Here is a 144,179-nt window from a genome sequence, read left to right as displayed (position 1 = left end):
TACTATGATTTGTGTTATATTACCTTGGCATCAAATTACAAAAAAATAGTTAACTGTCATCACATCACTGTCAAAAACATTTGCTTTGGTCTCTCATTCACCACTATAGATGTTTATCCAACTGACTTCTACTTCTGACATCCCCTAAAATTTAATTTTTGATATTTGAATATTTAAAGCAATATTTGATACACATTTAAGGCCTTTGTGAGTTTGTATAAGTCAGATCAACATCTGCATAAAAGTAATCAAAATAATTAAAATTATGGCAGTTATAAAGTAAAAAGTTCTGTGCCTGAAATATTTTTTTTCCTAATATTCTGACATTTTTTTTTATTAAGATTCATAGTTCCAAAACCATATGACTTTCTTTCACCAGTGGAGCACAAAAGGAGAAATGTTGGAGAATTGTATAGGTCTCTCTTTTTGGGGGACTGAGGGCTTTCAAGCTTTAAAAACATAAACTATCATAAAGTGGTATACATGACTAATTTGTTAAATTTTTAAGAAGGTATAGGTTATTTTTCACACTGATACTGGTTTTGAATGACATGAGGGCGAGTATATACAGAATTTAATTTTTGGTGTAACTCCTAAAAATCGAAATCTTGCATTTTTCTGTTTGCTGACTGCACGATATCTCAGATAACATATAATCCACATGTAATTTAGCCACCAGACAAACAGAGACCTACTTCACGTCAAAGTCAAATCCCGGCTCTTTAGCCGGCCTACTGCCTCTGCTCTTAGATGTACAGCAGACTTCACCTGAGATGACAGGTGAGCGTCCTGAAGCAGGCCAGACTCAACAGAGAGGGCCTGACCTGCCAACCACCTGTCACTCAGACGAGCCCGCTGCAGCAGCTCAATCATGCCATCTTTTTCCCGCATGAATCAGTGTGACACATCACGTTTAGATCAGAAAACCATCAAAGAGAAGCTGTAAGCTATTAAAATCAGCGACAATGGGCATTTAAATAATTATGAATACTAATATTTTTTCTTCAAGTGCTTCAATTAGTAAACAATGAGAATATAGGTGGAAGTTCTGTGTGGTTTGTGACAAGATCACTAAGACAACCAAGATAAATGGATCCCATTAAAACGCTTTTCCACTAACTAGCTACTTTACGTTTTCCACCATTTTTACTATCACATTATAGACAAGCAAGCTGAGGTAATAAACACACTCACATATGCTATATAGTCATATAGTATTGGAAAATCTGATTCATTTTATTAAATTGGTTCATTTAAACTTCTTTGATTCATTGATTCCCTATGCAAATAGGCCTATTTTTAAACACTTTTCAGTTTTCCTCTTATTAATTTTTTTTTGTATTTCAAGGGTTGAATTCTGTCATGCTAACTAAAATCCTCATTATTTATATATTTAATATACATATATCAGTTATATATTTTAATATATTGCCCCCTTATTTAGCTTCAATTAAGTTAAGATTTGTATGTATGACCGTTTCTGCTACATAAGGAAAAAAACATATTTTGGTAAATCATATATAATTATATATTTTTATAATTAACTAATATAATTATGACTTTTTATGTAATAATTTTGATTTTTTATGTCATAATTTTGACTTTTTATGTAATACGTTTGCATTTTTACCTCATAATTATGACCTTTTATCTCATTTGGACTTTTTATGACATAATTATGACTTAATATCTCATAATTATGATTTACCAAAACATATTTTTACTTATGTGGTTGAAATGGGCTTCCATAAGTTTGTGAAGCTGCAGCTTCCTTAACACTGATTTTCTGACAGAAATCACATTTAGTTTATAGCTGTTACTAAGCATTTCTTGAGGGGGTTTCATATTTTAAAGAGCTGTAAACATCAGAGGCCCGTGTTGTCAACAGATAAATGTATTTGCATAATTTCTGGCCTTTTTAGTTTTTCCAAGCAGACTGAGATTCATTTTATGCTGTGCAGAAGGTTATGACCTCATCTTATAATGTCTTCTTATTTGACTATAAGGGGGGAACACAGTTTGTGCCATATGGCAAATGATTACAACAATAAATCAGGTTCTGATCACCCATCGTAATATATGATAAAATTATGCACTATTTAACTGAAAGAGAGAGCCGTTGTGATGACATTTCAGGACTTCATTTCCTGTTCCCTTCTTCAATCAGAGTTTTATTTCACTGTAGGGATTGGCCATACAGCTCACAAGCTAGTTGCTAACTGATTAAAGGGCCGCAATTATTGGTGGAGCATTTACTGTATGTAAATGAGTAACCTTTAGGAGTCCTGAACACGGCTACAGTGCCAGATGGACGCTAATGGTAATGGGGTGGAGACTGACTAGAATAAATCTCAAACGGTCTGGACCCTAGTCTGGTGGTCTCCAGCCAGACTCTCATGTGTGAGTACTGTTTGAGAAAGGCATTTGTTGATGTAATATGTTCATATAGTCCAAATGTAGACTATTTTGGGGACATGTTCACATCCCTGGTCCAATTAGCAACTAAATGTGCACAGTGATTCACAGTAACCTTGTGCCCATTAGCAAGGGAATTACATTTTAGGAAACAGTTTTTTGTTTTTTCAATCTCAGTATGCAATCAGGTGCTTTGTCTTAGCATGGGATCACAAAAAACAAAACCGTCAGAGGTGTCTAATTGAAATCCTCCTGAGGAATGCATCTCCTGCAAATAAATATTGAGCACAGAGACATAAAACCTGCTACGTGGCAGGACATGAGACGTCCGTTCCCCCTATGCCACTAAATTACCATGACAGCAAGTAGCTTTCCTATATTGCAAAGTGAGTGATCAGTATCATCATTTAAATAGCAATTTGGCAGTTAATTAAAGTGACCTTGGTTGTTCTGTGTGCATCAAAAAAGCAGACACCACCACCTTTCTTGTGCCGTCTGTGTGCGTGCTGTCAGAAGGACTGCTGCTCAATTAAGTCACCCTGGTGACACAAGTAAATTAGGCAGCTGTCAAGCCATGCTTCGCCTCTATTTCAAGGAAATAATATCATACAGACAGAGCAGTAGCAAACTAAGAGTATGTTTACATGACAACTGGGTGCTAAAAACAGAATTTTTTTCTTGTGCTTTTTCCCCGTACAGGTGACAATGTTGTCAAAATGATCCCCGTTCACATGGATCCGCAAAAACAACTAAAAACGCTGTATTACGCATGCCAGACCAGTAGTTGGCAATGTCACTTTGCAAAGAAACACTACATGCCTATAGACTGAACATGTAATATGCATGCACATGACATCACCATTTTTTTTTTGCTATTTATGCGATGATAACTGTATCGTTTTCAAAAACTTTCAGAAACCTGCTTTCAAAAGCTTGCGTTTTCAGGCCCCCAAAATGCTGTTGTCATGTAAACGGCCTCTAACAGTAAGTTGCGATGCAAAATACTCATTTTATTCTAGAGAATCATAACTAGGGAAAGGAATCATAAAGAATTTAACGATTCTGGTTCCTCTTAATGATAACAGTTCCATTAACAATTCTTTTAGTACTTTTTAAGTATTAAATGTATTTGAAAAAAGAAATGCATTTTTATTGCCAAACAGTCAGTGAGTGATTTAAGTCTCACGAGCCTTAAGTACAATAAAACGCAGTAAATTGTATGCTGTACATGACTGATTCACTAAGAGTTATTCGTTTGAGAATCTGACTACATTGGTCATGCTCAAAGTAGTCAGGAATCGTAATGTACTGTTCGCAATGTATGGGCGGCAACCGAATGTGCACACTTGCCTACTAGTAGGTAAAAAACAGTGTGTAAAAAGTGTAGTAGGCCTATGTATGAATTCACAGTATTTATAAAACAGGAGGCGAAAAGTACCCAGAAGACTAATACTTTCAATGAGACTCTGAAGTCTGCATCCAAAGGACACTGTACTATCCTACGGACCCCCCGCACATGACATGCAAGAAAAAAAATTAAATTGTGCGCACGATTTACTAATTCGTTAGCTCGATTTACTAAATCGTGCGCACGATTTACTATTTCGTTCCCTCGATTTATAAATCATGCACATGATTTATAAATCGAGGGAACGAAATATAAATCGTGTGCACGATTTAGTAAATCGAGGGAACGAAATATAAATTGTGCGCACGATTTGGTAAATTGAGGGAACGAATTAATAAATCGTGCTCACGATTTAGCCCACTATTTTTTTTCCTGCATGTCATGTATGGGGCTCTGTACTATCCCATGATGCCATGGGAGAAGATTTGTGAATGACACAACTGACTCTGGTGCTGTCACATGACAATAACAACATGGCAAATATAGTAGTTCAGATTTCATTCATAATATATAGAACACAATTTGTTAATGATCGTGTAGTAATTCAAAAGATGTATGCTGTAAAACACTTATTTTCATGATTTGTATAAAACAACATTTTTTCTTTTGTCAAATCAACTTCAATAATTAATGTGGTTCAGATTAATATTTTGAGTTTCTGTTTATTAAACCAATTGCCTTCATTGTATTAATTCAATTTTTTAAGGCAACCAGGGGCCAGATTTACTAACAGCTTGCGCCAGCACAAACCCTCTTTTGGCGTTAAAAAACTACTGCCAGGATTTACAAAAAAAAAAACGCAGTGCAAAATTAGCGCTGAAAAGGCGTGAACTAAGTTGTTTTTGCGGCTGACCTTATTGCATATGCATTTGTAGGAGTTTCAGATACAAAATTTATGGGAGGAGAGTATTTAAATGAATCATGCGATGCGATTTACTAATGTTTGCGCTAGTTAATTTACTGGTATTTGCGCCATTATTTAACACCCATAAAAGCCTGTCTTAACCCATTTTGCGACATGGCTGCAATTGTTGCTGCTAGGAGGAGATGGAGAACAGTGAGCACGTGGAAGAAGAGAGAAAATATTTTCCACTCGTGTTAATTTCTTTGGAATGCCAGAGGAAGATGTTATCCGAACATATCGTTTGCCAAGCCATGTTGACCTACCAAGTTGCGCCTGTGTCGACCCGCACCTGATGAGCGTCTGCTTATTTGCGACCCAACGCTAATTTGCACTGCTCTTGGTAGATTGCGTTGGTTATTATGTAAATTATTTGACTGCGTCTGTGTTCTTTAATTTGTGCGTCAGCAGTAGATCATGGGCAAAACTTGCCACTCCCATCGGCGCATTTGTGAAATTGCGCTCTCACGCTAATTTGCCCCGTTTAGTAAATCTGACCCCAGGTAACTTACTTTTTTAAGTTAAACCAACAATTCTTTTTTTTACAGTGTACCTACTCAGAAAGTATGCGATTTCAGACGCAGTTTTGATTTACTAAAAAGACCTGATATAACAGTCATTGAATCAGGAATCAGAAGCACAGTTTTAGATTGTTTTGACACCTAGTGTCAGGGTGTAATTCATTAGAGCTGGAATCAAGACTCTCTGCACCTCTCAACATAGATCAACTTTTGACAGGTTAGAAACAGGATTTTTCCTCACCATCATTATTACTAAGCGATTTATGATGAGTTTAATGCTTTTCGGAGAGTGCCATTAAAAGGGAGATATAAAAATTGGATAGCATGAAATCACTGGGATTGCACATTAATGTTTAATGAAAAGTCTGTGACAACATCTTTAAAACCCAATGGAGTGTATTTAACAATTAGTTGTATGGGATCGGGTTTGAGAATTGTTGTCTGCAATGTTTAAACTTACTCAGGGGCTTCAGAACACTATGAATTATTTAACAGAAATGCTAATGTTATCATTTTGCGTGCCTAATATCGTCTGCACATTCCAACTCACGGAAGACATTAAATCTGACAAAAGGAGTCAAAATAACCTTCATGAGGTGAAAATTGTTCGTTCAACATTTATGTAAATACTTGGTTGGACCGTTGCACAGTTGGAAATGCATATTTCCCAGCCTGATTATTGAAACGGTGACAAGTGAAAATGGTGCCAACCAACAAGCAAGTAAATGAATGATGCTAAGAGTCTCAAGAGATCTTAAGAACATAACACATCTTAATGCTTGTTCCTGTAGCACAAAAAAATGACCTTAAAATATGAAAGATTATCAATTGCACCGGGAGCCAACTCTGTGAACAATATAAAAGCTTCTTCATCCCCAGAGACATAAGTGAAATAATAATTCATATTTATCACTTAAAAAATAGTGTATAATATTAGTAATAAATTCAGTGGTAAGTTTAACACAATTAATCATGTCCCCTGACCTGTGTATATTCCGTAAAATAGGATTTTGCTTTACTCGTCTGACTTTCTCAGCCAAATTCATATATACAATTAATTTGATTAATCAGTCTGCAATTTATATAATTAAGTTTTTGATCATTTGACAGGCTTAAAAATAATTCTACTTTCTGTAACCTACTTGGCATGAGAAAAGTTCTAGAAATATTATTTTTGTGATGGCAAGGCAAAAACATTCTGGTTCTTCTCAGAAAATCAAATACAGTTTAATTGAATATCCTCCCTCCCATTAAAGTCAATCTAGGGCATCTATGATCCCCAATCTGCTTGCGACTCCATGCTGCGTTCCAGACTTTTTGACCACCCAAGCTGTTCCCCTTTATTCCCTTCTTTTTTCTGTGCCCAGCTTCAGAAAGACCCGTCACAACAGGTAGCCCTGGTGACACCCACAATCCCACTGACAGCAGGTAAATTGCTTGTCAGAAGGTTGCATGATGCAGCCAGTGAATTTTGAGAATATGCTTGAATACAAAGCCCTCCCACAAGCAAGTGATTCCTCACTAACTGTTTTTGATTAAAATGTCAATGAAGCTGCAGGCCCTTTCATTTTTCGGGTCCAAAGCTGTCCATCTACCCCAGACGGGCCTGGCACACTAAGCACCGTTTATCCACGATGAAGAGCATGTCATGTAATAATGATTGTCTCTGGGGAGCATTTAGAACGAAGGAAAATGCTGATTGGGACAATAGGCTGCTGAATCTCATTTGGGCTCCGCTGTGACAGGTGACTGCTGGTATAAACATGCATTTCTCCAAGGAATAGATCTGTGTTTTCCCTCACTCTCCCTCTCTCTCTCTCTTTTAATCATGTTAACAGCTGCATCGGAAATTTTGTTTTCAAGAGAAAAAGGAAAATGTCCAGAGGTGCTATTTGTAGGCATCATTATTGTGCATTCATAAACTTTAATCTTCACTACAGGTTCCATGTCTCAGCATCCTATATATCAGCGGAAAAAAGGAAAAATAGATGAATCTCGGTACATTTCTCCAAAAAAACAAGACTAAGAAAGGTGGTGAGGAACAGCTTACAATCGTAAAAGGGAAAAAATGCTATCAGTTTCACTTTTTTTTACATTAGATAAGCTGATAAGAGCACTTATTGTAAGTAACCCATGTCTAAACTGCAAGCAAACCATGCTACAAAACTAGTTTGATCTCATCAACAAAGTTGTCTACACTCCACACTTACAGGCAGACAGCTTCATTTAATACAAGGGCCATTCACAATATAAGCAATTTAGCACTTGAATTTTGCACACTTCACTTTTCAAATGATCATTTTTCAATTAATTAATGATTTGAGGCAACATGAGCGACAGTGACTATTGCAAATCAGTGAAGATGGTGGAGATTAACTAAAGCTCCAATAATAAGAAGAAATCAAAAATCTATTTTATAATATATAATATAATATCATATAATATAAAATAATATGGACGTTAGGGGTGTAACGGTACATGTATTCGTCCTGAACCGTACAGTACAGACATCACGGTTCTGTTCGTGCAGTTAGACAACGAATACAGTCAGTCACAGGCGATTCACACTCCAATCCACAAGGGGGCGCACGCAGTAATGCAACACTGTTTGCTAACCAACACAACAGAAAAAGCACAGAAGAAGAAGAACAGACAATCTAGGCTGCGTTCCACTCCACTTTTAGATATGCACTTGCGAACTTCCCTAAGAACTCGGGGGAATCCCTGCTGCCATTTTGAAGTGTGTTCCACTTTGTGAAGTGGACAAGGGAAGTTTATATGGACAAACTTTGTCTACTTCATATGTACACTTCAGGCAGCTCCATATATCAGAATGCAACACGATTGTGACGTCACCGCATATCGCGTTTAATTTACCCCACCCGAAACAACTCTATGATATGTACTTTTTAAAAAAAAAAAAAAAAACATTTAAAACAACCCAAACACACATGTAGAATGCTGTATTAAACAATTTCGTAAGGGAAAAAAATAAATAATAAATCAATTCCATAGCGGATTCCAAGTGATCAAGGACTTAGGACGTTCCAGTTCAGCCCATTTCAAAGATTCTGCTAGCAATGATGTACATCCGAGTCAACGAGACTGAGGGAAGTTAGCGAGGGAAGGGCATAAAAAAATGAACTGGAACGCAGCCCTAGATAGATATGCATGTAATCTCCCAACCAGTGTTTCAAACGCAAAAAGATATCAATAAAACAGCTTGAGAATAATATCTCACATAGAATATTTACCTCAGGCAAGTCATAGTTTTCTCTCCCTGCTGTACTGAACCGTGACTTCAATACCAAGGCACGTACCAAACCGTCATGTTTGTGTACCGTTACACCCCTAATGGACGTGCTTTTATTTAATGCGGCTAAAGTGTCACTGAAGGAGCCTAGCAGCTTTCTTATGAAACCTAAACAAATGGAACACGTGAAATGCTTCATGGATATGTACAAGTGAAGGCCACAAGACCACAGTAAGTGCACCATTTGGGACAGGGCCTTGCTTGCCTACTAAATTCTGCTGCTAGTGAGCGACAAAACTAAATCGTTCCCATTGTTTCCCAGATAGATTGCTGATGTACTGTTGTTGATTATAAAGCGAGCGACCTAGTTTTGTAATGTCACATCACGCTACTCACAGTTTAGATGCGGGTAAGGTCTCGTCTGGCATTCTCCATTCTTGAAGGAGAAGGAGCCAGATCGCACACCAGCTGCATTTGCAGATGCTCGAGTAAAACCAGCTTCCTTCACGCAATTCTTTCCACTCGCTTATTTGCTGGTAATTTAGCCCTTGAAGCAAAAAAGTACAGCTTTGTTTTCATACTAACAAGGCAATTAGCAATCATTACCAGTACTTTTTTTCTTTTTTTCCTCTGATCAGATGTGCTTGATGCCAAAAGCGGGAGTTTGAGACTATTTAATCATTTGCTGAGCGTCAGCGCTTGAGTTTGTGTACATCCAATAATGAATGACTATGTAGACACCAGTGTTTGTGTATATGTGTATTTTTGTGCAGGCGTAACATGTTTAGCAGTAGATCATAGAGAGGCTGGGTTCTATTTGCATAAGAACAAAGCAAGTCTGTGTGGCTCTGAAATCACTATCTGCTGAGCGGTCACAGATTCCCCAGTGACTCTCTGAAGGCTGTGCAGCAGCAGGGTCCTTGATTATGACGGGTGATGTGTAATCATATAAGAACAGACCAGTAGATCTATCTAACTATCCATCCATATGTCCATTAGCATAGATAGATAGATAGATAGATAGATAGATAGATACTGTATCTATCTGTCTGTCTGTCTGTCTGTCTGTCGGATGGACTGATGACATGACAAATAGATGGCATCTATCTATCTGTCTGTCTGTCTATCTATCTATCTATCTATCTATCTATCTGTCTGTCTGTCTGTCTGTCTGTCGGACGGATGGACTGATGACATGACAAATAGATGACATCTATCTATCTATCTATCTATCTGTCTGTCTGTCTGTCTGTGTGTCTGTCGGTCGGACAGACTGATGACATGACAAATAGATGTTACTATCTATCTATCTGTCTGTCTGTCTGTATGTCTGTCTATCTGTCTGTCTGACTGTCTGTCTGTCTGTCTATTTATCTATCTGTCTGTCTGTCTGTCTGTCTGTCTTGTCTGTCTGTCTGTCTATCTATCTATCTATCTGTCTGTCTGTCTGTCTGTCTGTCTGTCTATCTATCTATCTATCTATCTATCTGTCTGTCTGTCTGTCTGTCTGTCTGTGTGTCTGTCGGTCGGACAGACTGATGACATGACAAATAGATGTTACTATCTATCTGTCTGTCTGTATGTCTGTCTATCTGTCTGTCTGACTGTCTGTCTGTCTGTCTATCTGTCTGTCTGTCTGTCTGTCTGTCTGTCTGTCTGTCGGACGGATGGACTGATGACATGACAAATAGATGACATCTATCTATCTATCTATCTATCTGTCTGTCTGTCTGTCTGTCTATCTATCTATCTATCTATCTGTCTGTCTGTCTGTCTGTCTGTCTGTCTATCTATCTATCTATCTATCTATCTGTCTGTCTGTCTGTCTGTCTGTCTATCTATCTATCTGTCTATCTGTCTGTCTGTCTGTCTGTCTGTCTGTCTGTCGGACGGATGGACTGATGACATGACAAATAGATGACATCTATCTATCTGTCTGTCTGTCTATCTATCTATCTATCTATCTATCTGTCTGTCTGTCTGTCTGTCTGTCGGATGATGGACTGATGACATGACAAATAGATGGCATCTATCTATCTATCTATCTATCTATCTATCTATCTATCTATCTATCTATCTGTCTGTCTGTCTGTCTGTCTATCTGCTTGCCTATCTCTCTGTCTGTCTGTCTGTCTGTCTATTGGACAGACAGATGACATGACAGATAGATGACAGACAGACATATATAGTATCTATTTATCTATTTGTCTATTTGTTTGAACATCTCAAAACCTTAGACTAAAAAAGGGTAAAAACTTCTTTAAAAGGTATATTAAAAAGTGAATAGAAAACAATATTATAGAGTGTTTTGCATAATTAGTATAATTTAATCAATTTTGTTTCAACCATTCCATCTCAATCTTAGACAAATAGATTTCCCAAACAATTCAGGATGGAAAGATCAATCAACCAAACATAGTTGTTTGTTTGGCATGATCAATGATCATCTGGTAATCTGCTCGAACCCACAGGGTGAGGCGCCTGCAGGACCCCTAACGGTATGACTTTTTCTGTCTGGCCTCATTGTCAATGCAGGTTCATCTGGCCAGGGACCCTGTGCCATTCACGGAAGACCCCAGCCGAGTCCCCAGAGCTGCATGCTCTGGGACCCCCGCCGCCCGGCCTACCTGCCTCATCTCATATGAGCAACAATCACAGCCATATGTGAAGCTGCAGGAAAACAGATGCTGTTTTTCCATTTGTGAAATCAAGCTGTTGGAATGGAGTCAGGTTTATGGGCACCGTCACCAAAAGGGCAAATATTAAAGTGACAGTGTTGTTTATGCCGAGCACCTCGATTTGTGGTGGGCACACTGAGTTTGGAAACAGGAGGGTCCTTCCATGATTCCGAGTCTAGGAATGAAACACCATTTTGATCTAGCATGACTAGCCATCTGCTACACGGGGCTGACTATATTAACTCCAGCACAACTCCAGTTTATAATGTAAAATTGTGAATTTATTCACGAGTGGATATACTTTTTTATAAACAAATTATTTTTCAAAAATGACGCAAAAATCATTAATTTGATCATTTAAAATATCTAGTTATTAAGTCATTTTAGAGCGTAAATCTCATAAATGTGCCATTTGGCTCACATACTCCTCAAATGTGGAACACGGGAGCATTGCGCGCAACTCTTGCAAGCGGACTCCATGTCACCCTCCCCTCCGCAGACGGTGGCAGATCTGTCTACAGTGGAGAGGCTCTTTTGTCAGTCATCTGTTGATGCCATCTGACAATACGTGGCAGCGCTGTCAGGTGAAGCAAAGCAAAACGGAGTGGAAGAACTCCTCTGCACACACTGTTCCACCAAACCGCTCCATCTCACGCATACAGGTCACAGTCTCTGAGGTGACACCTGTCACTCATGTACAGTCTGAGGGACGGCGATAGATAGACAGACAGACAGATGATCTGAGGACAACGAAAGAAAGCAAGAAAGAAAGAAAGGTGTAAAAACATGATGCTTTTTTCCAATCAATGTGAAATACAGGCATCAATCAGGGCAAGCTCAAATTAAACACTTTATTTGACAATGCAATGTAGGCTGTTTGAGATTACTTATAAATCAAGATGATTTAACCCAGTCATTGAGCCCCAAAGCCAACATTAGGGTCAAGATCATCTGCTTTTCCCCTCCTCTTTTAATATCTATCTAGCATAATTCTGGAATGGAGGACAATATTGGTTGTCTAGTAACTGTTCGAAAGTATATCTGTGAGGCACTGATCTGTGATTATCATAATGCAGTAATACGTCTTAATGGCTGCTTTTCTTCGCTGGTACTATATGACATTCAGCAAGTCTTCTGAAATCCCAAACCAACATGGTTCGAAAAAGGAAAATAAATCCACCGTGTTTTTACAAATACTACACTTGCTGTACCACGAACTGTAGTTTTAAGAGTTTTTTAGACGAGAATGTAGTTGTTTAGACCTGAAATATGTGATTAATATTAAATCAGCGGCTGTGCAGAGCTCGTGTATCCGCCGAGAACAGCTCAGCCAGTGTTATTCCCATACAGCCGTGCGATATGGCTGTATATCAGGACGCTGATTAATCACAGCTGTGCTGATTTACAGCCATATCGCACGGCTACTCATGTGATATTATATATATATATATATATATGTGTGTGTGTGTGTGTGTGTATATATATATATATATATATATATATATATGTCATACATATCATGGTTTTCACAAAAATATTTAGGAGTACAACTGGTTTCTACATTTATAATAATAAGAAAAGTTTCCTGAGCACCAAATCAGCATATTACAATGATTTCTGAAGGATCATGTGACACTGAAGACTGGAGTAATGATGATAAAAATTCAGCTTTCCATCGCAGGAATAACTTGTATGTAAAAAAAGAAAACAGTGATTGTAAATTGAAATAATATTTCACAAATTGCTGTTTTTACTGTATTTTTGATCAAATAACCGCAGCCTTGGTGAGCATAAAAGACTTCTTTCAAAAAAAATGTACTGACTCCAAACTTCTAAACTGTAGGGTATATGAAATATGAATGAATTAATACCTGAAGTAACTACAGTTTCTGTTTGCCTTTGTGCTTCATACTCATTTAAATGTAGCTAGAAAGACTATAATAGTCTTTATAATGGTGGGCATTGTGAGAACCTTACCTATATAGTGTGACAACATGCCTATACCCTCTATACCCTCTTTTTTGCATCAATAATTACGAAAAAGGTTTTTGTTAGCAAGATTTAAATGTATGTGCTTATATAAAATTTATATAAAACCTACCGTGAAAAATATTCACTAAGGTAAAAAGTGTGACAACTAGCCCCAGTATATCATAGCTGAATTATTAAGATGCATTTAATTGCCAAATGTCCGATGAGCACAGTCCACATTTTGAAAATGGCACGCAGAGCTTTAGCTGCCACTTAGAGAGACACAATTAGCAACGAGCGCAGGCCTCCCCTCAGCTGACAGGAAAGGAGCGAAATGTCACAGTCTACACTCACACTGCTGTCTGTGTCATGTTGAATAAGAGGATGTGGAAATGCAACCTGACAGCCAAAACAAACAGGTGACCTCTGCAGTCACCATTCAGAATGATTATCATGAAAAGACTTGTTAACTTTAACAAGCTCTCTTTTCATTCGCTCATGCCAGATAAATAATTAAAAAAATCTGAAACAGAACCGTGAGAGGTGAGAAAGGGACTTTGATGCAGCAAAAAAAAAAAAAAAAAGTCCTCAAGACAATATCTTGCCAAAGCTAAAGTGGCAAATTAACGTCATAAAAATCTCTCTTGATTTTAATGGAGCTTAAGGTTTCAATTAACTTAATTGATCTAATTACTGACTCAAGTGCACATATTTAACATTTGTAAAAATGTTTAAAAGTGGATGATTGAGAATGTGGAGGGACACCTCCATAAAACAAGGCGCTGTGGAGAGTACAATGGAATTTTTCCAATTAATCAAATAAGAGCACCAATTAACTAAGTGAGTACTCAGTGAGAGCTGGGTGAAAGGACAAAGGAACCTTTTATAAGTGGCCAACTCTTCATATGAGTTAAAGAGGGTATAGACTTTATGATATAGATAGAGATATAAATCAAAAATGGGGTTTGAATATTTTACAGATGAGTTTGTACCTTCAGTGGCCCAAAAAGTGTTTGGACACTTTGGTTTTATATATATATATATATATATATATATATATATATACAGTATACATATATATATATACAGTATACACAGTTTATATATATATATATATATATATATATATATATATATATATATATATATAATGGGGTTATATATGCAGAATTGTTAAAATAATTGGGGTTTTCATTTTATATGTATATATATAATAAAAAATGGGGGTTGAACTTAATATAATATTAATATTTTATATTATTTTTATATTATTAACATTATAGATATATAATTATATATAATTTTTAATAATATTCAAGTAATACATTATTAATATATAATATATTTTTAAAATAGATAATAATATAATGAAATTCATACATTTTAAACGTGATTTAAGTGTCCAAATATTCTTAAGGTTACTGTATATTTGTACATTTATTAATTTATGTGCATTATGTTCAGTTAAAAAACATATATTTCCTTATGTATTAATTTATATAGCATTTTGTGAATGCTGCAGTCAAACCTTGTGGCCTCAAGATCAGATGTGACATATCCAATCAGGAAAAAATTTGATTGGCTTTTGCCTGGATTTAACAGATGGTGTTTCCATTTTGAACTTTTTGCAGTAGAGCAGAAAAAAAAAGAGCTTGGAAAGTCAGGCTGTTTTTCTCACATCACTGACACGAGCTGTGGCTTAGATGAAGAAGACGTGTGAAATAATTCTCCCTCGCAAATTTGCTCACCACGCTCACTAAGAGACACTGAGCCAAAGCAGGGCTAGAGACCATGCAGCAAAAATTATTCACCAGTCTCCCAAGCTAAGCGATGAAATCAAACACATTAGCTGTTGATTATTGCCCTACATTTTCAAAATTCAGATCATTTATGTGAGCAAACCATGAATGTAAATGAATGCCAAACCGGCATGTTTAGGTTTGTATGTGGCTATGTTCAGAATATTACATTAGCATTCACATATTATTGAAATACAGAAAATATTGAAATATTAATTCTGCAGTATATAATATGTATACTTAATATGCAAATGTTTTGAATGACCTGTCATATATAATCCCCAAAATATACAGAGCATACTGCACACAGTATCCTATAATGCAATGCACTTAATTTGACCTTCCATTTCTTTGCGGCAAATGAACCGAAAGTAATACCTACCATATTCTCTGTTTTAAACATTATTTGATCAGATTGCAAAGAGTATCATTTATTTTATATATATTTTTAGAAGAATAAATTAAAAAAAAAAAAAAATTAAAATAATAATTATATTTAAAATATAAAAAAATAATATATTTATAATAATATATTATATTATTTTTATATTATTAACAGTTAATATTTAAATATATAGAATCCAAATATTTAATATATACAAACACACGTGGATGTGTTTTAATAATATTAAATGAATAATACACAATAATATTTTATATTATATCAAAATATTTTATTTTATATCATACACAAAATTGAATTTAAAAATGAAAAATAATTTTATTTTTTTTTATTGTGAATTAGACATGCAACGAATAGAAGCCATGTGACAACAATGTATCATACATCTGAAAATAGTAAGCAGAATACAATGTACACTGGGTTGGCTAGTATTCCAACTAAAATTTTATTAGGTGACCCATACACCACCAGCCAGCCGTGCCCCATATCTGTGACATCATGTACCTAATTTCCCCCCCAAAAAACAATGGACCTGGCTTGCCCACGTCGCCACGAGCAGCGAGGACAGCTAGAGAAAGATCACAGTTCAAAACCAGTCAGACGGAAAATATGGAAAACAGGGGCGGCGGTCAGTGCATCTCACCCCCGATGCAGCAAGCTGCCACAGTTTGACTGACAAACTGACTTTTGGAGAGGCCCGTGCCCATTCTAGTCAGAGTTTATTGAAGGTGATTTTGATCTCCTCCATGCGGCCACAGCAGTAGCTATGCCATCTGTCACCTTGATTGCATGGCGGTCTCTCTGGGGGGAGTGCTATGGCTCCTGATCGTTTACAGATTGCACTGCTTTCTCTTCCATAAGGACCACATGCACAGAGCCAGATGGTGGGTATACACGGTTATTATGAGTCTTTATCTCTGTGCAGGAAGGAGTGGAACCATTAGGCCTCCCTCAGGATCCCCACTCCTCTCTGCAGCCATGCTGTTCCTCCCCAAATACAGTCTTCTTCAGCTGTCAGCGTCCTGCGTGCGATGCTAATAAAAAACAAACAACAATGCGCTCACGCCGTTTAATATGAAGGTAAACACGGGAACGCGAGTTTGCGAGCTTTGTTTTCGTCTGGAAATAATGAGAGTTGTTGAAGGCTTTGCAAAATCCTGAGGATCCGTGTTGATATCAGTTGCCATGGAAACTGTGACATCGAAAGTTGGCATAACAAGCCGGTTGGTTATTATGGGAATTAATGTTTTGTACTGTCTAATAGGGCTGGACGAAATTACCAAAATCTTATATCACGATATGAGTAATTTAATTCACGATAACGATATATCGTGATATAGTTATTTTTTCTTTAAATAAGGTTTTATATCATGAAAATCTGAGATACCATTGACATTTCATAATTCATGTCAACAATTTCAATATCACAAAAACAAAAAAATCAAGCTTACTTAAGACAAGTAAACAGTCAGTGATAAAATAAGACAACAAACTACAAAATGAAAAACTTCAAGCACTAGAAATAAGAAATACTAGCCTACATATAATGGATAAAGTAATCAAACGTATAAAAACCCTGCATATCTTCACTGTGTAAATATACATTTATTCTTATTAAAGTGAGACAAAAGTGATTCAGTGCAAGAGCATTGAGAGATTTTCTTTGTTGTTGTTTGATTAACATTAATGATGCAGATGAAAGCAGGTTTATTAGGCTGCTGTCACTTTAAGACCGAATGCATGGATCCTGTTACACGTGTGTTTTCTTTCTCAACTGTTTACGTTCACTAAATGACTGTGTTTACGAGGATTCGGGCATTTTAACACAAAAGTATGTGTATATAACTGTTGAAGCCCAATTGGGCGGCAAAAAGAACTCAGCTCAGTACTCACACGCTTTATGAGCAGCGGCTTCATGCGTGCGCATCTCTCAGACAGCGCTCAGAAACCATCTCTCAGACAGTGAGCGCATATAGCGAATTGAGTTCTCTTGCGCTGCTTATTGCGTTTTAACGGTTTGAAATCACTTTTAAACCACAATGCTTAAAAATGCATGCAAACAATAAGCTTTAGTGACCACGCAGCACGGCAACGTCACATGATTGTAACCGTAAATTCTCTACCGGTTAATCAGGTCTCCCACTCCTTCTGTCTAATACGGCTTAGTTTAATTATCACAAATAAAATCACAAAACATCATGACCATACACTGTAAAAAAAAAATCCCCGTAAAATTTACGGTAAAAAATCGGCAGCTGTGGTTGCCAGAACTTTACCGTAAAAAATACAGTAGCAACGTAAAAAAAATAATTTTACCGTAAAATTAAATTTACGGTAAAAAAACATATTTTATTAACTGTTATAATGTTAATGTTGTTAACTAACCTATTGAGGTGCTAATATCTGTTTTGTACTTTTGTAATGCACTGACAACCACCAATCACAGTGGTGATGAGAGTCACATGATGAAACAAAGCTCATCACAAGCAGCTTTTCAGTGTCATTCACACAAACGCTAAACACCATCATGGTAACACACATGAAATTTTAAAAATGAAATAAACATTAATTTAACAACATTAGATGTAACATAAAACCCTAATGTACATAACTGATTAGAAAAAAACTAAGAAGAAACATCAAACGTCAAATGTGAAGTGTCACGCAGGGAATTGTGGGAATATCAGTTTACGATTTTTCACTGTAAATTATACAATGATGTTATTTTTCACTTCCAAAAACTGTAAATTTAAAATGACATTAAATGTACCGTTAGATCTATTGCAGTTATTCACCGTATATAGTACGGAAACTTTCTGTAAATGGTTTTTCACTGTAGCATTTTTACAGTCTTTTACCGTTAAAATCACAGTCATTTTTTACAGTGTAAAGAGGGACTAATTCTGTTGTAGATATTACAAGGGGAAATCGCACAACATTCTCTGCTGATATTTTGCATGAAAAAAAATCAAAACATAACCAAAAAATATTTTTTCTTTCCAAAAATGGGGTTAAAATCTAATTCTAACAAAATGTTTCTCTCACACAGATGGTTTAATGTCTGCCTTTTAGTAAAAGTCATTGGGCATAAAAGCACCGCATTCTGCACATTCAAAACAGACTCAGCCTGGTATGAAATTATGGCAGGCAGTATGTGTTCCAAACCCAGACATATGTAGAAGATGACCAGAAGGGTAAAGGACAATGTGCAGAAAGAAAATAAGACATGTGTACCATCAATGCATATTTTTCATGCTTGTTTAGAACTCAGTTCATTTGCAATACCATCCAGTGAAGCAAATTAGACAATTTCACACTGAGCATTCCAATTCTCAGAGACGAACAGTACACACACATCTAGCTTGCCAATGTCATGTCACATTACAAAGAAGACTTTGTGAGAGTTCTCGAGTCTTAAGGGAAGATCAGAATGAGAAGAAACCGGTCAGCAAATATCTACTTAAAGTGTCAAAAATTCCATATATAATATTTATTATGCAGGCAGACCATATGCAAAATGTTAGAAACACCTCTTTACAACACAAGTATTGGCACTTCTCACAAATAGAGTACAAAATGGGACTGTGCGATGTTTTACTTTTTCTGTCAATAAACATCAAATAAACATTAAAACTAAATTCAATAATTTTTTTTATAAAATTAAAAAATTAAATAAAATAAAATAATAAATTAAATAAAATATAAAATATAAAATAAATTATAAATAATATAATAAATAAAATAAAGTATTGTATAGTATGCTATGACAGGCCAAAATCACAACTGGAGGATCTGAGGTGTTGAAAGCTAGGTTAGTTAGTTTCATTTTATGTTAGGTAATAATTTAGGGTCTGGTTTCACAGACAGGGCTTAGATTAAGCCAGGATTAGGCCTTAGATCAATTAGGGCATTTAAGTAGCTTTTACAAACGTACCTGGTGTGCATCTTGTGACAAAGCAATGGCATATTATGGTATTAAGACCAAGTTGCTTTCAGCTAAAACAGCTCAAACATGCATTTTAGTCTGGGACTAGGCTTAAGCCTTGTCTGTGAAACCAAGAGTATATAAAATATCTAATAGCTCTAACAACAACAACAACAACAACATCTGATTTAAACTTTTTACCAAGTGTAAATTTTTCGTGGAAAGTGAAACTGAAAATCTCTTTTGACAGCAAACAGAGAGGCATCTTGACAACCTCATAAACCTAAGCTACTTTAATTGGTTCATTTCATTTAAAAAGTCCTGTTTGGCCCAGCTAAGAGGGAATTAACAGTGTGGAGACCTTGTGCATGTCATTGTTCTTTGCTGTTCCTGATTCCCTGTCCCAGGGCAATGTGGCAATATGTTGCGTTGTTTAGGACAACAGCCGGCTATCTGTGAGCATGAGAGCCCTTGTCAGGCTACAGCACAGTGCTCACAGTGACACGAGCCTGTGGTCACAAATGTGCACACAAAAAAGCCATTTTATCTTCTTATGCTCATCCATGCCCCTAAAACAAAGTCTCACCATATAGCTGGACAGCATCATTCACTATTATACAATTTACGCTCATGTTGAACTAAATTTCAAGATTAAATATATATATCTTACAATGAACTTTGCATTTTTGTTGTACATATTACATCCTTAAAGAAACCTTTATGCGTTTTTTTTTTTTTTTTTTTTTCTCACTATTTAGAATGTTCATGAAGGCAAAACACAAAACATGTGAAATGTGTATGACCCAAAAATAACCACCCCAAAAAGAGGGTCAACTGCCCCTTTAGGGTACCATGTTTACCTGAACTGGGACCAAGTTCAGATCTGTGGGTGGCCATGGAAACTGCCATGAGCACATTGCAGCAACAGAACCATACCAGACTGAGGATGTCACCCAGAAAACAGCAACGAAATTAACTTCTGGTGGCTGAGACTGCTCACAAATCTTTTGGCACGAGTCGATTCAGAGTAGGTTTTTAATAGCCATTGAATGTTTGAAAATAAAAATGGAATAAATACTAAAATAGTACTAAACACTAAAAGCATTTACATGTGATTAAAATAGCCTAAGTTTATAGTAAAAGCCAATTTGCATGTCATAGCCTTTGCAGTGGATAGTGCATATGCTTGTGGCATTTAAAAATAAATATTGGATTAATAAATAAAATAAAAATAATTGGATTTACTTATGTGCATTTTTATGTGCTATGGACATGAATGATACCTCAAATCAGGTTTGTTAGAAGAGCTGTGATATTAGTTTTCTAAGCAATTAGACTTTAAGCTAGGACAATATTTTGATTCATCGCGATTCGCAAATCGAATTTGAGCTTAGTTTTTAACAGCAGGTGGCGCTCTAGGCTATTTTTATCCTAATGCTCAAATACTAACCAAGAAGACCGCTTGTGCGTTCGAAGCTGCGTCAGAAATCGCGTACTGTTGAGTAGGTACTACATTTGAATTTAAATTTACTTCACAACCGTTGAAAAAGTACATTCTATCCATCTTATTCCTGACTAGCCTACTGCGTTTCGAATTATGGGTTCCACTTCCGGTTTAGGGAACTTCCATTTAAAAAGACTGAAACGAATCGTTTCAAATTATAAGGTTGCCCTACGAGCTGTACATTTTTCTTTCATGTTTTATTTTCAGACATCATGAGAATAACGTAACGCTTGGTATTTTAACGTAACATGTTATAACAAGAATATATGGCAAGAGCTCTTTTCAGCCGATGCTTTCTATCCTCGTGATTATTTTCGTCCCTTTGCATACCGATGTAATAGTAAAAAGGACAACATATACTGCACATTTGTGGTCTGTTCTCCCGATATAATTTACGATATATCCCATTAATAATTCACTGGAATTCAACTAGAATCTCTCGTTTTTCTCCTCAAAGCCTCACGTCTCTTTCCAGGTTTGTTTTCACAGGTAAATACAATTTATTATTTGTAAAAATGATGGAAATCACTTTGAAATAGTATCACGCAATGCTGAAGTTCATTAACATTTTTTATTAAGGCAACGTATATTACATAATACAGATATATATCACTATAGTTATATATAACCCGTCCATTATTGCTGTGGAAAGAATCACGCTTTTTCATGGCCTGTTGAAAGTACCTTGTTCATGCTTTTACACTTTTAAATGACCTTTTAATGTTCATTGGTTGAAGGGTGAGTAGAATAATGTCATCTCATTGTACCCAGTTTAAAAATAAAACGTATTATTGTGTTCATAGAGCGAGGCTTTCACTGATTGTTTAGCTTAACGGAAGTTACACCCATAATTCGCGCAAAGCGTCATGGGGCGTAGGAATAAGGTGGATATAGTATGAATGTCTGTAGTATGAATGAATTCGGACGTACCGGGAGTACTAAGTCATCCAGGTACTTTTCGCCTACAGTTTTTCGAATACTATGAATTCGGACATACTACTCTGTTAGCATACTGTTTTTCGTATACTATTTCGTTCGTGTACTATTTTCGTATTTGCATCTCTGAATGCTTTTATGATGCAAGATTATTGTAAACAGCCCACTGCAAACACCCTTGCAATTCACTTCAACATTTTCGAACTTGAACTATGAATGATTATTTAGAAGGTTCAAGTGGTGTGTGGAAGGAAGCAAAGTACGTCTGTTTCTAAAGATGTATCGCGATACATATGGAAAATATCAGAATTGACCGGGAATCATTTCTCGATTTGCGATGTATTTTACCAGCCCTACAAATTATAAAATAGACTTACATAGGGATTCTAACCACATATAGGAACTAGAGAGTTAGGTTTGGAATCTTTTGGACTAGACAACACCCTAGCAACAGCAGAGCAACATTCCGGCAACTACCCACAACATCCTGACATTGTTGAGGCAACCTTTGCCAGGGCAAGCAAAACTCTTTTCTTTTTTTTTTTCTTTCAGTGAATCTAAAAATCCACTTTAAAAAGATAAGTTAAGATTTGATGAATGAGCAAACCTGCTAGTAATCGGAGCAGGCCAGTCTGCACAACCACTCAAGACCCTTCACACCATAGAGCATGACAGCCTTGCTCAGAGGAGCTGAGTTACTTAGGAGAAGCTTTTCCATATATTTGCTCTGGAATGGGCTCATGGTGCACACATACAGTCTAAGCCTCTCTTGTCTCTCTCACCCCTCTGCATCAATCTGTTCCCAAGCTGTTCCCACATTTTGGTGAATTTCCCAGGCTAATTCCTTGGCACAGACAGAGCAGAAAGGCTGATTACTTCAGTGTGAACCCCACAAGCCTTTCCAAGCCTGTGAAATTCAGGCGTTCAGTGGACGAGAATCTCTTCTTTGTCTGCTTTAGGAAGCCTGTGGAATGTGCAGGGCAGAGATTTTGATTTTCCAAATATGATTACAAGCCACCAAACAATCCGTGTTTCTTTGCATTGGCCATAATTATTTTCTTGCCTACTGAACTAATCATTTTAGTGAAATACAGCAAAAATTGAGATTTTAAATTAAAATATTCCATGTTATTTTCAATGCAGTTGTTATAGACTTACTGAAATAAAAGTGGTAAGGGTGAAGCAAAAGCAATAATTTGTTTAATAGAAATTATATATATATATATATATATATATATATATATATATAATTTGTTATATAAGTAAAAGAGATAAAATAATAGAGATAAAATAAATAGTAATATGATGGTCATGTGATTTCAATATGGTGACCCCCATTTGACTGAAGTTCATAAAGTTCATTCATAAAGTGCAAACAACACTTAATCCAAAACACACTAAAATATATCAACTCTCAATCTATCCTGAAACTCGATCCACTGTCAATTTATTCTTTTTTTCCCCCTCATAAATTACATTTCCGGGGCTGTGTGCAGATATTACTAGGCCGCAGGACAGCTGTGTCCCATTAAAATATGTGATGGTTGCTGATTTCCTACAGCACATGGTCATCAGGCCAAATCTACAGCCAGTAATTAGGAAGATGAAATGTTTAATTGTGCCTTAATTTTGATAAAATTTATCTGTCACCCATCCTATAATCAGCCATTATGCTTACAAATCAATGTCAGTAGATTTCAGCAGGGAAGCATTCACCATTTTGACAGAAATGTCTGCATGTCACATCACTGCTCTCAGATGTCCTCGGCTCAGGGAGGCATTCCTGAAGCTTCATGACCTGCTACGCCGTGGTCCTGTGCTAACTCTTATCACAGACCATCCTTAAGAAATACAGGGCACCAAATTACAAAAACAAAATGCAGGTGGCTTCTTTAATTAAGATACTGTCGCATATACTAAAATATGTTAATGGTGAAGAGTGTAACTTCTGCATTTTTCAGTATTTTTATCTAGTTTTCCCGTAAAAATGTCTAAACATCATAAAACAATTCACTTGAAAAGCAAAAAACTATTTCATTTCTTGAAATAAGATTAATTTTATTTAAGAAAAACTATCATTTCTGTCATGACAACTTTGGCATGGTAATGGGTATGACGATGTTAATATGTTTGGTCTTGGCGGAATAGATCTGCTACGCTGCTGCTGCTATTGCTGCTGCAGAGCAAGTTCGAGACTTGCTACTGCCAATTCATACATGACACGCTGCTGTGAGCAAGTAAGACATGCTGCTGCTGTACAATATAGTGTACGTGAATTACCCGTTGCAGATTTATACAGGTGGAGCTGGGGAAGGTGGAGGGTTTCTGAAGCGCGCTGCACGCTAAGGCAATTCTACCAAAGTATTTTGAAGGTTGAGCATTGGCTATTGATACAGCAGGAACCAATCAGCTGTTCCCTATAGATAATGATATGATTACAAGCAGGTTGAGTTAAAGGACCTAGCCCTGCGCCATCTAGAGTTTCATGACAGAACTTTGTATATTTGCCAATGGGCAAGAAAAGCTGCTTTAAGAAAAAAACATTAACTGAATAAAATGTATTTATCTATTTGTTTATTTCCGCTATAAACTATAAACTTCTCAAATAAAAACTTCAGATACATTGTAAAACAAAACAAATAACCCTATCAAGAAAATTATTTTTGTAGTGCAGAAACAGAACAGAACTCCAATTTATTTGTTTGCATGGTTCAACATAAAAACATCGACTTAAACAATGATGTGAATTTGAGACCTTTGTCCAAACTATGGCAGATTAAAAATTTTGAAATTTGAAACTTGTTTGAAAACTTGGCATTATTATTATTATTATTAACTTTTGATAGATGTAGCCCAGGGGTTCCCAAACTTTTTTTGTCAGCCGAACCACGGACTCTCCTGATGACGAAAATTATGTCACATGGAACACAGACGGCCAAAGTATACTTGAAATACCCTCTGAAAATTTAAGGTGATATATCAGTAGGCCTAATTTAATGACACATTCATTCTTTAATCTCTAAAATATTTAATCTTTTTAGTAAGCATTTTATTGAATTGTTTTCACTTTAAAAAATCTTATATATAGGGGTGCACGACTTTGCAATTATTTTGTCATATATTGTGATGGCAATTTGAACTGTGATATGACATTTAATTTCTGAACTAAATTTATATATGTAAGAATATTTATAAATTACATTGCAATTTCAGTTTTATTTTTAATTAATAGTGCAGCCCCATTTCTTTATTTTAATTTTACATTCAATGTAATTCATTATTAGCTTTTCATCTACTTACGAACCCGCTGCACTTCCCTCACAAGTCCCCAGGGATTCACAAACCCCCCATTTGGGACACCCTGATCTAGACATTACAGTGAGACAGAAAATTGCTGCATTTCAATTAAAAATTCCAGAATGGTTGCAGTGAATTTTAAACCTGCATTCCAAAAGCAGGCTAACCGCTAGGTTATGGCTCCAACTCTTTGTGGCTCTTTTAAATGTTTTGGATGATATTAATGTGAAACAATGCATGAATCATGACTAATAACTGCTGTTCAAGGCAGCACCTCTTAAAGTGACATCAACACCGAATCAGACCGACTGAACTAACTGAATTAGCCTCCGCACATGCTGCAACACAGGAACTTCTTGTTTCTGAGGGACAGAAACTGTCCATCCTCTGTCAGCTCGGCATTATGGACAAATGGACAGATGGACGGAGGAGGCAGAGGAGTGGGAGAAGGTCACCGGGAGAAAAACAAAGCTTTTCATGCAACATGATGGAGTGTGATATTTCTAAGCAAAAAGCACAGCTCTGCCAAGAGCAACCCAGCCAAGCTCTGCCGAGCTTGTAGCAGTTATCAATGACAGCATGCTTGAGGGGGCACCCGAAACCCAGTGGAGAAAGGGAGGAACATTGAATGCCTTCAACTTCGGTTTGTAAAGAAGGTAGTGTAATGTACCAGTAACATTCATGGATCTTTGAATCTGGGGAAATCAAGTGGAAAATATTGCACTGAAATGCAAACCGAGTAAAATGTGTTTGTTCATTGCTCATTTGTTCTATGTTCAACAACTTGTTAGCCAAGCCAATGAGCGTACAAATTCAGTTGTTCTGTCTGAGACAAACCTATACAGTTCATTCAATAGTAGAAATCATTTGTTAATGTGACACTGAAGAAAAATGAAAACATTTCCTCTGCATTGCTTTAAAACAACTGACAGTTTAATACAAACATCCCATCCAATATGGCAGACAAAGAATTTGGTGCTTGAAATCATTCAAATATAGTAAATACTGTAAGTTATAATATATAAAAATTATACTATATATACATATAGGCATTCCTAAATTCCGCTACATCGCAGCTCCAACACTTATTGACTGTTTGGATGATTTTATCTAATATAATTGAATTAGTAGAAATCTTTTGTTGATATGGTTGGTCTAAATGAAGATTTTTACCCTGCTCTGCTTTAAACAATTGACAGTAGGAAAAAAATAAGAATTGTGGGACTCTGCATATTAATGAGTTCTGTTCTTCCCAGGAGGAGCCGCCCCCTCCCTGGAGAATTGCGGGTGATTATCGTCAGTTCAGTCCTGCCAGTAATTCACCCCACGTGTCACATGAGATGCATCATTACAAAAGGTAAAATAGGGCATCAGATCTGGGGCAGGACTCCAGCAGTACAGCTTTATAATCACAGAGTCCAACTGTTCCCTTCCACATTCACTCAGCTACAATTATCCATGTGGATTTTTCTAACTTCTGCAATGGTAGAACATTCTGCTTAACATGTGGCACCCATAATAATTAACACAAAATTAACACATATCATTTTATAGCCCTTCTGCTGCCAAGCTTTGCCAAAACGGGCCCCTTGTTTGTGCAGTGATCTCTGGAGCGCTTCATTACGCCCACCCTGCTTCAACATGTCTTACTCTGACAATGATTTGGAAAGACAAATCCTTGAAGCTGTACTCATTGCAAGAACATTGCAAGTGTTTTATTCAGTCCTATCCTATCCTAGGCTCTATATATATATATATATACCGGTCAACACTAAAGACTGAAGTAATGGCTGCTTTTTACTGTATTTTTGATCAAATAAATGCAGCCTTGGTGAGATTAAGAGACTACTTTCAAAAACGTAATGTTTCCAAACTTTTGACTGGTACTGTATATATATGATGTCTTTCAGGTTGATATATAAGTGCTGTTAAGGCTAAAATAGAAAAGGTGGTTTTATAGTTAGATATCACTTATCATCCTGAGAAATAGTGGAATAATGGATCATGTCATGTCATAAGACTATTGAGCTGCATTACTGCTTGTCTCACATAGCCAGACTTCTGACTACTGGAATAAAGGATGCTCCACTTTACAGCTTATGCCTGCCAAGAACCGCCCACTTACAGGAAGAAGCCATCTGACTGACATACAAAGCCACCAACAATAATTTTCTATATTTTTAAATTAGGGTGCATCTGAAATCGAAGATACGCTACTGTTCAAAAGTTTTGGGTCAGTCAGATTTTTTTTTTTTTTAAGAAATTAATACTATTATTCAACAAGGTTGCATTAAATTGAACAAAACTGACAGTAAAGTAATTTATAATGTTACAAAAGATGCTGTTAATCAATGCTTTTTTTTTTAAGCTTTCTATTCTTCAAATAATCCTGAAAAAAATTTATCACTATTTCCACAAAAATATTAAAGGGTTAGTTCACCCCAAAATTTAAATTCTGTCATTAATTACTTATTAATTCTGTAAATACTGAGCCAGCGTAAGGAAGTAAACACGGAAGCGCTGCACTGTGTTTTCTACGTCAACTGTGTAGGAGACTGACATGGAAGAGAAGACATTGTTAAATAAAGTTGTATTTTTTTCCACACAAAAAGTATTCTCGTCGCTTCATAACATTAAGGTTGACTAAGGTAGTCACATGGCCTTGAAAGTAGTAATTGTGTTGCAGTCTATCAGAGGCCAGATAGCTAATGGATTTTATCAAAAATGTCTTAAATTTGTGTTCAAAAGATGAACTAAGGTCTTACGGGTTTGGAGCGACATGAGGGTGAGTAATTAATGACAGAAATTTAATTTTTGGGTGAACTAACACTTTAAGCAGCACAACTGTTTTCAACATTGATAATAATAAGAAATGTTTCTTGAGCAGCAAATTAGCATATTAGAATAATTTCTGAAGGATCATGTGACACTAAAGACTGGAGTAATGATGCTGAAAATTCAGCTTTGCCATCACAGGAATAAATTACATTTTAAAATATATTAAAATATTAAACTTTAGGAACTGCCCAAAACAAAATCCACAGATCTTTTTGTATTAACCATTACTAAAAGAAGCTAATGAAATGAGAGTCTGTATTGAGAGAATTACTGTATAGAGGCAAATGTGAAATTGCATATGGCGGTCTTGCAGCTGGCAAGATAAAACGCTTCAAATTTGGTTCTCTGTAACAGCAGGACGTCTTTTCTGTAGATCACAGAGAGCAAGCTAGACTGGATTCATGCTTCTAGGTCGAGTGAGCAATGACGCTCAGACGCGTCAAACCTTTGTGGCCCTCGCTCAGATGCCCCCACTGATGGCAGGAACTACAAGGGAGGGTGTCTCGGTACAAGGAACAAATCTCCCACCCATCCTTGATTTTTGTTCTTTGATTAAAGAAGAACATTTGAGATTTGCATTTTAAAATATGATGATCAAAAACAATTATCTCTCCGTCTGTATGTCTTACAACAAATGAATTAGATTATAAGCCTTCATGAGCACCAGTTTCTTACACCCTTGTTGCGCTGACAGTATTTGAAGTTTCCTGCGGTAACTTCATTACCCATATTTTGTCCAGAATTAGTGGAGCGTGCTGAAAATTGCTAATGACAGATGTTTCACCACTCTGTCACACTCCTTGTATCATTTGATTTGGAAAGCAACATACGGTGTTCTGGTCTATCAGTATGTCACAGACTGTCTGCAAACAGCTGGTCATAACTCAGTTCAGTGAAAACCATTACTTTCCAATGAAGTGCTGGAGACAGTCCAAATTGTGTTTTGGCATGGCCTCAGCCCCCTAATGCAGCCTGCTTGATGCTGCAGGTAGGGAGGGACAGGCTGAGTGCCAGCATCTTCGGCTAAACAAAGCACGGCACTAGCAGGAGGGGACACAAGTCACCGGGAACGCTCTAAACACGGGGACGTTTCATCAAAAGATGAATGTTTGAATGGGCTTTGAATGAGGTGATAATCTTTGACCTTTAAACAGAATGTGGAGAGAGAACATCATGCTGGGTAGTGCAGGAAAGTCAAAGCCGTAATGTCAACTCAAATTCAATCGTAAGCAGGCTAAACGTCTCTGATGGTTTATTTCATTAAAGACAATGTTTAAAACCAATGTAAATGTACAAAGACTAAACAGGCTGAAAAGACTAAAACTAAAATGGTCCAATTCAGATGTCAACTGAGAAGTAATTTTACAATTGTAATTCAGAAGTACCTAGTTTATGTGTATAGTTTTTACTAATACATTTCATTTTTAGAATGAAGTACCCATGATCATAAATCATACACTTAACATATGCAAAATTTCAAGAAACATGATTTTCTTGACTGTGACGTGAAACAATAAAGAGCCAAACATCAATATTTAATAAGCAGATTTTTTTTTTACCACATTGTCTTGAATACCTTAAAACTTTAAAAACCTTAAATGAGTTTAAAGCTGCAGTCTGTAACTTTTTTTAGTTAAAAATTATCCAAAATCAAATTTGGATAATTGGTAAAATTCACTTTCTAGGGGCTAAATATCATGTTATTTGGGGTCGCTTCAACCATGAAAAACAACCCGAGGGAACAGTGTAAAAGTAGCCCAATTCCGCGGAAAAAACGAAGACTTGGCAACACTGCTGCTTACCTTAGCCCGATTCACACAGGTAAGCTTATAATAATGTGTTCTAATTCGAGTGGTACTGGTAGGTTTCAGCGGGAAATTCGAGCATGCCGCCGTTTGTCTTTGCCTCATTACGTCACATCTGTTTACATAAAGAAGGAGTCCCAGCTAGTAGGCTATATCGCATGTGAGAATAAATACTAAATACACATAGTCACGCAATGCTGATGTTGTTAACATGAACAATTTGAGAACAAACTATAACAATAATAATAATTTGCACGGTTTGATGTGATATGAGCTAAGCAATCGTTAGATTTAATCACCATTGACATTTTCCAGTGAAAATTCCTATTTTGGTCATATTTCCAAGACTACAGTCTGTGATTCTGAAGTACAGTATCTGCTTGTGCGGTGACTGACAGCCACACATTCTCCTCAAAACAGATTCATCCGCGCTGAGGAGCCGTGTCGATGCGCAACCCACGTAAAGATGATAATTCCGCAAATAACTGTAATTGCAGGTTTCGAACAGAGATGGCGGCAAAGAGGCAAAACCTACAGACTGCAGCTTTAAAAACTGACAATAAAACTGGGATAGATTGTTAAATTCCAACAATTGACAGGGATCCAATTAACTCAAACACTGGTCAAGACTATACAATTGTAAAAAAAAAAAAAAAAAAAAAGTTTAACAAGAAAGCCGTATCTTGAAGATCACACATAATAATGACATTGCCCTTGAAAGCAAAAGAGGTTTATTATTTCCTACTGCCAGCTAACTGATGCTTGAGGTTTGTTAAGCTAAATCTTCCATCAGTAACATCATCTGTAAGCTATTTACTTTCTTGTTATTTGTTGGTTTGACAACTGTAAACTGACAACTGTTCTATTAGCGCCCCTCTAATAATGATGGCTTGAAGGTCAAGAGCAGCTCCGATGTGTCTGAGCATTGTTAATTTCCTGTGATTCAGTCCAGGATTTAAGTGCCTGTTTTTATTCAAGGCCCACAGTCCTCATTTTCCCTACCCCTTGTTAGCATTGTGGGCTACAAGACTGACAAAATAGATGGAAATTGCATTAATGAATGTTTGCTGCTGTGAATGAGTGAATTCACATGGATAAGTGTGACCCCCTCTTTTCCTGGCTGTTGATTTCCTTTCTGAATTACTGTAATAAGTGTATGTCCCTATTCTCAGCCATGTCTCCAAATACATGTTCTGCTCTCACACTAGGAGCCATGGTCCCTCCTATGTGATATGCTTGTCATGTTTATCATCTTATCATGTTTATCTGCGCATGCTGACTACAAGCGATTTAATACAGCTAAAAACAAGGAGATGACTCCAAATACGGTAAAACGCACTTGTCCTTTAACCTGTATCACTACGGTCAAAGTACATTAGGTGTGATTGCTATCAGATTTTCCACAAAATACATATAAAATACACTTAAAACAATTCACTTTTCTCCTTAGCTACGTTTAAAAAAAGAAAAGAAAAGAAATGCAACATGCTGCACTTTGAGCTTAATGCTAATAAGCAGTCTTACTAGAAATGTGAGCATTTGCACTTTGTATGTATTGTATTATTTTCATGTGCTTTTGCCCCAATTGCTTTAATGATTTACCCCATTCATGTGCTCATCTGTAGTCTCTCTCAAGCATAGCAGGACCATCTCTGTCCTGCCAATCAATGTGACATGCTTCAGGGATTTCCCTCCATTTCACACCAAGCGTTTGCCATCAAGCTTGGCTTGAAGCAAAAGGTCACTTTTATTACCAATAATTGCCTTTATGAGCTTACTGTAATCTGAGAATTTTAATTTATTTATTTCTTATTTTCCTTCCTTTTCTTTCTCTTTATTTTTCCAGAAATTGTTGAGTGTGTATATGTCCAATGCGGAGGCACGTATGCGCTTTTGGAAGGTAATCTAAAAGCGAGTTGGGCCATGACAAATGGGGACAGCTGGCCTAATTGAATCATTTGAGCTAAGACAGCTCAACTTGGTTATCCTCTCTGCTGCCCATAGTGATATTAGCGCGGGAATCATTAGCCATGAAATCATGTCTGCGTTCTCGTCCTGCATCCTTTATGACATGACAGCCAGCGCAGCCTGCCTTGGGTTTTTTTACACCAATGAGAGCCTTTAAGCACAAACAGTCTGGGTAGATGAGCAGGATACATCCATCATGCATACAAACGAGCTATGTGATATCGTACGTGTAACACAGTTTTTCAAATTCATTGTATTTATCATATTACTACACCAGCATAACCAGATCTATACTGCTGATATAGTAGGAGAGACCAGGGGTGATTGTTAGAACTTTATTAGTACTTATAAAGCACATATTAATGCCTTATTCTGCATGACCATATTCTACATCCCTTAATCCTACCCAATACCTGAACTTAACAACTGTAACTAACTATTAATAAGCACTAATTAAGGGTTTATTGAGGCAAAAGTCATAGTTAATAGTTAGTTAATTGTGAGAATTGGACCCTAATCTAAAATGTGACCAAAATAAGAATTATTATGATTATTATTTTTATTATTAATAATAATAAAATTGAAATGGGGTGGATTTGTGGGAAGGGATTGATTGAGCTTCGTTAACAAAATAAATAACAAATTGGTTAATAAAACTGAAATTTATATCCTTGTTTTCTATTAGTGTTACGACTCATCTTAAAGGATTAGTTCACTAATCCTTTAATTTACGATAATTTACTCATCCCCATGTCATCCAAAATGTTTATGTCTTTCTTTCTTCAGTTGAAAAGAAATTTAGGTTTTTGAGGAAAACATTTTAGGATTTTTCTCCATATAGTGGACTTCACTGGGGTTCACCGGGTTAAAGGTCCAAATTGCAGTTTCAGAGCTCTACACGATCCCAGACGAGGAATAACGGTCTTGTCTAGCAAAACGATCTGTCATTTTTTTTTTTTTATTAATTAAATTTATATACTTTTTAACCACAAATGCTTGTCTTGTACTGCTCTGCGATGCGCCATGCATTACGTTGAAAGGTCACGCGTGACGTAGGCAGAAGTACTGCAGTAGAGCAAAAAACTTAATTTAATTTTCTCCTCCATCTTCAAAATCGTCAGATATCATTGTTTTACCTTTGTTTTACCACGTTCGCTTTGTAGACACTGGATCAGTACTTCCGCCTACGTCACGCGTGACCTTTGTAACGTGATTACGTCATGCGTGCGGATCACAGAGCTAGTGCAAGATGAGCATTTGTTAAAAAGTATATAAATGTTTAATTTCTTTAGAAAATTATTGATTATTTCACTAGATAAGACCCTTGAAGCTGCATTGAAACTGCAATTTGGATCTTCAACCCGTTGAACCCCAGTGAAGTCCACTATATGGAGAAAAATCCTGGAATGTTTTCATCAAAAACCTTAATTTCTTTTCGACTGAAGAAAGAAAGACATGAACATCTTGGATGACATGGGGGTGAGTAAATTTTCATTCAGAAGTGAACTAATCCTTTAATAGTGTAGTAGTTTTTAACAACAGCACTCTGTACTTGATATTAATTTACACAGTTTAGCAATAAGTTTTAGATTTAAAAAAATAATAATTTGTGGCAGATAAATGTGGGAAAATTGCATCAAAATTTGAGATAAAAACAGAGCTATAGACAAAAAAAGCAAAAAGTGTTACAACCCTATCACGCAAAGCACACAGTGATTTGCACAAGTTGTTGTTCTTTAAACAACATTCCCATCAACCAGTCTAATCATAGGAGTATTGATGGAATGATAGGAATGTTTCAGGAAGAACAAAGGATGTTATTCCAGGAACATGTCCTACTTGGGAAACATGTTGTGTGACAGCCCTAACCGTCAAACTATGATTGGTTAATGGGAGTGTTGTTCTTGTGTCCTGCACATTAAGCTATTTACCAGACAGATTACATTTGATTCTCATTGCTGTGTTTGATACAAAGTCTTCGGACAGAGTTCAGGAAGAGTTCTGTATATGAGAAAATGTAATCTTTTTTAACCACGTCACACTCCAGAGCTTATAATGAGCTACAATTACATTCATTCCTGCAGACCATTTGCTGGTAATGTAATCAGGTGCATTTCATATGTCGCTCCATAGATGGGCTCCTCAGCGGCTAGCCTCCTGTTTCCAGACCTCTCATATCTCCAGGTTTGGTTTCGCTGTCTCCCTCTGTCCCTTTCCCCAGCAGACAGACTGCCACGGCAGACACAGAATCTCCGATCTACAACCCCCTACACACTGGCAGAGTGTCTGTGATAGTATAGAGCCACTGTGTTATCTGAGGACGCATGGACCCTTGCAGTGTGGCCCTTAGTGGAAGTTCACTCATGACAGAGTGATTTAACGGTGCTGCGTGTGGGATCCCCCGCCACGTTCGGGTCAATTTCCATTTCGAGGGTGCGATGTGACCCCAATGAGACGCCTGCTTTAGCACCGTAGCATTAAATGATGTCCCAGATTCCCCTGAGCAGTGCTGTGCAGAGACCTCAATCTCACGGGTGAGCTTGACTGGAGACACTGTCGACAAGGGTACAAACGTGAGCGTGCGGCCCCTGGGCACGTTCAAGGAAAATTTGCCATGAGCAATTATTGAGAGTTTTAAGATGACAGGTCTATTCCAGGTTTAAATCCGGAGCAGAGAGGATAAGCGTACTGACAGTCATGTGAAAAGATGGAATTACTGCCATTCCTGCTCTCGGATGACTCTCTCTATCCTCTTTTCTGCCCTCAGGGCTTCTGTGCAGTGTGCCTTTTGGATGTTTACACATCATTACCGGCATCTCTCTCGTAGTCCTGCAAAAATTCGGATGTGCATCAACAGCAGAAAAGGAGTCAAGCATGAGAGAGCGGAACTAGTGCTGTAACGTTCGCTTGTTGAAGATGATACACCGCCTGACAGCGCCACATCAGAGTGTTCAATGTCAAGTAGTCATTGTTGTGCCAATATTACAGGGCAGATTTTTATTGAGTATAAAGGAGTAAAAAGATAAAGTTGCTTTCCTGAAGTAAAATACCGGTGCTTGCAAGGAAGCAAAAGAATAGCATTAAAGCTGAAGTGTGTAATGTCTGTGCCACTAGCGTTAACAAATGGAATTGCAAAAATAATTGTTGTCGAACGGGTTTCCCAAACACTCTAAGCTAAATTAATTGCAAGAAATTGTGTCGAAGAAAAAGTTGTAATACAAATGTACAAACCTTAAAGGATTAGTTCACTTCAGAATTAAAATTTCCTGATAATTTACTCACCCCCATGTCATCCAAGATGTTTATGTCTTTCTTTCTTCAGTCGAAAACAAATTGAGGAAAACATTTCAGGATTTTTCTCCATATAGTGGACTGCAGCGGGGTACAACGGGTGCAGCTTTTCAGTGCGGCTTCAAAGGGCTCTACACGATCTCAGCCGAGGAATAAGTGTCTTGTCTAGTGAAACGATCATTCATTTTCTAAAAAATCGTTCATTTGCTAACCACAAATGCTAGCTCTGCGATGCGCCACACATGACGTAATCATGTTGGAAAGGTCACACGTGACGTGGGCAGAAAAACTCCATCTCATTTTCTCCTTCAAAATCAAAATCAAACTTCAAAAATATTTCGACATCATTGATTTACCTTTTTTGTAAAGAGCGTTTGACTTGGTCTTTGCATGTTCGCTTTATAGACATTGGATCGGTACTTCCACCTACTTCACGCCTGACCTTTCCAACGTGATTACGTAATGCGTGGCGCATCGCAGAGCTAGCGCAAGACAAGCATTTGTAGTTAAAAAGTATATATTATATGGAGAAAAATCCTGGAATGTTTTCCTCAAAAACCTTAATTTCTTTTCTACCGAAGAACGAAAGACAAACATCTTGGATGACATGGAGGTGAGTAAATTATCAGGAAATTTTAATTCTAAAATGATATAAATTCTTAAATGTACATCATATTCATTGCCTTGTCATTCAAAAATGAGTAGTAAGCCATAAGTGATTAAGAAAAGAAAAGAAAAAAGATTCCTAGCAAAAGAAAATCGTTCCCTTCAAAGTACAAGAGCTGAGAGAGAGAGAGAGAGAGAGAGAGTGTCTGGTGGGCTGCAGACACGTTAGACAACAGTGGCAATGAAGCATTGGCAGAAAGTGATAATTGTTTTAATTAATGATAATGGTTTTAATGATTCAACATTTTGGCTAATTGATTATGATTGATTGCACATTACTGAACAAGGAAAGTGAATCAGGGAGGTAATCAGGGATATGACAGCACAGGTCAACACTGCAGCACGAGAGAACATACAGTACACATGCTAATCAGGCCCAGAGAGATGGCAGACACCAGCACTGCCTCTCTGTCTGCCTGCCTGCTCGACACTGTCTGTCTGATTGCCTGTATATCTGCCGTTACACTACTCAACTTGACTAAAGTGAAGTTATAGACGATATACTGGCCAGGCCAATATTTGACCATCGTCCTGTAACTGTGCCCACACTTAGCCAAGCAACAGAAGAAGAAACTGTATACAGTATACGAAAATCTGCCGAAATCGTGTTTGTATGAAAAGAGAGACCGCGGAGTGATACAAAATCACCCTGATGAGTGATTATTATTTATAAATATCTGACGTGAACTGCTCTATTGACCAATCAGAAGCAAGAATTCCAGGTGCAGTTAATACATATCTGCATGGACAATTAAGGAAACGTTCTATCCGTTTTGGCTGTTCATTTACATGAAAACGATGTTTTGGGGGCCTGAAAACACAAACTTTTGAAAACGGGTGTCAAAATGCGAGTTTTTGAAAACTATACTGTTATCGTCTCTTTGTAAACTGTGAAATCATGCGTACAAGTATTACATATTCAGTCTATAGGCTTGTAGTGTTTCTTTGCAAAGTGACATCGCCAACTACTGGCCTGGCATGCATATTACAGCGTTTTTAGTCATTTTCACGTATACATGTGAATGGACATCATTTTGACAGCATTGTCATCTGTAAGCTAAAAACTCAAAGGAAAACCATTTCCGTTTTAACGTGTAAACGTACACTTAAATACCCAAATTAGTGGATCACTACTAAAGTACATTCGGCTCTAAGTTCTAAAGTGGAACACGTCAATTGTTTAACATGAAGAATAATGTTTTAACTAAAAAATTACAGTGATATTTTTTCCTATTTTTCTCATAATTAGTGGGTTATAGCAGTTCATATTTTATGTTTTAATTGTGATCTTTTCTGCTGCAGTTTGGATGCTCATTATAAGAACCTAACACTGCTGCCACATCTCTTATGGTGTTAAAATTTAGAGTACAGTCACATCAATTACAAAATCGTTGTGGATAAACACTCCAAAAACTGTTGGCAAACACCAGCCTTCATTTTCACATTCCACTACTCACTATAGGCCTAATGAGCCACACAGTTCTTAGTTTTCACTGGGCTGTATGTGCAATTTTACTCAGTTTTGCATGAAGGTGCATGTGTTTACAAGTGCAATAATTGCAGTTGTTTGTGTACTTGAGAAAATGGCAATCTTGGTGCAATAAATGGGGGGCATGGAGGGCATTCTAGAAAGAGGCACACTTTTAAGCATCATCACACCGGTGTCCATGACAGGTACCACTCATCCAGGCCACTCTATGTTAATTTGGGGGGCCACTGAGAAACAGAGTTGTCTGAGCCTTGTTGTCCTATGTTACGCCTGGCCCAGGATGTAATTGTGCCTTCACCTGTTCCTCCAATCTCCCTGCTGTTAGCCACATTTGGAGGACACTCATCAGGAGAGGAACCCATCAAAACCTGCCTGCCAGAGTTGCCTCAAAAGCCCTGCACATGCAAATATCGCACCCTTTTATGTCATGTTGGAGAGTGGAGTGACCTCTGCCCTCTGCCCTCCACTCTCAACTACTTATCCCTTCCGCATTTCCCCTCTGGAGGTGGCACCTCTCCGAGTAGGTTGACTGGGTTAGACTTTAATTAATGAAATGTATGATAATGTGATTTCTGTAATAGAATGACATAGTCTAATGGTGTTGTGTGATTATGATTAATACAGCACTTTACAACATGAAAATCCAGCCAAGGGCTAAATGACGGCCCTCTTTGATTTCCGACCTCGACCCACCAAAGAAACTGAACAGACTGACCCGATCAGAATGAGTTCACTTTAAAAGTTCAACTTAGATTCTTTGATTTGATATTCACAGTGTTAATCTCAAAAAACAGCCCAAATGTTATCCGGATGAACATGACAGCTCTCATTATCAGAATTTTTTTTTTTTTTTTTTTTTGAAGGTTATGCCAAGGATACCGACAAACCGTCTCCTGGAGGAAAGGAGAACTTTCACAGGTGTCTGCGGAGGAGCGTTAGTCACCCTCATACCTTGTGAATTCGATAATTAATACTGTAATTCAACTAAAACCACTCGGCGTGAGCCGTAATGAAAACTGATGTAGCTACTCAGCACAGTGAGCATCACAGGTGGGCCCAAATTAATGTGCAAATAGAGCTAAATTGCCTGTGCTTAGTGTTTTCGTCAGCACCATTTCAGTTTGTTGGAACTATCAGTAATTAATTCTGATATAACAAAGTCGTAAATTTAAGGTTAAACACTGGCATTACCTTCAGATGCAGTGATGGGGGCTCATTTGAGAGTCCCAGCTGGGATCCAACATCTCACCATTACTGAGAGATCAGATGAGCAATTTTGAGACAAAGAACAACTACAAAATGCTGTCAACTGTGGTTAGTGGACTAAGATACTCAGATCCCCATGTAAATTTAGTAACAGCTTTGTAAAATATCAGTGTTGGCTTTAAAACCATCTTTGGAATATTTGACATGAAGGTTTAAGGTTAATTTTGTTTTGTTTTAGACAATATCTGTGTGAAAGATGTGAATCAAAACATTTTTGTTCTGCTTTGGCTTTTTTTTTTTTTTGCAGCAAAGCATCTCATTTATTGAAAATGATGCCTGAAAACAAACCACAGACAAATCAGAAAAATAATCACACATTTATGAATATTTAATATCATAGTCACGGCAAATAAGGCAAGTAATTAGTGGTTTCCATAAATTTGCAAATTGTTATTTCATGTTGATGAAAGAGCTTCAGTTTTCCTCATAAATTATTCATACATCAACAAAAGTTTAGCGGAAAGAAACGGAAAGGAATGAAAAGTGAAAATTGCTGGACTATGTGAACACACACACACACACACACATGCTGTAAAATACATTTGACGACAAAATGTTGATACTGAGCTCAGACAACAGCATTTATCCTAGACATACAGTGAGATTTACATATTAAGGTTGTTCAAAGTCGTTTATTGTTGTATGTACAATAAACGACAGTACAGTGTACAAAGTGGAATGAAAATCATGCAAAAAACAGAGAAAAGAAATAATAATAATTGTCCAAAAAAAAAAAAAAAAAATGTTTTGCCTCCAGTAAAACCTTAAATCACCTACATGGTGGGGAACAGCCAATAGCCTCTAAGTAGAAATTGTGTACAAAAAAAAAAAACAAGAAAAACAAATAAAAATCTAAAAAAAAAAAAAAGACCCCTAAATATGATCATCCTCATGCGAAGGACCCCCCATTCTAAAATTTAAAACGCATGTATAAAGACCCAATTTATACTTTGAAAAATTAACAGTACATTGTATATAAATATGCAAAATATTTAGTATCTATTGTTACATTTTTACATTTTCTTCTGCTCACTATAGTACTATACTGTTAGATGTATTATTTAAATCAAATTTATATTAATTTATTTTAAGAAATAGGCCTATTCTTATTTAAATCACATTTATTTAATTAATTTATTTATTTTTTATTTTTTTCTAAACTTTTCCAAGGACCCCAAGCACTCCCTTGTGGCCCCCTGAGGGTCCCCGGACCCCAATTTGGAATCACCTTTAGTTAGGAAATATAGTAAATATCATTATAAAAACAATAGAAGACTCGACCATTATAAAAAAACAAACATTTTTGGAAGCAAATCAATGAATTTCCACTTTCCCACGTCCTCCAAAGTAACTCATCCACAAACAAGGAACATTAGCGAAAAGAGCCTCTTTGTGATTGTCGTCGTCGAGAGTGTGTGTGTGTGCATTTAGTGGGGTGGGGTGCAGGGGTTAATGTTTCGGTGGAGCCGTGAGACGCAGTGAGTCAGAAAACAAGAGCAAAACAAATCTGTGATCTGGAACTTCCCAAGCACCCACTCAGGAGGGATTAATGAGGAGTACACTGCTGTGAAATTACGTGCCCTTTGAGTCAAGAAAATGGCCTTAGTGGTGCATGACCTTGAAATGAGGTGAGACAAACCTCACCTGAACCACAATTAACAACGTTACATGGGCCGAGTTTGACATTAGCAGACAAAAGAATACCAAAGTCAATATTTTATGTGGAAAAATTTGTTTTCAACTCACATCGCGGCTCATTTTCGAAGGCCCAACGCGAGCAGCCTAAAGACCACGTTTGATTAAAAGGTATTACGGAATAGGAACACTTGCTCGCCAAGCGGATGTTTGTTTGTCTTTGTCGACCGGTGGCTGCTTTTATCTTTTGTGTAATTCTCTGTCTGCTGAAATGTGTTTAAAGAGATGAATTGGGATTGGAGGAGCCGTCCTGACATGATTATGAAGGATTCATCGGGAGCCATCTGCCATCGTTATGAAAGGGGGTGAGGGTGGGTTCGCACGGCGAGTGTGGAGAGACAGCGGACCTTCTGTTCAGCAGTCTTCCTGCTATCACACAATAGACGAGCCTTTAGCGTGTTGAATTAACGCACTTGCGCATCCAGCTCGCCTTCGCAAGGGACAGTTGTGGGGTCGGGCAGACGCGTCGTAGGTACGAATGCGTTCTCCAAGATGTACGCGGCCAAACGGGCAGAAAATCTGTGATACTTTCCCAGAGCGAAGTCCAGGTAACAGAAGGACGAGGGTTCTCGCTGAACATATAGTCTACGTCATATTCACACACCAGTTGGAGGAATTTAAGGAGCAGATGGGTTCTATTGCTCATCAAAATGTCCAGTTGCTCTTCAAAAAGGACGAGGCCGGAAATGAAGCCAGCGTGAGCCTGTTCTGATGGCACATAAGAGATATGCTTGAAGATCACACATTGTTTTTTCTCACTATTTAAATTTGTCTTCGGGTAGCAACTGACTGTACAGGCCAACTTAAATCTGTCACTGATGGGATTATTACTGTATTAGTATGACACTGGTTTTCAGATTAATTTAAGTCTTTATACTTCTGTTTTTGATCATTTTAAAAAGAGAGGATAAAAACAAGTACACATACACTGTAAAAAAACAACAATATTCTGCTAAAAAAAAATTCACCATAAATAATGTGACAACATTCCACTTCTAACACTAAAATAATGTAATAAACATGTAACACAAAACACCCTAATATTCATAACTGACAACAAAAACCTTTTTAAAAATACATAATCAAATGTGAAGCTTCACGCAGGGACTTCTGGGAATGTCATATTTTCATATTTTTACTTACAAAGAAATAATTTTACTAATAATATAATGTAAATGTCCATCTACTTATTATATAGAGTATACAGAGTCACTGTAAAAAAATTATTCTCATGATTTGTTATCACAACAATTTTTCTTTTGTCAAATCAACTTCAATAATTAATGTGGTTCAGATAACATAATATTTTGAGTTTCTGTTGATTAAACCAATCGCTTTCATTGTAATAACTCAAATTTTTAATTTCAATGAACTCAACATTTTAAGGCAAATCAGGTAACTTACTTTTTTAAGTTAAACCAACAATTCTTTGTTTCCGTGAGAGTATTATACAGTGTAAATTATAATAAAATACAAACTTTTTACTCCCAAAACTATACGTTCTGCAGTATTTTACAATAAAATTACATTTAACGATAGCAATTAACATATATTTTATTGTAGCATTTTACAATTTCTCCCATTAAATTTTATTTTATTACTAATCTACTGACGAATGTATTTTTGACAAAGTTCGACAAACCAAATATTCAAGATGGGGTCAACCAGATGTAAATGTTTAAAAATCAGTCACTAAAAACCCATATTGATGGACCACTATTCTGAATATTGGGGGGGTGACAAGTCCAGCTCGATTTAAAATGATTTTAACATCAAAACCAAACAAGTGAAATGGATGAAGAGGCCTAGAACCAGATTTACTGACATGATTCTGTTGCATTAATAGTCCACAACTTTTATTTCTGCTACTTTAGTCAGTTCTGAGCGAGCAGTTCCTCTTTAAAGACCCTGCATCACGTTTCACATGCCACCGATGCTGTGGACATAAAATCTCACGATAAAAAGATTTATATCACTCTCTTTACAACTGATTTATATTGCACGTCTTTAGACCATTTCTCCTCTAAAAAAGTCAGCGATGTGCACACAATAGACAGGACGATCATTACCACAGTAAAAGGTGGTTGTGGCAAGTCTTTTCATCCTTGTAGGAGAATTAAATTTCACATGACTGCACCTTAAAAAATTCAATTGAATCATATATCGTCAGCTTAGCTTGAGGCAGAGCAAGCACCACGTCCAAAGTGATCATAACTGCGGTGAATTGTGGCCCGTAACCTCTGAAGTAAACGGTCAGAAATCTCAACGCCGTCTGGGCATCTTTTTGACAGCCCGTTACGAAGATAAACCCAAGGAGAATCAGAAGCAAATAATCCCCAGTGATCTGCTCTCTTCCCTGCATTGTTTTAACATAGTGCCTCCACCTATTACAATCCTGCCATCACTTCACATTACAGGTCAAAGTTATGGTGCTTAATTACATGCCGCCTGCTCCCCGCTTCTAATAACCTGTCATTTGGGGGGAATTTGAATGTCACACCATATTGTGGAGCCGTAATGGCGTCCGGCAGATCCACTGATGGGACGTTTTAGGACAATTATAGCAGATATTCAAATCGCAGGTGGGATATTGAGTGACCCGCAGCATACACAGATTTTCTGTCACTGTCTGAGACACACACACACACACACTTCCTCCTCCACACTCAGAACTTGACCCTGCGATCCTCCGCGCTTGACATTGACAAAATGAACGCCTCTGCCGCCGAAATAGTTTAACTGTAGCCTGATCGCTTTTATTATCCTTCTAATCCAGATATCAGCTATTTCATCAGGCCGGAAGATATGCATGTCATGAATTATTTTGACACGGGGACCTTTTAATTTTCTCCAGCAATATTTCATCCCACCAATCAGCGCCTGAAGTCAGCGGTGCCGCGCGGCCGTGGCGGTGTTAGAGGACAGTGCTCTCCCGACGGCTTCAAATCATCTGGGAGCTGTAATGAGCTATGGACACAATTATTATCATCTCCTGTGCTCACACATTTCATCAGCCCAAGGGGGGCAGATGCACACACAGGGAGCCTTAACCATAACCCAAGCTATTCTATGTAAAAGTCTTATACTCCATGATATTCTGGGATAAATTTAAACTCTATTGATGGCATTTATTGGAATTATTTTGAGTCATGCTTGTGTTTATAATAATGCGCTTACTTTGAAAATCTAGGGGTTGACATATAGCACCGAATTTTCAGTGTTTTGAAAGTGTAGCAATAATATCAAAGGGAGGAGATAGATCACTTATACAAAAAAAAAGCAATTTGAGACATCTTTGTTGATCCTGGATCAACATTTCAATCAACCAATCAGGTTTGAGGGACAAGTTTGGAGATTATGTCAAGTTTAGGCTTACAACCAGGGTTAGGTGCTTCTATATCAGTGTTACACAGCTATCATTTCCCTCTGATTTTAGGAATAAGTTATGGTATAATGTTAGGTTTAGGGGGAGGGATAAGGTTAGGACAAACTTTTCAGAGAGGAATGTTGCTCCAGGATCAACAAAATATGTTGATCCAGGAACGTCTTACTTGGCAAAATCATGGTGACCAAGAATGGAAGTCTGCTGTACAGTTAAAATTACCACGTTTATTTTCAGTCTATAAAGCACATGCATACTATATTTTTGCGCAAGTTGAGCTAAAGAGGGACATTTTATGATACCTTCTGCTAAAAATAACAGACTTCTCACTGGTGACGTATGCTGTTTAGTCCACTTAAAGGTTTAGTTCACCTAAATATGAAATTTCTGTCATTAATTACTCACCTTCATGTTGTTCCAAACCCGTAAGACCTTCGTTCATCTTCGGAACACAAATTAAGATATTTTTGATATAATCCATGAGCTTTCTGACCTCCCTATACACAGCAACGTCATAACCAATTTCAAGGCCCAGAAACGTAATAAAGACATCATTAAAATAGTCCATCTGACTACATTGGTTCAACTTAATGTTATGAAGCAATGAAAATACTTTTTGTGCGCAAAAACAAAACAAAAATAACGACTTTATTCAAAAATTTCTTCTCTTCTCTGTCAGTCTCCTACGCTGTTTACGTTGTACATACACTGCAGGCTTCCTGGTTCTATGTCAGAACGGCATGTTTTTTTTTGTTTTTGTTTTTTGCGCACAAAAAGTATTGGACTATTTTAACAATGTCTTTACTAGCTTTCTGTGCTTGGTTAGCGGTCTATAGGGAGGTCAGAAACCTCTTGGGTTTCATCAAAAATATCTTAATTTGTGTTCCGAAGATGAACAAAGGTCTTACAGGTTTGGAACGACATGAGCGTGAGTAATTAATGACAGAAATTAAATTTTTGGTGAATTAACCCTTTAAACCTCACCACTCCACAATCAACTACAAGCTTGCATTCATTTTTGTGTGCAACGCCAACATCTCCAAATCCCCACCCTACATTTTTTCTTTTGTGATAATCCATTACACTCGAATGTTCATCAGAATAAGGAAGAAAAGCTCTGTCGCTACTTATGTTACATCCACTGAGAACAGCAGTCCCAATTTCAACGGACAACGTTAAACAACGTTACAGATTAAATGATAAACATTTTTAGTGAATAATTGTATTTAAAAGTAATTTAACCAAAAATACAAGCTTTATGCTTTTAAACACTCCAGAACATCTTGCCTCATAGACTTCCATTGTACGTGCGTTTATGTAAATGTGTTTTTGGAGGTTTTGACAAACTGAGAAATGATTCAAAATCATTTGAGTAAAAAATAAATAAAAAGCAGAGTATTGTTTTAAGTTTGCTACCGCCACTCTAAGATCTCCACTCTCTATATATAAATGTACATACTCAATCATAAAATATTAAAAAAATAAGAAACAGACTGCCTTATAAACACTTTGAAAATGGAATTCGATAATTCAAGGGACAACAAGACCCAAATTTAGAACTGTGTGCCATGTTTCAGTCTTGTTGCATTTTTACCTCACTATATCTTGATTTCTGGAGATAAATGTATGTGGAAAAGCTGGTTCCATTTCCTGAATCTGGGAATCTATGACCTTCTCCCAACCAGGTGATGACCCTAGATTTAAAATGAAACATTACAGTACAATACACAACAAGAAGCCATTCCATCAGCCTTTGAGGAAAAGAAAAATGTTTCAATTAAATCTCCAGTATCAGCACCAGCGCTGATTACACACACACTTTCACATCCTCAAAAAGTTATTTGACATAAATTACGGGTGTCACATCATTTTCCTGCACATAGAATGTAATTTACGGCCGATCCCATTGACTGGGAGCTGAACCTCAAATAAAATCGTCAAACTGCCTGGGCAATAAGATGCACCTTTCTCTCCCATCAGCACACAATCAGTCCGCCGGCCGCAGGCAGATTAACAATGCAAATACTGCTCATGATAGTAACGACACATTTATGCACAAATACTGAGCTGTGGTCGATATCTTTGAGCGCCAGGGAGGTTTTGAGGCATTGGCTTTATCAGTTTCCCTCTTCAAATAAAATGAACTGCCTAGTAAGAGGAGGGAGATGCATCTGTAATACTCAATAAATTAAAACATGTTTTAGTGGAATTCACAGCATCACTGTATTTGTCTTCAAGGTGAGTTTAAAGGTCTTTATGACAGTTTGCTTTTCAGTCAGATGTGAAACAATGAAAAACATAAGCTATATAAATACACTGCATTCATTGCATGAGTCTAAACAATATAAAGAAAAGATCCTACTAGATCAGTGTTTCTCAACTGGTGGGTCGCGGAGTGTGCAGTAAAAGAAACGGTAACACTTTATTTTGATGGTTCCTTTTGAACATTCTGTTAAGTAACTTTGCAACTCATCATCTAACTCTCATTAGAGTATTAGACTGTCATAATATTACTAACTATAAGTAAATTTGCAAGTACATGTCAACTTATTCTAACTCTAACCCTACCAGTCTACTAATACTCTATTAACACTCTAATGATAGGCCTAGTTCATAGACATAGGTGTAACATTACTTATAGTCAACAGAATATGCTGAACTGACCATCAAAATAAACTGAAACCAAAGAAACAACAACAAACGTGATTCTGTTTTTCTGATGCAAGACTTTTATTTTGAAAGACTTGCGTGAAAGCTGTTGACACTTCTGTCAGACGCAGTTTTTATGTGTGCCTGAGAAAAATTCATTGTCCTGATTCAATATCTGCCAGATTAGATGTTGTCAGGCTATATGTCACTGTCATTCTAACGTTATTTAAGTAACTTGTTGCTAAAAAAAAAGTCTCCCACCCAAACTTTCCTATCCTGTCAGCTATGCTCGTAGCGCGCAATCTTCAATTGCACGCGCAATTCGGGAAGGATTCGGGAAGGATTTTCATGCAGGTATGATGTTCATTATTCATAAGTAGTTTCCATGCTTCAATAACAGTTCATGTTAGTATTGTGTATTTACCATGGTAACTGTTGTTTTCGTAACCCCAAAATGGCACTCTATTTTCACTTTGTGTTATTTTGTATATTTTTAAATGTTTGTGGTGGCTCATACCAACTTACTAACTTTATTGTAACAAAAACTAGTTTGGGACTTCTGTTTAATATAGGCAATATATGTATATGTATGTGGGACTTTTATATGGACAAAAAAGTAACCAATTGTTACCTCAAAATTTCTACTCGATCTTCTCATTTAAACGACTTTCATTGGTGTAACCTAATTTGTCAAGTTGATTTAGTAATTTTTGATTTTAACATTTTTGACTAGGATAATAACAGCGAAGCAATTTTTTTTTAGCTTACCTGAAAATCACTTTTTACAGATCAGGATCTTGTTTGATTCGTTGAGGATTATTTTTTGATCTCATCAGGATATTATAGGGTTGTTGGTCGCAAACTATGACAGGAATTTCACTACCGTTCCTTGGGGACTTTACCACTTCTCAAACTGTTCATGTTATTGGAAGGAATCGACATGTAAAGCGGCAATCAGAATGGGTCTTAAATTGGTCTCAATAAACGCTTGCACACGGCCCTCACAAAGCTGTCATCAAACACTTAAGCACATGACAAGGCAAAACATGCACTTTGTCCTTAAATGTGATCGTTTATTTAGGATGCATTACTTCACTGCATGAAAATCATAGCCAACCACCGCCCCCTAGTGCAAGGACTGACACAGTTACTGTAATAAAAGTGTCAGACGTTTCACCAGAGGCTTGGAGAGGTCTAACTGGGTAGCTCTGGCATTTGAAAGCCAAAATCTATAGAGTCACATAGTACTAACACAATTACCCCTAGCTAAACCTGCCATACGAGCACAGTATGGTAGCCATATGCATGTCTTCTAGGCCTGTGGCCCAGTTGCAGTAGCTGACCCACTTCACATCACCAAGTGCCATAGGGGTCTTTCAGAGATGGTGTGAATGTTGGAAAAGGTGCATGGTGATGATTGATGAGGTTTCCTGCGGCTTTCTCTCTGCAAGGCCTGTTAGAGGAGCAAAGCAGAATGACTTTGCCCTGATATCTCCCTATATTCTACCCTGCTGCTCTTGTTTCAAAGAATCTACAATTGGACTAGGAACTTGTCGATTTACTTATTAAAGCTCAGTGATCTAACACCATGTACAGAATCATAGCTGACCATGCATGTCTCTGCTATCTAAGCAGGGCTGGAGGAGGTGAGTGTCCCTTATGGCTCTTTACACCAACCATCATGAACAAAACAGATTTCCTGTCCTCTGCTCTCGCTTTCTCTTCTCCTGCTGCAGGCCACAGCACTTTGGCTGCCATGATGATGCTGGCAGTGACCCCCGGCCTGGAGGTTGGACCTTGATTTTACAACCCAGCAATCAGTACCCGCTGGTCTGGATCTAGACAGTTTCACAGATATCCTGTGAAACTGTAGTTCCTTAGTATGGGGTCTAATATAGCCTAATGCAATTACAGTGCTGGGATAAATGTAAAAATACACGACAACAAAGACAATAGACAATACAAGACAATAAAGGTGAGGTGGGGACTGAGGTTGCATTGGTAATGCATAACAAAAGTAGCCAAACTTAGACTGCTTTACAACTCAAATAACACATTTTGGTTATAGTCGACCAATATGGGTTTTTCCAGTGGTAAAGATAAATTATATGTTAAATATAATATATACACTACCATACAAAAGTTTAGGGTCAGTAAGATTTTTTTTTTAGAGAAATTAATGCTAGATTGACAGTAAACACTTTTACATTGTTACAAAAAAAAAAAAAAAAATTTAAATAAATGATGTTTTATTCATTAAAGAATTCTGGGGAAAATATCACTGTACCCACAAGAACATTAAACAGCACAACTATTTTCAACATTGGTAATAATAAAAGTTTCTTGAGCAGCAAATCAGCATATTAGAATGATTTCTGAAGGATCATGTGACACTAGTGAAGACTGGAGTAATGATGCTGAAAATTCAGCTTTGCCATCACAGGAATAAATTACATTTTATAATAAATTAAAATAGAAAACAGTTAAACGGTAAAAATATTTCACAATATTGCTGTTTTTACTGTATTTTTGACTGAATAAATGCAGCCTTGGTGAGCATAAGAGACTATACTTTCAAAAACATTTATAGACCCTAAACTTATGAATGGTAGTGTAAATTATATTAATAATTGTTTGATTCAGTTGACAATGAGTTATGCATAGACTTGCTGAAATGAAACCTCATTTTACACATTTCAAAATTTTCTCTCTCACACACACACACACACACACACACAAAAATGTAGATAGAAATTGTTCACTATCCATAGCACAACTGTCAGCTGGAAATGTGACTGAAAAGGCTTGGCGATAAACATGTATGTCAACATATAGCCAATGACAAGAAACTCAAAATGGGAAAATATCAGCTGATTAACCAGCATGGCCAACATATATGCATTTTTCCATACAAAAAAAAAAAAAAAGTTGTGATAGACCGATATCAGCACTATATGAAAAACAAGCTGCACATTTCTGGAATGCCTTGCCCTATTACTGTAAAAGCAATTTGTTTCTACAAACTGAGGCATGAGTCAAAATTATTTGCTATGGTAATCAACAGCATGCCACGGATTGTGTTGAACATTTGAAACCTTTAAAGCTATAGTAGTACCCATTTAATTCATGGTAACAAGCTTTCACAGAAAACTGACTTAATTATCAGATTTTTGGGTAGCATTCAAGCTTGAATTAAAAAAAAAACAAAAAAAAAAAACACAGGAACCAAAAGTTGAAAGTAACAAATTGGTGTCACCAAGCCTAATGAAATGCAGTTTCCAGTGAAAACAAAACACAACAAACCAGATTTATTTTATCTATTTAATAATCCTTGTCATTACTGTGAACAGTCAAGAATTGTGTGTCCTAAAACTCTTTGTATGTAACAGCGAATATGCACTGTACATGAGAAGCTACTAAAATCTACCATCTGCCATGGGCTCTGGTTATGCGTTCTTGGAATAACAGTGAACAGTAGCTTAAAACGCTTCAAGGAAGGATGATGTACAGTACAAGAGGGAAATAAAAATACAGAAAATGCAAAACTCAATTCAATTTGGATTTTGTTCATAAATATAACACTGATGGCCTCTTTCTCATCTTGCACCCAACTAGAAGCACGCCACTGTTTATGGGGATTCAATTCTGTACACTAATGCTGTCTTTGTAACAAATCCTTAATGTGAACCAACATGATGTGAATTAAAAAAAAAAAAAAAAAAAAAAGTCTCTGAAAGCATTGCTGATTAAATATTCAAATTATGAGGAAAAATACAAAAGGGTGCAAACACTGATGCTTTACAACAATCCAAGTTTTCCAGCATAATATGGTGAAAAATGAAATCAATTTCAATAAAACAACAGTAACATTTAGGAAAGGGCGTTTGTTGGTTTGTGTAGACTGTAGATTTTGATATCGATGTGTGCAGGTCTCCTTTTGGAAACACCCTATACTGAACCCAACGGTGACGTACACGAAACCATCGTTGCGGGAGAACGTACACACATCCCTGAGCGGACTGGACGTCCTGAATGCGATATGTGAGGTCAGTCGATCGTCTAAACTGTTAAAAGACACCATTGGTCAGGGAGATCTCAGAGAAAGGCGCGAGAGGGGATGGTCATGCAGAGGTGACAGGCACATATCCCGTCAGATTTGACCGGATCATGCATTTGGCTAGCAGGTGAACCCACGCTAAAATGATCATGAGTATGAAAGGCCCTGAACAAAACATTCAGATTTATAGATTTAGGAATACACAGAAAGAAAATGTATAAATATTGTCAGCATGGCATAATGGAAAACTGCATTGACGCTTAAAGGTAAAAAAGAAAAAGAAAAAAAGACAACCTTATGATATCAATTCCTAAAGGGTCAGAGCTATTTTACAACATATTTCGCTAGTGTAACGAGGTTATCTGGTGTTTGGCACATGCTGTAACAAACAAACAAGCAAAAAAAGGTTAGTATTACACACATAGTAACAGCCATTTTGTGGTGACTTCCCTTAAACCGTTAATTATTATTACTGCACACCAACCAGTGTTGGTGTTTTAATTATGTATCATGTGAAATTGGAACCATCACTACGCATTTCAAACCTAAAATCACATCTTGAGAAGGCTTTAGAAGTTCAGTCGAAGCAAATAAAGAGGATTTAAAACCGTGAAAATGAATCGCATCAACAAGCTACGTAGTAAAGTCACACACAGAAGGAAAGGGGTTCAAAAAAAGGCATGCTTTGAAAAGTGCTGATGAATAGTAACATTAGGATTATCAAGTAATTGAAAACAAAAAAGTTGTTTAAAAATGTACAAGAAAGCTGAGATGAAGGGTTAGAACACATCAGAAAACACCCAAATTCATAGAAATGTAGAAAACTGCAAAGGTACGACCCACTCGGCGCAACCCCGGGGTGTTTAGTCTCAACAGACACAAACCCACAAGGAATATCTGGGGCGAATCGTTTAAAAACTTTCTCCCAACCAAAAAAAAACAAAAACAAAACAAAACAAAGAGGTGAGTAAGAGAGAGCAGATACACACAAAATGCTTTCTGTGAACTTCTCCCGGTTGCTCTCAGGTTTTAGTGTCTCGTGTAGTGCGTATGCAGCGCTAATGTGAGTTTGGGAGCAGGTTGGATCGCGTACCATTTACAGCCGCCTGTCGTGGCATTTTTTAAAAGTTGGAACACAGTTATAAGTTTATTGCGAGATGCGCTCGGCAGTCTGGCGTGTCGAGGGCAGGCTGTAAAGAGGCGGGGCATGCGGGGAGTCGTCGGGTCACCAGTAAAATGAGCGGGACAGGAAGTTGGCAGCTGTGCTTAGCCAGCTCACGCCATCTTGCACGGAGCCCAGTCGCGTCACAGCCTTGTGCTGCTCCTGAGACGGGCTCTCGTCCTCGGGCAAATAATCCGGCAAATTTATGTTCTCCTCGACCACCACATCCGAGTCCTCTTGGAATGGGATTACAAGCTGGATGAGAGGGAAAAGAGAATGATGGGAACAATTACCCATTTTGTTTTAATTGCTAAGCTAGCAAGCAGTACAAAATGGAATTTAATTAATAAGCAACCAAAAACAAGTAAATAAATTACTAGTCAAAACAACAAAACAGAAAGATAACCATCTGAGTAAACATTTTTCCAATATAACATGAAAGAACTGAACTCTTGAATCAACTGTGTTACAGTGAATTAGTTCAAAACAATGATCCAACTACTTATTTTGCATGACTAAAATATTTAAAGCCCCCATGCGGCATTTTAAATGAAATAAAATGTTTTAATACAAAAAACATTAGTGCATATGATAAAATAAAAAAATAATTAAAAATTATATTAATAAGGATAATCATCATAATGTTATTATTATTATTATTACTACTACATACAATTCTTTAATCTACTAAAGAATGACTAGTCAAAATTTTGATTGCTTTGATTTGAAAACATCTCTTTTAAACCATTTTTAAAAATACAGCTCAAATATCATCATAAGGTTACAAATGTATAAAACATTTTATTTTTTGTTATATCACCCTTTCCCTACTTACTATGTTGCTGTTTTTTTTTTGTTTTCTTAATACAGAGCTTTATCTTAGTGCCTGTTCAAGCCAAACAGTTTGATCAAGAAGTCCATAACTCAATCAACTGTGCCACCTGCTGGTTGATAAAGGAAGTGCATGGTAAAGCAGTGTTCCAGACCGCCGGGATGACTGCCACCGGAGGTCATGACTGTGCCGCTGCAGGTAGAGATCGCCCTTCCAATTCAACCAGAGAGGACACAGCTTTCTTTAATGACCACACAGTGCCTATTTGCACTGCATGCAAGTGTGTGTGTGTGTGTGTGTGTGTGTGTGTGTCTCTCCAGGGCCCTCTGACGCATGGTTTCAGGGGAATAGGGACATCCTGAGTGATCATGTGATGAGGGGAAAATGAGTAACTCTTCTGAAGGGTTGGAATAGCAGGGTTCACCCTATCAGACAGACAGCACCAGCTCCACATGACAAACTGCATTACCCTCAGCTTCCTCACGGCGTTAAGGACAGATGCAGCCATGACAGCATCAGCTAGCATCCTCAGGTAGAGGTAGTCAACAAAACTTAACGTAGCTCGAGTCAAATGGATAGCTCACCTAAACTCTACACTGTTATATTTACTCTCTCATGTCATTCGAAACATTTGATTTTATATGGAATGCACAGGGAGATCAATTTTTAAGATACTCTTTTCCAGAAAATGGAAAGTATATAGTAACTGAGGCTGTCTAACTCCAAAAAATACTCATTTGGTTCAACTATCCATTTAAAGTGTGACCATTCTGACCAGAGATCTGTTCGTTTGATTTACTCACCTCCGATCCGTCTTCCCTCTTCACTACCTGCTGTGCCTTCATGACTTTGGTTGAAGCTATAGCAGTTCCCAAGGCCTGAAGAACAAAAAACGAATTGCATGAGAATGCTGAAATAGATTTTCTAATAGCAAGTGTGATTTGTTTCTTCAGAATGATATCTTTCAAACTGTTTATGTCTCACAATTCTGACTTTATAACTCCCAATTGCATGTTATAAAGTTAGAACAGCTCAAACATGGATTTTAGTCTATGACTAGCTTAAGCCTTGTCTGTGAAACCAGGGGTATATCTTGCTTTATATCTATCTATTAAAAAATGTTTATATCTCGCAATTCTGACTTTATAAGACGCAATTGTGAGTTTATATCATGCAATTCTGACTTTATAACTCACGAGAAAAAAAGTCAGAATTGCAATTTTTTTTTCTCGCAATTGTGAGTTATAACACAATTCTTTTTTTATATAAAGAAAAGTCAGAATTGTGAGATTAAAAGGTCATAATTACCTTTTTTTTTTTTTTTTTTTTTTTGTGGCGGAAACAAGCTTCTATACGTCCCTTATACTCACCAAGGCTGCATTTATTTGTTATTTTTAAATCAGTAATATTGTGAAATATTATTACAATTTAAAATAACTTTTCTATGTTAATCATTTTTAAAATGTAATTTATTCCTATGATGGCAAAGCCAGCATCATTACTCCAGTCTTCAGTGTCACATGATCCTTCAGAAATCATTCAAATATGCTGATTTGCTGCTCAAGAAACATTTCTTCTGATTATCAATGATGAAAAGTGTTGTGCTGCTTAATGATTTGTGAAAACCGTAATAATCTTTTTCAGGATTTTTTGATGAATAATTGTTCAAAAGAACAGCATTTATTTAAAATTTTTGTAACATTGTAAAACAGTCACCTTTGTTGTTACTGTCACTTTTGATCAATTTAATGCATCCTTGCTGAATACATTTTTTTTTTTCCAAAAAAAAAAGTCCCAAACTTTTGAACAAGTGTACAAGTAGTTAAATATTAATTTTTTTTTACTTTATTAAAATGATTTCTCATTAAAATACAAGACATCTAACCAATTTTTAATTGTAACAAAAACAAAATCTCCTCAATCAATGCAACACTAGTTTAATTTTTCACAGGCATTATTATGTAGTCTGTAGAGATTTCGATTTGAAGATTTTTGACATTAAATTTTTATATGAATTCCGATAAATTGTGTACTCACCTCAGCCTTCAGGTCCGAACGGATCCTCACCACACATCTCTTCACAGCCATCTGGAAGGTAAAGCTGATGACTCCTTTGATCTTTAGCAGTGCCTCTTCACAAAGACTCCTCCGAGTCTGACATAAACAGAAACTGTGTCAAATTGTGCAGAACCAATATCTGAATCTCCATACACTGACATTAAACGAGTTATAGTACAAGTTGTTTGATTGCAGTTACCGAATCATCAAGCCCGTCGATCTGAAGCACCACTGTTTTGGCCCGTTTGTTCGTGGAGCCCAGGAAAAACTGGGCTTTTCTTCGGCATGAGGCGCCCGCTTCCGCCTGTTCGCCCTCCGTGCTGCTGGAGTTCTGCAGTATCTCATAAATCTCAGAGGCTAGAAGCTTTGTCTCGCCTGGTGACGTTCCCCTAGAGAAACACATCACAGTTCACTGTAGGATTCACAACAGATAAAAAACTAACAATAATGGCCACTGATGATGAACAAAGAAATAATTGAGCAAATATGCTCATCTAGTCTTGTTAAAAAAGCATGTATTGTACAATTCAGTGCTTGTCGGTGCTGATATTTGAAAAGGTCGCCACTCCAGCAGACATGGGGACACGACATAGATCTGTGCAGGGGGTAATCTGCACACACGAAGGCTACAGAAAAGTCATTCTGATGGAGCTTGAACAAACTAACCTTTAATACTGATACAACATTGTGATTTATCCAGAGCTGCGCATTCCTGTGCAATATGCATAAATGCATATTGAATTGAACGTAAAGTTTGAAAATAAAGAGATTGATGCATCATAGTATTAAAAGAAAAACAGAAATAGTACTCTATCAGAGCATATAAAATAAAATAAAATAAAATAAAATAAAATAAAATAAAAATCAGCAAATTTGCCCATTAGGGCAAGAAGAAATGAAAGGTAAAAATAATACACTCAATTATATTATAAGATGTCTGTCATCAACTGAAATTAGAAGAAAGTGTCTATAACATAAGGTTAAGGAAACAAATAATAAATAAAATATTAAAATAATAATAATAATAATAAAAGAAAAGTTAGGTATTATGACAAATATATGTGATATATGAGAACGGTTTACATTTCAAATGAAAATCTGGAAAAAAGCTGATGCAAAAATAAAACTACAACATTATATTATTATATATTTGCATTACTCTTATATCATAATAGCCTTATTGTGCTGCAGAATTTTGAAATTATACATAAACGTTTAATATCAATATCATATTTTATATTTTTAGAAAAAAAGTTTGAATTCTAGATTAACAAAACATAAATTTGCTAATAAAAACATTGTTATATCTTAAAAATGATTAATATTCTCATGTGCATCTCTCATTCAAAGGCAGATTTAGATTTTGGCCCTTGCTAAATATATGGTCACAAAAAGGCCTTAAATAAAGACCAAGAATGAAAACAAATGGAAAGTTATTAGGAATTTCTATTTAGCCAGTCTGTTTCTTGGTTGCTAACTATAGTCAAGTGACCTGTTCATTTAATGAGGTTAAAAAAAAACAGCAGTTCATTGACATCCCCATTTTAGGTCAGGCATGACATCAGGATCTTGATATGCCCTACAGGCACTAATGGGGGAGATGCAACTCTGCCATCATTCATGCAGAGTTACAGGAATGGGCATCTGCTCACTGGCATATCTGAGCTGCCAGACCTCCAAGCTTCTCATGTACACCTGAGGGAATGCTGACGGCATCTATATCCTCCGTCAAAAGGAAGCTGTATAGCAATTTCTGCAGCCACTAACAGTAAATTCACATATAAGACTTGGAAATGTAAAAAAAAAAAAAGTACAATGTCAGAAAACACTGAACATTTCTCATAAAAACAAATTCAAGCATTAACGTAACTTATTTCTGAGCTCTGTCGTCTCATTAGGGGTGATGAAGGATTTCTTCACTTCCTCTAGCCATATAATTTCACAGACTGGGGCGATACACAACCTCTACCCAAAGTCGTCGTGCCGGAAATAGTGACGGGCAGCTTGTGGAACTGCAGGGCACTCCTTGATGGCGTCTGTGCTAACTGAAGTGACTGGTGAATCGAAGGGGGTGGGCAGGGAGTCGCCCTGAGAGAAGGATAGGCATCTCTCTGCCAACCATCGGCACTTCTGTCTGTGAGGCTCCATGTAAACAGAAGGCACTCGCTGTCTAAAAGCCTGCAGACTTTCGCACTCGAAATAAGCCCGAACTGCAGCGAATATACACATATATGTGAATCCTGCGCCTCTATACTTAGCCTCGGGAGTGTAAAAAACATGCAGTTGTATGAATATTTAAAGCATCAGTTGGCATCTACATAAGTGTTGTTTGACATGAGGTAAAAGAAACCCTGAGTAAAAGAAACCCTGTTTTCTCAAGCATAATCTAACAAAGGCTCAACAATAAGCATCTTTTCTGCACTAGTTCAGAATTGCCTTGCCACTTTACATACTGTGTGTGTGTGTATGTATGTATGTATGTATGTATGTGTATATATATATATATATATATATATATATACACACTAACAAACTTACATTCTTGCATACTTTCTATTCAACAAAGAAAAAAAATGTATCATGGTTTCCACAAAAATATTAAGCAGCACAACTGTTTTCAACATTGATAATAATAAGAAATGTTACTTGAGCAGCAAATCATATTAGAATGATTTCTGAAGGATCATGTGACACTAGACTGGAGTAATGATGCTGAAAATTCAGCTTTAATATCAAAGGAATAAATTACATTTTAAAATATTAAAATGAAAAACATTTGAAATTTATAATATATTTCTAAATATTAGTTTTACTGTATTTTTGATCAAATAAATGTAGCCTTGGTGATCATAAGAGACTTCTTTAAAAAATATTATTATTATTATTATTATTATTATTATATACACTTTACAATAAGATTCCATTAGTTAACTACTTTAGTTAACATGAACTAAGAATGAACAATACTTCTACAGCATTTATTAATCTCAACATTTACTCATATTATTAAAATATAAAAATAAAAGTTGTATTTGTTAACATTAATGGACTGTGAATTAACATGAACAAACAATGAACAACTGTATTTTATTAACTAACATTAATAAATACTAACAAATGTATTGTTCATTGTTACTTCATGTTGGTTAATACATTATCTAATGCTAGCTTATTGTAGAATGTTACCATAATAACAATATAAAAGTCACAAATATACAATTTTTTTATTGACAGTAAGGTAAAACAAACAATTTGAAAGGTTTTTATTGACACAGCTATAATGTAACTACATGACGGCTATAAATTCATAAACATTTTTGCTAGACTTCCTTATTCTCACATTTCAAAAATTACATAAGTTTGCAATGTATAAAAACACATGCGCAAAATCTATACAGAAATGCAGCATTGCTAGCCCTAAACTGTCTCACACTGGCCATTGGGCCATCCTTACTGTTGAACCCTGAGTTATGATGTCATTTCCCTTCTTGTCAGGTAAATGTATAATAATTGATAATTGAAAAGAAAAGAAAAAACCCATATTGATCAATCAATATTCTGAATATGGCCACTAAACATGAACTCCTCAATGTCAACGGTGACATGATGTTTCTTTTCTCTCTTAGACTGACCTCTGCTGGACATTAACCGGTGGCGAGCAAAACAAATGCAACCGTGCACTAAATTAGGTTGCTTGACAGTTCGCATTACGCTTAAACAGCAAGATTGCATCATCACTCCCATTTAGTTTCAAAACAGACAAATTTGCTTATGACAGGGCCGACCTTTCTCACGCACTTAAAATCTGCCCAGCACACACATTCACTTCAGCTAAAGCTGCAGGATAAGGTTTTCTGCGAAAAGTGCAAAGCGAGCTCATGTGGCCTTCATGTTTTGTGGCAGCATGATGGGAGCGACTTACTTCTGCATGACGTTCTGCAGGCTCAGCATCATTCCCAGCTCGCCCTTCATCTTCTCCCTGTTGGCGCGGCATTCTGCCAGGTAGCGCACCGCCTGGAAGGACACAAAGCCATTAAGGGTCACACAGGGCCATTACAGAGGCATACCGCCAGGCACCGCTGTGATAAATCCATTAACACAACACCAAAACTACTCAGGGTCAGAGTTACTGTGTGTGTGTGCATGTGAAAGAAAAAGTGTTATTCAGATATTCTCCAAATGTCTCCACAGGTGTGATGTCCTCCTGAAAGAGGTAAAACATTACAGTGGGGTCAAAATCTGGGGTTCAAAATCTAATTTAAACTTGGAAATAAAGTTTTATGATTTAAAAAAAATGTAATGACATAAAATGAAGACAAAATATTTCAAGTTCAGCACTACCTCTAGGTCACTAATCAAGTAAGGAAATTTGCACCATTGACCTATGTCAACTCGTAACATAAGTCAGATTTTCTTTCTTCCATGGAAAAACAAGATGCTCTGGAACATTCTTAGATCATGTTGGAGAACATGGATCATGTCCAGATGTCTCGGTCTGTCTTACAGAAGAAGGGGAAACACTTTCTGGTCTACCTGCACAATGAGGCATTCCTGTAGAAGTTAGGCTAAGCTTTGTGACAATATTGGACAGCAGGTGGCAGTCATGTGACATGTCTTTAGACAGCTGGGTGGGCAATGAGTGATCTGATTGGTTGATATGAATGCCTTTATCAAACAACTGATATCAAACTATTTGATTTTCATAATAATAATAAAAATAATAATAATAACAACAATAGTGTTATATTTGATAATAATAATAATAATAATAATAATAAATAGCTAATACATTAGTTTAAAATTATTATTATTATTATTATTGGTATAAATGTATTTGAGTTTAATAATAATATAATAAATTATTATTGTTGTTGTTATGTATATAATAATACTATTATAAACTGAGTATCATAATAATGACAAGCCACTATATTAGTTACAAATTATTATTATTATTATTATTATTGATAAATATTATTTGAATTAATAATAATAATAGTAATAGTGTTATATTTTATAATAATAATGTGTTATATTATAATTTAAAAAATAATAAACTACATTAGTTACAAATTATTATTCTTATTATTGGTATAAATGTATTTTGGTTTAATAATAATATAATAATAAATTATTATTGCTGTTATGTATATAATAATAATTAGAAGAAGAACAAGCAAACATAAGTTAGTTACAAATTAGTTACAAATTATTATTATCGATATAAATATCATTTGATTTAATAATAATAATAATAATAATAATGATAATAATGTTATTTATATGTTATTATTATTATTATTATTATTAATAACAACAACAATAAGCCACTATATTAGCAGAATATCATTATTATTTTTGTTATGTATATAATAACAATGGCATTATTTGTTACAAATAGGTGGCAGTAAAGTGTCATGCATCGGATCAGCTGGGTGTGCTTTGAGTGATCTGATTGGTTGATAGGAATACCTTGATATCAATAGCTGGGACATTTAAAAATGACTGGAGGTATAAAAAGTTCTAAAATCATAAATGCCATCTATTAAGCTTTATATTGGGAAGACTGAAGCTGAAGCTGAGACTGCCTACAGCACACTATAAATAAACCATTCATAAGATTTCCCAGAAAAGTGGAAAGATTGCAGCTATCAAAACATTGCCATTTATTTGAGAACACATACCAAAATTATACAAAATATGCATGATTATTATAGCATAATAAAGGAACACTATCATCATTATCATTTATTTCTTATTTATTTGAACCCTTACCTACTATACTAACATAGCAGGACGTATCTTACAGGTCACTATGGCAAGAATGTCTGCACAAGTCTTGACTGCAAATGTCTTACGAACTGGATCTTACCAATAGTGCAGAGTAGACGACTTGTGGATTGGGGTGGTCGAGGAAGAGAATGAGGCCTGGCAAGCAGCCTTGATCTTCAACAATAGCTCGCCTGTTGAGGGGGTCAGCAGCTAAGTCCCTCAGCTGATTCACCACAGCCAAGGCATCAGGCTCCCCGCTCATGGTGCTCCCACACCAAGGGCCATGCACATAAAATACACAGATCTTAGCTGAGGGGGAATAAAAATCATAATTAGATTATTTCTGATACCATGGAACTCTTTTGTTAGTGACAGAAATCACGCTAAGGTTTATGATAATAACATAACATAAAAGCTAGTATAAATTGAAATCATAATTTTCTGTCTGCTCAACTTTTGGTACTTCAATTATTAAATGTTTTAAAATATACGCCTTTTTTAAAGTACATTATTTAAATCATAAAAACAGGAATTAGAGATATATTGCCTGACGTCACTCAGTCAACATGCATTTTTGTCGCGCGTCACTTTCGCATTGATTTACTGATGATTTTTATACACGTAGCTTATTATTGGCTTTCATGGTGCACTGAATGACCCATGATAGTCATATCTGAGTCATATAGCACAACAGAGTATAACGAGGCCTTTAATGGGGCCTGTGCTAACCGGCTAACATTAACACGGCATCACAAAACAATGACAATCTGCGTTCTCAAATGGGAAATAAAAGAAAATGTAAAAGCAAACATTTAGCGCTGACTGCTCATTCATATTTAATCTACAGACATCAATACATGTGGATCTGAATGTCTTTCTATGAACAAAAACAATGCAAGCACCAGAAAGAGAAAGGCAGAATCTATTTCTATCGGGTCATACATAAACATACACATATATGTAGCCAAATAACAATGATAAATGTACATCAGTGTATTTGTTTCTGATATTTGTGGTGTCTAGCTTGTTAACCTTGTGTGTGTTGTGGCACTGTTGTCCACGCATAACCTTACAGCAAACACGCCCAGGACGGCTCCTCGCTTCAGATGATCCCGTCCAGTCAAACGGTCCCAACAAATGAACTGCTGATGGACACGACACTAGATGTAGCTCATATAATAACGACGAGAACAAATATGGTTAAAAATCTCTATGACAGCTGTACTGGTCAGGTATATTTGGCCATTATCAGCGGAGATTTTAGCACCCTGTATAACACGTCCTGGAATTAGGCAGACTGATTGGAGGATATGGACTATGACGCCATGCGCTCTTGACCAATTAGAGAGGGTTTTACTAAGAGACTTTTTAATATTTCATAATAACTGTGACACATATACAATAAAAACGAGTATTAAAGATCAACTAATCAGAACTAAAACTTACTGAAATATTTGTTTGTTTAGCTGTTGTTGTTTTTTTTTTTGTATTGTAGGAATAGGCTAAAGTAAATAAAAAGCATCAGAGCCAAGAAAGCAAGTGAAAAATATAACGTTATGTGTTTTTTTTATATTGCGCCTTATTAGGGAGCTGGACGTCATTTGGAAGCCGGTAGAAAATGTCCAGTTCTTATATGAAATGACGCTGACATCTGGAAAATTTGTTTTTCCAGGCACACGCCTTTTTATATTCAGACAACATAATACACATATAAATCAAGGGACGGGGGAGCAACAAAGACATAAAGTACATGTTTGATACTATTTTATACAATTAAGTTTTTAAAAGACTTTTTAAAACACCATAATAAAGTCATACTCGGTTACACACTAATGCATACCTCGTGTGTCTGAGTCATAACTATGTCAAGATTGGCCAATTGAAATGCCTATCCACCGCTCTAAACCAGTGGTTGGCTCAAAACTTCTAGACCCACCCATTATTGGAATATTCTCAATGCCTATTGGCCAATACTGTAAAGGCCCACCCCTCTAACCAAGCGAGTGCTCCCATACTGTGGAAAAACATAGGATACCGCTGGACTGGTCTGGAAGGCGGTTTAGCATAGCGTAGCATAGCACAGCCAGAAAGGTCCACTAGAAAGGTCTGTTACACTACGGTAAGACATAGATATTTCCCTGTAATATCCTATTAGGAATCCCGAGAATTTTTGTAAATAACTAAGAGTGCGTTTAATACAACGCTGAAACAATAACGCTTGTGCTTTAGCGCTTTTTTTAACACTTGTAATAAAGTTTTGTAGACAGTTCACTAGTCCGCTGTTAGTGACAAATACTCTCGTGCTTTAGGAAGTAACAACTGGAAAATTTAGCATTTCAGTGTTTTCTGGCAAATATCAAGGTGAACGATGGCTGTTTTCCACATAGTAACTGTTTAGGAAAGCAGGAGTGGAGACACGTTTGTACAAGATGCTCCTGAAGATCTTAATTAGCTGGTTCAGTTGTGTTTGTCAAGGTTAGAGCTGAACTTTGCAGGAAGGTAGATCTTCCAGGAACAGGATTAAGCAACCCTGGTTTACAGGGATCATGTTTTTATGCGGGAAACCACTATACTGTATTAAAGGGTAGATCATGTAAAATAAAAAATATATGCGCATAAAACATTGTTTTTGTTTAGGTTGTGACCTGAAGATGACCTAACACAGATCCTTGATGATGAGACAGATCTGTAACTGAATCACAGGATGAGCAGAAATCATAGACGGATAGAAATGGATCTGGTAAGTGCACATATGGAATCATATGTACAGTTTTGGCTAATCTCTCATCCTTTAAATAAAGGAATGATTTTCTTTATGTCTCTCTTAGGCTTTATCATCATCATCAAAGCCTTATGGGGCATCCCGGAGTATTGTCAGAAGAATTGCCACAAATCTCCCATTGGCACCTTGTGCTCGTGTCCATTTTCAGGTAATGCGTCAGTTTTTGTTAATTCAAATGTCAATCATACAAGTAAAGGCATATCTCAAACTTTTGTAATGATTTCAACAGGTGATTGAAATGATGTGTACAGGCTTTTAGTGTATTTTGTGCACACATTTGTGTTTTGAGTGCCTGTTTTAAAATATTTAGTCTTATTTTCTATTTTTGTATGTGTAGGTAGTCTTCATTCATTTTATTCCATTATTGTCATTGTGTTTTCCATCTTTATTGTAGTTTTGCATCTCAAAATCTTTAACACCTTCCATCTTTGGCCTTATTAAAGTCTTCATTTTTCATGATGTTTCTGGCCTCTTCTCTGTTTTGATCCCATTATTGTGCTGACAATAAACAATGATGAATCACGGGGACAGGTTTCGGCTCACAATATCTAATCTAGCCTTTTCCTACTTTCTAACCTTTAAAATTATAACTATAACATTAAACCTACCTTGAAACTTTTATTACTGTTTCTGTCTCTCTCTTCTCTGCCCTTCCTTCCAGCTGTCCTGTATGTCAGGAATGCAACATGTCTGCTTAGGTCAGTTCTCAGGTTCATTCTTGAAAAATTTAGGCCAAGAGTTTTTTTAAAATATATATATATATATATATATATATATATAATTATAAAAGCTTGAAGTGCTTTTTTTTTTTTTTTTTTTTTTTTAATAAAATGCTTGGCTCTTCATAAAGTAGTTGAATAACACTGTAATGTTCTAATTGCTCATACTGCACTTCATTAATCTCTAGGCGGTATTTAAACCAGTTTTCCTGGTGCTATTTACGTTACGTTGGCTGTGAAAACATTTGGTGCTTGCTCTGCTGTTGTAGTTCTTACATTGTTTGAGTGCTTGAGTGTCTGTGAGGGTTTGTTTGTCTTTGTTGTGAGACTTGAGCAGGTGTTGTAATTATTAACCATCTTTGGGCAATGTAGCTTCATCCGTTCACTTCAGGAGCGGGTTTCCTCAACAGTTCAAATGGACTTGTGGCCACACTCGCTGATGTGGGCTGGATCGAAAGAGAAGAGAGCGATGGAGCTGGCAGAAATAGGTGAAAAGCATTTCTAATTTGAATTTTAAAACATATAAATGTTGATGTGGTGTTTATAATCATCTGTATGTCCTGCAGGTCTGAGGCGAATCCTGGGTTGTTCTTTCGCACCCAGCAGCGCAGGCCCCTGAGACGTCAGCGGTCGTTACCCAGCTTGCACCAGGCTGAACCTGCGCCACAGAGCCAGGCGATCATCAATGATGAAGCCATTCAGAAGATCAGCGTTCTTGAGACTGAGCTGGCCAAACTCAGAGCGCAAATCGCACAGATAGTTCAGGCACAGGAGCAAAGCGCACAATCCACAGGTTAGTTGCAGTGTTACTCAAGCATCATTTATGTAGTATTTATTAATATTTTGAAGAAGCTTTTTATTTTTATATTTGAGCTTTTATACATGCATTTATACTTTTTAAAACTTACAGTGTACACTACAGTCTCCGTTCTCGCAGAGTCCTAAACACCAATATTTTAACAATTCATAAAAGATGAATCTCTGTCCGAACATCTGGGGTTTCAGTATGGAAATAAAAGTTAGGATGCTTGCGTACAGTGTTGGTGTAGCGTTTGCATACTTGCTTAGTGTTTCTGACCTCAAAAAATCTATTTTAGATATGTAAAATAGCATTCTGCAAGTAAATACTGTGGTATTAGTAGTTTTTAACCATTTAAAGTTGTAATTTTTACATTGGTTCAGCTCCAGCACCAGGTGGTCCCCCTGTACCCCAAGCTCCACCAATGGCTCCACCTCCACCACCACCACCCCCCCCTCCTCCTCCGTGTCCTGCCCCCAGCATGCAGAGGAGCTATTCCGCCATTGACCTCATCCGAGAGCGCCGTGGGAAAAAGACGGAGCAGAACACCGTACTAGACTCAGCACCCAAAAAGCCAGAGCTTCCCAACATGCTAGATGTGCTGAAAGACATGGGGAAAGTGAAGCTGCGCTCAGTTAAGAGGTGAATGTTTCACTATGCTTGTTTTGGACAGATATATCATACACAGCTAATCGTAAATGCTTACCAATAGGGTTCATTTGTCCGTTCGTTCACAGTCATCAAGAGGACAGTCACACGAAACCCAAACCTGTTGAGCCCACAGACGCTGCAGCATTAATCGCAGAGGCTCTGAAACGCAAGTTCGCTCACCGCTACCGTAGCGACAGCGAATGTGACAGCACCTTTAACTTGCCGGCCCCTGAGAATAATAAGATCCATGTAGAAACACCGCTGGTAAGAGAAATCACTTAATCTTTCTGACGTTTGCCGTCTTAGTGCTGTATTGATTTTGTGCTGTTTCTTTTGCAGTTTGGACAGCATATGCTGAAATCAACTGGAAGGAAAAAACTGTACTAGGATGAAGCTGACCCCCGTTTCTTCTTAGTGGGTTAATGGAGTTAACCTGATGACTCTCGATTTAGCGAACTTTTCTTGTTGGCTCGTAAATTTTGCGTTCACTTAAGCGAGCATGCACATGCTGAAACACTACGCAGTCAATCTGGATTCCCTATTGGATATCTTTGTAATTTTGCACTTTGAAAAGTTCATTTGTATCGGTACATGTTGTGCCACAGTCAGTTCCATCATTAATGCGAGTTACATGGAAAAATGTTTTTGTTTGGTTGTTTTTATCTATGATTTTATTTGTGGGTTGAGTTGCATCTATTTTAAGGTCAACAGTGCAAGTATTCAACCTTGTTGAATTCTTGTTTGAAGGGATAATGTTGAATGAAAGCACCAAAGTGTATGGATTTTTTTTTTTATCAGTAGTTTTGTGTATTTTTAACATCTGTTTGCACAGAAGTTCTTTCTACTTCAAAGGTACAATTCATAATTGCTGGAAAATCACTCATTTCTGAAACCAGCTTTTTCTGTCATGATGCTACCAATATTGCAATTATGAAGCACACTTTTGTAATCATAAATGGGGCTTAGATGGTGCTAGGTCAGTAGTATTTGCTCAATGTTGAGAGCTAATTTAAAATGCCTTTTTAGGTTGTAATTTATTATTATTTTTTGAACATTTCTATTACATGGTCTTGGAAGTGACTAGTTATTTAACCAGTTTAACAAATCACTTGAATAATGTAGTTTTGTTTCTTGTGAACAATGCACAGGATAGTATGTATAACAAGTCTATTGGCATTTAAGCATACTTCAGTGTTTCATCAGAATTGACTGTTTGTACCTTTTAAAAGGTGTTTTCTTTTGCACATTTAACCTAGTCTATCTGTTGTCCATCAAAACCCAGTGCATTTGCATTATAATATATGATTTCTCATTTCAAAAGTTTATACTGGATTTAATGGTCAGCACATGTAGGAGCAGTACCTCAGCGGAGATATATTTTGTTTCATTATAGATTGTGATATTTCACACTACAGAACCATTTTGAATGGACTTTCAATTGTTGAGTAAACCAATTGGTGTCTTCTCATTTGTGTAAAGGTGTTTCTGTTTGGTTAAACATTCAACACATGATTGGGTCTGGTTTGTACAGAACAGCATGAGCTCATGCCATCCGGTAGAGAAACATTTTGTGAAGATTTATTCATCAAAAATGCAACTGCAACAAGTATGTATCAAAAGGTTATACGGCAAAGCCTTTACAAAATGGCTTGACACATAGGTCGTCTCCCCAAAATGGCTGTTACAACAAACTGTAAACAGTTTTTTTTCTTAAATCAACAGTCTTACAGCACTTACAACAAAAATACAAATCACCTAAAATAAAGCACCTCTTCTCTTTCCAAATATCAAGAGAAGCACAAAACTGTCCATTCTGTACAGAATCCAAAACCATACACAAAAATGGAATGTTCAATGTTAAAAATCAAATCATTAAACCAATTCTCCTCCATACTGTATATTTAAAAAAAAAAACATCCACAACAAAAGGCAAATGGGCAGACAGTGCACTAAATGGACAATGTGATGGGTTTAAAATGAAAATGACAGCTGGTTTGGTCACTTAGCTTTGTGCATAGTTTTAAGGCATTGTGTAGCAGTCTTCCAAAGAGACGAGAGTGGCTTTGAGACATTCTGAGAAGGACTTCTTATCTTACTTTACAAAATACAGAGGAGAAAGAGAAAGAGAGGGTGGTGGCTACCTAAAAAAGGCACCTTTACTTCCTTGTTTCTCCCAATAAGCAGGTCGGTGAAACCCTGAGCAAAATCCATGGAGAGTCCGTTCAGCTACATGTCCTTCTTCCATGGTCGAAAGGGTTCATCTCTGCCACCTTTCACAGAGTGACATTCCTTCAACACAGGGGCAATGTCTGAAATACAGGCGAGAGAGACGCAATGGAGCACAAATGGCATTCGTATGGCATCTGATGCGTCACACCGGTGGGGTTGCAGTCTGACAGATTTTGTTGATCATCAGCAGTAGGTTTCGAACAAAATGTACAAGTGGTTCTTCACATCTGTGCTTAAAAGGCAATAATCACAGAACTAACATGTCTCAGTTAAAAAACAACATGTGTAAACAGTCTTCAGAGGCAGCAAAAGGACTGGGCTCTTCACATTTGTATTTTTGTACACAAGGAGGAAGATTGATTTGCAGAAGCACTGGCACACACTCACACACGCTCACACACATTCAGTTTCACACACAATGTCTCTTGGTGCAGTTGTAAAAACCTCTCCTATAAATACTCAAGTTGTTTCAAATGACTTTCAGAGCAATTCATTGTTTCAAAATGGCACTTTAAAGCCATAGGAGGGGGCTTCCTTCCTACCCCGCATTCCCTTACGGTCTTTAATCAAAGCATCGGAGGTGAATTAGTAACACCCAAAAAAAAACAACAACAACAAAACAAAAACGAATAAGGATAAATAAATACACCACAATAATTAAAAGGAAACAAAAAATTGCAGCAGTAGCCAAATGAGGTATCTATGTATTGCTCTATGTTGAAGGGTAAATGAGAGTTTAAAATTAAATAAATTAAATCCACAAACAAACGAAAAAGAAGAAAACAAATCATCAGTGGTTGGTTCGAGATTGGTGGCGAGCAACTCAAATGTGACGCAAGATGTTTGGCTGAGGGCAGTAGAGGTGTTCTTCCCACCCAGTGTGAGTGTTGGGGTGTCATGACTCTTGGCTTCCCTGAGATAAGGCTCTGGAACTGGGCTCTTCGGTGGCTCGGGCCGACTCGGACTCCCCCTCCTCGGAGCTCCCCGACACCTCGGGCTCCATGGCACTCCAACTGGCCTTGTTCAGGCCCAAATGACCAAGCATGGTCTGAGAGAGCCGCGTGTCTGAAAAACGCGCCCACTCTGCAAAAAGAGGCTCCACCACGTAAGTCATGAAACCTGGTACAAGAAATGAGAAGAATCAGAGGGAGATATCACTAGATCAGCCAGAAACCTTAGAATATAGATTGCAATAAAACTGGAAAGTTTGTCAAAGTGCTACCCAATTGGAGATAAACGACATTCTCATTTTGAGAAAACGCAAATGAAGAGGCAAATAAATAAAGTGTAATAAAATAAACACTTAAGTGTATTTTGGATGTTTTCTTTCCATGAGTCTAAAATAAGACAAAATATGAAAGCAAAATTGTCCAAAATCTCAATTGACCAGTGCCTGAAAAAACACTGGGTTTGCCTGTAGTGTCTTGCCTTAAATCAATACATATATTATTATTTTTATACTATTCTTTTCCTTCCAAATTCAGGGTGAGCACTTAAAGGGATAGTTCACCAAAAAATGAAAATTATCCCATGATTTACTCACCCTCAAGCCATCCTAGTTTTATATGACTTTCTTCTTTCAGTCAAACACAATCTGAGTTATATTAAAAAAATATTCTGGATCTTCCAAGCTTTATAATGGGAGTTAATGGTACTTGATATTTTGAAGTCCAAAAAAGCACATACATCCATCATAAAAGTAATCCATACGGCTCCAGGGGGTTAATAAAGGCGTTGTGGAAGCGAAGCTTTACGTTTTGGATGAAAAATATCCATATTTATAACTTTATAAACTAGAATCACTGGCTTCCGTATGAGAGTCGATTCCGGCGGAAAGCTGAACTTTGACCTGACGCATGACGTATTGACAAATGCGGAAGCGCAAAGGATAGAGCAACGCAAAACACCGGTCACAAATTAGAAGCCTAAAATGAGAATTTTTAAAGAGAAATGTCAGAAGAGCTTGAGTTTTTTGCCCAGCCCTATTTGTTTGAATCGCAAGAGGCGTCTACTGTCACCTAAGCTTACGGTACTCCTACAGAACTCGACTTTATCGTGAACACAAAGACGGACGTTACTGGAAGCTAGTGATTACAGTCTATAAAGTTATAAATATAGATATTTTTCAGAAGGCCTTTATTAATCCCCTGGAGCCTTGTGGTTTACTTTTATGATCGATGGATGCGCTTTTTTTGGGCTTCAAAATATCGGTTACTATTCACTCCTATTATAAAGCTGGGAAGAGGCAGAATATTTTTTAATGTAACTCTGTGTTTGACTGAAAGAAGAAAGTCATATACACCTAGGATGGCTTGAGGGTGAGTAAATTATGGGATAATTTTCATTTTTGGGTGAACTAACCCTTCGAGTGTTGCGGTTCTTACCGATTTGAACACTGGCTATGGTGTTGGCTTCACTGTCACACAGTGGACTGATTTCAAGTTTATGCTTCTTTTCAATGTCACCTAAATAAGAAAACAATGCCAAAGCACAAAGATTAAACTTTTGAACATAGTGAACTAGTAGCAAAAAAGTTTGGTCATCATGAGTACTGGGTACCTTGGTGGAAGAATTCTTCTGTGACCTTCTCACTCCATTGTTTGCTGAGCTCCCACGGTCTACATGGGTTACAGATATCTGCACACTTCAGGGCCATCTGGAACACATGAACACGTGGATTTGTTTTTAAGTGCCCAAAAGTGTACTTCTTTATTCAAAAACATGTTAGGCAGCCCCTTCCACTTAAAAACGTGACTTTCACAGATCTTATCACATCACAACTTTAAGTACATCAAAATTATAGTAATCAAAACAAACACATTTTTTTAATTCATTAAATAGTAAATAGTAAATTCAAGTAAATAGTAGTATTACTTTTTTTTTTTTTATATAATAAAAAAAAAAAAAAAAAAAAAAATTAAAAGATCATTTTGAAAATGAAATGAAAGATTTTGGTAGCACTTTACAACAAGGTCTCATTAGTTAACGATAGTTAATGCATTCACTTAAATGAACTAATAATGAACATTTCATCTGCTACAGCATTTATTAATTTTTGTTTACATTAATTGATAAAAATACAGCTATTCATTGTTCGTTCACCTTAGCTCAGGTCCATTAAATAATGTTAACAGATACAACTTGATTTTATTCATGTATTAATAAATGTTGAAATTAATATTACCTAAGATTAATGAATATTTTAGAATCATTTTTTATTGTTAGTTTGTGTTAACTAATGGATTTAACTAAGGTTAGCAAACGCAACCTTAGTGTAAAATGTAACCCAGATATTATTTGCAATAATTAAAATATTATCACTTAATTTTGGAGAATTTATCTTGATTCGCAGTGTATTTAGTTAAATTCCACTGGAATATCTTTTCCAGTTCACTAAACCAAACATCTCAAATCTATTATTTTAGTTTTAAGTCATTTTTGCATATCAATTGTATATAGAAGTATATATAAACCATTTTATTTTATTTTATTGAAATTGAATTCAAAATTCCCACCTGCAGAACGAAATGCCGATGAGTAGAGTGTCCTAAACACAGGTCATTCTCATCCAGATGTGTCCTGAACCGGGACAGGTAGTCATTCTGTCGGCTGATATCTGTGGCCAGGATCAGTGATCCCAGCTGCCTCTCTATACTCAGACTGTTAGAGACCAATTAATGTCAGTCAATCATAAGTAACAGAGTCTTAAAGAGACGGTAGCAAAAAGCTAGTGGTCAAAAAGATAACTTGTTTGTGGTGTAAGAAGCTCTAACTAATATTACAAGAGGACTTTAGGCTAAAAAGAAATGCTGAGACTGACCTGTCCTCAGCAGGAAGATGTGAAAAGAGATCGGTCTCTCTGAGCAGACCCACTGCAGACCTCCAGTGATGGTTCTCCAGAACTGAGGTATTCTACAGATCGACACGCACGTCAGTGATGATCGACTTTGACATATTTACAAATACAGTAATTTGCTTCGAACATAAAGAGGATTATGAAGCTAATGATGTGCTTAAATCCCATTGGATGGTGCTCTAACCCGGTACAAAGCTGCAAGGTAATGGTTAGTTTTGATGAGGAAAGGCTGGTTGACTCCAGGGTGGTCCAGATCGTGTGTGGCCGCTGCCAGCAAACCTAAGAGGATGTCGAACGATGTGAGGGACTGGGCGAGCTGTGAATACAGACACACAGTTGACAATCTTAAGTCTATAAGTACAGTATTCTAATTACAAGGGAATAATGGTACATTTAATACAAGTTGGTACATTCACCTTGGGTTCTCTCAGGTAACAGTGCATGGCCTGGGTGACATCAGCAGCATGGACTGCATTATGGTAAGGGTTTTGATTGTGGTAGTCTTCTTGAACCAGAACTTAAAACCAGAGCACAATGTTTTATCAAAGTAATTCAGCAAGATTAGTACTTGTCATTATATTAGGGCTGCAGCTCATCACTTAAATACTAAGAACTTACCTGCAATTAACTTCATATACATTCGTACATTTATATTTGTTTTATAGGCTTTCATTTGCACATTGTGTGGAGGAGATTACTGTGCAAAATGTGTAATAAGTATTTTCAATAAAATTAAACTGCGTTTTTTAAGATAACATTAATTAAAGAAAAAAAATCAACAGATTAATTGATCAAAAATGGTAGTATCAGCCCTAAAGCATTTTTATACTAAAAAAATACATTAAAAACACTTACCTAGAAATCGACGCACTTTAACCATGTCTAACTGGAAGAGTTCGATGAGGCCATACTGGTTCAGCAAATGAAATGTCAAGAAGACGAGACTGTTTCCTTAAAAACAACAAACAGCACAAGAGGAATGAGGGTTTGGGCAAGGCATTGCTTCGTCCTCAATATTGCACATGCATGGTTCAACCAGCAGGTGGCAGTGTTCACAACAAAAAGTGAAGTACATACACACTGGATTGCTACAGTGGAGGGAAAGCACAATACTCACAACATACAGATATGTAGGTTCTTCAGAATCAAAATATTTACCATTTGTAAGTCTGTCAAAGAGGAATATGTCAAAATTCCAGCTTCCAACCTTTTCAAGCATACACTGTGAGAAAATAACAGTGAGCAAAAAAAAAAAAAAAAAAAAAAAAAATCAAGAACTTGTTTTAAGAACATATTACAAATATTTAATATATTCAGGATAAACTAAAGTCACTCACTGCGTCCGAAATCAAATACTTCCCTACTATATAGTATGCGAAAAACAGTATGCCTAAAGAGTAGTAAGTCTGAATTCATAGTATTCGAAAAACAGTAGGCGAAAAGTACCCAGACGACTTACTACTTTTGTAGAGATTTTGAAGCGCACATTTGACGGACACTTTACTATCCCATGAGGCCACGGAAGAGGATTTGTGAATGGCAATGAAGTGACAACTGACGCAGGTAGGTCATGTGACTAACAACATGGTGGATGTAGTACGTCTGAATTTCATTCATACTACCTATATTCATACTATATAGAACAATTTTTTAATAGTTGCGAAGTTCAAATTCAAATGTACGTGATTTCAGACGCATCGACAGTTTTTAGCAAAGTGTGTGTTTGTGAACCCATACCTTTGCCTGACCGCAGTAGTCCTCGTCCAGTATGTGGAGGGGGTTGAGGTGTGGCGCTCCTCGTAGCAGACGGGACGAAAGCAGGTGTCGCTGGAAACTAAAAAGCCTCCGGATTCTCCGAGCTGGAATCGACCCTGCTGACTCAGCACGGGCTGCACACACAGGCGTGAAAGAGAACATGGAAATTCCATGATGCAAGATGCTGGATCCTCAATAATTATGCTGAATTAGTAGTATCTTCAATAATTATGCTGAAATTTCTTTCGTATTTTAAGCATTTAGTGTCTTTAGCTTTGGTTCCTGTCAAAATCACCGCCCCAGCCTAGCCCCCATGACTGGAGCCCCTGCTGTTTAAAAAGTTTGGTTGCTATCGTTGTGATTGTAGTGCTCAGGCAGCCTACGAGAGGTTACGCCTGACCAAAACACAAAAGGCAAGAACAGTCCGAAGAGAGTCTTTAAAACAGTGTTTCATTTCACCATCACAAAAGAGCAATAAATCTTTTCATGTGCTCTGTGTATGTTCTCCTAAATTCAGTTCACCTAGTCCTATCAACACAGACAGAGGGACATGCACCATGAAAACTGGGGAAAATGTCTTTAATATAATTAGATTAGAATATATTCATTTGGTTGGAGGGATAAACAAATGAAGGAATCTTTTATAATAAATAAAAATGTAAATACACAATTTCCAAATTAATTAATAAATAGATGTTTAAAGCTGTTTATTGAATTGTATAACAAATTAATATCTTCTTTCAACTAATATTTTAAACATGAATTAAATTGCTAATGTTGCTAATGGCGCAATATTACATTTCGTAAATTTTTTTAAAGAAAAATAATCATATACGGAGCGTGTGCAAGGCTGGGCAAGGATTATCCTTCCCCTGGCCACGAACTTGAGACTAGCATTGGATTTTCTCAGTCAAACCACTGCCTGCTGCTGCTTCTGATTGCTTATAGTGAGAAAAGCTGCTCATGACTGCTGATCTAGGATCAGTTTCTCCGTAATAATAGCATATTGGTAATTTGGCAAACAATCCAATGCGTATCTGTGTTTGCGATCTGGAGAGCATCAAAGGTTTCTATTTACAATGTGTTTTGGCAGTCATTGAGCAATGTAGTCAATCACAGACATACCTGTTGATTTCGTTAACGCAATGGCCAATCAGAGGTGTTCAAATTAGAATCAACTCACTGCTCAAAGTCTGAGTTTTTGTTCACTGCTGAGTTCTCTCATTATAACAAAGTGTAGGCATTATGTAAATAAGAGATTCATTGTACAGTGTAGACAGCTTCATTGAATATAACAGAATTTTGCGAGAACTAAGATGAGTGACAGCTTTTAGTGATTATAAATGTGCTGCTCTTTGCTCTCTTTCTAGGCGATATACAATCAGTTCAGAATTTGAATAAATCTTTTGTTTTTCATGCTTGACCAGTGGTCACGTACACTCAAAGGTCTGATTCACTTTCCTCATTTGCAATGTGTTATGTGATGAGTAGCTCCTTCTTTAATTTTGTATAACTTTTGATTTTCAAAACCTTTTTTTGCATTGAATCAAATATTGTAACAATTTATTTCATAGCTGGTTCTAATCTTCAATCATTTTCAAATACCTATGGAGATAATGAAAACTTTCAGAACAAAGCGTCCCTGTTGCACTTTGCTACACAGAGGTAGGAATGCGTGCATGTGCTGGGCGGTCTTAATTTGGTACTTACAGTGCAAAGTGCGGAAATCGACGCCCAGGTATGGGTGCGAGCCTCTTCGTTCAGGTTCAAATCCTACCTGACTTCTCACTCTCACATCTCCTAGAAGGCATCAACACACAGGTCCTCAAGAGATTTGTTAGCAAACACAACATACAGCAGGTTGCAGGCCTGGCTACAGGGGGACAGAGACACAGACATACACACACCGCCGATGGATGGGAAAAAGGGAAAGACAGGGGACAGACCATGCAACGCCATGCCAGAGGGATTTATGCATTAGTATTCAGACGGCTAGGAGCAAAGGAGGACGCATGGAAGAAAGACAAGCTTGTGCTTCAGCCCAGGACAGAATGGAGAGGAAATCAGAGGGACTTCAACGAGGCTGGCCAAAGCTCTAAAGTCACATCTGTTAAAAAGTCATTCAATAGGCCTTTTCATCAAACTCTGGTTGTGTGTGTGTGTGTATTTGTGTGGGGAGGGAGAAGGAGGGGGACGCCTAAACTTTTACTGAGTAATGGCAGCCTCCAACATGTCAGTCACTACTGATTGGAGTTCATGTGCAGTAAAAAAGTAGTCAACGTGTAAATAAGTCAATAAACAAATAATAAAACAGCCTCCCACCAGTATATTTACTTACTTGAAAACAGCTGTTTGAATATTACACAAGCCCCTATCAAAATACCAAAACTGTGAATTACAATTACATAAAAAACACTATTAAAATGAATTGACAAACATGAGTTTCAAATGAAACAGAAAAAAAACAGCAATAATTGATACGGACCGACCGTGTAGCACAATGTCACACATGCAACAGGTGAATCAGACATTTAAAAAAGAAAAAAAAAGAAAAAAAAAAAGACGGAAGCTATTCGGACATGCAGAAGAAAAGCCGCGGAGGTCGAGGAAGCAAGACCACATCCAATTTATGGAACCAAAAGTGCGCTCTTTTGTTTTGCGCCAAACCTCTCGTACGCAACCAGAACTCATCTCCTGACCCACAAATATAATTAGAAGACATTTTAACGTGAGAAATGCCACTGATTAGACTGTGCCCACTGATGCAGGTCTTTAAGGAGAAATGATGTGGAAGAGTTATTAAAGGGAAAGGCCGTGAAAGCGAGTGAGCGGGTTTGTCTCTCCTGGTGGTGAGATGTGTTGGTTCATACCTGGTGTAAACACGAATGAGGGTTTGATTGTTTTGTTTGTCACAGCTTAAAAACAAAACAAAAAAAGAAATTACGATCAAATATTAGGTCAGGGTTAGCTTTCCTGGGTTTCTGGCTACATGCTTGAAGAGGTGATGTTACTGAACGTGTAGATACTCCAGGTTGTTATGATGTTCTAGTGTATCGCTAATTCATGGTACAGTGACAGAAAGCAAAGCAGTCAGTCTGTGATACAGAAGTGGTGAACTCGGACATGATGAACTAGTCTGATTGTGTAAATGCCATAGTAATCCATACAACCCCAGTGGATGAATCAATGTCTTCTGAGGTGAAACATGTAAGAAAAATAATATTTTTTAACTTTTTTAAACATAAATCATTGCTTCTGGTCTAGTCATACAAGCGTTCATGAGAGGGACGCATAAGTGCGCATTACTTCTCGCACAAACTTCATGACGCACGTACATTTATGTCAAGCTGAACTTGGACAGTTGGCAGGAAGTGATGGTTTACAGTTAAAAGGGTTTAAAATTAGCATTTTTCTTACAAACATTATTTCACTTCAGAAGACAGTGGTTCATCCACTGTGGTCGTATGGATTACCATCACGATTGCTGTGTGTGGTTTTTCCAAGAGTTAACCGAACAATACATGGGTTGATTATTTTCCTAAAAATCTTAATTTGTGTTTATCTGAAGAAAGTCAGTAGTTTACATCAGAAATGGCATGAGTGTAAGTAAATCATGATAGAATTTTCATTTTTGGGTGAACTATCCTTTTAAAAAATATATAATAATACACAGTACCTGTCAAGTTTGGTAACATCAAATTTTTTTAATGTTCTTGAAAGAAGTCTCTTGTGCTCACCAAGGCTGCATTTATTTAATCAAAAATACAGTAAAAATATTACAATTTAAAATAATCGTTTGCTATTTTAATAAATATAAAAATGTAATTTATTCCGATGATAGCAAAGCTGAATTTTCAGCATCATTACTCCAGTCTTCAGTGTCACATGATCCTTCAGAAATCATTTTAATATGTAGATTTGCTTCTCAAGAAACATTTATTATCAATTTCTTTCGTATTGTTTCCAAAATTTTGACAGATACTGTGTATTATGCCAAAATCTGCAGTTCACTTTACAAATCCACTAACAAAAAATTCTTGAAGTTATTTCCACATGCATTTTGCCATCTATACACAGGTTACTATTGCATTTAACAATACTAAAACAATCCTAAAAGTTTCACTTGTGCAGATAAGTGTGATTATATATGGCAATAAAACTACTTTTAATCAGTATCTTTCTCTAGTTTTCCCATAAAATGTCTAAATATATCCTTAAAAACAAGATAGATTTACTTGAAATCAAAATTGCGTAACATAAGACAATGACTAAAAGCATAAACCTAAGATGCTTCCTAGGTTAATCCGACATAGGATTTTCGATGTGCGTTTTGTTCATATGCAACGTTTAAACATCAGGCCCTTTCAGATCTTTCAGTGTTGTCCTATAAACTCAAAGGGTCACCAGGGTCAGCAATCAAGCAGAGCTGGGGCTTGATAAGTATTAAATCAAAGAAAAATTCAGGGAAACACTAAGCAATTCCCAGTTGAGGAATGACTTAAGCTGTGGATGTAATGACGAGATTATCAGAGGCTTTTTGACTGATGGTTGAGGTTCTCCATCCCCTCTGTTACACAATCTGTTGTATAATGCTGCGCTCAGTAACTTCCAGTGCAGAGTGGTACATCTACCCTGTGTCTGCATTTGTTTACAGGTTGAGAGAGTGTGTGTGTATGTGTGCGTGCATTAGGCAGGGAAGATGGTGCTTACCTAGCATGCGAATATACAGAGCGGTTTGATCAGAGCTGTCATAGGAGATTGCTCCGCGTCTCTGCGGGGGAAGAGATGCAGACGAACGTCAGTATTTGCATTTACTCAAACACGTGGGGAAAAACCTATGCAAGCCAAATGCTCAGCAGTGTATATTCAAATAAGGCTCAAACAACACCACCACAACTTCAAGAAAGAAAATCAGCTATTTTTTTTTTCTTATAAATGGTCATATTTTTCTCTGTTCTTTGAAACCACCTGCCATCTGATGCACTTAAAATTTACGTGAAGAAATCTCATGTAAACATGCTTTTATAATATACATTATTAAACCAATTCAATGGGATTTTAAAAGGGGAAAACATGCTTTTAAAGCACCATGACAAATAGAAACTTAGTACACAGATAAACAATCCAAACTTCCTGATCAAAGATGAAATATCATGGTATATGACTGGTAATCATTTGTTAGCGTGGTATAACAAAGTGCCGTAACACATTTCAGTGTTTCAGTAATAAACAATACTATAACAAATAATATAATAAATAATAAATATAAGAAATAAAAATAATACAAGAATACTATAAATATGCTATTAAACACATACGCATGCACAGATATTGATAATCTGCTAATTATTTTATATTTATATTATTTTATAAAGACTGATCAATTGCTGATAATCAAAATACTGTATTATTTTGTATAAATAAACTAAAACAGCATAAATACAACAAAAACATACAGCATGAAAAAAGGTATTTTGATATTAGCTAATATTTTATTTTCTGCTACTTACATGTAACAGTGTTACTAGTGTTTTTAAGGATTAACTTTAAGGGAACATACACACACACATATATACACACTGTGTGTGTATATATATGAAAAGTAACATTTTAAACAATATCTCAATGAACACAAAAACTATTTCCAAAATGTTGACAAGACTAAGTTTTATATAACATCTGTTTAACTTATAATATGAAAGTAAGGTTAATAATATAACTTTTAAAAGAAAACAAAATTTTCAGTTTTACTCAAATTAGGATGATGCAAAAATCCCCACTGAAACCCCACTGAAAGTCTTGGGAGCAAAGCTAAATTTTAGACTACAAATGTCTAATTTAACAAGAATTCAAGCACAGGTGAGTCTAATCATTCGTTACACAGGTGGCCAGCAGACGGTTGACTATAAAAGGGTGTTAAAACCCCCTTCCCATTTCATGCTGTCAGCAATGGCACCACATGGAAGAGAAATGTCACAAGACCTGAGAAAGTAAATAATTTCTTTACACCAGAAAGGTAAAGGCTACAAGAAGATCAGCAAAGCTTTGCTTATCAGTCAGAATACTGTAGCAAAAGTAGTACAAAAATTTTAAAAAGATGGAATTGCAACCATTTCACAGAGTCGCCCAGGTCGTCCACGGGAGTTAACACCTGGACAGGAGCGTCTTCTGATGAGAAGGGTTGAAGAAAATCGGCATGCAAGTTTACTGCAGTTATCTAAAGAAGTAGAAAGCCAAACCAAGGTGACTTTTTCCCATGACACAATACGGCGTACACTGCAGAGGAATGGCATGTATGGGTGCAGTCCACGAAAGAAGCCTCTCCTAAAGCCCAGGCACAAAAAAGCCCGCCTAGAGTTTGCCAAGGGCCCATGCTGACAAAGATGAAGACTACTGGGACTCTATACTCTGGAGTGATGAGACCAAGATAAATGTTTTTAGAACAGATGGCTTCAAAACTGTATGGCGTCGCAAAGGTGAGGAATACAAAGAAAAATGCATGGTGCCTACAGTGAAACATGGTGGTGGCAGTGTCCTTATGTGGGGCTGCATGAGTGCTGCTGGTGTCGGGGAGCTGCATTTCATTGATGGTATCATAAATTCACAGATGTACTGCTCTACACTGAAAGAGAAGATGCTACCATCACTCCGTGCCCTTGGTCGTCGTGCACTTTTCCAACATGAGAATGATCCTAAACACACATCTAAGGCCACTGTTGGATTTCTGAAGAAGAACAGGGTGAAAGTGATTCAGTGGCTCCTGAACCCAATCGAACACCTATGGGGAATTCTGAAGTTGAGCATCACTCTCCATCCAGCATCCAAGTCTCTAAAAGAGGTCATTCTTGAAGAATGATGTTGCAAAATGTCGCCAACTTGTTCATTCCATGCCTAGAAGACTTGGTGCTGTCATTAAAAATCATGGAGGCCATACAAAGGCCTTTTATGTAAATAAAAGAGTGTGATAGTTGCTCTATTTCTTTTAACACCTCTAATATGAGTGACTGGCCAATTCATGACTTAAAAACTAACACTATAATCACGTGAGGGAAACGCACATGCTGGAGGGTTGAACGTGAGCTCAACTCTGTTACCAGCCCAGCCTCCAGTGCACACACACTCACGCTGCAATTTCCCAGCAGCAAGAGGAAGCAGGAGCGGAGAAGCCTGCTTCACTGAATTAAGCGTGCATCATCTGTCTAGTGTAATCTGCTCTCCTGTTCATTACGCTTCCATACAGGGCCATTCAGAGATTAATTCATGAACAGACACTCGCACCACTGCTCATTATGCAGATGCGAGCGTGATTGGCCGTCCGCGAGTGGTGGGCGGAGCATTCCCTGCCCGCAGTACTCGAAAGAGGCCTTTGTGTGCCGAACACGTAGTTTTTGTACTTGTCGTTTCTTAAAGGTAGCACAGGTTTATTTTTTAAGATGTTACAGGCACTGCTAGCACAAAGCACATCTAGAGAACAGCATAAGGGCTTGTAATAAAATGCTTCTTGAATACGTCAACCTTTCTCTGTTATATTTTCTTTGTCTCTGGCAAGTACTCATCCACGTGAACTCAAAAAACACATGAATAAAGGGGATCCTTTGGAGAAATTGAGAAGGAGAAAGGTTCACTGTGAAAACACAAGACCTGGCACGTCTTGTGCCGCCATATACCCAAAAAGAACCCGTGCATACGCAGACAAAGACAAGCACTTCAGCGTAGCTTTTAGATGGCTGGTCAGGGTGTCCCCAGATGGCACACAATTCAGTTTCTGACGTCAATGGACTGAACCAATTTGCATACTTGATTTTTATCCATTAACAGCTCTCCCTCGCCTCGAGTCTCTGCCCAATAAAACTGCAAAAGCACAAAACTAGGACTGTCACTAAAGATGGACGATATAGCTGAAGAACATTTCAGCATTGTGACGATATATCTCAACATTAATATTCATATTTTCTGTCCAATTGTTTCATTCAAACAGAAAACAAAAATATATATATATAAAAAAAAAATACAAAATAAAGCTAAATAAATAAATCAAAGAAAAACATATTTAAGCATTCTTACTAATATGAATGAATAAAATCATACATAGTAATAAACAGCAATATTTACCAACATATTTATACAAAAATATTTTAGTACATGAAAAATGTTATATACAAAAAATTATTCTTGAGAATTACACAAGTTTTATTTCAAGTGTTTAATATATATATATATATATATATATATATATATATATATATATTACATTACACCAATTACATGTAGCCATTAAAATCCTACATGACTGCGAGAAGCAACTACAAAGATGATTTTTTAGCACAATATGTTTTCATGTAATCCTGTGGCAAAATGCATTTATTAAAAATGAAAGACAGAGGGTCCGGTAATCTCCAGGCGGCCACTATTCAGTCAGGGTATTAATGTTGCTGGAGGCCAGTCTGCAGTTTCAACTTAACTGATGGTAGTGCTTTGAGTTAAGTTAATAACCAGTGAACAGATGAACTGTAAAACTGCTAAGTGAATATACAGGCTACAAAAACAACTGCACCTTGCAGTAACCCTCATATGACACTTTGACATCCCCTATCTTCAATAACCACCATCGGGCCAATGAAAAACAAGCCTCGAGTCATCCGCTATTGCCGCGGCAGTATTTTAGTATCAACAAACTCAGTGTTTACACACATTACTTGGTGTTTTTGCGTGTGAGTAATTTCTACCAGTGAGCTGAGCGGGGCATGACAAACCACCCAGCCGTGTCCATATGGGCTCAGCACACGAGCGGCATCAGCGCAGCCGGACATGGAGCGGGAACGGAGGAGTTGAATTTCTTGGAGAGGCCAATGCCGCTTGTACGCCAACAAGGCGTGACAGCCTGTGCTGTTTTGCTGACTTTCAGCAAGCAGGCTAGAAGACCAACAAATAATAAAACAAAAATAATAATATAATTGAGAGTTTAGCAAAAATGACACATATTTCAGGAAGGCTGATTTCAAATCTATATCAGAACAATTTCCTGAATTCAACTCACAACAGACACAAAAAAGTCAGTCTTCACTCCTCCTTAAATGGACAATTATCTCTATTATATTTTGAGAGTAGTTAAATGACTAGCTTAATTTAAAAACTTTAAATTATGCTGTAAAACAGCTCTAAAAAGAAAATAGTGTCATTGTTCAACTGAGGTCAGTTTAATTAATGCTAATAACAACAGAATACCAGCAAATATTGAAGCATACCAGCATTCATAAACAATGCTATTACCAATGCACCTCAATCTAGTTTTTTTGTGCAACAACGTACACTCTAAAATATGTTTTTTTTTAACAAATAATTGGGCGGAAGCATAAATATACTAGAGCCTAAATTTTATGCTTCTGTACACTAAAGGGTTAAAGGCTTATTACTAGTTTCTGTAAATTATGTATTTATAGAATACATTTTAGCCACAAAAATCTGGACTGAATCATTTCGTGTTATGTGTCATTTATAATTGGTCAAAAAGTTTCTTAGTCGTCTAAACACTGTTGCATCTGTCTGACACAAGACTCTAAATTGCCTCAGGCAAACCTGAAACTCAAACCCATCCAGCAAGTTTGTTCAACAAGTCATTCTTTTATGTGTCATTCATTGATCTTTCTTAAATACCTTATTGAGACATCATGTTCAACTAAACTATTTAGACGATCAACATCTTGTGCCTCAAAAATGCATTAAGTCACGCCTACTTCTCCATGATACCTGGCATTTGCAAAGCAAATGAATGGGCTTCATCTAATCATAATAAAACAAACAAGCTCATGACTGGACAAGCAGTCAAGAAAATGAGATCTAAGAACATCTGCCATTTATCTACAATTACATAAAAGCAAAACATTCCGTATTTTATCTCTAGACTGAACCCAGGGCGTGTTAACTCTGTTTACAAGATGGATTATTGTGATTTGTTTGGTTTCACAATGTGGACAAACAACTGCTGTCACCATTTACGTAGTTTTAATATGTAGCTGTCAAACGTTTGACATTTGCCATTTTTTGGGAGTGTTCCATCTATACTTTCAGCATTGGCTGCTCCAATGTTATCGTAAAGATTTTTCATGTAGGATATATGGGGACCATATCAGTTATCAGACATTATTTTAAATTCATTGGTATCAGCTGGTATTAGATATTTCATTTAAGTTGGTATAAAATGAAAACTCACCCTATCAACTTTGTAAATGCATGTTATAGACCTTCTATTGGGGCAACCATATGTTAAGTGTCTCGTTCAAAAGAACCACAGTATGATAAAGTTTACTCAGAAACTGCCAAGTTCAGTAACACCTATTCCTTGGAAGTTATCCTTCAACGTTTATGTTACCAACTCAACTGGATTACCACTATTTATCAAACCTGTCCAGAAGCTGATAAATCAATGTACTTCTTGCTACAGCTAGCCTAAGGACTGCTTTGATGGTAGTAAAAGGCACGATTGCCACCTTTTATGAAGCTCTTGAGGAATTTTAGCAATGCTTTGAGGGGTCTATTTGAACAGGTTAGCAGGCCTACAAGCCAATTATTGACACAGCGTTTGAATGCGAAACAAGTTAAAGGCTTGTGTGAAGAGGGACGGAGCCCAATCAATTCACCAAGAGACTTCACAGTAAAATGCCACAACCACAGCGGACTCAGGTCCACACCGCCGTCTCCCGCTGGAGGTTCGACTGAGGCCTTCAAACAGGAGAAAACACCATCACCACTTCCTTTAAACTAATCCAGGAAAAGGCAGTGGGAAAATAATTCAGCACTTTGTTCCTCTTTGTTTACCGCATGGATCGCCTGAGAGAAAAAAAAAAAAAAAAGTTCATGATGAACTTTTTAATTTATTAAAATAACCATTCAGACCAGACCAACATGGGTAGATGTCTATAAATCAAGACGTAACTACATAAGAATTAACTACACAAACTGTTTCGATAGTTTTGATTCCACTTAGGCTATTCAGCTAGCCTTAACACAAACCAGACTAACTTTATTACAGACTTTAGAAGAAAATCATTTTAAATATGGTAAAACGGAGCAGAGAGCACTACATTTTTAGATAGTGTAAATCAAATTAGCCAAAATATTGAATAATCCAATGCTCAGTGGGTAGGAGATGTGGCTAAAGTCAGCAAGAAATAAAAATTCACCCCATTTATTTTCTCAAAACATGTTATTAATCTTATTGTGAATGATTCACCCATGCAAATTTTAATCAAAAACAGTGAAACAACAGACTTGTTTCAAAAAACTTGTTAGCCGGACTACTCCAAAAATTTGTCTGCTTAAGCCCCGCCCCTTTCTTACAATCAACCACAAGCTCACACCCAGATCTGCCATCATCCAATCAATAACCGATGGAAAAAAGTTTTTGATAATCCCTTGACCGCTTCATTAAAACGATCATCATAAAACTACTTCTGTTTCATCGCAACATTAACAAGTTAACTAGTGACATATTAGAATTCTCCATTGACGTAACTATAACAAAACGTATATCACATTGCAAGCATTGTCTCCTCAGGTTTATTTATGAAACAAAATAACACATTTTACTAGAATTAAACTTCAAAAGCCTAAAGAGTTTTAATTACTCTACACAAGATGTGTACAGAGGTAAAAGACATTCTGCAAATCATGTACTCAAAACCAAATGGACAGTTAATTTGCTCTTCCCAAGGTGACTGCTATGGCTTGAGCAAAGGCGATTGGGTCTGTATGCATTTCAGTTGGGTTTCCTCACTGATTCATAATCACTACTTGATTAAAGAGACCCATGCAAGCAACTTTCCAAGTGAAGTTATCTGTAAGTCACAATCTGTATCTTAACTTGATCCACTTCAATATCAAGACAAAGAGTTTGGGGCTATAACCGGAGTTAGTTTTCACTCTAAAAACAGACACTTGTCAAGGGTTATCGTGTAATAAAAGCTGAGCCAACTAGGAAATCCACCGAAACCTACCTTAGAAAGAATCCATCTGACAAGAACCGTGATTATAGACCAAATCAGAGCTATTCCCATTGGACCTTGCGAAAACTGTGGACCATAGTCTCTGTGTCAGTTTCCGTGCAGGTGTTGCAGTGTATGTCAGTATGTGGGTGTATGGATTTGCGTACGTGTGTTCGCATGTGTGCACGACTGTAGATGGCCGAAGACCAGCTCAAGGCCCAGACAGAATGCGTGGTGAGCTTAGTGCAGCTGTCTTAGTTGTACACACACACACACACACTTAAACGAACTGTCCGTGTTAGCCCTAAATGTCTCTCTCTCTCATACACACTCACACACAGCCACCTAGCAACAGCCAACCAGACCAGCAGCACCACTGACGTACATGGTGGGAGGGGCTGGCAGCAGGAGAGCATGTTAGAGTCTTCTTATCAGCAGTGCAGAGAGCAGAAGGTATGCTTTATTTTCTAAATAAAACACTGTCAACTTCTCAGCCACCTTGTAATCAAAGATGTGTGCTAACTATCATGAAGCATATTTATATTCATTTGCAGTTTTGTGACCTCAAGGACTCACCTATCATAAGAACCTGGTTATCATAAGAGGCTATTTGGAGCAAGAATTTGGCCTATTTTTTTATTATCTAGTCAATATACAAGTTGTTTTTTTTAGTTGTTTAAATTTGGCCGGTGGCATCAATTCTTAATTTTCAATCAATTCTCAGCATGCCCAACAACTTATTCTTAATAATTCTGCGAGACCGCATGAGCCCCTCCCACTCTCTGACATCTTTTGTCACAGCCACCACAGAGCTCTGCAGAGCAGGTGAGCAGCATCCATGTCTCCTGGATCTGCCTTCATTGGTAACAGCCACATAACAATCGTGTTTTCCCTAAACTTCGGCACTGTTTGTCACCGCTATGAAATTAAACCACTATTAAAACATCTCAATACAGCCAGCCTAACTTAACAGGAAATAGCCCTCCATTAAACTTAACAACAAACAAACTAGTCTGGCGTTGACGTAAATACTGTCATTCAAGGTCGGAAATGCCACCAAAATTAATAAAAATGCCCCAAATTTCAAGATAAGAATTGCCTTTTTAGGAGTTCTTGTATTTTGTTTATAACATAATATAGCAATATCACACCTGCTATTTTCTCAAATATCAGCACAACTGCAAAATGTGATATTCATTTTATAAAACAGTTCAATAAACAATAAGTTGATTGTATGAATTGACCATTTTTAGACATAACATTGTCAATTTTGACTGTTTTTGCTGTAAAATCGATCCAAAGTAGAAAAGTTGCGTCTCCCAGCAAAACACAGCAGTGTTTCGTTCTTGAAGGATTCCCCGTTTTAAACGGATCGGGTGAGTCAATGATTCAATGACCCATTCATGAAGTCAGTGGACTGTTTTTGCTATATTTTACCAATTAAAATATTTCCAAACAAAGCAGAAAAGCTGTATCTCCTAGCAACACACTGCAGTGTTTCGTTCCTGAATGATTCGCAATTTTTGAACGAGTAAGGTGAGTCAATGATTCGTGGACTGCATCCGAAAAACTGAAAAATGCTGCCTTAGAGGTGCCTTCATGCGCAAACGCTGCCTGCGAAGTCATTGCCTATAAGGCAGCGAGGCAACAAGTCAGCTGCATAAGTTTTTGGACGCAGCCATAAAGTCAGTGGACAATTGCTACTTTCATGAATGAATCAGATGGTTTGAATTAATTGGTTGGTTGAATGATTCTATAGGCCAATTGACACCGCACTGACAGACGGCAGTAGACATTGTCGAGTTTTGTCGGATCAGTGTGTTACCCTTGTCGGAGTCTGTTGCCGTCTGTCAGAGCTTGTTTTCGCTGATTGGACATGCTGAATTAAAATGTCTAAAAAGTCGGCGTCTTTCGGCAGTCTAAATTGGCCTTATGATTCGCTTATTACGGCTTGCCACCACCTACTGGCTGTTTTAGTTTCATACAGCCTATAATAGTATCATTTCATTTTCCCCAACATATACTACTTTATTCAAAATGTTATATTTAGAACATTAATCTCATAAAAAAATATTTAGGCAATTGTAAACTGCTGTGTAAATGGATTTTGATAAATGGCAATGTGGGTTTTGTTCATACTGATTTCATTTATTTGGTGTAACAGCCCTATAGCGTACAGTATTACATAAAATAATTACTTATGTTAAATACATAAAATATTATAAACAATATGTGAATTTACTTTTTATAAATAATTATATAAGGGGTGCCCAAAATGTCTGTGCATGGCCCTTTTTTTACAATCTTTTTTTCTGATACAAAAAAAATTGACAAAAAAATTTCCTAACCAACTTTTTTTGTTGAATATTCACATTACAGTAATGAAATGTGTTGCAAAAAGCATTTCATGTTGACATCAATGAAGAATAGCGCAATTCTCTACAAAATAATAAGAATCTATTGTTAAATCATTATGCTTTTGGCTCGTGCTTAAGTTTTTGGATTTTAAGTGTGGCTTGGACTCATTTTAGGAACAGGTGTAACACAAGCTCCCTCTCTCAGACCAAAGTTGGCCTCTCTTAGCAGTGACATCACCACATCTATCTGCGGAGAAGCATTTCCATAAATAGCAGAACGGCAAGTTGGATGAGCCGAACCCCCGCAAACCACAGTCACAGAAAACAGACTTTCCTTGCAACTCAAAGACACTAATGGCCCCGTTTCACAGAAGCGAGACACATTCGACCCTGCTGATAGCATGTGTGGAATGAGCACAGCAATCAAATATCATTCCTATTTAAACATCTTTGCTTACAGCCCGGGAAAACCCCACCACTGTGTCTAAAACCCAACATCCTCTCTGCTTTGAATGTTTCTCCCAGTACAGACTTACTGGCACTCATGTAAATATGAGATCAATGACATGGGAGTTGCATGCTGGGTCACATGTCTAATAAACAGCACAGCTGACGATGTGCGTATTTGCATTCGAGAGCAAAAGAGCCTAGCGCTTGAGAGAGGGGCCATCGCAGCTGTGGATTCCTGAGTCAAACACAGGAAGTGTAATGATGGAGAGCATGACGTGGTCCTCATGAGGCTCCTGTTCCTGACCCCGTGCTCTCAGGCCCGGGTCCAAACAAAAAACCCTGACAGCACATCATGAGGGGAGTCAGGGGTGTATATACTCGACTTCATTTAGTCAATGTAATACAGCCTGTTCAGACAGAAAAACCCATTCAACATTACTGAGTGATCTTGATTCTGTTCCAAGAACTGCCACACAAAGTCTAATTACAGTTGTTGTCGATCAAGATTTGGATCAAAAACCAGGATTAGCTCTTATCTGCACCATGTTTACAACCTTACTGCCTGAGATGCTTTTTGGGTGAAAATTTGTGAATCTTAAAGGATGAACCTCACAGAAATTGTCAAAGTATTGCAAGTAGTCACTTAAATTACCCAAAAACTAAAAAAAAATGAAAAAGAAAATTATTTTTTATATATTATATATATATATATTTTTTTTTTTTTTACCAACCACTGCATTTTTTTTTTTAGTTGTTTTACAATGATTGTCATTACTGCAAAAGAGTACAATAATTGCAGCTGATACAATTATTGTTTTATTAAAGGGATAGTTCACCCAGAAATAAAAATTACCCTATGATTTACTCACCCTCAAGCCATCCTAGTTGTATATGACTTTCTTCTTTCAGACGAATACAATCGGAGGTATATTTAAAAATATCCTAGCTCTTCCAAGTTTTATAATGCCAGTGAATGGGGGGCCCGATTTTGAAGCCAAAAAAAGTGCATCCATCCATCGTAAAAGTTCTCCACACGGCTCCAGGGGGTTAATAAAGGCCTTCTGAAGTGAAACGATTGTTTTTTATAAGAAAAATATCCATATTTAAAACTTTACAACCTAAAATAACTAGCTTCCAGCAGACAACCAAACACATACTGCGCAAGTTGACTTGCGCCACAAGAGTAACCTGTGACACGATGTATGACATAGGATGTAGGAGTAACGTAAGCTTAGACACCTCTCGCGATTTAAACAAATAGGGCTGTGCAACAAACTCAAGCTCCTCTTCTCTTATATCGAAATCCTCTGACATTTCTCTTTAAAATTTCTCGTTTTAGACTTCCATTTCATGACCGGCGTTTTGTTTTGCTCTATCCTCTGAGCTTCCGCATTCATCATTATGTCATGCGTCAGGTCAGAGGTTACTGTTCTGCCGCAAATCGATGTGTACAGTCATCTGCCAGAAGCTAGTTATTATAGTTAATATTTTAAATATGGATTTTTTTTTTTACAAAAACCAATCGCTTCGCTTCAAAAGGCCTTTATTAACAGCCCCCGGAGCCGTGTGGAGTACTTTTAAGATGGATGGATGCACTTTTTTTGGCTTCAAAAATCGGGCCTCTTATTGACTACCATTATAAAGCTAGGAAGAGACAGGATATTCTTAAATATATCTCCGATTGTGTTCATCTGAAAGAAGATATACACCTAGGTGAGTAATTTTCATTTCTGGGTGAACTAACCCTTTAATATCACATAATATTTAATGTATATGTTAATCAAATAATATCAACTTTAATATGTAATTCTATATAATTTTTTCATTTAATTTAAATATCTTACATATACAGACAAACGTACATTTAATTGATAAAATAAATAAGAAAACAAATTTATATCGATACAAAAATCACCTACGACCATTATACCTTTTTAAATTGAAAGTAATGAGAAAAATCATGAATAATTACCCAAGTACAGTCTGTTCAATTGTCATGAAACAAAATGTGTTTATATACACACATACATATAAACACAAAAACATTCGATTAGCTCAAAAGCTAATCAATAGGAATCAAACCATCAATCAAACCAAGAGTTGGCACATAATCAAACTTGCATGAAAGTCTTTGTATAAAACTATTCTCATGTTTTGCAAAGCCTTTCCATGGTCCCTAACAGGTGTAAATGTCTACTTATTATGGAATCAAATTCTCTTTGCTTAAATATGATCACAGGTTTTATCTCATATTGATCCAACTTGACTTCATTTGAAATGAAACAAAGGCCATCATAAGGTCATTTTGGGTGTGGCACAGGCTTGTCGTGTTCTTTCTTTTCTCCCCAAGCACGTTTCCACTTTTTTTTTCTTGAAAGCGATAACGGTCAGTTTATAGTCAAGCTCCAACTTACTTCTTCCTCATCTCTAATTGCAGCCGAGAAAAAAAAAGGGAGTGGGTTCATGACAGAACAAGCAAACAAAAGAGGAAGCCAGACAGATTCCCATTAAACCTTATCCAACGTTGTGCTTCTAAACTCACTCAGATTAAAGTAACAGGCCTCGGAGAGGGCTCATAAATTCAAAGCGTCCTCATGAGTTATAGCACCATGCTGTGAGATGCTGGATAACGGTAGTGCACATTCCTGTAAGTGCCAAGCCATAAACGCCGTTTTTACTGCACAGGTTATAGAGTCGGTCAGGTCGCATCATAAACTAACTTATTAGTTAAGTACACCTGAACGTTCTTCACGCTGTTCCAAACCTGTATGACTCTCTTCATGAATATTTTTTTTCCCTATACAATGAAAGTCAATGGGGTCCAAAGTTGTTTGGGGCCCTACTGACATTCATTGTATGGAGAAAAAAAAAAAAAAACAGTTGAAATTCTTTGAAACATCTTATATCTAATATCTAATATTTGAGTTCTGCAAAATAAATAATGCCATACAGGTTTGGAACAAAATGAGCATGAGTAAATGATGACATTTTTGTGTGAACTATTAAGCAATACCAGTAAACAATGTCAAACATGTGATTGCCTTTCTGTACTATAGTGAAACTTCTCAATGCGTTGTGTAACAGAACTCAGTGTTCTCAATGGCAGATCCAGTAGCCTCACTGTTAGATGGTAGCACAATTCGCTAATGGCCGTTTTGTTGTGCAACAAGGATTAATGTGACAGGAAGTGAATCAGTGTCATATTGTGATATGACATTCAACGGTCATGGCATTGAGGCAACAATGGAGTCAACAAACCAGACCACAACGCAAGGAATCGTTTCTGCAGAAATGCCACCCGAACATCCACCCAAACTTAAAGAATATTTAATTTTATATATTAATTAATATCAACATTAGTATATGAATACTTCAGATGCAAAGTGCCATCTGAAATTTTCTTCTAAAATGAGCATTTTTTCAAGCTTCTATGTTTATGTTCAGTTATTTCACTTTAATGGCAATGAAAACCACCTATTAATTGCCATTAAAGAGAAATTACTGAACCTAAACATAGGCTTTTGCATCTTAAGTCTTCATATGTAATTCAATATATTTTTTTTTACACTTAAATTAAATACATATTGCATATTATAAAGTTATAACACACAAATTAAACTGATAAAATAAAATCATAAAATAAATAATTAAAACCTACAACCCCAAACCACCTACAACCATTATACTGTTTTGGAGTAATGAGTAACATCATGAATAAGAATTACACACAAAAAAAGAAAGTACAATGTGTTGTATATTTTTGCAGAAATGCCACCCAAACTAAATATCTCAGAGGCCCATACGTAAGGGAAATGACATCAAGACAGCACAAGAAAAACTTTTGTGAGATACTGAATGCCTGTCAACATGGGTGGAGATTTGCGTCACTTCTAAATGAACGCAATACTTTAATGCACAAGATCCGGCATCCTGACGTGCCTCCATTCAAATGGCATCTTTTAAAACTCACCGACCTGAACAGCAAAAAAAAAAAAAAAAAAGAAACCAGAAACCACAAACTTTGTACAAATGCAAAAGCAACTAAAAAGTTAATAGTGAATATGAAAGCAGTCTCAGCAGTGCAAGGGTTACTCACACATTTACACACACCAGCAGCAAGTTGTGAAATACTGAAAACCGAACAGCTCCCTCCACATTCTTACCACATCCTGAAACTACGTCAGTCTAACAACATGACACAAAAAAACCTTATCGCATGAGTGAGATAAACAAACTCCTTCAAAAAAAAACTCCTCCTCACCCTGTCTGCACCACCAAACACGGCTGATATGACCTCCAACAAATGCACTTCAAGCAAGCATGTCGGCCTTCCAGCTACACACACACACACACACACACACACACTGATGTGATCTACCTTTGGCTCTCCACTCGCAAACTAGATGCCAATGGTGTCAGCGAGAGCCCACAGATAGCGGACGCAACGGAGAGCCGCAATGCTTCACATGGCGCTCGGGAACGGGCTGCTCTGCCTAAATGGCAAAAACATGCTGTCGAGCTGCTGATAAGTCATTGACGCAGTAAAGTAATGCAGCATATGAATAAGTGTGTGATTCACGAGCACATCAGAGACCATCAGGGAAAAATTCACATGCACCGTACAGCTGCTTTAACCTGCTAGAAAGCACGTCATAATCTGGCACGAGATTGAGAACACATGTTGCCATTTACTAAACACAATGAGAACGACATTTTTCTTTCCTAGGTCTTTGTTCTTTCAAGAATGTTTCAGTCGCATGTATGTGTAATACTGCTAACACGTAGACTGTGCCTGATAACACAACGCAACACCCTCGGTTTTTGGGAAGACATTCGTTCGTTCATTTACAAAAAGCATGTTTGAGAAAAACAAGTGTGGGAGAAGTTGAGAGGGGAAAAAAAAAAAAGAGTGAAGAGAAGAATGACGATAGAGAGCGAGAGATCCTGGCCATCTGTGATGTTGGCTGCAGCCCAAACCACTGCCCCCAGAGTCCAGGCACATGCTTAACTACCTCCCTCTGCAATGGTAGCCTAACAAACACAGCAGCAAGGGGCACCTACACACACAAGCATTGCAACAGTCACTTATGTTTTATGACTGCACAAACACAAAAATTCAGTGTTTACAAAAAGATAATTGCCCTGCCTCTACAAGGCTGCAAAGTGTGCATATAACCTCCTAAAACATTACTGCTCCAACTCTGAGGCACCGTTTGTGACATTCAGCAATCTGTTGAATGATGTGCTTTAAAGCTGATGCGTGGAGATGTTAAAACACTTATTCTTCCTCTTATCTGTGCAGAAAACTGTGGTGGCTTTCAGCGTTATTCTGTTAACGGTCTAATGTGGTTTTGAAGCAGGACAAACGGTTTGCACCTTTAAAACCATGAACATTAAAATTTGTGTAGCTTTTAAATTTGTGTTTTGATGCCATCCATATTGCTGGTATAAGTCTACAAATTTAACAAATTAACGTTTTAAGTACACTGTAAACCCAAATATGTTGGCAAAATTCAAAACAATTGAGGCAATCAGTTGCCTCAATTTTAAAGTTAAGAAATTCAAAGTTTAAGTAAGCAGAACTGGCAGATTTTTATTTTATACTACTCATAAATTTTAATTGTTCTTAACTTGAAATGTTTGAGTACACATTTAACTTATAACCCCAATGTAAACACTTATTAGTGTAAAATTAGCTAGCAATAACAAGCTAAACCAGAAAATGCTAACTTGCTAATTTGCTAGCATGTTAACAATAGCATGGTATAGCACTTGCTGAATGAGTACAGCAATATAAAGCATTTAACATCCTTGCTCTCAAACCAAGCTGCATGCACCGCTTGTCACCGTGACAGTAACTCTCCAAAAACCCACATTAACAGAAACTCTTCTAAATTAGCATAAAACATTAATCACTAAATATCCCACTTAATATTAATCTTGCACAAAAACATTATATAACACTTAATTTTCGCATTTACTCTCCCTTTCGATTGCCATGGGCAAAGCATGCTGGGAAATAGAAATCCCAGCCCAGTTTCAGTTAAACTTCAGTTCGTCTAAATTAAAACAAAAGTTCATAAAACTCAAAACAATGAAACAGTTCAGTTTACTTAAAATATATCAGTTCTGTGAACTTGAAAGAAAAAGAAAGTGCTAAATACTCATAAAAATTAATTTGACTGAACTAATTTGTTTAATTTAAATTTGTCCTATTCAAACCAGTTAATTATTTTGAGTGTTAGGGTTTACAGTGTATTTAATTATTAATATTATTATTATTATTATTATTATACATTAAATATATATATTCTAAATGTGTATACAATTATGCCATTTACATTGATAATATTAATATCGATTATTTCTAGCATTATTATTATTATTATTAATTGTATAAAACGTATCCTACTACAACTAGGGGTGTGCGATATCATCATTTTAGATTATGAATGATTAAAATGTCTCCATGATCTGCCTTTGAAGAGAGATCGTTGTATCAGCGCGCATTCCATCAGTTGCAGCCTTAACATATTATACAACACGACGTACATTCACATCACACGTTTAGCAACACAGCGGTAGGGTTGCGCTCCTGTGACACTTCAGTTTTTTGCCATCACGAATGCTTATTATTTGAATATGTTTTAAAGCCTTGCCAGTTAAGGTTTTTATTTGCACGCTGTTCTAACATAAGCTTTTCTGAACACGTACTCCCAAAGCACGCACACTAAAAGCCTGTCACTCTGCGTGTGAGTACTGAACTAAGTTCTCTTTCACATCTTATTGCGCTTAAACTATCCAGTACACACAAGGTTTACTTAACACAGTCATTTATATTTTAAGTGAATGTAAACAGTTTGGATGTGTATCAGTTTATTGAATCTGTGCATTCAGTCTTAAAGTGACAGCCGCCTAATAAACCTGCTGCTGTCTGTGTCATTAATGTTAATCAAACAACAAAAGAAAACCAAAAAGAAAGTCACTGCTTTTGACTGAATAACTTCAGTAGCTTTAATAAGAATAAGTGTATATTTAATTCATACAGTGAAGTCTATGTACTGTGTTATTTTTACATTTATTCAATTTCTTACTTGAATGCTACTGCTACAGTAAATACATCTACTGTAGCTTAAAATATTAATGAACTGTTTATATAATTTAATAGTCTTATATTGTATTTGTCCTATTATTTGTAAAATGCATTATTTGTAATGTGCATATGCTATTTTGACCTACTAAATGATTTATTTTTTCTTGCAAGGCTAAATTTTCTAAATAGGGAAATTAATTTGGCTGTACTGCTTAGTGACTCACAAAATAGTCTTGAAAACAAACATGAATCGTGATCCTGCCTGAAAAAAAAAATCATGATATGTGTTTGCCATTTCACCCACCCCTAACTACATCTACTACTACTACTAGTAGTTAAGCTAGAAGTAGTAGTAGTAATAATAATATTAAAAATAATAATAATAATAATAATGACAACAACGTTTTCTGTTTCTAATTATTATTGTAGTTGTTTGCATAAAATGTAAAGTACAATAATATAATAATAGCACAATAAATAGCACAATATATTTTAAAGTGTAACAATGTAATTTACAATGACAATGTTAAAAATTATTATTATTGCAATAATAATAATTATTAATTGCATCAAATGTATACTACTACTACTACTAATAATAATAATCATAATCATAATAATAAAAAATAATAAATATTTCTGTTTCTAACTATTATTATATTATTATCATTTTCATCAAATGTATACTACTGAAGAATTGTCTTGCACTATAGATTACGATCCAAACAAATGCCCTTAAACAGTCAACGACTAGTAATAGCAAATAGCATGCATGGTTCATGAATGTGACGTCATGTTTCTAAAGCCTACATCAACACAAGAAAGAAAACTGAGCTTGTCAAGCAATTTCACAGGGTCTAGAATGACTTTAAAATGAATGTACATAATATGACAGGACCAGAAATGGTGACCCTAACTTGCTGGAAAGCTACACTGTGCTGATCTCATCTTTTCATGAAAATATTGCTCTAAGTGTCTGCACTGCAAGCTGGGCCAAGAACAGGCTGGCGAATGTGACCAGCTTATTCGTCACTACAGAAATCCTGAATATGCGTCCCTTCCATACGGAGGGAGCACAAAGAGCTGAACTTGTCAAGACTGAGGGCCAAGAGCCGCTCCGGGTCTATCCCACATTCCACCCACGGATGAAATTCCAGCGAAAATCCAGGCAGAGCTTTGGTAGGTTTCAGAGCAAGCTCTCTGGGAGGCACTTAGTCAGGCATTGTGTTTTTAGAGAAGGCGGTTGTAGCTGCTGGGCTTTCATGCATGCAGCATAACAGACAGGGATAAGAGACAAATGCTTTTTGCACAAAGCTTGCCAAAGCAATGCCATTAAGAGAGGCAAATAGGTCTCAATGCATTCTGGGTCAAACTCCCAATGGACCTCAAAATTGTATTAAAAACCAAGGGAAACAATATTTCTGTTGGCAAAACACCTGTTAGGATCAGAAAATCTATGATATAATGCTAATGTGGCCACTGTTGTTCTACATAATCCAAAACATTCAGCAGTCGCTAGTTTGACTAGAAAAACAGTAGCCAAATACATTTGCATATGTTTGACTTTAGAGATGCTGATAGCATCTGGTAGAGTCAGACAACCAGGGGCAGTTGAGGCAATACACTGGACAGAAGGGTTATCTAATCTAACTCTCAATACAAGCGGTTGCTTGGTGACATGACCCTTATTATTGACTGACTACATCTTAAATTCTAGGCCTCGAAGCCCTGCAGGGCTTCTTTCACTATCTAAGCATGTTATCTCTCACTGTGTGAGCTTGCTGCAAGACTCGTAAATGTATCAAGTACAGTGAGTGACAATCCTTTGACCTGGAGATATGCATTATCTCATATTAAAGATTAAGTACAGGCCACAAAAGATTATAGTTCATCTTAAAAGCATCTATATACATGCACTGCCTTTATACTTGATAACACACAGCATTGTATTACTCAATGTGCAACTGTTTCACCGTTTCAACACTTTATATCCATTTTAAAAAGCAATAAATACTTTATACCCGGTTTTAATGTGGTTGATGCAATGTTAAATAACCCTACTGTATCATATTTGATACATGCATAATCAATATGATTAAAACTTTGCTGAAAAAACCTGTTGCACACTATCACTGCCTTCTGCCCTGATTGATAGTTTACAGACCTTTTAGTATAATTTTAAAACTGTCCACCTTCAGGTTGTGTTACTTCTTGGCTGTGAAATCTTTAATAACAAACTGTGTTTGAGGAACGTTTATTTGTACATCTCTCGATCATCATTGCATCAGAATTTCATCTTAGCCATATAATTTTTTTTCCTCTTAGAGTTTCAGCTCCATATACTAACTTTCATAATGCCTGATGTATCAAATAAGGTACAAAGCATAAAGCATTATTTTTTTAATATAATATTTTATTATTATTTTGTAGGTTCAATAACTTCCAATTAAAAAAGAAATATATATATATATATCATAAATACTTTTCTGACTATTATTTAATACATCAGGCTTTACAGGGTTAAAACCACCAGATGAATCATTCGGCTTGTTAGAGTAGCAGAGAAACACCTAAAATCCCCCCAATGGACACTGAGTAACAAGTTGCAAGAGGGCTGTCCAAGAGAATCCCCAACAAATTCAAACATTGTGTTTGTGAGGGGGAGAGTGACACACTTTCAGCCTGAAAAGACTGTCAGCATGTGGCCCAAAGGGACAACAAAACATATTTTGTGTTGCCAACACCGCAGTATGACAGCGACAACAGACAATTAGGGAAAATAACACTGTCTCTTGTCAAACCCTGACACTTGGGGACTTCTGAGTAAATAAATCAAGACCCTGAACAAGCACAAGAATAATTAAGCATAGATAGAAATTGGGCCTCGTCCCAAAACCTTGTGAGCTGCCTACATAGGGCTGAGAGCCGAGAATCGGTTAGGTTAACGGTCCACGAATGTGCACAAGGTACACTTAGCTCAAATATTCTGGGTTTGCTAAATCTATATCCCGAAACATACTGTACGACTAGTGTAGTCCGATTCCCCAAAGAATGACTCTTATGATCCGGTTCTTTTTAATGAATCAAAAGTACCTATGAATCAGTCGGAGCAGTTACTGAATTATTCCGATTCGCTAATTACTTTCGCCATGTCAGACAATTATGCTGTACTTAAGCCGTCAGAGACTGTTACTGACCAGTGGATATATGACAACGAGTAGTCAAAGATATTGACAACATTTCATAAAAATGAATGAACAAAATGAATGAAATGTATTACCATTCATTAAAGAGTCATTTGATGACTCCAAGTAAAAGCAGCATGAATTACATTTCTTTTTTCTAAATATTTCTTCTTCAAAAACACTAACAGAATCGTTAGTGGAACCATCAATGAATCGAATTCGGAACATTAATTGTTAATTTCCTACTACACAGACAGAATTTTTGAGCATCATTTGCACGTTCCGAACATTCGAATAGTTTGGATGCTCTAAAATGATTCGAACGAACGTTCGGAACGCGCGTCTGATTCTCTAGGTAGGCAGCTCGCTAGGTTTTGACACACAGCCCAAATGTTTTGTTCTTTACCTGTGACAGCTGCCTCGGGTCGGGGGCTCCGAATAAAGAGGAACTGGAGCTGAAACTAATGGCTCCCCTCCGGCTGAGAACATGTTTGGGAACCGGCCTGTCTAGAGGCAAAACCGGTAACTGATAACATAATTCCATTGAATAATATCAACGCTATGGATCCGGATCAAAAATAATTCAAACCCACTGAAAAAAAGTAGTAAAATAATCAAAGAAATCAAAAGAAGGCGGAGGGGAGAACTTGCATGGAACTTGTGCGCTGTTTGCAACTCTCAAAAAGCACGGGAATCCCCTCTCCTTTAAATTGCAAATAAAAAAAATATCAGTTTAAATGCTCAAGAGGCGAAGTGCTTCATTTTGTTCGGATCTATCTGGTTCTCGCGCACACCGCCGTCATTATTGATATGGTCCATATTTCCCCACGCGCGTGTCTCGTGCTCCATTTCACTCGATTTTTATTCATCAGGCTCGTTTTTCTTCCTTTCTTCTCCTTTTTCCCATGCACAGATCACGGCCTGCGGGACGACGAGGCCTCTCCTCTATCTTTTTAGTATCTTTAGAAAAAAATGCTTCCTCATTTTTTAAACTCCGTCCAGTCGTGAATCATCATCATCGTGCAAATGGCTCCGCAGTCTCGTCTCCCAAATTAAAACAAAAGGCATGACCACTTCAAACCCCGATGCCGATGCTTGGAGGAGAAAACAGAGAGATCCTGCGAATATATAAATAAATGTACGTGAAGTTGTATCCGTTTAACGACGGATTTCATTCAAGCTCTGCGGTGCATGAACATTTATTCTCGCCCTGTCTTTTTTCTCAGTGCAGACACACAGATAGCACCCGTAATTCAGCACACACTCAATGCAGCACTGTATATTAACCAGAAAAAAGTGGCCTGGGTGGATTAAAAACACGCCCCGCGACCACGCCATGCGTGTGTTGGCACATGCTGTTCGGTCAGTGTCAAAAAGAAAACGCAAAACGGGAAATAAATTACGCTGATTACATACGACAGCCTCAGTTCGTCCTGAACATTGCGAGCTGTTTCCGAACATGCACCACCTGCGAAAGAGATGGGGTTGTACAAGAAAGCGTTTGCAAAACGTCCTCGTCTGAATGAGCCAATAGGCGTGCAGCAGTTCATGTAAGCCCGGTTCCCATTGGACTAAACCGTAAAGCGCTGTTGAGACGGCGAATCTCATTGGCCATGCTTTCAAGACTTGATTTATGCACTCGTTCACTGACTGTACGGACCTCAACAAGGGTATTCCACTACAACGGGGTTTGCCCTGCAGCCGGTCTACATCATTGCCAGTGATTACCTTTTCTCTGTATGAGTCATCCAGTTATTCGTGAGCAATGGGCCACTGTTAACTTCTCTCAATAATAAAACCCATGAGTAAACGTGTTTTTTTTTCTCCTTTTAAAAACAATTTAAAGGAACCTGCTGATAAACATATCTTGTAGGCTACCAACCTAAGTTGCTTTCATAGCCTGATCGACCAACAGTAACCAGTAAGCAACCGACTGAAGGGTGCCAAAACACCTCAAAATCCATGCTGGGAGACCAGCTAAGACCGCCAAACCATCTTAGGCCATTTTTTCCCCCAGCAGGGTATTGAAACCTGCCAATAAAAGGTATATAATCCAGTAAACATAGGCTATGTTGTAGTACCTCTAAATAGCAGATCTATGTGATATAAAAATAAACTAATTTCTTTCTTCCAGTTTTGCCTTTAGAGTATTTGTTTGCTTAAGACAGAGACTCACCAGAGAACTTTGTAAGTTTAAACAATAAGAGTGTTGTCAGGCATTACCAGGTAATTGCATGACAACACTAGTCAATAGCAGTCTCTACATTGTGTGCTGAGGTTCAATTTGCATGGAAACACACTTCAAAGTCATCATCATGAACTAACTTGTTCCAGTTTTAACAAAAATATGAATGTGAATAAACACAAACTTAGGTTTACTAACTGAAATTCATCCTCATGGTGATTGTGTGGGTCAAATAGTGTAGTAAATCATGTTATGCCATTTTGTACAGTTATCCTTTCTTTTGCAGTCACATAAGTAGTGCCTTTTTTACCTATATAGAGGCAAAATAATCTGTGCAAGTTCGACCCACTTACTTTAATTCATCAATTTAAGTCGTAAAGCTTTGCAATGTTAGCAAAGCTTTAGCAAATGTTTTAATTTGAGTTGCTGGAGACCAGGGGGACAATAGTGAACTGTGCCATGGCAACAGAGGCCATATGCCAGTAGTGAGTATAATTGCTCCGTCCCACCCCCTCCCCACCGCTCACAATACAATTCTGCAGAACCAAACCCCACACCATGCAGTCCTAATCCGTTTCTAGGCATCCTGAATAAACGGTGCCAAAGCGCACAGATTACTAGAGTGCTTTACCCTGGTGAACTTCTTGGAAATATGATACAAAAGCTTTGAGTTTAATTTTTTTTTTATCTATAAAAATGCATTGTTGATTTACAGTAACTATTGTTGATATATTAATGTTTCTAGTGTGATCTATGTGGTCACTACACACTTAAAAATAAAGGTTCCAAAAGGAGGTTTTCACAGTGATGCAATAGCAGAACCATTTTAGGTTTCCCAAAGTAAACCGTTCTTAAAAGAACCATTTTGTGTGTGTGTGTGTGTGTGTGTGTGTGTGTGTGTGTGTGTGTGTGAACATTTTAATACTCTGAAGAACCTTTTCCCACTGTAGAACCTTTTGTGCAATGGATGTTCCATGGAACTATTGATGCCAATAAAGAACCTTTACTTTTAAAGGGATAGTTCACCCAAAAATGAAAATTACCCCATGATTTACTCACCCTCAAGCCATCCTAGATGTATATGACTTTCTTCTTTCAGACGAATACAATCGGAGTTATATTAAATAATGTCCTGGCTTGCCAAGCTTTATAATGGCAGTGAATAGATGATGAGATTTTGAAGCCCAAAAAAGTGCATCCATCCATCATAAAAGTAATTCACATGGCTCCGGGGGTTAACAAAGGCCTTCTGAAGTGAAGCGATGCGTTTGTGTAAGAAAAATATCCATATTTAAAACTTCAAAAACTAAAATAACTAGCTTCGAACAGATGGCCGTACGCATCGATTTATGGCAAAAGAGTGACCTCTGACCTATTACGTAATGACGAACGCGGAAGCGCAGAGGAGAGAGTAAAACAAAACACCAGTCACAAAGCCTAAACCGAGGTCTAAAATGTCAGAAGATTTTGATATAAGAGAAGAGGAGCTTGAGTTTGTTGCCCAGCCATATTTGTTTGAACAGCTAGAGGCATCAAAGCTTACGCTACTCCTACATCGTGTCAGAGGTCACTCTTTTGGCTCAAGTCGACGTGCGTACAGCCATCTGCTGGAAGCTAGTTATTTTCATTTTTAAAGTTTTAAATGTGGATATTTTTCTTACACAAACGCATCACTTTGCTTCAGAAGGCCTTTATTAACCCCCTGGAGTCGTGTGGATATCTTTTATGATGGATGCACTTTTTTGGGCTTCAAAATCTCATCCTCTATTCACTGCCATTATAAAGCTTGGAAGAGCCAGGACATTATTTAATATATCTCCGATTGTATTCCTCTGAAATAAGATAGTCATATACACCTAGGATGGCTTGAGGGTGAGTAAATCATGGGATAATTTTCATTTCTTCACTCCTTTAATCTACTTTATTTTTCTAGAAAGAAGTAAACAGTGGGACCAAACAGAGAAAGCAAACACAACACACTTAACAAGATAAGACGTCTGGCATCATGCCTATATCTGCCTGTGTAGTTATTAACGGATCTGTTCATTCATTTACTTTTACAATACCGTTTAATCAGTGTCAAGCACTGCTTCCCGTCCACTACCGGTGGCCCCGCGTGCTGCTCATTTGGGAGTCTCACATTTCCTGACTGAGGGGCAATCATTTCATTAATGGTTTGTTTCTGAGGCTTAGTTTGCCACAAATGCCATTCCCCAGGCAGACGTGCTTTGCAGGAACAGCCTCCCGAGGAGACAATGATGAGGGGTGGCGAGCAGCACACCTGCTTAATTCCCCTTGAGACTCCATGTATCCACTTGCAATACGACCTGCGCTATGCAGCAGTCTTCAGGAGACCATAAACAAGGGGAGCGCTGGCATAATTTATATGCTGGTTGATGTCAGTTGGCCCACTGGTGATTTCCCCTTTGTTTTGACTGCTGCATTTGGGGAGATTTGGGAACATGTGATTAGTTTTGTCGTTTTTCCCATAAAATGTCTATGCATATGCATATTTCCCATAAAATGTCTATGCATCTTTTAGCATTTAATGACATTTTAAAAAGGTTAAAGAGAGTTACAGATTAAAATGATCTATACAAGTAACTTTTCTTCATTATCCACTGGTAGAATAAAACTCGTGCTCAGTTGCCATCTTGTGGTGATACAAGATAAGTGCTAGATTTTATTTTATTATTTATTTATTTTTATTTTTTTGCTTTACAAAAAGGGTTTTCAGGGGGACACAAGGGAGTGGGATTTTTTTTTTTTTTGAGAAAAACATGTTAAAATAAATAAAACTAATAACAACAATAAAATTACATTTTAACAATTTAAATTTATTTTAAATAAATAAATGAACAATACATCTAACAATACATACTATAGTACGTAGAAAAAAGTAATAAGCACAATAGAAACTAAATATTTTCATTTCATTTTACACACATTTATAATGTTAACTTTTCAGAGTATAAATTGCGTATTTATACATGAAAATTTTTACATTTTAGAATGGGGCCCTCGCAAAACAAAAACAACAAAAAATGTGTGGATAAAATTATGTAGCTCAGTGAATAAATTGGCATTATATTTGGCATCATCTCTGTTCTAATCAGATTTTCATTTTTTGTATCCATTTAGAGTTAAAGATTAATGTTAAAAGATATCTTTAGTACGAATTTCGTGGGCCTACTCTATTATTTCATTTTTACATTTATACATTGACTTTTTCAATGAAAAATGTGGCCTAATATTCACATAAAATGTAATAAAGCTTTGATTTCTTGCAATATGCAGCAGCAAAATATGAATGAATGAGGTTAATTTAGAAAATGTGAATATATTGCTTAAATAGTTGAGCTGAGCATGCGCACATCCTCTGACGTGAGTTAATGTGGCGGTTATGCTGATAATTCTGTACATTAATTTTTATACCTTGAGACCAGACTAATTATAAGACTTTTCTGTTTTACAATTTTTGTACGAGCAAAGTAGTTTATGTTAAATATGCATTTGAACGTTACTGCGTTTGCAGAAGGACGCCGCAAGATGGCGATCTTGCATCAGAAAGGAAATGCATAAACTCAAGCACATTCATGCACGCACACAATGTAAGACTCTAGCGTGCACACGAAACCTAACCTTTTATCCTCCTCAGTCCTCATTATGTAGGTTTAAAAGTCAGTTATGGCAGATAACGTGTGTCCAACCTCAGAAACCAGACATTAGTCACCAAACATCTTCCATCAAAGCGTTGCACAACCACCAGACACTGAAACCTAATGAACCTTGTTGGTAACCATGTTAAACTGGCCTAAAGTTACCTGAGCTCATGACTAGTTCCATGTATAATTTATCTCCTCAGTAATCTACTCACCTTCAGAGAAGGAACCTGACTCCATTAGCCTGTCTACCTGCTCTGGAGAAGGACTTAGGTTTGGAGTCTGTTAACAGGTAAGAAAACTAATGATCTTCTTTGGGACTTAGGGCTCTGATTGTCCCTTTTTTGCTTCTCACTTTTGAGTAGTCAGCCATTGTAAAGCTCAACAGAGATGGCTGTATAATTTTTTTTTAGAACTATTTAATATTCAATGAAGGCTCATTATTATGAAAGATGGAATTATTCAGAAGTGGGGGTTGGAGGTTGTTGGACAGTTATATATTCTCTGCAATAACCTTCCAATGGATGTCTTTTCTTAAAAACAGAGGGATTGCTTGCAAACTTATGTAAACAAAAAGTCAACCAGGTCTGGGTTGTTGTGGAAAGAGTGACGTTGTAAGTCTCAAACAAAACGTCATTTGTATCTTGTTCACCACACAGGAGAACCGGACCTGACCTACTGTCTTATACAATTTATTGACGGTTGATTTGTTCTTTTGATGTTAAGGTAATGGTTTAAGATCATGGCTGAACAAAGGCAACGGGCCCTGTCCACATCAGGAGAGGCTCTGTACCAGATTCTTGGCCTTGACAAGAACTGCACCCATGATGACATCAAGAGATCCTACAGGTAAGACGTGATTCACACTCCTATTTGTCCCGAGATGCATTTACTTTGGGTTCTGGTTACTAGGTAAGAAGTTCAGATACTATTTGTAGAAAGACAGGGGTGAACGAGGGAGCAAAAGATGCCCAACTGCGACACATTCCTCAATAATCTCAGCCGTCAGTTGCAGTGGAGCTGCATAAATATAATATGACTTCCACAAAACTAAAATATTCATTATGCTGAACAGATGGCATCCTTTATTTTACTGGGATCAGGAATGATGAAAGAATCTCACATATGAGAGCATGTTCGGGGGTGCGCGACGTGTGGATGTGCTTGAATGATTCTGCACTATAACTTGGAATCGTGCCAGCCTTGCCTTTGGTAGTAATATCTTGACACTGACATCACAACTTGTAGGTTTCACTTGTTGGTTGGTATAAAAACGTTATGCTGCAGCAGGGTAACCTGGGAAAAAAATATCTGAAGCATAATTTTGTCGTACATATAGGAGTATGTTTTAGTGCTGTTAAATCGATTAATCACGATTAATCGCATCTAACATAAAAGTTTGTGTTTACATATGTGTGTGTGTGTATTATTATATTCATATTAAATATATATATGTGTGTGTCTTTGTGTGTATATATACATATACACATATAAATATATGTGCATATGCGATTAATCGTGATTAGATGCGATTAATCGATTTGACAGCCCTTATATATATATGTGTGTGTGTGTGTGTTTCTGTCTTAGTGTGTATATATATATATATATATATATATATACATATACACATGTATAAATACACGTGCATATATATATATATATGTGTGTGTGTGTGTGTTTCTGTCTTAGTGTGTATATATATATATACATATACACATGTATAAATATGTGCATATGCGATTAATCGTGATTAGATGCGATTAATCGATTTGACAGCCCTTATATATATGTATGTGTGTGTGTGTGTGTGTGTATATATATATATATATGTATGTGTGTGTGTGTGTGTGTGTATATATATATATATATATATGTGTGTGTGTGTGTGTGTGTTTCTGTCTTAGTGTGTATATATATACATATACACATGTATAAATATGTGCATATGCGATTAATCGATTTGACAGCCCTTATATATATATATATATATATATATATATATATTAAAAATAGGTATTAGAAAATATGTAGTTTTTTTTTTTCTGTGGCTGCAATTCATGCGCAACTTGTGCTGTATCTTGTACACTTAAACATGAAGGCAACAAGTAGAAGAGCTTCATTAGACAAGTGCGTTTCAAACGCCATACTGATGTTCCATCAATTATAGAATCTAATTGCTCTAATTTGCACGTTGTTCAAGGAGGCATTTAAATAGTTAGCATTTTAACATCACTTGTTTGCTGTTAATGAATATATAATCATCACAACTCTTGCAGACGCCATTGGCTTAATCAAAAATTAACAAGCGAGCGTGCTCAGAGAATTATAAATTATACATTACATTTTTTTGCTTCAGCAACAACAAAAAATATGTACAAAAAATATAGAGAGACTATTCATGTAATGTTTTCTTCACTATTTTTAATGGTATTAATGGATTTATAATGCTCTCCACTGCTTTTACAAAATACTATAAATATTTATAGTTTGATATTTGATCATCTACAACCATTTTGAGCTGAAGGATATTGCATTCCACAGCATTATAAAATGTCAAACTCTTCCTTATTGCTGCTGAGACTTTTGAAAAATGTTGCGCAGAGTTTGGACATGCTGGCATTCATTCAGTGCAGACCTGAACTGAGTCAGAGACAGAGACATTTGCAATGCACTGCTGGTTCTAATGGGAAAAATGTCAACCTTGGTGACGTTCCTCTCTTCACCACCCCTCGTGTGCCGAGGAGCTTTTGCTGGCGCTAATGGGGTCTGCGGTCTTGCCGACACATAGACAGGTCAAGCAGCGTGCGCATAAGACAGCTAGCCGCTAAAGATCACACCCTGCTGAGATCATCAAACAGACAGACAGCATTTTAAACTGGCCACATGTAAATGAGTCTCCTCTCACTGAGTCTAAAAGTATTTTTGTTTCCTTTTATAAACTAATGGATGTTTTATGCCACTCTCATTAGGTGAATACAAAGAAAAAAGTCTAAGTGCACATTCTCGCAGACATTCTGTATTTCTAAAGTCATTTAAATATATTTCCTGATATTACATATGTTCTTGGGGGTATGACTCTTCTGTTCTTTACCTTTGAAATATCAAGTTTCATTCCTAAGATGTCAATATAATCCTTAGGTCAGTGAAGCTTTTTTGCAGTGCATGTTTCAAGGAAATTTTTCATCTTTAAAATGTCCTTGTCTATTTTTTTTTTAGGAAGCTCGCTTTGAAATATCATCCTGACAAGAACCCCGAGAACCCTGATGCCACTGACAAATTTAAAGAGCTCAACAATGCCCATGCGGTGCTGTCTGACGTCACTAAGAGGAACATTTATGACAAGTACGGCTCCCTGGGTCTCTATGTGTCGCAGCAGTTTGGGGAGGAGAATGTGAACACGTACTTCATGCTCTCCAGCTGGTGGGCTAAGGTGCGGTATCAGTCTCGTTTCTATACAGGAAAAAATGTGCACTTTTAGGAACTATTTTATATGAACTGACACTTAAAAAATACTCTTGTTGGTGTAATCTGCACATTAAATAATTTTAATTATATACCATGTAAAAATAATATTATTAGTCATATTAAATAAATATTTTGCAGCTAGTTTAGGTGTTTTTTATCTTCCAAATTTTAATTAAATACCATGTAAAAACAATATTATTAGTCATATTAAATAAATAATATTTTGCAACTAATTTAGATGTGTTTTTTTTTTTTTCAAATTTTAATTATATACCATGTAAAAACAATATTATTGGTCATATTAAATAAATAATATTTTGCAGCTAGTTTAGGTGTTTTTTTTTCCAAATTTTAATTATATACCATGTAAAAACAATATTATTAGTCATATTAAATAAATAATATTTTGCAGCTAGTTTAGGTGTTTTTTATCTTCCAAATTTTAATTATATACCATGTAAAAACAATATTATTAGTCATATTAAATAATTAATATTTTGCAACTAATTTAGATGTGTTTTCCCCCCCGATTTTTAATTATACACCATGTAAAAAAAATATTATTAGTCATATTAAATAAATAATATTTTGCAGCTAATTTTTTTGTAAGATCGATTAATCGTGATTAATCACATCCAACATAAACGTTTGTTTACATAATATATGTGTGTAAATATATTATTATATTTACATATATGTACATATATTTACATATATTTGCACACATATATATATACATACACACACACACACACTCAGATATATATAATATATATAAATGTAATTAAAAAAAAAAAATATATATATATATTTATATATTATGAAACAAACTTTTATTTTAGATGTTATTAATTAACAAAAAATGTAGGGCTGTAAAATCGATTAATCACGATTAATCGATTTTACAGCCCTAGATTTTTTGTCACCTGAAAATATATTTTGACAGTCTATTTTATTGTCTGTTTCCTTGTATTTTTGACTTCATATACTTAAAACCTTAAATATTTTCATTGCTATATTATTTTATAGCAAAAAAAAAAAAATGTACATAAAAAAAGACGGAATAGAATTAATATTGGAATGTAAAGTCTGCATGAAACATGAAGTTGCGATAGTCTTTTCTTCCCTATTGTGACGTAAATCTTAGTAAATGATTTATAATAAATACTGCAATATTTCGGTAAAAAAAGATTTCATGGTGACTTTAACACTGAAAGATAAATGATAACTAAATACTACTCGCATTAAAGCTATATTTTATATTTACATTATAGTATTCATGTTAGAGCATATTTATGTAAGTGTTTACCGAGTAAGACTACTAAACTACATGTATGGTTTAATAAATATTGCTATTATAATAAATTGTATAACTTCATATATTCATATATTATATATAATATATGGACACTGTAATATAGATATTTTGAATGCATTTTTATCTAAACTAAACCATGACACTGTGTGCCTGTCTGATTTTGAACATTCTCATTTATAGGGTCTGTTTGCCATCTGCGGCTTGCTGACAGGTTGCTATTTCTGTTGTTGTCTGTGCTGCTGTTTCAACTGCTGTTGTGGAAAGTGCAAACCGCACACACCTGGAGAAGAGGACCCTGAGTGCTATGTGTCTCCTGAAGACCTGGAGGAGCAGATCCGTACGGACAACGAGAGAGGTAAAAGGACATGAACAAACACTTTACATGTGTTTTTTAGGTGGTCACACTCAGTTTTGAAATGGTATATGAGTACAGAACATGACACAGTCACTCTACAGCCAGAAAGAAAGTGGATAAAAATGGTTAAAAGGGACACATCCCAAAATTACTGCATCACATTCTGTTCTTGATAACAGCATATTCTTAATGTCTTAATTGTGAATGTACTGCTGTAATCTTCAAAACAGATTATAGAAAGCGGGAAGAGTTTATTAAGACTTAAACATGATGTATTATGCAACTAAATCTTCCTATAATAACTTTAAAAAAAGCCTTATATGATAATTTTCTAATTAAAAAAAGTTCATGAAATATTTAAACAGAAAAATAGGCTTTGATGTAGCAGATCACGGCTTATCAGCTGAGGGAAGAGCTTTTAATGTAATAAGTCACCCTGCTAACAAAAATAAATAGAATTGATACTTCTGAGCCAGATGTTTGGATAAAATACAGCATTCTTCTGCCAGTGAGCTGTAGGAGGGTTTTTTTTACATCTTGTGCTGTAGTCCCTCACAAAAGTGATAATTGCCATCTGAGTCATTTCTCAAAGTGTGTTTGCATACTAGTTTTTTATAGCATTCTCACAATAAAAATAAACAATGTTCTCTTTCCCTGCATTTCAAAGGCAGCACGCAAGATGGTACAGACAAAAAAACGTTTTGTTTTGTCTTATATTAGACCCTAACTACATCTTCCATGTAAAAATACACTGTTGACTTACGCTTTCATTTCATTTGACTTGCATCCACCTAGACAAGCTGAGAATACAAAGTGCACAATATCCTGTTTTTTAATATTAATATAGTGTACCTAGGTGAAAAAAAGTACATTTCTATAATGTACTTAAAGTGCTCTATTTTCGTGCACTAATTTTGTACTCAATATACTAAAAAATCTTCTTTAGTACTTCTTAAGATAATCTTAAGAACATCTAAGTGTTAAGATGTATTAAACTTTTTTTTTCCTGCTTTTTTTTATATATATATATAATTGTGAGATATAAACTCATAATTGCAAGTTATAAAGTCCAAATTGTGAGGTATGAACTCGCATTTGTGAGAAAAAAGTCGCAATTACTTTTAATTGCGAGATTATAATTGCAAGTTATATTAGACCCTAACTACATCTTCCATGCAATTGCAAGTTTTAAACATGAAATTGTGAGAAATAAAGTCAGAATTGTGATATAAACGCACAATTGCGAGAAAAAAGTCAGATTTAAACATGAAATTGTGAGAAATAAAGTCAGAATTGTGATATAAATGCACAATTGCGAGAAAAAAGTCAGATTTGCATGTTTATATCTCGCAACTCTGACTTTATTTCTTGCAATTCCAAGTTTAAAACTTGCAATTCTCACTTTTTTTTTTTTTTTAAGAATCGTGAGATATAAACTCGTAATTGCAAGTTATAAAGTCCAAATTGTGAGATAAAAACTCGCAAATGCGGAAAAAAAAATTTCAGAATTGTGTGATAAATTGAGAGAAAAAGTCAAAATTGCAAGTTTATATCTCAATTCTAAAAAAAATAAATAAAAGGAAATTTGTGGTACAAAAAACATTTGTGGTACAAATGGTACAGAGCTTGCTTAGCATGCAAGTTTCCGAGTTTGCATCTCACAATTCTAAAAAAATAAAAATAAAAATAAAGTCAGAAATGCGAGAAATAAACTTGCAATTCTGACTTTTTTTTTTCTCTATTTTTTTTTTTTTTTTTTACTCACAATTCTGACTATTTTTCAGAATTCTAAGTTTATAACTCACAATTCTGTCTTCTTTTTCTCACATGTGCTAATTTATATATCACAATTCGGATTTTATAACTTAATTTCTCACAATTCACAAATCTCACAATTCTAAAAAAGAAAGTCAGAATTGCAAGTTATACAGTCAGAATTGCTAGATATAAACACAAAATTCTGACTTTATTTCTCACAATTCTGAGTTTAGACCTCTCAATATAAATTATCTTCTTTCTTTTTTTTTTGAATTGTGAGATATAAACTCATAGAATTGTCAGATATAAAAAAAAAAAAAAATCAGAATTGTGAGCTTAAAAGTTGCAATTACATTCCCGTGGCAGAAACAAGCTTATAGCGTTTTATAGTGTTTATATTAGTGTAGTGCAGAAAGAAATTCAATTCATGCCCAAGTCATATCCTGCTCAAATAGTCTCTAAAAATCCACCCATGTGGTCTTAGAATCTTATTTCTCAGCATTAGGTAAGCCAGTGGACAGTGGGCTGCCCTTCAAACCAGTGTTACAGAGCCAGCTCAATGAGGTCATAAAAGTGCAGCCAGCAGGGGCAGGCTAACAGCAGATTGCTGGGACGTCCTTGGAGCGTACAAAACACTTTTCATTTCAGCAGGAAGTTCAATTAGGAGTGTGAAATGGCATGACATTAGACAGAGTAACCTCTTGTTTGTTCCATATTGATGATCATATGTGACCTCTTTTACCTGTGATTTTTGTTTTTTCAGATGGCGACACTCCAATTGTGCTGCAGCCAACCAATGCTAGTGAGAAGACCCAGCTGATCGGTGATGGACACAGAACATACACCTAAATGCAAATGAGTCATGATAGATACTAATTTTAAAAATCTTTTTGAATATATTGATGTCTTTTACAATATACTGCTTATTTTAGGACTGAGAAAGCAAAAAATACTCAACTTCTTAAGCTTTGTTTAGTCATGCTGTCTGTAAATAACAGATATTATATTATTCTTATGCTTACATGTGCAATTAAAACAGAGAATGTGATAAAAAATGATGAATGATTCTCCTTTAAATAATAAACGTATATATTACAGGTTTTCAAAATAAGAATTCAGATATTTCTGTACATTTAACAGCAGTTTCAGTATTTTGTTTGCTCTGTCATATGTACTTGAATATAGATGGGGTCTTTCTTGTTTTTAGAAAATCTTCATGCAATATAATGTGCACAGAGTCCTTTGGCCTGTTTTCAGACCTACACGGTTACTTCCTGGTTTTCATTAAGCCAGCTTGGTCATTTCCGGTAAACTGTTAGCTGTCATAGATTCTTCAACACAAAACCATCAATGGTTGACTTTTTAATGTTGTGTTTATATTTTAATGCTGTTATCACACTTGCCTAATTTTCCAATAAACCAGTTTAACTGATTGCAATAAAGACGAAGCTATTGGGAACGTTTGAATAAGAAATGTAGTGTCAGTAATTGGACACGCGACATTTTTCCAGCTTTTCAAATGTTATTTTTAATGTGATGACCACAAACATTATTTGTTCATCCTTCTGAGATTGTCCCCATTTGTAAAACCGAATGTTTCAAACTGTAGAAAATCAAACATTTGATAGAAAACACTTTTATTTAAAATAAAAAAGACATGAATTACCACTATAACCCAACAGGTGGCGGCAGAGTAGCATTTATTTGCGCATATATTAGCCATTTCCATTAGCCTAGTTTTTCAATCTGTTTCGCTTTTTAATAAATATTAAACATTATAAAATCACTAGGTTTAAAAATACATTTTGTCAAGGTGAAGTATGAAGTACTTACAAAATATCATGAAAAACAATAACTTTAATTGTGAATGAATTACACAGAAAGCGAGCACCGCGCTTTCTCTTTGTAATCACAGAAGCTTTCAGTAAGTGCAGCGCAAGCTCAACGATTTTGGCACACTTGTGAAAACTCACATTTTATTCAATGAATCTAACTAAAGCGCACAATAAATCTTTAATTGTTGATGCTTTTTCACACGAAAGTGTGAAAACTGATGGTCTAATTGAATGCAGCCGAGCAGGAACACTGAGGTACGTCTTTATTTATTTATTTATTTATTTATTTATTTATTTATTATGTCGTCTTAAGTTTGAATACCTAAATTAATTGTAGTTGACTATTTAATTGACCATTTAAGTGACTATATTCTGATTATAAACTATTACACCATTTATGCTTAACACCAAAAAGTGACATTTCACCGGAAGTTTTCCAGCTGGCCTTTATTATTGCGGAAGTTCTAAAGAACGCTCTGTGCATAAAAGTCCATTGAACAAATATTTTATACTTGAGCTACACTGAGTGTAAGTAAAACACTACTACTATTATCAATAAAAAAAAAAAAAATCAAAAACCACGTTTCCTTCGAGCCGGATTCGAACCAGCGACCTAAGGATGACAGTGTTACCGCTACAGTCCTCCGCTCTACCAACTGAGCTATCGAAGGAGCCCGTGTGTTTTGGTTCCATTTCAGGCTTTTAACTAAAGTGAAACTAAATGCTGCATAATAGTTAATATACATAACGTTACATTGCGAATAAAAACTTTAATTGATAATCAATTTACTCACGTGTAGATTTCTGAAAAATAAGCACAGGAAATAATGCCGTGGTTTGCACCGAATTACACATTATAAAATTAACGGGGCATTTCTGGACTAAAAATGATATAGATAATATTGAATTATCCGCTAAATTATCAACAGATGACTTTCGTTAGAAATAAACTTACGACGCATCGTTTCATCTAACAAAATTGAATAGCAAAAATAATGTAACAAATGTTCAACATTAGCCTACAAATACTTTCACAAAAGTGCAAAATTCGGATACATTGATACATGGCGATGATTGAACAATTTACAATAACTCCACATATGAAATATCAGAACTATCAAAATAATAGAAGTACTATTGTATAATTCTGTACAAAAAAAAAGGAGCGTTTCACAATTGCTAGCAAGGAGGGGAATTAGCTCAAATGGTAGAGCGCTCGCTTAGCATGCGAGAGGTAGCGGGATCGATGCCCGCATTCTCCAAAGCTTTTTCTAACAGCATTGCCATTATTGTATTGTTATATTCTCTTACCGGGATTATGTTAAACACGTCTATAACAACTTTTCTGCGTCATCGTTTTTTTTTTCCTTCTGGCACTTACACGGGCTACTACTTGATGCATTGAGTCTGCGTGTTGGTTCATATAAGTTATACGTCTGTAATTTAATTTCCAATCAGCATTCCAGTACTAAATTTTTTACAGTTTATATTAAAATTCAATTATGCATTTTTTACCATATGTATTACATATTACATATCTTAGTTTCCCGTATTTATTACGTTTAATAAGAGATACAACAGTCAACATTATCATTTTCATATATGGGCAAGTAAACATGGCAACCTCTGACGTGCGGCTTTCTAAAAACAGCACTCACTGATAGTGGGCCTTGGCGTGGGGGAATGCCAGGCCTCATTATAGAGGGTACAGACAGGCGGTTGGGCAATGGCGAGGGCCTGATTTCACCCCATACACAAGAACTGGGACAATTTAATTTTCTCAATCCAAAACGGTCTCATTCTCAACTTCAGTGGAGCCGTTGCTCGTCAAATCAGGATGGACAGCTTGGAGAAGCAGCTTATTTGTCCCATTTGTCTGGAAATGTTCACGAAACCGGTTGTGATTCTTCCTTGTCAACACAATCTTTGCCGGAAATGTGCTAATGACATTTTTCAGGTACAGTTTCAATATTTTTGGTTTGTAAACATCATTTATCACAAAAAATGATATCCCATCTATTAGAAAACCAATAAATTGTTTTATACAGGCGTGGAGGTTTTCATAAATTGTTTTAAACATTGTAAAATATTAACTGTAATTGTATTATAATTTACATTTTATATTACTATAGTTATAACATTGGTTATCAGAGTGTTGCTAGTACAGCTTATTCACCTTTTTTAAAGATTGGCTTTTTGGGATGTACCTTACTCAGAAAGCTAAAATATATGAATATTTGTAAATAAATAGTGACTAATCTCCATAAATAAGATGTGTTATTCATTTGCTGTCCTATACACACTCCCCATACAGTCCTCAAATCCATACCTTCCCACCAGAGGAGGCAGCGTGACGTCAGGTGGCCGTTTTAGGTGTCCATCCTGCAGACATGAAGTTGTGCTGGACCGCCATGGTGTCTACGGTCTGCAGAGAAACCTTTTGGTGGAAAACATCATTGACATGTACAAACAGGAGTACATCAGGTTAGATCTGGGAATGGACACCTCAGGAAGCTCTAATAGGATGTCCATGTGGTTTAACAAGATCCCTTGTGTAATACAGAATGAAGTAGGTTGAATCGTTACCAAGTATGACTCATGAACCACGAGTCATTTTTCAGTTTGGTAAATTATAGTTATGACATAACCCCCGGTTTCACAGACAAGGCTTAAGTCTAGTCCTAGACTAAAATGCATGTTTGAGCTGTTTTAACTGAAAGCAACTTACACTGACATATTTTAAAATCGTTTTATCTCAAGATGCACACCAGTAATGTTTTTATCTAAGGCACGTTTATAAAAAGCTACTTAAAAGTCCTAATTAATTGAGGCCTAATCCTGACTTTATCTAAACCCTGTCTGTGAAACCAGGCTAAAAAGTCATAATTATGAGATAAAGTTGAAATTATGACAAAAAGTTGAAATTGATATAAAAATACTAAATTATGAAATAGTCATAATTATGAAATAAAAATTATGACATAAAAAAAACCTGAAATTAGGACATTAAAATGTAATTTTTTAAAACGTTTTGTCAATTCTTTGTTAGAATTTAGATTTTTTTATCTCATAATTTTGACTTTTCTTGTCATAATCATGAATTACTACAGCATGATTTTTTTTTTTTCCTCAGCATTTGTTTTTTCATGTGGTGGAAATGGGCTTTCACAGTTACCTCTCTTGTTGAGGTACACTGAAAAAAATGTTAACATCTACATTAACTGGTTGTTTCCAAGTCAAAAATATTATTTAATATTGCTGAATCAACCTAAATATATTAATTTATACCAACAAAATTAATTTGTATAGGTAAAATCAAGTTTAAAACAGCTGTTTAAAGTAATATTTCCAAGTTGCAGTGTAATAATCCTTTAGCCTTTTAGTAGAGTGCATGAAATTACCATAAGAAACCTGAAGAAACTCTCAAAATAAGAACAGACATGCTTTTAAGAATGAAATTCCCCAAGGTTGAACTATTAAGTTCTCTACCACCCTGTCACTTTGCATACCACTTAAGCATTTCACTTTATGAACTTAAAAAAGCTTGTTTTGGATGAGAGGTTTATCTTTTAAAGCTTTATAATTCAGCCAGGGTTTTTGCAATGCAACAGACAGACTCCCCGGTGTCCACGTGACTCCCAAGACCTGTGACTCAGACAGGTCAGGAGGCTACAGATGACGGTCAGCTGGCAGGACACTTATTTTTAGTTCCACCACTCAGTGTTGAGTCTCCCAGGCATACTGACACACATCACAGACCTTCAATATGGCCTTGTGAACCCTATAGTTATTTCATTAAGCGTTGATTTGAACTCCTGTCCTCATCTGAGGCAAAGCCGAGAGGTTTCCAACCTTTGAAAAGTGCAAATCTGATTTGTTATATGTTTAACCTCAGACTTTGATACTCATGGATCTGTTATTCTCCACAGCAGCAGACCTTCTCCTGAGAGGAAGGATGACCAGCCGATGTGTGAGGTCCATGAGGACGAGAAAATCAACATATACTGCCTGACCTGCAGCGTCCCTACTTGTTCTATGTGTAAAGTGTTCGGCTCCCATAAGGACTGTGAAGTGGCCCCTCTTAACAGTATTTACCAGACGCAAAAGGTAAAAAATCTAGTGCTTTCAGGGCATATTAATATTTATGATTGTCTGCATAAGTACGCCAGAGTTTGCGTCAGAGTGTATGCGTTTGTCTGCGCAGCATATATTTTTACAGTGTGTGTGTTAATATGCTTACCCACGTCCTCATCTCCAGACAGAGCTCACGGATGGAATAGCAATGATGGTGGGCAATAATGACAGAATCCAAGGCATCATCAGTCAGTTGGAGGAGACCTGCAGAACCATAGAGGTTAGTCACCCTGTGTGGGGGCTTCTCCCTCCCTAAAGCCTGGCATAAGTACAGGATTATTGATGAGGAACGTAAGAACGCTTCCTCTGACAAAAGATACACGCGCTCTGGCATGGACGAGCCAGGCAGGCAGGAAGCTGGATTCTCTCCAGACCTCACAGTTGCGTTCACAGAGGCTCCATGATTGACAAGCAAGCAGAAATGAGCCGTCTCTGTTGAGCATATGGCTCCTCTGACAGAAAGTCATTGTGAGCAAGGTTGCGGGTTAGATGCAGTCGAAGGGAAGAAACAGGTAGTCAAACTATTGATTTAGAGAGTGAAAGTATCAAATCTTAATCGTTAAAAAACTTCGGTGGTCCATAGTTACATCGTGGGTGTGTTCCAATCGCCCAATAGTATCTTTAGTAAAATTATATGCACAGATTATTCTGAGAGATTATGTGATTACATGCTATACATACATTACCGCTCAAAAGGGTGATTTTTTTTTTTTTAATGACTTCTCTTATGCTTACCAAGGCTGCATTTATTTGAAAAAATTGTCAAATAATATTACAGTTATTACTGTTTTCTATTTAAATTTATAAAACGGTTAGTTCCTGTCCTTGATTCTGATTGGTCAATAGCTGTGTTTTATTCACGATAAACCATGGCTATGACTGCTCTTTACCCAACGGTTCTGTGTATCACTACACAACACCCTTAGCAACCACTCTTAGCAATGTAAACTGTATGTTCTCAATTGATATTGTTCATTGAAGCTTACTGTATTATGTAGAAGAGTATTGTGAGAAAGAGATCGAGTGAGCGAGTTTATTACCTGCATTCAGATTTAGCATTTTCCTTCAGGTCTATGTTTATAATAAAAAAATCTGTTTAAATGTCTGATGTATTATCTTGTCCTTTTAACAGGTAAGGGGTTTTCCCGTGACTGACAGCGCTAGTCAAAGCATTTGTCAGTTGCGTCTTGTTCCGTGTTCACAACAATTCAGTCTTTTCAATGTAAAAGTCTTCGCTACTGACTGACACACTCATAAAGACAGTTTTACATCTAATGGTGTAATAATGTAACTTCTGTTGCTGTTCACGGTCAGGGACTATTTTTTCCGGCGGAAAAAATTAAGAGTTTACTTCATGAAATTTGCATTGTTACATATTTTTGGCTTTAATATTTGTATTGTGTGGTAACCGTTTTACAAAAGCAATAAGGTACTTGAGGCTAGTGCTGTATCGTGAATAAGTCACGGCTGAGGGGTTGCTAACAACGCCCTTCAGCTGTGACTTATTCATGATACAGCACAGCCTCTCGTACCTTATTGCTTACATATTTCAAAATGTAATTTATTCCTGTGATGGCAAAGCTGAATTTTCAGTATCATTACTCCAGTCTTCAGTGTCACATGATCCTTCAGAAATCATTCTAATATGCTGATTTTCTGCTCAAGAAACATTCTTGAACATTGAAAACAGCTGTGCTGCTTAATATTTTTGTGGAAACCGTGATACGTTTTTTTCAGGATTCTTTGGTGTATAAAAGGTTCAAAAGAAGTGTCACTTTAGATCAATTTTATGCTGATTAAATGTTAATTAAAAGTATTAATTTCTTCTATAATATAAATATACTTTGATTTATTATATACTGTACATTTATAAATATGAATGTATTGTAATTCATATTTACCTGTATATTATTCTGTATATTTACAGGAAAATGGCAGGCGACAGAAGTCCAATGTGTGTGAAAAGTTTGACCACTTGTACGCCATCCTGGAGGACAGGAAGAGCGAGATGAACCTGAAAGTAAACGCTGAACAGGAAGAGAAACTGAATTACTTACGTGGCCTTACAAGGAAGTATGGAGATCATCTGGAGACCATGACTAAAATCATGGAGACAGGAATCCAGACACTGGAAGAACCTGAGATGGCTGTTTTCTTACAGGTCCTTTAAGCCCACAACAGATTGCAGAAACAAGGGTTACCACAATAATGGAAAACGTTTTCTTTTTTCCTTTTAGAAAAAGCCTAGAAAATTCATGGAAATGAGAAATATACTATTTTCTAGTTTTGCTCTGCTCTAATATATTTGTAAATGTTTCATGAAAAACCTGCCCCTAAGCTAGTGTGAAAACATAAGTCTGTCTGTTTAAGGGGCTTATTGGAGGCATTCGTACACTATTAAGCATAATTATTGAAATCTATGAATTCAAAAAATTTGCATGAAAATCTATGCCAGCAATGAACAAGATCATGAAAATTGATAAGTGGGAACCCTGTAGAAATTCAATATATTTTATACATACTTTTTATGTTATTTTGCCATAAAATCTCTTTCTCTCTCATACATGCTATTCAGAATTCCAAACCCCTCTTTCAAAAGTAAGTGTTAATCCTTTCTGCAAAATTAATGTGTATTTTATGTTTTGTACATACCCTGAATTGATTTCTTGTTTGCTAGAATTGCAGAGGCATCGAATACCTCGCACCTGGAGCGAGTGGAGCGCGGCTATGAGAACATGGATCTTTACTCTGTGAGCTTCAAGAGAGAAGCCAGGGCCCTACGCAATATCGACTTCACCAGAGGTATGGCTCACCTGAAATGCTCATTAACCTTTGACTATCTACATGTGGGTTTAAATCAGGTTAGCTTGTTGAACTGATTACTGTATGAAAATAACGTTTTCATGTGCCATTCAGAAGTCTCTTTAAGCATGTTTTGAAATTGTGACTCAATGAGCAACCAGTTCAAAAGCCAGCCTGGCTTTTCAGTATATTAATTAGATTTGTCAGCCAATTTTATACAAAATCCACCAGAAATGTGGTGCTAAAAACTTCAGTCCTGTATGTGATCATCAGTATGGGGTTGATGGTATCTTCACACTCAAAATGGGTTGAAAAAATGCATCTTTTACATTTTACACTGTTAGGTGCCACAGAATGCATTTTTGCGGATAAAAAAGATGCGTTTTTTTAAAAGTTGAACTTTTTTGGTTGTAACCAAGCAGATCTCGCCCTCCATTGACTGCCATAGTAGGAAAAAAAATACTATGGTAGTCAATGGGGGGCAAGATCTGTCTGTTGTAAATGATGACAGTTTTCATTTTTGGATGAACTATCCCTTTAAGTTGCAAACATTATTTTGTAGAGTTATTTTGACATGATAATGTTGATCATTACATCAACTTAATATCGTCTGTACTTTAAACTCAAATTTCTGCGTTAATTGGCTTTTTAAAAAAAAAAAAAAAAAAAAAAAAATAGGTTGTAGTAACTTAATGAAATTGTCTTGATAACTTCGGAAAATTAGGCAGTGGATTTCTAGTTCCCAAAATGCTTTGCATAGGACTGGATAAGGAGAAAAAAATGTTTAAAGTAAGTGTTAATTTATTTGTTTTTAGTGAAGGGAGAGACCTGTTAGTGTTAAATGTTATGTTTGACATTTAAAAGAGTTTCTGTAATGTTGAAGTTTTTGTAGTTACCATTGTGCTGAAGAGTAGATACATGAAGGTAAAAACTACATTGACTCTCTAAGCAATGACTGCGCTAATGTAAGTGACAAGTAATATTTTACTTGTTCATTAAATATATATGTTAAATAAGCTATGCTAGCATGTGCTACAATAGCTGTTGGTTTGAACTGAAATAGATAAGATTAGGCTACAAGGTTCCAGGGCTACACCTCTGGTAGTTGGAGTGACTTAATTTTTTTGAGTAATCAACTTGAAAATTTCTGTTTATCCTACAAATTATTAAGTTCCTCTAACTCAGTGTAGCTTGTCGGTTGAACGTAAATTCACTCAAAGTTGTCATAACTCAAAAAAACTGATGCATTGAACTGTTGTGTTATTTTTTTAAAGTGTAGAAAATCGACGGAAACGCAGGGCAGTGAAATGCAAAATCTTGTTACGTGATAATGACCCCTTAAACTCTCATTTTTTGCAGATGATGATGAAGAGGAGGAGGACGAGGATGAGGTGGCCATCGATGTGGACGACCGGGCAGGGCAGACAGCCTCAGGAGAAGTGGACTCACTGGGCCAGTTGTTCGAAACCCTACCACCCCTCCTGCCCCCACAAACCCTGAGCACACGCAAACCCGCCACATCATCCTAACTTCACAAAGTGCACATGCCAACATGAATATTGATCCAACATTCTTTTTGCAACCTCTTCACAACAATAAGGACACCTACAGCTGTAAAACAGACTTTTTTACCAGTGAATTTCAGAGGCTGGTACTTTTTTTTGTTTTGTTTCTGTTACGGCTTTAGATCAGTCAGTACATGACTAAATATAAATATAGATGATTTAAGAAACCCTTCCAAGATTTGTGGTGTTGTTTACTGCGTAGGGAGTGTTCACGTGGTTTCATTGCAGTTGGCACAGCAGTGGTATTTGAGTTATGAATGATATGATTCGCTGTTCTGAATTTCATATTTATAAACGTCAACGACAAATAAAAGGTTACTCTTATGTAGTGTGATCATTTGTAACATATTAAATTTAAACCAACATCCAAGTCAGTTCAATTTGGACCGAAAGCATCGGTTTATCACATATACAGTAAATGCCTGATCTACTTGAAGGAACATCCATAGCAAAGCGTGGAAGTAATCTCCACATCTCATTGCTTACAGGATTGTCTGCCCCTGGTTTTGTAGGCGAAGAGTAAAGAAGTGTTGTTCGCACATCTCGGTGGTCGAGCTGAAATAACGACGCCAGGACATTGCGTAATCCATATATTCTGGCCCAGTGGAGGGTGATCAGTGACAGGATGTGCATCTGTGGCTGGATTCACACAGAGAAGGCTACAACAAACTTAATGAGGCCCAGGGAGCACAACCCCAAAACAACATGTGTGGCTTCCACCTCTGGCAAAGAATGGATCTTTTGTGGTGCATAAAACATTAAGGTTTAAGCGTTTAAGTTTGTATGAACACAATGTTATTGATCGGATTTAGATGTGCTGCACCCATAAAATTTAGGACATGATTCAGTGAAACTCACACCCATGATTTCCAGTTGCTGCATAGATAGAATGAGTCACCACACGTCAGTTATTTGGTTTGGTGTGAAATATTTCAGCCAGCACCAGTGTTTATACTGCAATTTATTCAGTTGTCTTTTTCATATTATGCAAGGCTACTGTTTTTTGTTCAGTAACATTTTGCACAAATAAGATGAATTTTCTTTTTTGGAGACATCCTGCCAAGTCCAGAAAGAATACATTATATCCTTTTTGAAAAATTACATTAGTGTCATTGAGCATCAGCAAGTATATTGATTTAATAATTCAGTGTGTACAGTATGTGCAATATACTTTGAGGTATATGTGTTTATGACTTGTTTTTGAGCTCTGTTTGTAATTACTAGGCTTAATTCTCTGAGGGTAGGTGGTAAAATTTACCTTCTAGTGTTGTATGGTCGCATCTGCTCTTAAATTATGGATTAAATTTGAAGGGAATAATACATATGAAGGAAGAGTTGTTCTCACCTGGTCAATTAGCAACAGAATACCTGTCAATGGATGACCATCCTTCATTGATCCTTAATGCCATAATAAGATTTATCATGTTATTTTGCAGTTATATTGACAACGTTTATTTTTTTTTAATAATGTAAGTCTATATGTACTGATTGTGAAATGTGTCAATGTATTTTTTTTTATTATTATTATTATTTAATCACTTTTTCCATGTCAATAATCTAGACAAGAGGTGTCAAACGCTTTCAAATTTTTATTGAAAAATATAAATATAAGACATTCTCTTGCACAACAAAAATTAATGGTTGCTCATTAGTTTATTAACAAACTTAAACAATGTACTGTATGTTACAATGAAACTCAAGTCTGTCAGATAAAATAATGCAGTACTGGAAAATATTGTTTTTTTTTTGTTGTTTTTTTTTTGTTTTAAAGAAACCCAAACGTTTTCTTCATCTACAATTTTGAATGATCACTTATACAATAACATTGATGGAGAGTGATGACAGTTTTGCGCTTCTGAACACTTTGATTCATATACACCTACTGTACTCTATTCGCCTTCATTGAAATATCTACAAATAAATAAGTCACCGGTATAAATAGATCATGATGGAAAAGCAGCACTATGGTACAGAATATTCATGTTTGTGCTAAATGTAAAAATATCTTTGGCTGATGGGTTTGCTCATGGTTACTTCCCGAATATTTCCATCATTTTGCGGTTGCTGTGAGCTTGCTGGGCCATTTGTTCGGCTCTGGCCATCTCCAGTACTTCTCGTAGCAGATGAAAGGTCAGGTCCAGGGAAATCGGTGGCTCCTCCGACCTGCGCTCTCTCTCCATTGAGTCGAGCGCCCGGAGCGCGTAATTGCCATCCAAGCGGCCGATGTTTCCAACTTTCCCCTCCAACAGACGCTGCGTTAACTGAAGCTGCAGTGCTCTTTTGGAATACTGGGATGTCTCGGAGAAGCTGTCGGCTGGGGATCGGAGAGAATTCTGGTTTCTGTTACCGAGCCGGATGAAGTACTCCTCCCCTAAGCGTGCCAAAACCGGCGGGGATTGTCGCTCTCCATCGGGGTCCGTGGCTGGCTGGTTGGAGCTGCTTTCGATGGCTCTACATTCATACGGTGGTGGAAAGGCAACGAGCAGAGCCACGGTGGTGACGAGAAAATTGAGCTTCATGTCAAAAAGTGGCGAGGAGAATCTGTGGGAGAAGTGAGTCAATTATGCGCACGATTTCAACTTCTCAAAAACTGTTTTGCGCACTCTGGGACAAAGCTCAATTCATGACAGATGCAATTTTTTTAAAGCGTCCTTACTGAACATATTTGCATTGAACAAATGTAGTATATTTCGAAGTCCACTTGGGCATTTACGCGCGCCTTAAAGTTGGATAGATGGGTGCCTCATTGTGCGCAAAACACGAGGACGCATCCATAGCAATACAAACTGACTATAATAAAGATTACTAGTGTAACATGATATTAGCTAAGGTTTACTAGGCTACCTCAATATGAGCTGTCTTATTCTAGATAAGATTTTGCGTACCTGTGCGTAATTGGTATATCCTTGGATGGTTTTTGAACTTTGCGAGGTGCGTCTCTCTTCCAGTTGTTGCCTATCAAGTTATTACTTTTAGGACTTCTTCAAAGGAAGGCTGGAGTTTGCATTTATATAGGCACGGTCAGCGACAAGTGTCACGCATTTAGTAGCTTGCGTCTGCGCAGAGGAGAGAGAGAGCTGACTTGAATGAACGTAAGTGAACAGTTTTCGGTTTGAATGAGTCATCGAGGTGTGTGTATGTGTGTGTCATTGAGTGTATGAAAGAAGATGCAAAACCAGGGGTATTTTAGGATCCTTTAAATTGATCTTCTCTCCTCTTTAATAAATATGTAAGACTGTGTCATTTAAATATTTTGCAAGCTTGAAATGCATAAAATGCATGATGCGAATTATGAGGCTCCATAATTATGACTTGAATCCCCAAAACAAAAGTTTGAGATGAGTGTCTTAAAAGTACGTATTTTATTTAACACAAGTCCCCTAAAAGTTAGATTTCAAGTTAAGCAGAATGCACTAAACAGACGCTAGGGAAGAGAAGTCCCGTTCGCCTGAGGAAGTAACCATGGCAACAATTCGCTGCTCGAGCGCTTCTCGTTAAGATCACTATGGGATGGTACGTCGACAAAACATTAGTATCGTTTTCATTCATCACTTTATTACAAATTTACATATCAAAAATATGTTTTGTGCCTTTAGCGTTTTGTTTAATGTCTTTAAGATAGTTGACGTCGGTTAGCTAACCGTGAGGGCGCCAAATTGGCCTATTTGTTGTGCGCGAGACTATCTTGAATAATACATACACTGATTAAATTCGGATTGTATACTTTTATGCTTTTCTGTTATGAATCCATAATCTTTACTTAAAGGGAAAGTTCCCCCCAAAATGAAAATTCTGTCATCATTTACCCTCAAGTTGTTCCAAACCTGTATGAATTTCTTTCTTCTGCTGAACACAAAAGAAGATATTTTGAAGAATGTAGGTAACAACTGTTTGGTTACCCATATTCTTCAAAATATCTTCTTTTGTGTTCAGCAGAAGAAAGAAATTCATACAGGTTTGGAACTTGAGGGTGAGTAAAGGATGACAGAATTTTCATTTTTGGGTGAACTATCCCTTTAAATGCAGCATGTTTGACCAATATGTGTCATTGATTGGTTTTGAATATTTGGTTACATAGTTGATCTTTGCTTAGTTGCATATTCATCTTACCAAAGATTTTAAAGTAGTGTAACTGCAGTAGTCAATTCCTCAGTCACAGTCCAGGTTGTTCCCTCTTTAAAATTGTCATCAAATACGTCACACTAAACCGCATGTTGTTGAGTTGTTGCAGCCACAGCCACGCAGGCGTGGTGAACTTCGGGCAATGTTCTAGTGGGTGTCACTTATCCAGACAGCACAGACAGAGCTTTGGGTCCCGGTGATTACAGATGCGCAGCGGCAGGACCATGTCACTCTCGCAGTCACTGCTGTCAAGTGCTTTCCTCCCCCCTCGCTCTGCTCTGGCCATGAGGGAGGCTGGGAGATGGAACACTTGGCTCGAGCCCCTTCACACCTGCTTTCAGAATGCCAATCAGATGGCGTCCCAATCAGCTTCTAGACAATACATGCTAACGTGCAATGAAGCAGAGGTCACATATTTCCCAAAAGACTTGATTGGAAATTCCACATTGCTGCTTTGTCCTTTCAACCAGTCATGTGGGTTATCCATAAAAAAACATAATTGGTTTTTAAACATTTTCATTGCTAAAAAACATGCAAAAATTAAGTAATTATTAGGCATAGGATGAATAGGATATAAAACAAGGTCTAAAATAGAGTGCAACAGTCAGGTTCCGGAAGTAAAAACTCCATTAATTTTGTCCATAGGGAAATTGATTTTGGACGATAACTTTTAAACCTTTAAAGACAGCCTTACTGTGAGCTACGGGGTTGTTAATCCATGGTATTTGCTTCTGTTGAAGCCATCAGCACACGTTATTTCAGCTTATTTTTAAAATAATCGTATTTAACAGCAGAATTTCTAGTGAAAAACTACATTACCCATGATGCTGTACAGAAAAAAATACACCAGTAATTCAGTCGAAAAAGCAACAGCGCCAAAATAGCTCTTTAGCTCCGCTCACTCTCATGACGCAATGCGAATGTAATCAAGTCGATCTCTCAAAGCTCTCAAAATACATTAATATATTTGTATATATATGTATATTTTGTAATTAACTATTGTTTTCATATATATGTATAATCAACATTTGTACATGAGAAGTTTTATATTTCTCCATTTTTAATTTGATTATGCTGTTCGCAATGCTTCATGGGATTGTAGTTCTTTCCCTCACTAAAGCTATTAAGTACAATTTATCATTTTGTCTGATTTTTTTTTGCTTCAAATCAAACTTTGTAATGTTATGATTCACCTTGTAGCTAATTGGCTTGGTTCATGGCTTATAACTCTTTAACAAATACTTTTTTTTAAATCCCTATGAGAAAAATGAATGGAAAATATAATTCCGGAACCAGCGCTGCTGAAAAAGTGGACAGGAACTGTTAAACTCTATTGCTTTCTTTTTTCTCAACAAATAGTAGTGAAAAAGGTGCTTAACCTTCATAAAATGCTAGCTGATAACCTGAGGATTCCAAATTAATATTCTACAAAAATTATTTTTCAAAGTTGTAAATAAAAAGATTATTACTTTTACAAGAAAATACAATATCAGTCTTTCTACATTAAAATTTCAGTTTTATTCAATGTCACTTGCCATGTAAATATTTGTGAAATGTTTCAGTGTATTCAGTGTTTTATGCTATTTTCTGTTTATATAAAATTGAATATCAATTCAAAATTAGGACGTTGTGGGATTTTAATTGTTGGATACAATTGTGAAATCAAAAAAATCTGATGTGGACAGGCCAAAATCACCATTTTAAGGAGCGATACAGATATTTAGCTAACATTTCATGCTTATCTAACATATCTAATAGTTCTTACAATAAAAGCATGGGATTTGTGCCTGTAACACTTTTTAAAAAAGTCATAGGGCACCAATTTGCACCCTATTTGTGGAAAGTGCCATTACATTTATGATATGTGGGATGGGGAAGGCTCAAGGGAAAAAGGCTGACGGTTAACAAGAAGAGTGGATTCATCCCAAGAATAACGTTATTATGGATAATGACTGCATCCATCTACGATAAAGCTGACAGATGAAGAAGGCAGCAGACATCTTGGTTCTATTTCCAGCTCCTCAAAGCACCTAGTCCCTAATCCACTCAAATTTACGCCGGTGATTCACTCGGTAAATTAATTATTATTATATTCACCCCACATTGCGCAGCCGTCTGTGTGATCCTAAAAGTTAGACAAAACACCTTTATGAAGCAATTCCTGACATTCTTTGATGTTTTTGACTGACTATTTTTTCACTGCGTGGGAGTTTTCATTCTGATTGATTGTATGAAGCATTCAAACAAATGATGAGGTCAAAAGCTTAAGCGTTTCTCCGCAAAATAAAGTAGAGCAATTTTCCTTCTCCCTTCAGGCCCGGTGTCAAGTCCCATCATGACATGCGGCTGCTTCCTGACACAAATCCAACGTACCACCTAGCTGTAAAATTTGCAAATTCGCTTGTGGTCATCGATGTCACTACGATTTCAAATCAACGTCTGTAAGTGGATCACAAAACACGCCACGTGACAAAACACAGGAAGTGCCGTAGGCCCAGCACACCAAATCCATACATGTGCTGAATGTGGTTTTCACCGGTGTCTGTTGACTAATAAGAATCATAAGGCATATGACGTGTTGGTATGTTTACCAGCGGCTCTCAAGACTGACACACATCAGAGAGTAACTGAACCATTAAATCTTGCTCTTGATAAGCACAACACTCAAAGTTCATTCGACTCTTTACCTCATATGTTCCTCACATCTACATAAGACTCTTCACTTTCATCCTTGTAATTGCATCGGATTACGGAAACGCTGTTAACAATGATGCCGTTAAGCTGCGCAGCATCATCAACAGATATAGTCTATTCTGGTCAACTGCGAGGAGATATCAATAAAAGGTTGTCACTACTAGAAATGAATTTAAAGAGGCTCAGAGAGCCTGCTGATCTCCCTGCTCCAAATAGACTGTGGTCTGACTCAATAGAAAGGCTCATCTGTCTTCTCAATGGGGTGTTTGCTGATATGAATTGGTGTCTTTAATTGAATCTGAAAAACTCACAATATTGGCTCCCTCCTGGTTTTCACACACGACGTATTAATGGCACCCCGAGATGTTTAAAAACAGCACACTCAGATGTTTAAAGACACCATACCGATGTTAAGCGAAAGACTTAACTGTATTACCCCATTTTTATGGTACAATGTGTTGTTTTCAAAATCCAGTATACATTCATAGTATGTACTGAATTTGAAGAACTTGCTTCTTGAATGTCAATCTTTGAACTTATATGGCACATAGAGCACTTTATTTACTATTTATAACCATTAAAAATAAAACATTAATATTTTATATAAACTTTTAACATTTAATATTAATATTTAAATATTTACCTATGGCACTTTTTTATTTATTGAAAAAAATAGAAGTTATTCAATAACTGCAAACCAATATTTGCTCCAATATTTTTATGGAACAATGGGTTGTGTCTGAATTCCCATATATTATATACTAAATTTGATGAAGAACTCACTTCTTGACCATCCATCTTTGAATTTCCTTGGTACTTATGGCACTTCATTTAATATGTAAAGTCCCCCTGTGGTGAAAATAAAGTTTTTAATGTTGTTTATATGTATGTGGTGTTTTTAATATGCTTTAAGACAAACCATGTGCAAAGTCAACACCATTGCTGAGTATTTTCTCTTTAAAACTGCAGTGATCTAAAGACAGTTTCAAAAACGCGGTTTGAAATTGCTGGTGTTTTTACATCACAAACTACATCGTAACCAATCACGTCAACGTGCCGGCGGGCTTTAGCATATCATTAACTATGACAGCTGTGAAGCAGGGGAGTCTCAAGAAAAGCCAGGTTATCCCAATATATTTTTCTGATGATATGAAAAATCAGGTAGATTTAGCAATATTTAGCAGTTTATTCGCTATAGTTTAAATTAATAAACATGACATTAAATTAAATATGACAAGATCTCAGAGTTAAACTGTGTCATAAAAAATAATCTTAATTATGTCAGATAACACTTAAGCAAAACATGGTCAGGTCAAAGTGTCTGAATAATTTTTTGTCCCAAATTTTTATCAGTTTTACTGGTAGTCCACTGTATGAAGAATTTTTGGGTATAATATGTCACAGTTTATTTTTGCTATCCTCACTTACATAAATGAACTATAGTGTTCTGCACCCACTAGTAAAAAAAAATATTTAAAAAAATTATATGTAGTGTCTGAATAATTTTTGGTTTGACTGTATATTATGATGTTATGATGAACTTTATACTATTGATGTTGAGTTGTTCAAAGTGTTTATAAGGATACTGATTTTTAGAAGGCAGAAGACTGTTTTCTTCTAGAGGACTGAGATGGCGAACGGGAACACGGTTTGTGTAACATTACTAACATATTTTTAGCTGTTTGATAATGTAGTCAAGCAAAAGGCTAATCATATTAATTTCCGCTATGTGTCCAACGTTAAAAAAACGATACCATTGTTTGGCGTTTACCTCAGTAAGTGGATCTCTGAGCTCGTGCGAGTGAGTGGAGGCGGGGCTATTTAGCATATTCATAGATCCACATATACTAAATAAAGTAAGGGTGTAGAGTTACATTCAAGCTATTTTAAGGCATGAAGACATTTTTTTTCACAGGAAAAAACTTTTAAAAGTGTCATTTTGGTGATCAAAGATGAGTTTTAAGGGATAAAATGATTGACTAAAGGGGGACTTTAAAAATTATTTTATATAAAATATTAAGATTAAATACTTTTTAAATATATATTTTTGTATTTATATATATATATATATATATATATATATTTTTTTTTATTTTTTTTTTATCAAAAAGTAAAATCAATAACTAAAACAATATTAGGTCCAATATTTTTTATGGAATAATTGTCTGTGTACCATTATAGTACAATATGTACTGAGTTTGATGAAGAACTTACTTCTTGACTAACGATTTTTGAATGTCTTTAGTACCTAGAGCACTAACACTTGAAAAGAGCTTCCTGGCTCACGGTGTACCTTTTTTATTATCTGATGGGCCCTCAGTTCTGGTGGGCTTATGCGATAGCAGAGTCCACTGGTTGCACACTTCACTGCCAACACCATAAGGACTGTACTAGTCTTTAATCTCCAATGGATTGAATCATAATGAAAATACGGAGGAGACTTTATTGTCTGACAGACATGTCTGAATTCATCAGCTGTACCCTATAAGTTTTAATAAGCTTGTTAAAATCCAATTGCTCATGGGTACGTAAATGTCACCCAGCATTATAGTCCAAACAGTGGAAAGTTATAAAAAAAAAAACAGAGAGCTCCAAAGTCATGTTACCGCAACCCCATCAGGCAACTGTCCTTTAGGTGCATGCATTTGGAAATTTCATTGAGAGCAGTGAGTCCATTAGGTCTCTTAAAATACAAGGAGCTCTCAGCTGACGGGGAGAGCAGATGAGGTCAGGGCTCAGAGCGCCGATCTCACCCCCCTCAGGCCACGATACTCTAAATCCAACTGGATCAGCACCGAAAAGCCAAAATCACACACAGCGTCAAACATGAACAAAATATCATCTGGCTTAATTATTCATTCAGAGTGAGAGGTGATGGTCTCCTCTGCTCCGCACACATCTTTGATTTGTTACTTTGCATTTCTGGGCCTAATTAAGTTTTCCATTGATAATTTGGAGCTTGTTGTTCTGCGATGGGAAGCTTTGTTATATTGATGGATATTTTGCGAAGGCATGCCTAATTGTGGGGAAGGAACAAAGGATTGTCTTAATTTAAAATTCAAAAGCTGAACAGTGTCTTACAGAAGAACTGAAATTTATCTTTTGTTCTTCCACCCACAGGTCTGTTCATTAAGAAATGTATTAGTTTACAGCAAATTTGAACACAATGTGCAGTCTTAGTTCTTTTACCCCTGAATGAGGAGTTCTTCTATCTTGCTATTTTAAGCATCGTTCATTTCAATTGTTTATACTTTTTATCTTTTTAAAAAGCAATCTTAGTTAAAAGGTTAGTTCACCCTAAAATGAAAATAATGTCATTCATTATTCACCCTCATGCCGTTCCACACCCGTAAGACCATTCATCTTCGGAACACAAATTAAGATATTTTTGTTGAAATCCAATGGCTCAGTGAGGCCTCCATAGCCAGCAATGACATTTCCTCTCTCAAGATCCATTAATGTACTAAAAACATATTTAAATCAGTTCATGTGAGTACAGTGGTTTAATATTAATATTATAAAGTGACGAGAATATTTTTGGTGCGTCAAAAAAACAAAATAATGACTTATATAGTGATGGCCGATTTCAAAACACTGCTTCATGAACCTTCGGAGCATTATGAATCTTTTGTGTCGAATCATGAACCGTTGATTCGACACAAAAGATTCATACGGTCGGAAGCTTCATGAAGCAGTATTTTTTGGCTGTAATATTTGTATTGTGTGGTAACCATTTTATAAAAGCAATAAGGCACTCGAGGCTAGTATCTTGAATAAACTTCACGTCTTGCCTAACAACGCCCTTCAGCCGTGACTTATTCACGATACAGCACAGCCTCTCGTACCTTATTGCTCACTTAAAATACTTTTATATAAAACATAATATAAATATGTAATAACTATTTTTACAATTGACTATTTTTTTTTCTTTTTTTTTTTTACTATTTTTACTAAACTCTAAAATACAATGAATATAAAATTAATATAAGCTAATCAAAAAATACAAACCAGTAATTGGTCTTTAACTAGCTAACTTGCAACACTTTTACTAGAAAAAAAATAAAAACAAATCACTGCATTTAGACAATTTTGTTGATAGGGTTGCAATAATTGTAAATAAATATAAAATAAATACAGATAAAATAAAACAGCTTATATAATATTTAATTTGACCTCTTGAGGTCCTCCTTTTACAGAACACTTGCTGAAAGAAACAACAAAAAGTATTTCATTTTCAGGCCCTTATTTTGTAGAATTTCATTTAATTATATGTAGACTGTGGAGCTAAATCAAATAAACTTATTCTGAATGAACAAAACTCCACTTTTCCACATTCTTCACTGTTGGCCTTTGTTATTGAATCACCTTGAGATAATGAGCAGGCACAGATATCCTTCCAGAAATGCCATGCTCTATTGCACCTGTCCCTTTCTGGTTTCATTTAACTCGTCCAGTTTTGAGTACCTGTCACAGATAGTGTAGGATCCCTGTCTTTTACCTTTTTCTGACACTTCTGGCTTTGCGATTTGCTGGGCTTGACAATGTGATTTGATATGACATGACATGAGTCGCCCTCATGAGAAGATCTTGGGTTTGGCATGAGAATCAATCATACATTTTAGTCAACTGCACTGACATCTTAATATAGCTGAGATATCCTGTAAACTTAAGTCCTCAGGTCCTCCTTGTCTTTAATACAAAAATCACTACATTTAGCAGGAGATGATAAAACAGTAAGGAAATAAACAATGTGGGGCAAATTCACTAAACAGTTACACCAGTTGCGATATTCACAAACCACCCACTATACAGTGTAACCAATCACTGAATGTGCCGGAATTGTGCTGAAATACCATCATAGTCATCGTTTTGCAACATATCTCTTTTTCTATGCAAATGAGGGTTGTTTTAGAATACTACCTATTTGCTATTAAAAAGTGCATGTTGGAATGAACTTCACCTGAACAGCAGAACCCATTGCAATCTTCAAGAAGCATCTGAAGACACACTCTTCTGGGAACACTAGAAGAAAACAATATCAGAGCAAAAAAAAATTAATGTGAACGTATAATATCCCTGATGACAATAAACTGTGAAGCACAATATAAGATTTTTTATGGATCGAAATCATGATGTACTACTCAATTTGGGTTTGACAACATATGGGTCAAGCATCACTGTTTTATAAATGCCTGTTAAAAAAACTCTTTTGTCTCTTTGTGCATCAAGGTGCCTTTTTTTCCCCTTAAGAATACCTTTAGGGCTTGCTGCTGGCTTCCAGTCCCTCTGAATTTGTTATAAGGAGTTTAAGATTTAAAGAAGAGCTTGCAGCATTAAACCTATGTCTGTAAGCATCCCAATAAAAAGTGTGCAAAAAGTGTATGTTATTTACAGCTATTTCAGTTTATCAATATATAATTTAGGTACTGTGGAGTATTGTTTTATTAGTAAACCGAAAAAGCATATTAAAATTATATCCGTGTAAGCAATTCAAATCTCATGCTGCACGCAATGATTGTTTACTGAAGTACCTTGCCAACTAACTGCACTACCTAAGTGCAATTCCATGAATATTTTAACCAAAGTGTACTTAATTTTCTTTTGTGCAGCAGCTTTTAAACTAAAATGCTTTAGAGACATGGCATTGCACTGTAAAACATGTTTTGTTCAGGGCAGTTTCGTAAGAAAAACGTCACTCTTTTTTGTTAGGTAACCTAAATATATAAGTTTTATTCAACTCAATATACATTATTCAATACAACTGAATCAATCAGACTACATTAGGTAACACCAATGAAAGCAATTTTAAGGGTCAGGTCAGGCAGAAGTAGCTGCACAGTCAGTTTTTATGGTGTGTGTTAGTAGTAATTGATCGCATTAAAAGATGTTTCAATATTAGCATCTTAATAATTTTGGGGGGGGGGGGGACAAAATTAGGATAGTTTAGTTTGTAAACTTTAAAGGATTAGTTCACTTTCAAATGAAAATTAGCCCAAGCTTTACTCACCCTCAAGCCATCCTAGGTGTATATGACTTCTTCCTTCTTCAGAGATATTTTAACAAATATACTGATGCATACGAGCTTTATAATGGCAGTGAACAGGGGTACGAGTATGAGCTGAAGAAAGTGTTTCCATCCACATCCATCCATCATACACATACTCCACACGGCCCGGGGGGTTAATAAAGGCTTTCTGAAGTAAAGCAATGCGTTTGTGTAAAAAATTTAACAAGTTACGAAGTAAAATATATAGCTTTCGCCAGACGGCCTTCCGTATTCAGCGTACAAAGAAAGTGTAAAACTCTTGCAGTTCAAAAAGCTTACACTACGTCCTACGCCTTCCCTATTCAACTTACAGAAAAAGTGTAACTGAACCGACGCCAGTTTACACTTTCTTCATAACTTGAATAAGGAAGGCGGTCTGGGTAGATATTTTACTTCATAACTTGTTAAATATGGAATTTTTTTTTTACACAAATGCATTGCTTCGCTTCAGAAGGCCTTTATTAACCCACCAGAGCCGTGTGGAATACGTTTATGATGGATGGATGTGGATGGAGGCACTTTCTTCAGCTCATACTTGTGACCCCTGTTCACTATCATTATAAAGCTCGGATGCGTCAGGATATTAATTAAAATATCTCCGTTCATCAGAAAGAAGAAATTCATTTACACCTGGGATGGCTTCAGGGTGAGTAAAGCTGGGGGTAATTTTCATTTGACAGTGAACTAATTCTTTAAAAACACAAAACAGAACATTAATATCAAATATCCTGACTTCTCTTGATTTATCGTTGAGCAAAAGTGACCTCATTTGGTGTCTTCTCTAGATAGGGCATTCAATCCCATGGGAATGTTTCTGGACGATCTTTGATCATGTTTCTGTGACACAGAATCAATGACTTGTGGCCTTTTCCTCCATGACTACACAGAGAGCGTGCAGCTTTGCCCTGTCACTGCCCCTACATACTCACACACACGACTTTGCACTGATTAGGAGCATCTATTCATTCCGCTCCTTTATTCTGCTGCCTTTTCATCTCAATGTGTTGCCTAACATGATTATGCACATCATTTCCATACTGTTCCTGGAGGATTGTCACTAGAGCTCTGACTGAAATCTGAATATGTCCATATTCCACATCTTTTTATTGAAGACTTATAAAAGATATTGCAACTGTTACACAGTAGGGCTTTTCACTCTGCGCTTAACCCTGGGTTATCGTCGTTCTAAACACCGCTTTTCACCCCGGTAAAGGAACGTTTCACACTTGTAATTTAGAAGTGGGGTTAGCACCGCTTTTTATCCAGGGTTATGAAACCCTGCTTCGAAGCATTGCGGTGCCAAACTTGTACAGTGTGAAACGATACGGTGTTAGAATGTTATGACTAGATGCTTAGCAACGGACAACCAATCGCGTGCCTCATATTTGCTTTAGACAGTCACAGAAACACTGCGCAATGTATATAAACAGTAAATTCAGTTTAAAATTCAATTACTCTTCGTTTGAGAGTAAAAATGTCAAATGCTGACAGAAAACGTGACAATTTGAGTGAAGAAGAGATCGTTTCATTCTTACCTTTATAGTCCAAAATGTCCATTCAGTATAAACTCGATAGTACAGTCGGCAATAAAGGATGCGCAATGCTAGAGCTACTGTATGTAAACAAGTCGTGTGTTGCGTTTATCCAATCAATGACACTGACACTGCAAATATGCAAATAAGAACGTTAACCCAGGGTTTAGGGATGTACAATGTGAAACGTCAGCTTATGAATACCCAGGATTAATTGTTAACCACAGTAATTGTTAATTGTTAATAACAGTATGAAAAGTGAAGCAAGATAACCCAGGATTCCATTTACCCAGGGTTTAGAATGACCCAGGGTTAACTATTTCAAGTGTGAAAAGCCCTATAATGAAACACAAGGCACCTGACAGGAAATAAAATTAAGTAGTAGTACACAAAACAGTCAAATCTCCTTCCCCCGATCCCAGCCACATATGAAAAAAAGAATAAATAAATAAATAATAAATTCAGACACAGGATCAAACCTCTTACCAGAGCCCTCTAATCAGCAGGTCCTGTCCACTTTATTATCTGGCCCATTAATAAGACCATCAATAATAGCAAGTAAAGGGTTCCAGGTCATATGAAAAGAGCTCAAGGATCCCTTCAGAGAGTATCTCAATTTTTTTTTAAATTGGATGCACTGTAATACCTCTCGCATTCACTACTCGTGCGTTGGTGGGGAAGAGTGCTTCCATTTGATGAGAATGGCACATCTGGCTAGCAACGTTGCAAGGGCACTAACACGGTCCATTTTTGTAGGTATAATCAGAAATGAAAGAAAACTAAACAGGGCAGTTAAGGTGTTAGGGACAATGTTGGTATTGAGGGTCTGTGAAGGAGTAAAAAATGTCAGAACAATAGTCAGTGCTGTAAAGTATTTGAGTAAATGTAATTAGTTACTGTACTTAAGTATCTTTTTGGCTACTTGGTAGTTTTTTTGAGTATAAAAGTTATTAGCAACTTGTTTTTGAAATTTTGAATTCTACATTTGAATATAGATTTTGAATTTGGCACCTAACTTTTTCTGAAGCAGTTTATTTCTGCCACAAAAGAAGCGATATCACCATCTACAGGGCATTGAAGGTGCAATATCTTGTGCATTTTGTCAACAAGTTTTATACTGCCTTCGAATATTTAATTTTACTAAACATTATTTTACTTATCTGTTATACTGAAAAGACCTTTTTGAAGGATATTGGTTTACTTATCCCTTTTTTGAGCACTTCAGCTTAACTGAGACTTGAGTGTAGATGTTGAAGAGGCTGTTGTGTCAACCTTAATTTATTGCAATGTTGAGGTGTTCAGTTTTATTTTGACTTTAGAATTGAACGTGATTGCTCTCCTCACAAATCAACTGTTTCTTGTTTTCACTGGCATGTCTCTTAGGTGTTGAGGACTAGTGCATCTTTGAGCCTATGTTTAGTACTTAAATTCTTAAGTACTGTTAAAATCAGATACTCTTAAGACTTTTACTCAAACGTATTAGAATTGGCGACTTGTAACTAATGGAGTCATTTTCACTGTATGTTATCTGTACTCTTACTCAATGGTATGGTTTTCAGGTACTCTTTACACCTCTGACAATAGTCTATTATCATTAGGCAACTCTAAAACTTATGTACTGTATATGGTAAGCCGGAGATTGTTTACATCCATTACAGGCATCACTTCTGTTAGGGAACATCTTTACTAATTTAGCATTGGTAAAGTGTGCGTTGTATATCACTTTATATTGCATTAGGGCATGTCTAGCACAGTTGGATGAGAAATGCACTAGACTATGAATATTCTTCCACTAATTCTCGGAAACGAAAGTCATGCTCCCAGGACTCTTTGAGAGAGTCAGTGGGAGATGGGGATAAGGAAGTCATTTTGCCATAAAGGGTAGATATCAGCCATCTTTGTCCATGGTCAAGGGTAAAAAAAAACTGTTATCAGATTCAGGGAGGCGGTTGGGAAAGTGGGGAAACAGTTTTAAATAAAATAACTCAATTGGAAGGACTGAAAAAGATGACTCTTAGGCAGGTTAAAATTAGCTGAAAGGGATGTAAAGAAGAAAAGGCTTTGTTAAGTTATTAAGTATACAGAAACCCTTAGACCGACAAGTATCTGTACTTTTACTACACTACATTTCATAAAAACATGTCATTTTGTCATTATTTTAAACTGAAGAAATTGTCACCCAGAGACGTAATAGTGGTGTCCAATTCTTGAATGAGCTGATTCTTTTCAATGAGCCTGTTAAATCGTTTCACAAATCGCACTGAACGATTAATTCGTGAATTGGACAGATCCGATTGCATCTGTTCTCAAGTCAACAACTCACTGATTCAAATGATCCGGTCAAACAAGTTTAAGTCGAGCCTGAGTGCGCACATGACTGATGGTGTGAAAAGTAAGTTGCTAATGCCGAATTTTAGGATTTATTATTGTAAATGAAAATATTTAGGTCACAACTGTCAGCTGTTTGTGAACTTAATCTGCTGTAAAAGGGTGGGGTGTTTAAGCTCATTAAATGAGATACTAGAATGTGGACATGTCCACATTTGTGTTTTACAGTCTGAATGGGGTGGGTTTTAGGTAAAAACATATTATAATGCAAATAAATGCCCATTGCCCATGCATCTTCCCCGCTGCCAAAGCAGTTTCAAATGATGAAAAACTAGTAAAATGCTAACACATTTTGTAGGTTTATGTTTGTCAACACACATTTACACATATATTGTTTTTCCTCATTTTTATTTACTATAGGGTTTTTTTTGTTGTTTTTTTTACTTGTTTGCACACTTGAATTATCCCTAATTCAAATTAAAGGGATAACTTGAGAAAACATAAAAATTCTGTCTTTATTTACTCACTTTATGTCATTCTAAACCTGTTTGGCTTTCTTTTTTTTTCTTTCCTTTTTTTTTGTAAAAACATTAAAACAATAACTAAATAACATAAAATGTAAAAAATAAATAAATAAATAATTTACATCACTGATAATAAAAATACAAAGAAAACTATTTAAATAAAATATACTGTAATCATGTGATATGTCACACAAGGACTTCTGGGAATGTCCTTTTACTGCTTTTCACCACAAATTATACAGTAATTCATAGGTTTCACTTGCAAAAACTATAAATTTGCTGGCATTTTACAGTAAAATTACATATAATGCAATGTTAAACCATTTACAATTTTTCACCTTATATGGTAAGATAACTTGTAATCAATTAATAGGTTTTTACTGTAGCATCTTTTTACAGTCTAGTCAATAGGGTCCAATAAACTCTCGACACTATTGACTTTCACTGAAGAAATTTTTTTTTTTCAAAGTATCTTCCACAGAACAAACTCGTACAGATTTCGAAAGACATGAAGTGAGTAAATAATGACCGAATTGTCATTTTTGGGTGAACAACCCCTTTAATGGGCATATAAGCACATGGAGTCCAAGCGACTGATCAGTAAAACATCTTCATGCTTCATTCAGCATTGTGTTATTTACATAATCAACCACCAATTGCATCTCTCGATGGTTGCGGAAGTGTATCCCTCAGAGCAGATAATCAAGGTGCGACGCTACGATGCACAGAAATACCCTCCGAAAGGCCATCCGAGAAGCGTCTAGCCTACATAAGATGGTGAAATTTCATAATAAGTCACAGAGTACGCATCCAGGTTTAAAAATCCTGAGGAATAATTACCTCGGGCAAAAGTTTCACTTCCTATAGATGAGTGTGGAAGGCTAAAAAAAGAATTCTTAGAACAATGCCATTAAAGAATTGTCTAATTGGTGTGTGAAAAGGTCTCCTTGGTCATCTACATCCACATCATTATGTGGATATTTCAACACATGGTTGTACTTTTTTCATTAGGGACGACGAGTGTGAGCCTAAACAAAGGCGTACCAAAGTCATCTACTGCACTAATTGGTGTTCATTAGCTCCAAGGTTGATACTTTGAGCTCTTTCTGCACAGCACAGACTGAACAGATCATCAGAGGATTGCACCCATCAATCAGTTTGATTTACCCTGTTAATTAATCACCATCATTAAAGTTGCTAATTGTGCAAAAAGAACGAACGTAAAGCTCCTCTTCGCCGTCAAATCATGTTTCATTCACGCACTCGAGGCATGGGATGTATAAAAATTACTTCATTCGCACAACCTATTCCTATCCGAAACCAATGTTGAGAGACATCTCTGAATTTACTTAATTAAACGCTGTTGATTTACACAGACGCAGGGTCATGCATCAGCCAATTCCATGTGAGCATAAATCGAAAGACACCTCTTGGCAAAAAAAAAAGCTTCATTTAAGAGTGTGGAGAGGCGAAGATATTGAGATGCTTGGCCAACCTCTCATTGCAGTAAGTGTGCTGTTTATTTTTCACTTGTTGAGAGAAGTCATCAGCGTAAGTGATTGCAGTCAACAAAGCTGACATCTTGTTTGGGACTGAATGACAACAGATGTCCGTGATCAATTAGAAGGAGATGCCTGCGATGGTGAATTGGCAGTGGAATTTATCGATATATGAGTTACAGGCTCTCATCGGATGAGTCAGCCTCTCTCAAGGGAGCAGCGCACGTATCTTTATAGTTTGGGCTTAAAAAGTGTTCCCTCTCCAGGCCTCTTTCCAACTTTTAACATCAAGAAGGGAAAAGACACAGCTTGATGTTCTCTCTGAAATGAGGACAGAATATGGCACTGAATCAATAAAAATGTCGATCCACTAAAAAGTATCTCCCCCAGTCTCTGAAAATGAAGGGAATAAATACAGTGGATTGAATTTTCCTTTGACGTGTCTAAAAATTGAGAAGGTCTCCAGTGTCTCAGGAGAGCTGGCGTTCTCTCTGAAGCACACACTTTAAGCTTTATTATATCGGTTTATGTCATTACTGAGCAAGGACCGCGAGTTGCCGATGTAAAAACAAGAAGCTCTGTTTTGTCGTAATTGTATTTTCACGCTGCACATTAGCAGTTCATTAGAGCAATTAATGGAGATGTTGTTTATTGCATTTAGAGCAAACATGTCACAACACGCATTAATAAGCAATAATAATTAGACAATTCAAACAATTTGAATTGGAAGAACCTGAACTATTTATTTATAAAATCTTAGCAGGCGCATATATTAGACTATGATTTTAACAATTGGAAAAAGAAAAAAAAGCAGGGCTAGTTGTCACACAGGGAAATGTTAGTTTGGGCCACGTTGTCTCATTTAATTTTACGTAATCCAATTTTTATTCATATCTACTAATTATAATTTTCTCATATTTAATAATTTAGAATAATTTATATATATAATAATTTTCATACATATTTGTATAGTTTTTAGCTTAATTATTATTAATTATTATTGCTGAAACCATTAAATAGCCTGTTTAATACAGTTTCTCTTTTGACACATGCCCGGCTACTGGTCCACTAAGGTATGTTTCTATACAGAAATTGACTTTCAAAATCAAACATCCTGAAAAGTATTCAGCAGTACAAAGCAACCCCAAGTGAAAAAAGTACACTTAAATGATGTACTTAAAGTGCTCTATTTCACACACTAATTTTGTACTCGATATACTAAAAATTGTGCTATTTTGAGATACCATGAATATGATCTAAAATGTGCTTTTAACATACTATCTCTGTAAAGTTATCACTTGTAGTACACTTGAACCCATCTTTCATACAAGTGTACTACAAGTGGTAACTAAATACATTTTTTAATACAGAGATTGTATGTTAAAAGCACATTTTAGTTCATATTCATGGTTTCTCAAAGTTGAGTACACTTAGATGTTCTTAAGATTATCTTAAGAAATACTAAAGAAGAATTTGTAGTATATTAAGTACAAAATTAGTGTGCGGAAATAGAGCACTTTACATTATGGAAGTGTACTTTTCTTTTTTCTTTTTTTCACCTGGGACTTTTTTCGAAAGGATCTTGCTCCAGTTCCCCTATTTTAAAAGAGAAAATTCAAAACTCAACAGTTCAGTGTGTTCTCAGAGAACAGACTGGCTGCTTTAAAAATGTTTCCACAAAGTTCTGAAATGACAGAAAAGTACACTTTGTATGTCCTTGTTCTTCCTGAAGAATCGTTTTCATATTCTGAAGTAGTTGGAACATTTAATGAAAGCACCCACATATTCAATGTCAAAACAGATGTATTCATGATGCTTTAGTCTATAGGGACCAGATCTGATTTGATGTTAGAAGAATTTTAAACAAGCTCACGTTCAAAATGGCCCTAAGATGGTTTCATTTATTTCATCTATAAAGTGTGTTAATGTATTTTATGAGTCCAAATTTGTAAGCCAAAGAATTGCATGGCTTTATTCTCATGCTCATGGGACAAAAAACATCTCTGCATATTCTTGCCCTGAGGAAAAGCTGTACGTGTGCATCATAATGCGGCATTTGTTTCATGTGCCATGTACTAGGAGAAACAAAATTCCACACTCCAGCTTTCAGATCTGTTAACATGATTGGCAAATCCACACCTCCTGGTGAATTGCCTCACATCTTAAAAAAAAAAAAGAAAAAAAAAAAAGGCTTTTCAGGCAGTCAAGTCTTGGAAGTTGTCTAGTAGAAGTTGGGTTTTTAGAGCTCTGCTTCAATGTGCATCAAGTTTTATAGAGCTCCAGAGTAATTAAAGTGTAGGTTGTCGATTTCTCATGATTATCTCTGTTCAGTGAGCTGCAACATAAACGACTCCGTTGGCAATATTGAGGAAAGACTCAAAAGAACAATAGCGGAAGTGAAGTCCTGACTCATTGGCAAGAAACACAATGATTCACACTGTGAACTGCATTATATTGCAAACAGTATATTGCCACAGGTCTACTGGACTGTACATATGCTGTTTTCCAATATAACATCATGTTTCCTTAATTATAATGATTGCCTTAAAGGGGGCCTATTATGCCCCTTTTCCAAGATGTAATACAAGTCTCAGGTGTCCCCAGAATGTGTCTGTGAAGTTTCAGCTCAAAATACCCCACAGATAATTTATTATAGCTTGTCAAATTTGCCCCTATTTGGGTGAGAGCAAAAACACACAGTTTTTGCGCATCCCTTTAAATGCAATTGAGCCGCTGTTTCTGGCCCGCTTTCCAAAAGAGGGTGGAGCTTTAACAGCTCGCGCTTCAGTTGCTCAACAACAACAAAGCTGGAGAATCTCACGCAGCCAAAATGAGAGTTGGACACTGATGAAGAGACTCAGGAAGAAGTTACAACTTTTAGAATGCAACTGGACGTTTCTGAATGGTTAGTGAATAAATTTATGTAGCTGCTGTGGAGTTGATTCAACTCATCGACCAGCATTTGCCATCATGTTAATCTTTTGTGCAAATCCAGCGTTGAATTGAAGCAGTCCGGTGTAAAATGACAGCATGGCAACACCACTCTTCTCTAAAGCGGCCCAACATGGCCTAAATAGTGTTTTGTGCTCATCTGTGCAGCCAATGACAGAACAGTTAGCATGCTTTGTTTGAACTTTTGCCATGGCGCTAGAACTGGTACACCGTTGTCACTTTCGAAAACAAAATGGTGGCATCGTGGGTGGAAATGTGCAGATTAAGGGGTAGTGATATTATAATAAGATCCCCTATCCTACATCACTAGGGGAGCAAAATCTATCTGAGCGGCTTGTTTTTTCACATGCTTGCAGAGAAAGGCTTACCAAAACAAAGTTATTAGGTTGTCCTTTGTCATGTTTTCTGGGTTGGGTTGCACCGAGGACCCAATTATAGCACTTAATCATGGGAAAAAGTCAGATTTTCATTATATCTCTCCTTTATAGGGATAGTTCACCCAAAAATGAAAACAGTTTTGAATTCCGTCTAAACACTATAAGAAAAACAGGTGGGTTGCCCAGCTGTGAGCTGATATTCATTTAAATCTCAAGTTTAAAAGCAATCATCCCACAACCCAGAATGAAGAAGCCAGAGAGAAATCAAGCATGCTTTGCCCCTGGCCATTGCTGCCAACCACCTCTAGAGCAGTGCAACAATGTAAACGTGAATCCACTGCAGTGGCATTCCCAGGAGCTCATAATGATATCTATAAAGCACAACAGGAGTTGACACACGGAGCCTCTTAACACTCTTCAAAGCAATGACTCACCAGCTTTTATTTAGAGTAGATATGCAAATCAGATGCCGCAGCCATCACCACGTTCTCTCCTGAACCCTTGACAGAGCATTAATCACGCCATCCTCGAAACGTCGACGGCCGCCCATCGTAACGTCACAGACACCTGGAGATCAGTTCATTGTCTTTTTGCTGTAATGCCAAAGAATGTGTTAAGTACATCTACAGGCTGGTGTGGATGGACATAAGAACATGATGCATCATGTGCAACTGCTGTTTTTAATATAAAGACGCATTTCGGTTAAAAAAAAAAAGGTTCACAGTACGACTGTCATAATATTGCACAATGATAATACAATTAACCAAGAACAGGAGGAGAATTAAGATTTATTGCTGTGTTTAAGTTGTGCTAGAATGATCTTATTACGAGATGAGCGCAGATGTAATTCAAAAAGCCCAATTTCTGAGCTGGGGGTGTGTCAATTAAAGATTCATGGTGGAAATTTGTATTGCTCATAATAAGATGTAATTGTGAATGTTAAATGTTCAATTTATTTTGATGAAGAATTGCAAAACATTTTAGTGATAAATTATTCTGATAAAGAAGAGCTATAGATTTTGCCAGAATAGTGCTCGATTTGTTTGTTCATGAGACAAAAGGCATGTGCAACAAAACTACATTTCCCATCACTCTCTGAACCAAAAAGCATATCTTTGTCAGTGAGTGAAAAAGAAATACGAAATTTCCAATTACTTTATTAACCAAAATCATATGATTGCACATCACATCATAATTACGACTTTCAAGCTCTTAAGCTCTTAAG

At 36.5% G+C, this 144,179-nt stretch overlaps 6 protein-coding genes and 2 non-coding genes across 48 annotated transcripts; 4 read left to right on the top strand and 4 right to left on the bottom strand.

The window, feature by feature from the left end:
• Positions 1 to 49,367: 49,367 nt before the first annotated feature.
• armc1 (armadillo repeat containing 1) lies at positions 49,368 to 61,253 on the bottom strand. Of its 2 annotated transcripts, none has more exons than XM_051882979.1 (7): positions 60,974 to 61,253; positions 60,042 to 60,250; positions 58,092 to 58,183; positions 54,369 to 54,558; positions 54,149 to 54,265; positions 52,915 to 52,989; positions 49,368 to 51,534 (listed from the first exon to the last, which is right to left on the bottom strand). In XM_051882979.1, exons 2-7 carry the CDS (start codon positions 60,201 to 60,203, stop codon positions 51,343 to 51,345), a joined length of 828 nt encoding a protein of 275 aa, XP_051738939.1. In that variant the 5' UTR covers positions 60,204 to 60,250; positions 60,974 to 61,253; the 3' UTR covers positions 49,368 to 51,342. The 2 variants fall into 2 exon arrangements, with proteins under 2 accessions (XP_051738939.1, XP_051738938.1); XM_051882978.1 differs by having other exon boundaries at positions 61,015 to 61,252.
• Positions 61,254 to 61,909: 656 nt separating this feature from the next.
• On the top strand, positions 61,910 to 66,808 carry mtfr1 (mitochondrial fission regulator 1). 2 transcript variants are annotated; one of them, XM_051882976.1, is made up of 8 exons: positions 61,910 to 62,060; positions 62,579 to 62,681; positions 62,770 to 62,871; positions 63,815 to 63,930; positions 64,009 to 64,235; positions 64,625 to 64,883; positions 64,979 to 65,156; positions 65,232 to 66,808. In XM_051882976.1, exons 2-8 carry the CDS (start codon positions 62,646 to 62,648, stop codon positions 65,277 to 65,279), a joined length of 966 nt encoding a protein of 321 aa, XP_051738936.1. In that variant the 5' UTR covers positions 61,910 to 62,060; positions 62,579 to 62,645; the 3' UTR covers positions 65,280 to 66,808. The 2 variants fall into 2 exon arrangements, with proteins under 2 accessions (XP_051738936.1, XP_051738937.1); XM_051882977.1 differs by having other exon boundaries at positions 61,944 to 62,045.
• On the bottom strand, positions 66,405 to 99,278 carry pde7a (phosphodiesterase 7A). Of its 34 annotated transcripts, none has more exons than XM_051882938.1 (15): positions 98,205 to 99,278; positions 77,443 to 77,503; positions 75,603 to 75,647; positions 75,071 to 75,103; positions 74,443 to 74,532; positions 72,715 to 72,866; positions 72,136 to 72,199; positions 71,833 to 71,928; positions 71,394 to 71,494; positions 71,162 to 71,293; positions 70,942 to 71,033; positions 70,637 to 70,781; positions 69,681 to 69,777; positions 69,506 to 69,586; positions 66,405 to 68,240 (listed from the first exon to the last, which is right to left on the bottom strand). In XM_051882938.1, exons 1-15 carry the CDS (start codon positions 98,340 to 98,342, stop codon positions 68,017 to 68,019), a joined length of 1,551 nt encoding a protein of 516 aa, XP_051738898.1. In that variant the 5' UTR covers positions 98,343 to 99,278; the 3' UTR covers positions 66,405 to 68,016. The 34 variants fall into 34 exon arrangements, with proteins under 34 accessions (XP_051738898.1, XP_051738899.1, XP_051738921.1 ...); XM_051882939.1 differs by having other exon boundaries at positions 74,443 to 74,529; XM_051882961.1 differs by lacking the exon at positions 98,205 to 99,278 and adding an exon at positions 91,899 to 92,040.
• On the top strand, positions 88,406 to 112,010 carry dnajc5b (DnaJ (Hsp40) homolog, subfamily C, member 5 beta). 5 transcript variants are annotated; one of them, XM_051882981.1, is made up of 6 exons: positions 88,406 to 89,233; positions 103,849 to 103,937; positions 104,372 to 104,494; positions 106,865 to 107,078; positions 108,612 to 108,786; positions 111,308 to 112,009. In XM_051882981.1, the coding sequence occupies exons 3-6, from the start codon at positions 104,388 to 104,390 to the stop codon at positions 111,391 to 111,393; spliced, it is 582 nt and encodes a 193-aa protein (XP_051738941.1). In that variant the 5' UTR covers positions 88,406 to 89,233; positions 103,849 to 103,937; positions 104,372 to 104,387; the 3' UTR covers positions 111,394 to 112,009. The 5 variants fall into 5 exon arrangements, with proteins under 5 accessions (XP_051738941.1, XP_051738943.1, XP_051738940.1 ...); XM_051882983.1 differs by lacking the exon at positions 88,406 to 89,233 and adding an exon at positions 101,837 to 101,855; XM_051882982.1 differs by lacking the exon at positions 88,406 to 89,233 and adding an exon at positions 103,516 to 103,594.
• A 954-nt stretch (positions 112,011 to 112,964) lies between these two features.
• Positions 112,965 to 113,050, bottom strand: trnay-gua (transfer RNA tyrosine (anticodon GUA)). Its single transcript is given in 2 exon segments — positions 112,965 to 113,000; positions 113,014 to 113,050. It is a non-coding gene; the product is annotated as a tRNA-Tyr (tRNA).
• A 518-nt stretch (positions 113,051 to 113,568) lies between these two features.
• trnaa-agc (transfer RNA alanine (anticodon AGC)) lies at positions 113,569 to 113,641 on the top strand. Its single transcript has one exon. It is a non-coding gene; the product is annotated as a tRNA-Ala (tRNA).
• Positions 113,642 to 114,033: 392 nt separating this feature from the next.
• On the top strand, positions 114,034 to 121,204 carry trim55b (tripartite motif containing 55b). 2 transcript variants are annotated; one of them, XM_051882617.1, is made up of 8 exons: positions 114,034 to 114,336; positions 114,694 to 114,863; positions 116,312 to 116,486; positions 116,638 to 116,733; positions 118,441 to 118,674; positions 119,089 to 119,111; positions 119,191 to 119,315; positions 120,675 to 121,204. In XM_051882617.1, the coding sequence occupies exons 1-8, from the start codon at positions 114,217 to 114,219 to the stop codon at positions 120,842 to 120,844; spliced, it is 1,113 nt and encodes a 370-aa protein (XP_051738577.1). In that variant the 5' UTR covers positions 114,034 to 114,216; the 3' UTR covers positions 120,845 to 121,204. The 2 variants fall into 2 exon arrangements, with proteins under 2 accessions (XP_051738577.1, XP_051738576.1); XM_051882616.1 differs by having other exon boundaries at positions 114,039 to 114,336; positions 116,309 to 116,486.
• A 1,247-nt stretch (positions 121,205 to 122,451) lies between these two features.
• On the bottom strand, positions 122,452 to 123,933 carry crhb (corticotropin releasing hormone b). The gene is made up of 2 exons (XM_051882618.1): positions 123,766 to 123,933; positions 122,452 to 123,421 (listed from the first exon to the last, which is right to left on the bottom strand). Exon 2 carries the CDS (start codon positions 123,397 to 123,399, stop codon positions 122,911 to 122,913), a length of 489 nt encoding a protein of 162 aa, XP_051738578.1. The 5' UTR covers positions 123,400 to 123,421; positions 123,766 to 123,933; the 3' UTR covers positions 122,452 to 122,910.
• Between the last annotated feature and the right edge of the window lie 20,246 nt (positions 123,934 to 144,179).

This window comes from Ctenopharyngodon idella, chromosome 23 (genome assembly GCF_019924925.1).
Source record: "Ctenopharyngodon idella isolate HZGC_01 chromosome 23, HZGC01, whole genome shotgun sequence".
In the NCBI taxonomy this organism is placed as follows: domain Eukaryota; kingdom Metazoa; phylum Chordata; class Actinopteri; order Cypriniformes; family Xenocyprididae; genus Ctenopharyngodon; species Ctenopharyngodon idella.
Note: the sequence above shows the minus strand (reverse complement) of the source record. Positions and strands in the feature narration are given on the sequence as shown.

Excerpts from the sequence above, each read along its gene's own strand:
- armc1 (XM_051882979.1), bottom strand. The coding sequence starts at position 60,203 with ATGAGCGGGGAGCCTGATGCCTTGGCTGTGGTGAATCAGCTGAGGGAC. Across the intron at positions 52,990-54,148 it reads GTTCGGACCTGAAGGCTGAG|GCCTTGGGAACTGCTATAGC; the intron begins GTGAGTACACAA and ends TTTGTTCTTCAG. Across the intron at positions 51,535-52,914 it reads AGAGGGAAGACGGATCGGAG|CTTGTAATCCCATTCCAAGA; the intron begins GTGAGTAAATCA and ends CCTCTCATCCAG.
- mtfr1 (XM_051882976.1), top strand. The coding sequence starts at position 62,646 with ATGAGCAGAAATCATAGACGGATAGAAATGGATCTG. Across the intron at positions 64,236-64,624 it reads GCAAAGCGCACAATCCACAG|CTCCAGCACCAGGTGGTCCC; the intron begins GTTAGTTGCAGT and ends ACATTGGTTCAG. Across the intron at positions 65,157-65,231 it reads TCCATGTAGAAACACCGCTG|TTTGGACAGCATATGCTGAA; the intron begins GTAAGAGAAATC and ends TTTCTTTTGCAG.
- pde7a (XM_051882938.1), bottom strand. The coding sequence starts at position 98,342 with ATGGAATTATGTTATCAGTTACCGGTTTTGCCTCTAGACAGGCCGGTT. Across the intron at positions 75,104-75,602 it reads CTCATTCGTGTTTACACCAG|GGGCTTGTGTAATATTCAAA; the intron begins GTATGAACCAAC and ends GTATTTTGATAG. Across the intron at positions 70,782-70,941 it reads CATCTTCCTGCTGAGGACAG|TCTGAGTATAGAGAGGCAGC; the intron begins GTCAGTCTCAGC and ends GGTCTCTAACAG.
- dnajc5b (XM_051882984.1), top strand. The coding sequence starts at position 104,388 with ATGGCTGAACAAAGGCAACGGGCCCTGTCCACATCAGGAGAGGCTCTG. Across the intron at positions 104,495-106,864 it reads GACATCAAGAGATCCTACAG|GAAGCTCGCTTTGAAATATC; the intron begins GTAAGACGTGAT and ends TTTTTTTTTTAG. Across the intron at positions 108,787-111,307 it reads CCGTACGGACAACGAGAGAG|ATGGCGACACTCCAATTGTG; the intron begins GTAAAAGGACAT and ends TTGTTTTTTCAG.
- trim55b (XM_051882616.1), top strand. The coding sequence starts at position 114,217 with ATGGACAGCTTGGAGAAGCAGCTTATTTGTCCCATTTGTCTGGAAATG. Across the intron at positions 116,487-116,637 it reads GTATTTACCAGACGCAAAAG|ACAGAGCTCACGGATGGAAT; the intron begins GTAAAAAATCTA and ends CCTCATCTCCAG. Across the intron at positions 118,675-119,088 it reads AGATGGCTGTTTTCTTACAG|AATTCCAAACCCCTCTTTCA; the intron begins GTCCTTTAAGCC and ends CATGCTATTCAG.
- crhb (XM_051882618.1), bottom strand. The coding sequence starts at position 123,399 with ATGAAGCTCAATTTTCTCGTCACCACCGTGGCTCTGCTCGTTGCCTTT.